The sequence below is a fragment of the Trachemys scripta genome, chromosome 6, assembly GCF_013100865.1.
Source record: "Trachemys scripta elegans isolate TJP31775 chromosome 6, CAS_Tse_1.0, whole genome shotgun sequence".
In the NCBI taxonomy this organism is placed as follows: domain Eukaryota; kingdom Metazoa; phylum Chordata; order Testudines; family Emydidae; genus Trachemys; species Trachemys scripta.
This window is the reverse complement of record NC_048303.1, coordinates 40,810,973-40,955,151: the sequence shown is the minus strand read 5'-3', so window position 1 is coordinate 40,955,151 and position 144,179 is coordinate 40,810,973. Positions and strand designations below refer to the sequence as shown.

General features: G+C 40.3%; 2 protein-coding genes across 6 annotated transcripts in view; both read left to right on the top strand.

The window, feature by feature from the left end:
* The window catches only part of TENT2 (terminal nucleotidyltransferase 2), a 73,146-nt gene extending 3,268 nt beyond the window's left edge, over nucleotides 1-69,878 (top strand). For 2 of the 3 annotated variants that reach the window (XM_034773724.1, XM_034773726.1), the window contains exons 2-15: nucleotides 5,826-6,017; nucleotides 6,779-6,904; nucleotides 9,037-9,286; nucleotides 11,041-11,155; nucleotides 11,261-11,352; nucleotides 12,554-12,620; nucleotides 14,078-14,147; nucleotides 26,111-26,187; nucleotides 31,994-32,122; nucleotides 36,463-36,506; nucleotides 51,448-51,584; nucleotides 61,369-61,460; nucleotides 66,367-66,446; nucleotides 68,735-69,878. In XM_034773724.1, the coding sequence (XP_034629615.1) occupies nucleotides 5,863-6,017; nucleotides 6,779-6,904; nucleotides 9,037-9,286; nucleotides 11,041-11,155; nucleotides 11,261-11,352; nucleotides 12,554-12,620; nucleotides 14,078-14,147; nucleotides 26,111-26,187; nucleotides 31,994-32,122; nucleotides 36,463-36,506; nucleotides 51,448-51,584; nucleotides 61,369-61,460; nucleotides 66,367-66,446; nucleotides 68,735-68,809 (1,509 nt within the window). In that variant the 5' untranslated portion in view covers nucleotides 5,826-5,862 and the 3' untranslated portion in view covers nucleotides 68,810-69,878. Of the gene's footprint in view, nucleotides 1-5,633; nucleotides 5,687-5,825; nucleotides 6,018-6,778; nucleotides 6,905-9,036; nucleotides 9,287-11,040; nucleotides 11,156-11,260; nucleotides 11,353-12,553; nucleotides 12,621-14,077; nucleotides 14,148-26,110; nucleotides 26,188-31,993; nucleotides 32,123-36,462; nucleotides 36,507-51,447; nucleotides 51,585-61,368; nucleotides 61,461-66,366; nucleotides 66,447-68,734 lie in introns of all 3 variants that reach the window. The other variant, XM_034773725.1, reaches the window with a different exon arrangement.
* Nucleotides 69,879-77,516: 7,638 nt separating this feature from the next.
* On the top strand, nucleotides 77,517-140,855 carry CMYA5 (cardiomyopathy associated 5). Of its 3 annotated transcripts, XM_034774527.1 has the most exons (13): nucleotides 77,517-77,718; nucleotides 85,979-91,550; nucleotides 95,595-95,690; nucleotides 96,402-96,635; nucleotides 98,841-98,863; nucleotides 101,924-102,045; nucleotides 108,094-108,243; nucleotides 110,860-111,006; nucleotides 116,283-116,430; nucleotides 125,960-126,093; nucleotides 127,535-127,634; nucleotides 130,854-131,030; nucleotides 132,431-140,855. In XM_034774527.1, exons 1-13 carry the CDS (start codon nucleotides 77,606-77,608, stop codon nucleotides 132,681-132,683), a joined length of 7,269 nt encoding a protein of 2,422 aa, XP_034630418.1. In that variant the 5' UTR covers nucleotides 77,517-77,605; the 3' UTR covers nucleotides 132,684-140,855. The 3 variants fall into 3 exon arrangements, 2 of the variants coding, with proteins under 2 accessions (XP_034630418.1, XP_034630420.1); XM_034774529.1 differs by lacking the exons at nucleotides 125,960-126,093; nucleotides 127,535-127,634; nucleotides 130,854-131,030; nucleotides 132,431-140,855 and having other exon boundaries at nucleotides 110,817-111,006; nucleotides 116,283-116,370; XR_004646254.1 differs by lacking the exons at nucleotides 98,841-98,863; nucleotides 101,924-102,045; nucleotides 116,283-116,430; ... (2 more) ...; nucleotides 130,854-131,030; nucleotides 132,431-140,855 and having other exon boundaries at nucleotides 110,860-110,946.
* Nucleotides 140,856-144,179: the final 3,324 nt, after the last annotated feature.

Here is a 144,179-nt window from a genome sequence, read left to right as displayed (position 1 = left end):
TGCATTAGCTTTCTTCCAGTCTTCTGGAACTTCCCTGGTGTTCCAAGCTTTCTTTAAGATCAACATTAACAGTCCACTAAACTCCTCATCCAATAAACTCCTCACCAATTCTTTTAAAACTATTGGATGCAAGTTCTCTGGACCTGCTGATTTTAAAAATGTCCAACTTTAGTATCTGCTATTTAACATTCTCCTGAGATATGGAATGGAAAGAGAGTTATATGATATGAGTACATCATCTCTCTTTTTTCCCAAATACAAAACAGAAATATCTATTGAACATTTCTGCCTTTTCTGCATTATTGGTAATTCTACCGTTTCCATTTAATAATTGACCAATACCATTGTTAGAATTTCTTTTGTTCCCAATATACTTTAAAAACTCTTTATCATCCTTAACTTGGCTGTCAATAGGTTTCTCTTGTGTCCCTTTGCTTCCTTTATCAATTTTCTATAAGTCCTAGCATCTGATTTATATTCAGAACTATCACCTTCTCTTTTCTTCTAGTTGTTATATTTTTTTATGGCTCTTTTCACTTTCCCTCTAAACCAGGCCATTTTTTTAACCCAGATGGCCTTCTTTCTTGATAGTGGCTTTTGGGGCATCTAGTAAAAGTATTCCTAAATAATTCCCAATTAACACTCAAATTTTTCTGATTAAATTCTTCCTCCCAGATGATTTGACTCATAATTGTATTCAACTTTGTGAAATTGGCCCTTTTAAAGTACCAAGTATATATATTACTGGTCTGGACTTTATTCTGCTTGCACATTATAAATGTGACCAAGTCATGATCACTTGTACCTAAGTTACCATTAATTTTAAGTTCTGTGATCATTATCTATCAAGATGAGGTCTAATATAGAGTTCCCCCATCTTGGATGAAACAATTTCTGAGCCAGGAAGTTGTCATTTACAATATTTAGAAATTCCAAAGATATTTTGGTACTGGCAGCATGAGTCCTCCAGCATGTGTCACCCAGATTGAAATCCCCCATTATCAGCGCTTTTTTCTGTAAGTAGATAAGGAGCTAGTTATCTGTTTACTTAGTGTGTTTTGTATCAAAGGGGTAGCCGTGTTAGTCTGGATCTGTAAAAGCAGCAAAGAGTCCTGTGGCACCTTATAGACTAACAGACGTATTGGAGCATGAGCTTTTGTGGGTGAATACCCACTTCTTCGGATGCTGCTTTTAGACTATCAGGTTTTGGAAGGGACCTTAGGAGGTCATTTAGTCCAACCCCTGCTCAAAGCAGGACCAATCCCCAGACAGATTTTTGCCCTGATCCCTAAATGGCCCCCTCAAGGATTGAACTCACAACGCTGGGTTTAGCAGGCCAATGCTCAAAACACTGAGCTATCCCTCCCCCCAATAGTGTGTTTTGAAGTTCTGTAGCAGCCCCTAATTCCTCATTGTGTGCTTTAATTGTTAGGACATTGATCCATAAGCATTCAAGATAATTTTCTTCTGAGTTATCAGTGACTTGGAAATAAGTACACCTCTACCCCAATATAACGCTGTTCTCGGGAGCCAAAAAATCTTACCGCGGTATAGGTGAAACCGCATTATATTGAACTTGCTTTGATTCGCCAGAGTGCGCAGCCCCGCCCCCCCCTCCCGGAGAGCTGCTTTACCGCGTTATATCCGAATTTGTATTCTATCGGTTCGCGTTATATTGGGGTAGAGGTGTAATACAATTTTTTTACATAGAGCCAGGGCCGGCTCTAGGTTTTTTGCCGCCTCCGAGAGTGCAACTGCTGAAGCAAAAAAAAAAAAAAAAAGCACAACTGCCGCCCCTGGAAGGCCACCCCTGCAATTGTGCCACCCCTGGTGCCTAGAGCCGTCCGTGTATAGAGCACCACTCCCACTCCTCTTTTGATCACTTGATCCTTCCTACTTAGGTTTTAACCATTGATTTTTAACCTTCAGTAAAGGGAATTATCCCACCAGATTTCAATTATACCAACTAGATCAAATTTATGCTCATAAATGAGAATTCCTCTTGTTTGTTTCCCAGGCTCCTAACATTGGTGCATAGGCAATTAAAGAATTTCTTCTCTTCATGTCCTTTTGTTTCTTGATTAATTTTGTTCTCAACATCTTGATTTTTATGTGGCGTGCTCAGACCTTCCCTCTTTTACCCTCCTCTTTTGTTATTAGTTTAACCACCTCCTGACTCCTCTAGCTAGCCAGCCAGCCCCTGAGAAGATTGGTCCCCGTTCTGCTGAGCTGGAGGCCATCCAAACTTTATAGCTCCCTTTTCCCACAGACGATGGACCCAGAACGCCTCCACCGAGCACCCCGAATCTCCACCCCTCTGATCCTCACCTCCTGCATCCAGAGGACTCCTGCACTCAGACCTTTCTCCCTGCTGAGCCCCCATCCTCCGCACCTGGACCCCCTGGAAAGCCCCTCCTTCCTGCATCAGGACTCCCATTCCTGCACGCAGACCATCCCCCGCTGAGCCCCCTGCACTCAAACCCCCACCCCAACGAGCCTCTCACCCCACTGAGCCCCAGTCAGCTGCACCTGGAACTCCACCCCACCAAGCCCCATTCCCCCAGCACCTGGATTCCCTCCTGCCGAGCCTCATTCCCCCACAGCCTCCCTGCTTAACCCCAACCATCTTCACCTGGACCCTCCCCTGCAGAGTCCCATCCCCCCTGCACGTGGAACCCCCCCAATGAGCTGCCTGCACTCAGATTGCCCCACACAGAACCCCCTCTCACCCCACACCTGGATTCCCCCACAGTAAGGGGGGAATTCTCCTTGGATTCTGCTGGGCTGAGCCTGTTTGTCCCATACCTGGATAGCAGGAGAGCTCTTTGTGGACAAGCTTGATTTTTCTTATAGGTTGGGCTGAGCAGTCATTCACAGGTGTGTCCTGTACATCTCTCCGTTCCTTTGGAACAGCTGGATCTTGAGAGGTCTCTTCCCCAGTTTCCGCTCTTCCCCAGTTTCCGCGTTGAGGACCTGGTATCAATTGGAAACTCCTCTAGCTTTGAAGAATTCCTCTTGATCCTTGTCTTTCTCTCTCTCTCTCTCTCGACTCCTTGGTGGCCAGCTCTTTGAACCTGGAGTACTGATATTTCCTGAATCTGGCTGTCTAGAATCCTTAGCTTCTCTGATTCTCAGCAGTGTCTCTAATTGCCCCTCCAATCCAAGTGGGTGTCATTTTAGGTTTGTCAGCTAGGCATGTTAGGACTTGTCTGTATGGGGAAATCTACCAGCATTACCATGCTGCTGTAGTTATATTAGTATAAATCCCCATGTGGCAGTATGATGATGCTGGTAAATTTCCCCATTAAGACAAGCCCTTACTAAATGTTTCTACTAAGACAGTCAGTAATGAAAATTAATTTAAATATTAACATAGTTATCATTAAGCTTGAAAATTATCACCATTTGTACAAACTGAGCAGTTCAGATCTCTGAGCCATGTGTTTAGGTTGTATTCTGATTCAGGAAAATAACTGGTGCATTGATTTATACTTGGTTCACGGGTTTTTCACAACCATTTTTAAAAGAAAGTTTTTGGATTCTGAAGCACATTTTCTTGCAAAGGATATGTTCACTTCATCACTTCAGGTTTTGTCGCTGCGGGGGGGGGTCATGGAATACACAAGGACTTAGCGTATATGAAGGGATGTATCTGGTGCTGGAAATGGGACTGGAGCAGTTTTTGTTTCTATGATATATGGTTTCTCTTTTCTTAAGCAATTGGGAAATTCCCACCGAGTTCCTTAATGGTTTAACTTTTTTTTTTTTTTTTAGCATGAGCATATCAGTGTTGTGGGTGGCTTTTTTTTTTTTTTTTTTGGTGGGGTAGTGTTTATAAAATCAAGTTGACAACCTAAAAATGTGGAAATATCTAATTTTATTTCCAAATTATTTTTAGGCATTCCGATGAAAAAGGTTTTTTGTGCATAGGGATGTTTGTATAATCTTAACTCTCGCAGCCAGTGGGGCTACTTATGTGTTGGGATTTGTGTTTGGGTTTAAGACCCTGAACATGAAACTGACTATAAAGAAAATTGAAAAAACTCTCTGGCTTTCACTGCAGCAAATAGAAAGGTGAAAAGTAAACAGCAATATGCAGTGATTAGCAAACTGGATTTGAAAATTCTTCTGAGGCAGCGTTAGTAACTTAAGAAAGGAAACTTGTTTATAACGTAAATTGAGTTTAAGAAGAAATGCTCAGGAACTTCTGTAGTACATTATAATTCTGTGTCTAATTTGTATTAAAGATGACGTTTTTTAATGTCTGTTTTTTCTCTTTTAATCCATCTGATTTTTCTGATTCTATACAATGTATGTAATTTTAAATGATACATTTTGGCATTTTCCTACATGGTGGCAAATGAAAATAGTAGGTTAGATAAACTGTAACAGACTCACAAATGTTTGTCACAGTCAGCTGAAGCAATGTGTAATAAAAAAAAAAATCAAACTTTTACTACTATTGCCTTAGAACAGTGGTTCTCAAACTTTTTTTTTTCCACGGACCACTTGAAAATTGCCAAGGGTCTCGGCAGACCACTTCATGATTTTTCCAAATGTTGTTTGTACCGTTAGCTAACTATTGTAAAGCGCTTTGGATAAAAGCGCTATATATATATAAAAAAAGCTTAATTATAATGTTTTTTGTTCTACAAATAAAAACGCACAACTCATATTTTAATATCAGGAGTCTTACCTTTCTAATGCGATGGATGTGCCCTCTCTCCCCTGCTGCGCCAGCGCCTGAGCTGGGGCTGGGAAGGCAGTGGGAGAGTGTCTCTCCCCCTGCCACAGCAGCCACAGAGCTGAGGCTGGGAAGGAGGGCCGTCTCTCCCCAGCAGCCGCAGCCCTGAAGCTGGGAAAAGTCGCCTCTTTCTCTGCTGCCGCAGCCCTGCACGTCCCAAATTCTCCCCCACCCCCTCATCTCACCCCACTGCCCCCTCCCACCTACCCTCTATTCCCCCCAAGGCTACCACCTCCCCTTACATGTGTGTCTCCTCCAGGGTCCAGGCACCTAATTAGTGGAGCCACGCCTGCGCGGCTCCACTAATTAGATGGGTGGCCCTTCATTCTCTTGTGTGTGGCCGCCCATGCATGCACTTTAGAGGGAACTATCCACAGACCACCTGAATGGAGCTCACATACCACTGGTGGTCCATGGACCACAGTTTGAGAACCTCTGCCTTAGAACTCTATCCTGTAAACATGCATATGAGTAACTTTATGCATGTGAACAGTTCCATTGAACTCATTTATATTGTTGAAACTGAAATCATTTTAAAACTCTAAATTACATTTCATCATTAATGTTGGCTGCTTACTTTTTGCATATTCATCTTGAACACGATAATATATTAGTTTTGTTTTATTTTATGGTCAGTTGCACCTTCTGGTTCTTATGTAGTAAACTGAGTACTATTTTGTTTCTTTTGGGGTATTGCCTAGAAATGTTTAACTCCAAGTAGACTATTTACATGGAAATCAATTTTCAACAAGACAGTGGAAATGCCTACCTTAGGTTTTATAAAACATTTTAAACAAAAATTAGATATGGGGAATTAATCAAAATTTCCCTTTAAAAGAATTTGCTAAATCAAGGTAACTACTTGTTAAAATGATTTTGTTTTACACAGTGTCTTCTCAGAGGTGATAAAATACCCATAGGACAAGGCTGAGAAAATCTAAGGTGACTTCTAGAAATCTGTTTGAGTATTCTAGTTGTTCAGTGGCAAAATAGTTAAATCAATGCATGATTTGAAAAGAAGTACATAATTAGTATTTTGTTAGCTGCCTAATTTCAGGATTTTTTTGAAATGTTGATCTAGGTAGAAGAATACATGTTCACTTTCAGTGAAGAAGAGCATGTTCCCAAATTCCTCCAACTTGGGTCGTCCACCCTTTCTTCCAAAACATCAGCAGCACAATAATTTCTTCAATGAGCTTCCTCTGAACATACCACCCACTCTTCTCTCTCATCAGCAAATTGTTGATGCTCGGTTCAACTTTCAGAATGCAGCGTAAGTACAGTAGAATTTCAGAGTGGGAAATGGTTCCTGAAAGGCCTGAGCCTTTTTTTTTTAAACTGAGCTCGGTTGGAGGGAGGAATCAAATGAAGCTAATTCTCAGAGAATTAACAAATGTCACTGTCAAATCAGGCCCCAAATTTATCTTCCTTAAATAGAAATTACTTTCCTTCAATCACTGGAAGGATATATTTTTCCAATATTTTACACTTTGTCATATAAAATATTTTAATTTTGTTTAGAAATTTATCAATTTCTAAACATGGATTTGCATTATCTCTCTTGGTGGCCTGCATATTCCATTACTGTTCAGTGGTGGATGAAATACACACCAGAGCAATACATGATGCATCACAGCAGTGGGAGCTAGTAATCCACAGTGGGTCTTTGAGGATCTTAAATTGAGAATGGGTGGGGGTGGAGAGTCAACGGAGGAGATGAATAAGGGAAAGGAACATTTGGCTGAGGTTAAGTTTTAAAGCATGAATGTTCTCTTGAGAAATTCATGTTAACACTAAGTATTGTTTTTGAGTGAGTTTGCAAAGTTCCTTTTGTATTTGTACTCTGCACAGTGACTACCTCATTTTCTTATTCTAGTCAATTTCATCCTGTGAAAAGTATTCTTCTCCTCCTCCTTTCAAATCTAAAGAATAGACATACTACTTCTAACAAATAGGTTATAGTTGGGGTTTTCTGCTTAATTTTTTTGTTGAAAAGTGTAAAAAAATATTCTGAATAATAATTATGTACTGCAGTCTTTCTAGAGCTCTCTTGAGTGGGAACCTTTCAACTATTCCAGCTGTTTCGCCACAGCCATTGACGTATGGAAATGGCAGCTCAGGACCTGCATCAGCTGCCCCCACATTATTCCGAGGCAGGAAGTAAGTATTTGTTAGTGTATAATTACTTATGCTTGTAATGCACGAAAAGGTGATTTTCTGAGAGACTTGATGGTGAAATCAATTTGCAATTTTTATTTAAAATTGTCTAGAATCAGGAATATTGAATAAGAAGTTTATGGTCAAGTAGATACAAGTGCATGCATAGCAGCATTTTTAAGCGTTCATACACCTGCTTGTGACAATATTAGATGTAGTAGAAAAGTGCTTGGCATATACTGCTCTTTTATTTCCTTTTCAATTACTAGTGGCCCCTCCGCCATCTGACTTGCAAATCAGGGCCCTGATTCTGTATAAACAAACACACACATGTTTTTAACTTGAAGTAGATTAGTGTCAGTAATTTGATTAAAAATTATGAGGAAATAAAAATTCAAGTTGAGTAGAACTGCTTTTTCAATGTACATTGTATGTAGATTATGATGTTTCTGTGACATAGAAAACAGGAAGTTTGCAGTTTGTTTACCTCTGCATCTGAGAGCGTGTTTGCAGTACAGTATTAATTAAATTTAGCCTTTATATATATATATATATATATATATATGAAACAAGTAAGATTCTTGCTTTTTGGAATTTTGTAAGCAAGTTGTGGCTATTCTACAATAAACAAACAAACTTACACTTAACTTTGTGTCCCTCTCAGTTGTCTTAGGTTTTTCTGAAAGGGAAATTCCAGATGGAAACTGGGTTTTACTCAGTGTTGTCAAGCTGGATTTAGATGGAAATTGGAATTCAAGTAAATGTGCAAAAATAGGATACATAAGGAAAAAATAATCAAAACATGTTTTTGCATTTAAACTGATTGTTTATTAAACAAAGGAAGTATTAACTGTAGCTAACAAATTGACAGATTTAAAAATCTGGCCATGGTGACCAGAAGCAAAGGTATTTAGGTGTCTAGAAATGCAGATAGACACCCTTTGAAAATCCCGTTGGCAAACATCTGCATCTGTAGGTGACTAAATATCTTTGAAAATCTGTCCCCATGTCCTTTGTTTTTAGAATTTGTATATCTCATCCTCTCCCACCTGATTTTTACTCATAGATTGGAAAAGGAAACCAACATATCTGTTTTTAAAATTCCCAATCAGTTTCTCAAATTTCAGATTTTTATTTTAAACAGGTTTATTTTTTTAAAAGAAAAGTTCGTTCATGGTGCATTTTTGTAAAGAATAAATATACTTTTCTTTTATATTCATGTTTTCTTTGTATACAAAACTAGAGCATCCTCTTCTGTAGGACAGCTGTTTGAAAGTAAAATGTATAGACTCTAACATCTAATACAGCTTTATCACAATGGGAGTTGGAAATGTCAAGATGAATGTAAGACCACAACATCACATCATAAAGTATATTTAGATTTCTAAAGCTAATAAGATCATGCTCAATTATATTGTTTGTGTTTGAAATGGACACGTTAACTTTGAGCCACATTGATGAATGCATTAAACTATAAATATTTGCCAAATGAATAGTGGTTCTTTTTTGCCCAGATTACACATTTTACTGTCTGTACAATCTAAACCTACACAGACAAATTCTACATTTTGAATGGCTATTGTGGTAAGTTTCTCTCTTTCTCCCCTTCCCACCCTTGAATATATCAAATTTGTCACTGGGTATACACACTGGACACAACTTTTCACTGCACCAATGTTGATGTAATTTACAAAAACACACTTTTCAGTAGTGAGTATTTCAGAAAAAAAAGTATAGTATTTTCATAAAAATAGTCTGACCAGACTTCAGCTTGGTTAGTTATATTTTTGCCTAACCGAATTCACCATTTAGTTTCAGTTGACGATGGTATTCATTTTACTGTTGTATAATGTAAATTGTGCCACTAAGCAGCTGATGGTGCATTGCACTTCAGAGTTTACTGCACTTCAGCGGTTATCCATTCTCTTATGTTCTCCATTCAAGATTTTGATTTACTTAGTATCTAGGATAGGCGTACCTTTTTGTTTTTTAAAAAAAACTTGGTTTTGCTGAAATATTCACTGTAATTAACTGTTAGTATTTGTACTTCAGGCTCTACTTTAAGTAATTCATTATTGGATGTTGGTACATGTTTAAATTACAAACTGGAGGGATATTGTCTTTGTTTTTTGCAGGAGGCTAAGTGAACAAAATGTTCCTTATGATGTCAAACGTCAGCGGTTTCATTCACCTCATTGTGAGTCAACTCTAGTTAACCAAACAGTGCCTTTACCAGAAGAACGCAGATACTCATTCCCCGGATCAATTCCTTCACCATTGTTTCATGCACATTACATACCAGATTTGACTGGATGTGTTCCACCTTTGCGAGATGCTCCATTTCCAGACCCTATAGAAACCACGCTCCCTGTGGCCAAAGATAAGGTAATGCTTACACAGGCCTGAGTTTTACTTTCTTCTTGTGAGATGTTCATATTTTATCATTTATATGAAAAAAGTATAAAGAAAACATTTAATGCTAGTGATTTTTCTTAAGTATTAAAGGTAAGACACCACTCTGTTTTAAAAAGGGTTACCTAGGAAGATGGTGGAATCTCCATCCTTAGAGGTTTTTAAGGCCTGGCTTGACAAAACCCAGGCTGGAATGATTTAGTTGGGTTTGGTCCTGCTTTGAGCAGGGGGTTGGACTAGATGATCTCCTGAGGTCTCTTTCAACTCTAATAGTCTATGATCTATTAACAAATTTAAATTAGCTAGTTATACTACTACTTGTCACTTGCATGATGCTTATACAGAGCACTTACAAACATTAACTAATTTAAGTCTGTTCTCCAGCTAGTAGGGAGACCCTTGTCTCTCAGGTTGCCAAGAAAACTTTTTTGGGGATTCTATGGCAGTATCTGCTGCTGGGTTTAACAAACATGGCTGCTGGGGTGCGTTCATGCAAGGGGCAGAGAATGTCTCTAGCTCAACGCTACCTCCCTGTTTTCTTCCTACATGTGGATCTCATGAAATCTGCATATGGGTCAGGCAGAGTGCAAATTATAGGGGTCTCCATTTGTTGCATCACCTGTGAAACAGCAGAGATAAGACTAATAAGGAAAAAGACCAGTAGCATGGGAGATGGCTCCCTTTGTAGTGTAATGAGAGAGCTGTAGAGAAGCCTCTCTACCCAAACCGGGAGGAGGTGAGGGAGAATTTATCATTCCAGTTCTGGGGATGTGTAAGGGAGGAAAAAGCTTTTTGCTGTATCCTGCATCTTCTAGGATGTGTGGGAGGAGGGGCATAGTGGATATAATCAGAGCCGGTGGTAGGCATAAGCAGACTAAGCAATTGCTTAGGGTCTTGAGCAGCTCAAGGGTGCCACCTATTCACTTTTGGGGGTGGCAAAAATATTCCTGCTTAGGGCCCCCAGTGAGCTAGCACCACCTCTGGATATAATGTTTTCAGAGCCACAAAATAAGAACAAAGCCTGCTGCAGCCTTTTCTTTTGAAATTGAAAGACTGTAGTGCATTATGTAACAAATAACAGGGAAGTGCCATGTTAGAATTTTCATTTTTAATAAGGTCAAGAATGTATTTTATAAGGTGTTGTTATACTACTGTGAAAATACTTACTTCAAGATGATGATGATGATTATTATAATGCATAGCTATACAGTAGATTAAGAAAAACTAATGTTTGTTTCCAAATAAAACGAGAATTTTTCTGCCAGATAGCTAGTGTCTTGATTTTTCCTCTCATGCAAACTGTCTTCAAAACAGTATTTTTAATATTTGTTTTTCCTGACATTGATAACTTTAAATTTCCTATTTGTTTGAGTCAGTAGAAAATATTTGTAGCCTTTAGGGCTGCTCTTTGCTTGGAAGGTTGCAGATATTGCCTGGCTGAAGATGGAAATTGGCCTGCTGTGGATAGCTAGCCTCTCTCCACATGTTGGCCAAATCAGTCTTGTGTGGGTGATTAAGGTGAATTTGAGCTGGATAAGGCTCTAAGAGTGAATAGACTTTGGAAGCTAATATAGACATATATATTATATGTATGTTATTGGCTCTTAATTATGATGTATTCTGTCTTCTGTTTTTCATATAACTGTATTTTTCACGGGAATTTTTCACCCATTATCTGTATTTTTTGCCCATTATAAAAGTTTTTTTGTGTGTGGGGGGGTGTTAAGTTAAGTCAACAGGTTCTGGAGTTGTTTCAAGCATGTCAGCAACAAACCTGCGACTTGAACAAAAAAGAGCTCTGCCGAACGGAACTCCAGAAGGAAATTCAGCGGATTTTTCCACGTATGTTATTTTAGGCTTTTAGTACATATTTGAATATTCAGATACAAGATTTTGTTCTAGCTAAGAAAAGTTCTCAAGCTTCATTCTATGGTTCTGTTGCTACAGAGAGCAGACTCTTCTTGGTTGGATCCTCACTGAATGGATTTGGTACTCGTAGCAGTGATGGTGACCTGTGCCTGGTGGTTAAAGAGGAGCCAGTAAGTTGCTTTAAAAAACATGTTAAAATGGGAAGACTGTTCATACAGTGAACTCTGTAATAAAGCAAATTGTCCCTTTCAAGATATTACCTTGAAAAACGTGGTTTTTGTTTAGTGGATTAAGTCTGTTTTTGGAATCCGCCCATGTAAGAAATTGAGAGGTGTATACAGGGGATGTCAAAACCTTCTATTTAACAATTATCTTTCACATTGCTAGAGCTTTGATCTGTGGCTCTCAGAATACTTTACAAATCTTAATATAGCTTCATGCAACAGCCCTGTAAAGTAGTTATCTTAATTTTACAAATGGGCAGAACTGAAACATAGAGGGATGAGTTAGTTGCCCAAGGTCACGCTGGGAAATCTGTGACACAGCTGGGAATACAACCCAAGTATCCTGTTTCCCAGTTCTGTGCTCTTCTTCCTTTTTTCAAAGGCACAAGACTGATAGTTCTAATAAGTAATGTTTTTTTCTTAGTTGCCACATCAAGTAAGGCAGAAATAGCGAATATTGCTATACCTTCCGTGTCTTAGATTTTTCAATACGCGTACTTTACTTCAATAGGAAAAAAGTTCTCAAAGGTGAAAATGACTTAAAGTCCAGGTTACATATAGTGGTGACAGCTCTTTGCATTATTAAGAGACAACAAAGACAAACTTTCCGTGATACAAAATCCTATTGAGGAAAAAAACAGAGAATGTGAACTTTTTAAGAGGGAATAGAGACTCAGTAATTTTACTGAGTTGCCACAGTAAGAAAACTTATTATGCAATATATCATCACTAAAATATACTTTACTACATATAGTGAGAGGAAACTAAATACAGGGAACTGTGTTAAGTTTAGAGAAAAGGAATAGTAAAACTAAGTCTTAAGTAGAGGATTCTGGAGTATTCTTGTAAGTAACAGCAATTAAAGCGAAGGTTGCAAAACTCCAGTTTCTTCAGTTATGGGTTAGCTTCCTGTCATAGTTGTTCTCTGGTGTGACTATGATGCATGATAAGCAGTACTCAGTATGAAATATTTTAGCTGGTGCTAAAGAAAATATTATGAAGGTTTTGATAAACTTCCTGAATGCTGATAGGTTTTTACATGCTCATCTCCTAAAATATCAGATTTTTTTCCATTCACTGTAAATATTGTATAAGGGAAAGAGAAGGTCACGTACTTATGTTCTGTATCTTACATTTCATATTTCAGGTAAATCAGAAGACTGAAGCAAGGCATATACTCAGCTTAGTCCAAAAACTCTTCTGTACTAAACTTTGTAAGTCTCAGACAATTGGTAACAGTGTTTGTAATTCTGGAGGCAAAATGGATAGTTCATTAAAGCTACCTTTATATGTGTATGTTGTCTAGATTCCAATCATGTGGGATAAAATCACATAATATACAGTATTTTATCAGAAGGGGTAAGTGGTACAGTAGTTGGAAAGGCCTTTGCAGATTCTAAAATCAGATAGAGATGACTTTTTAAATTTCACTGGGAAGATTATTTTTAATAAACTAATATTCCTCTCTAGTGCTTGCAACCCAAACCTTATATCTTTAGGTTACTGAGAACCTGACTGTAAACATGATGATAAACTGCTTAATCTATACTCGCTACTTTGAGAGAAATACAAAATAGTATTATAGTGAGGAGTAAGTTAATTTAACGTGGTCTTATTTTCCTTATACTTTCTACTTCTGGCTTAATTTACAGTAGTGAAAAGGGAAAATGAAATGTTATGTGTCTGATACAGAAAGCATGCAAAGTTCAAGTGGTCCCAAATTTTGCTAAAATAGTGAAGACTATTAAAAGCTCTGTTCCCTGATGGTTCTCCATAATGGTTAAGCTCCTTTGGACTCTGCTTTTCTCTCTCTGTCTCTCCTGATTATCGCTGAGAGAGAGATGCCTCTGGGAAGATATGTCCTAGCTCCCGAAAAACAAAGTGCAGGTGTGGTCCATCCCCCCTCTTCCCCTTTGATGGAAAGAGTTGTCCTAATTACAAAAATAACAATAATTTGTCTTCTATGTTGATAGAATGCTAGGGAACATCTTTCTTAGAACAGAGTCAATTAACCAAATTAACAGCTCCTGCCGAGAGTTTTAAGTACAGTATGTATGTATAATAAAGATACAATTCTTGCGTTGAGACAAAATCAAAGTACTAATCTCACAAAATGTAGATTAAAAAATCCTAAGTACTAAGGGAAATGATTAAAAATTAGACAGGCTAGTTACATCTCACACCCACAGCTCAGTGCTAGTCTGTTTTGCTGTATATTAGCAGACTGTGGGTCTGGCTTCCAAGTTTTAGGTCTGGTTTTGTACCTCTTACAAAGTAAGTAGCACTAATATAAGCAGTTTCATTGAGTTCGATGGTCCTTTTCATGTGAGCAAGGAGTATTCAGTGTAGCATTTGAAGAATAGTTCTCTCTAGGATTAATCTGCTTATATCTCATGTCCCATTGAAAAACCTTCCACCAATGTTTTTTTTCACAGTAGAAATGAAGTTAACTTTAATTTTTTCTTATCACCTAGATTGTAGTTTAGCTAGTAGTTCTTCTAGGTTTACTGCAAAAGTTCATATTGGACTTCATTAAATCACTTTAGCTAAATTCACTAGTCAGCTCCTATTTACTAAATATGAACAATTTGACTACCGCTTTAGGATCCAGTTTTCTTACAGTCAGCATCTTGCCTGATACTTCACTGAATATATTTTTCCTCCCTTTCAGCAAACTACATTGAGAGACCTCAGCTGATCCGAGCAAAAGTGCCAATAGTGAAGTTCAGGGATAAAGTCAGGCAAGTACCTTAAATTAACATCCTTTCTTAGGCCTGATAGAGTAAAGTTCTTAAAATGTACTTTGCACTTGAGTAGTCCCATTAAAATCATGCTGCTTCTTTGTGACATGTACTGTAGTCAGATCATAGATCTTGTCAGCTAGCGCAGTGATAATGTCAACTTATCTTCTTCCTGGCCTTAAGCAATTCTCACAACTGGAGTGGCTGTTGAGTTTTTATGATGTGAATAAATAGCAGCACCACGTCACATATCATGTACACAGCGTTTTGTCTCTTAAAGGCCTTAGTTAATAGTAGATCTGGGCAAGAACCTTTTCTCATCCTGCAAACATTTTTGAGATTTTGAAAAATGTCCAGTTCCACATTGGGACATATCAGAGACCTTTTGAAATCTTCTGTGAAAAATCAGTGAGCGCTCCCACCCCAGAATAGCTAGTATTCCTGTGGTTAGGGGGCTCACCAAGGAAGTGGATATTCAGGTTCAAGTCATTCCAGGTGAATATTCTAACTACAGAGACAGAGAATCGAACTCTATCTCTGATCTATTGAATATTTACTTATTTATGCAAAGTGGAATAGATCATACAGAAGAGAGTGAGTCATCCACTACAGAGTAGTAAATAGCCTGGTAGCTAGAACATTCGCCTGGGATGTGGAAGACCCATGTTTAAGCCCGTGCCCCAAATCAGGCAGAGCAGAAACTAGAACCTGTACATCCAACTTCCCAGGTGAGGGCCGTAACGACTGGACTATTCTGAGGTGGGGGTGGCTTCTAGTTTTGACCTGAGGCATCTTTCCCACCAAAAGTGTAGTTGCTGGTGCAGTCCTGCAAAAATTGGCATTTTCCCAAAGAAATGACATCTTAGGAAAAAATTCTCAAACAGCTCTAGTTAATAGTTAGTTCATTGCAGGATAAAATTCAAAGGGGAAAAAATTCAAGATGTTTTCACCTTTTAAGTGTTTAACTGTTGTCAAGAATTAATTCATGATTTCTTTGAGTGTGGCAGTGTGGATCCCACTGTAGATGTGAATGTGCCTCACATACACAAGCTCAGAATCTTTTGAATAGCAGTGTCTGTCGGTGCTTCACATGCCCCCTGTGCCGTCTCATGTTCCCATACCAAGACATAAAGGACAGAATGTCTGCAACCCTCCCTCAGTTGCCTCTTACTGTCTGTGGCAGCAAAATGGAACCTAGCAAATGTTCAACCCACTACACTTCTTGAGCTTCAAACTTTGTTTTGTGAAGAAACTCTTCTTCACTTCTCGTTATCTTTGACTTGGATGTTTAAAAAAAACGGGTACTTGCCCCATATGCCCCCTGTAGAGTAGGGCAAGGCATTTTGCACCAACTGTCATCATTTCAAACTCTAAACCCACAGGGTTTAAACCCTATCTTTCATATGGTCATATGCTCTTCATTGATGGGCTCAGCAGATGTCTCTTCCACTTCAGGGACAGGGACGTCCCCAGCAAGTGGTTTTTTTCTGCTGCAACTTCTCATCCTGCACTCAAACTGAGACACATCAGGCTCAAATTACTTTTACTTGAGCAATCCATGAAAGTCATGTCTTACCCTGGGGAAGAGAAATCCACCAACCCAGAGTTGAGGAGCCCATCCATGGTAAGTCCCTCCCTGTAACCAGGCACCATAACCTTGGTTCTAGTGGGGAGAAGAAGCCTTTGAAAGAGAGATACTCCTCTTTGCCATCTCCAAGCCACTCTTTCTTCCCTACTTCAATTAGGGAATCCTCCCTAGTGGGTCAGAATGTTCCCAGAGTTCCCTCTAGGTTTCTTTCTGTACTGGGCACTGATATGTGACTGGCAGTGGACAGGAGAACTGTAATTGGGTCAGTACCCTTATGATCTGTCATCTTGGCCTTACTGGCGCTGCTGCGATCTACTCCTCCACGTGTTCAGAAATGCAGAGCCTCATCCCATGTACTAAGAAAACAAGCACCTTCATCCTTCTCCCATGCTGCCACTCATGCTTGGGAAGAGCTTACCATAAACATCTGCAAAACTAACTCATTATCCTCCTTCAAAACCGGCCTTAAAATTCTACCTTGCCATGAGGCCTACACAAAACTTGGCAATGGTTATGCTGCAGGTGTGCTGAGATCACTACCTGTCCTGCTGACCAGTACTGACTGACTGTTTCCTTGTACTTCCTATCTGCCTCTATCCTCTGTTGTCTTTTGCCTTATACTTGGATTGTAACCTCTTTGGGGGCAGGGAATCTCTGTTTGTTTTGTTTGTACAGCACCTAGCACTATGGGGTTCTGGTCTGTGATAAAATTGCTCTCCATCTTCTCTCATCTAATGGTATCCAAATTTCTTGAGACTAATGCTTACTTATCTGCTGGTTAGAGAACCTGCTTCCATGTGGAACCTCAATGTTGTCCTTTCAAAGCTTATGGAGCTTCCCTTCAAACCCCTCTCAGAGAGCTCCATCTACAGTCTTACTCTCAAAACAGTCTTTTTGGTGGTCATCAATTTGGCCAGAACAGTGAGAGAGTGTCGGGCACTCATGTCAGAACACCTGTGTCAGGGCTCCTTCCCCACTCTGAACTTTAGGGTACAGATGTGGGGGCTTGCATGAAACTTCTAAGCTTAACTACCAGCTTAGATCTGATCCGCTGCCACCACTCCCAATGTGCTAATTCCCTTCCCTGGGTAGCCTTGAGAGACTCTTCACCAATTCCCTGGTGAATACAGATCCAACCCCCTTGGATCTAAAAACAAGGAGAAATTAACCATCCCCCCCTCCTTTCTCCCACCAACTCCTGGTGGATCAAGATCCAACCCCCTTGGATCTAAAAACAAGGAAAATCAATCAGGTTCTTAAAAAGAAGGCTTTTAATTAAAGAAAAAGGTAAAAATCATCTCTGTAAAATCAGGATGGAAAATAACTTTACAGGGTAATCAAACTTGGAGCCCAGAGGAACCTCCTCTAGCCTTAGGTTCAAAGTTACAGCAAACAGAGGTAAACACCCTAGTAAAAGGTACATTTACAAGTTGAGAAAACAAAGATAAAACTAACACGCTTTGCCTGGCTGTACTTACAAGTTTGAAATATGAGAGACTTGTTCAGAAAGATTTGGAGAGCATGGATTGATGTCTGGTCCCTCTTAGTCCCAAGAGCGAACTCCCCCAAAACAAAGAGCACAAACAAAAGCCTCCCCCCTCCCCCCAAGATTTGAAAGTATCTTCTCCCCTTATTGGTCCTTTGGGTCAGGTGTCAGCCAGGTTACCTGAGCTTCTTAACCCTTTACAGGTAAAAGGATTTTGGAATCTCTGGCCAGGAGGGATTTTATAGTATTGTACACAGGAGGGCTGTTACCCTTCCCTTTATAGTTATGACAACCTGTATACCTCATTCTGTATGGGCAAGGTGGTATTGATACATCATTGCAAAATCCATTCTCAAAGTGGTTTCTGAGGTCCATTTAAGTCAATCTGTTAATGTATGTCTGTTCTTCCCGAAACTCCCCACCAGGGGAAAAAAAGCTACATACTCTGGACATATTCAGAGCTCTTCTATATTACATTGACAGGCCCAAATCTTTCAGAATGTCCCCTTTTCTATTTGTGGCTATAGGGACAGGCTACTTCATGCACTCCATTATCCATTTAAGTAGTCTTTGTATCTAATTGTGTTTCCAGCTGGCTGTTGTGCCTATCCTAATGATTATTAAGGCTCACTCCAGCAGAGCCTAGGTGACATCTGTAGCCTACTCCTGAAATGTACTGAAATCTGCAAGGTAGTTACACAGAGCAACCCACTCATGTACGTCAAGCATTATGCACTGGATTTAGCTAGATCTGATGCCAAGTTTGGGAAAGCTGTACTTCAATTTCTGTTCAACTGATTCAGCTGACGCTCCTTGTGCCACCATCCCTTGCCTTTCTATAGTAGCAGTGGTCTTTAAGATGTTGTGGTAAATGTGGGTCCCATGACCCATTCTCCATCCCTGCTTTTGGAGTCCTCAGCAGTCAAGGGCTTTGAATTACGAGAAACTGAGGGCGGGGCAGGGACATGGCCGTTGCACAGGAGCATGAGGCAGCACAGGCACATGTGCAGCCCTGCTGGATGTGGCTGTTGAAAAGATTTTAAGTTTGTGCATGTGCAATTCAGACCAGGGAGGGGTTGTCACTTCTTACCCTGTAACACTTAGTGCCTCTCAATGCTTTATCACTGTAACTCACTACCTGGGAGATTGAGTCAGCAGCAAGCATGCAGGTCATACCCTGAATGTCTGTGTGCTATGCAGCTAGCCCTGGTTCAGCAATTCTGACCTGAGCAGCCTGTCTACAGACCCACTCTGGCTTCTACCAGCCTGGGTTACAACTAGCAGGGTGACCCCAACATGCTCTCAGTCCCAAATTTTCCCAAAATCTTGTGCTCTATGTCCAGCCCTCGCCTGGACAGTTCAGAGAAATAATAAGGTCGGTATGTCTCTTTAAAGGAACAAAAGCACATCACAGTTTATTAATTTAATTGGAATAAATATATCCTTTCCTGCAAACCCAGCACAGAATTGGTTTATAGTAAAAAAAAAAAAAAAACCTATGTCCTATTGTTAATACATTTAAGTGATGCCAGGTAAAAGAAATAAAGTTAGAAAGGGTTACAAGCAAATCAAAAGGGAGAACAGGTATCTAAAAGATAAACGAGCAAGGCACGGGCTTTGTTCAAGATGGTTCGTCACACCAGTCTTTCTTCTTCCCAGTCATGGCTGACTTTCTCTCAGGACCTTCCACAGAAGCACAAGGTGCTGGCTTCGCTTGTCTTTGTGAGTGAAAGATCTTGGCCAAAGCAGATTTCTTACTTTATTTTCAGTGTCCAAAGACTTCAATACAACCTTGGTTGAAAGACCCATCTTTCTCCGCTGTTCCCTTGTCTGTCTAGTGATGGATGTCAAAGGTGGCTTCTGTCCTTGCTTATATCTTCCAAATTTGAGTGACCTTGTTTCAAGAGGCAGGATGACCTCATGCTGTTCTTCCCTTCCTGTGGACTTCCCATCTCCCTGCTTACGTAAATGGCACTTCTATAGTTTTTTGGTCACGCTTTGCTTAATTTCATTGAAGACCGTAGATAGCTGCCAGCTCTCCTGGCTGAGAGGGAACCTGTTTCTGTTTGGGCACAGACTTTAAAAGCATAATATCATTAAGTATTCATATTTCCTCACATAGTGTTAATATATACATACATTTCATCATTATCATCATAATAATCACCGGTGTATTGTTAACTTTCAGAAAAGATTTCAGAGTGGTAGCCGTGTTAGTCTGTATCAGCAAAAAGAACAAGGAGTACTTGTGGCACCTTAGAGACTATTTGGGCATAAGCTTTCGTGGGCTAAAACCCACTTCATTGGATGTATGCAGTGGAAAATACAGTAGGAAGATTATATATATATATATATATACATACACACACACACACACACACAACATGAAAAAATGAGTGTTGCCATACCAACTCTAAAGAGACTAATCAATTAAGGTGGGCTGTTATAAGCAGGAGGAAAAAAAACTTTTGTAGTGATAATCAGGATGGCCCACTTCAAATAGTTGACAAGGTGTGAGTAACAGTAGGGGGGAAATTAGCATGCGGAAATAGTTTTCACTTTGTGTAATCACCCATCCACTCCCAGTCTTTATTCAAGCCTACTTTAGTGGTGTCCAGTTTGCAAATTAATTCCAGTTCTGCAGTTTCTTGTTGGAGTCTGTTTTTTGAAGTTTTTTTGTTGGAGAATTGCGACTTTTAGGTCTGTAATTGAGTGATCAGGGAGGTTGAAGTGTTCTCCGACTGGTTTTTGAATATTCTAATTCTTGATGTCTGATTTGTGTCCATTTATTCTTTTGTGTAGAGACTGTCCGGTTTGGCCAATGTACATGGCAGAGTGGCATTGCTGGCACATGATGGCGTATATCACATTGGTAGATGTACAGGTGAACGAGCCTCTGATGGTGTGGCTGATGTGATTAGGTCCTATGATGGTGTCGCTTGAATAGATATGTGGACAGAGTTGGCAACGGGCTTTGTTGCAAGGATAGGTTCCTGGGTTAGTGTTTTTTGTTGTGTGGCGTGTGGTTGCTGGTGAATATTTGCTTCAGGTTGGGGGACTGTCTGTAAGCGAGGACTAGCCTGTCTCCCAAGATCGGTGAGAGTGAGGAATCGTCCTTCAGGATAGGTTGAAGATCCTTGATGATGCGCTGGAGAGGTTCTAGTTGGGGGCTGAAGGTGATGGCTAGTGGCGTTCTGCTACTTTCTTTGTCGGGCCTGGCATGGTCATGGAGTAGGTGACTTCTGGGTATTCTTCTGGGTCTGTCAATCTGTTTCTTCACTTCACCAGGTGAGTATTGTAGTTTTAAGAATGCTTGATAGAGATCTTGTAGGTGTTTGTCTCTGTCTGAGGGATTGGCGCAAATGCGGTTGTATCTTAGAGCTTGGCTATAGACCATGGATCGTGTGATGTGGTCTCGATAAAAGCTGGAGGCATGTAGGTAAGTATAGTGGTCAGTAGGTTTCCAGTATAGGGTGGTGTTTGTGACCATCACTTATTAGCACTGTAGTGTCAAGGAAGTGGATCTCTTGTGTGGACTGGTCCAGGCTGAGGTTGATGGTGGGATGGAAATTGTTAAAATCATGGTGGAATTCCTCATGGGCTTCTTTTCCATGGGTCCAGATAATGATGTCATCATCCTTACCCACAACTTTTTCACATTTGGGGACAATGTATACCTTAAAGTCAGGGGCACTGCTATGGGTACCCACATGGCCCCATAGTATGCCAACATTTTTATGGCTGACTTAGAACAACGCTTCCTGAGCTCTCCTCTCCTAACGCCCCTACTCTACTTGCGCTACATTGATGGCAACAACCATTTTTTCATGTTCTCTGTGTGTGTGTGTGTGTGTGTGTGTGTGTGTATAGATATATCTATATATAGTGATTAGATATAGATATATTTATATCTTCCTACTGTATTTTCCACTGCATGCATCCGATGAAGTGGGTTTTAGCCCATGAAAGCTTATGCCCAAATAAATGCTAGTCTCTAAGGTGCCACAAGTACTCCCTGTTCTTTTTTCAGAAAAGATTTCACCCTGTAAACTTTGATAATACAGTAACATTGTATACAATCAGTTGATTCAATTGTTTATCACTTGAGGTTCAGCCCATCCACCCCACCCCTATCTTTATAGACCAGTAAACTTCTGCAATGTATTGGTCTGGGTTTTACTTTTCAAACAAGCTTCTCTCCTGCTGGGACATAATTGCCATGTTGTCTCCTCCCTCGCTTGTTAGCTTTATAGCTGTGTTTACCTGATATGTAAAAATGGGTCTTCATTGTCTCTGCCTGATCACCAGGCTGGTGAGAGAAGCAAATACAAATTCCTTTGTCTAGGGCAGACCTGGTTACCAACTTCCCCTGGCATGCCTGGTTTAAACACATTTTATTAATCATTCCAGCATACATCCATAACTCTTAATACATGCTGCATATGTACCTCACTCAAGAATATTAATGATCAGTGAGTTATTAAATTTTCAAATGCCTCACAAGGCATATTTTGTACAAAGTTTATTACAGTAGTGTGTAGGGTGTGAATACGGGGTGCTTAGGGTCATAGCGTGTGATCCACATGCACACCCATGGTGGGATCCACAGTAACAGCATCTCGAAGAACCATATTTACTGTAGGGTAAGTAACTGATCTTTGTACTTTGTTGTAAAACCGCCTTAACATCAAATAAACATGATTTTTTGTAAAGACGTATTGTTTTTTAATCATTATGCACAAACTATAGAGTCTGGTTTGAATCAAAATTAACATTCTAAATACTTTGTGGAGAGAGGTTTTGAATTTGTAACACAAATTATGGACTTCCATGCTAACAGTATAGTACAAGGATTATGCATGTGCATTAAATACTTGGCTTAGTATTTAATTTTTATTTGTTTTTCCTTAAGTGTTTAAAAAATGTGTATCTAAGTGAAAAAATAGATTTCTCAATGAAAGCATAATGGATGCAAAAAAGTTCTTGTGAAATTTATGAATGAATATGAAAATAACATTAGCCTAATAAGAGGGATGCACTAGGATGTTGTACAGCAGGGGTAGGCAACCTATGGCACGCATGCCAAAGGCAGCATGTGAGCTGATTTTCAGTGGTACTCACACTGCCTGGGTCCTGGCCACCGGTCTGGGGGGCTCTGCATTTTAATTTAATTTTAAGTGAAGCTTCTTAAACACTTTAAAAAGCTTATGTACTTTACATACAATAATAGTTTAGTTACATATTATAGACTTATAGAAAGAGATCTTCTAAAAACATTAAAATATATTACTGGCACGTGAAACCTTAAATCAGAGTGAATAAATGAAGACTCGGCACACCACTTCTGAAAGGCTGCCGACCCCTGCTGTACAGCATAACTATTTATATCCTGTTACCCTAGCTAAGTTTTCAACATCTGAGTGCTTACTTGGAAAAAAGATTACATGTAAAAGCATTAAATTAGTGACAAAGTATAGGAATGGTGCCCAAGTCTTTCTAATTTATGGGCCTGCATGTTAAGATAGGAAGACAATTTGTATATCATTTTCATATGATGACTATACTTTAATCATTCCTAGTAGAGAATCATTCCTGAGCAGCTTTCTAATATTCGGCTATTTTCTGCTCACTGCCCCCTTTCTTCCTGCTTCCCCCTTCATCCTGTCCTGGGGCGGGGAACCCAAAACTTATTGAGACCTTCCTTGGAGAGAGCCACTGTGATCAGATCAAAAACCCCTACTATATCCCCTTTGGTACTACAAAATCTAGTATCTCCTCAGTTTTTATTATTAACTACCTTCCAATTTTGCTATACTTGCATTCTGGATTATAAAATGCTAATTAGAATTTCATTACATACTTTTTCCATTTACAATGAGGTTCAAAATAGGAGAAAAGTGGTCTGTTGGATAGGGCATAGGACTGTGGGACACAAGATCAAAATATGCAAAATATTACTTTTAAAATAGTTGAATCAAATGATCAATCATAGGTAAACAGTGGATAAATTATCCAAATAGTGAAGTAAAAGCAAGGATCATGTAAAGTTTGCCCAGATACCATAGTGGTCTCCTGTGCGCATTTAGTAGTAACTCACAAGTGAGAAACTTAAGTGATTAGATGTAGTTATCTTTATGTAACAACAAGTTTTAAAAAAACTCAAATCCTAAGAATATGTATGAAAATGACCATATTAGGTAGTTTTCATAAATATTCTGATAAGCTTACAGTTCATACTAGTTTTGCCATTAATACTACTATGTAAAGTTTCACCTAATACATTGCCATAATCTTAACACCAACACACAAAGTGGAAACTCTTTACAATCAGGGATTGAAAAATTTACTTGTCATCTATTAGCCCCCAGGGCAAACTTATCACCCAAGAAGACTATACTGCCAACACCTGTAGCTTATGGGAGTTAAACAGCTGCTGTACTATTTGTGTATTTTTAGTTGTAACATTGTCAGTAAAACTTTCTATGGTTTTGTTGCTTTTGTTAGACTTTCTTTCTTTTTTTTTTTTTTTTTTTAGATTCAATCTAATTATAGGGAAAATAACTTTCATGGGAAGGGATTTTGAGAAAAATCCTGTTTCAGAAGACTGAAAACTATTTTTTTTTCCTGCTTCCTGGCCGCCTTGAAGGAAGGCTTTTGTCAATTTCTCTTCTGAAATTGACAGGAGCCTTCCTTGAGAGTAGCTGCCAGAAAGGCAGAGAGCTGAGCCACTGTGCCTCCCTGCTAACCCCCCAGCTCTAGGACCCAGAGACCCAGAACTGCTTGTTCTCCTGAGCTAGAGGGTTGGCGGAGGAGGCAGAGTGTCCTGTGCTCTGCTGTGTTTGCATGAAGATTTTTCCAGTTCTAGTACAGATTTGACAAAATATTTTGTTCTACTGAATAGGCATTTTTTTATAAAACTAAGTTTCATCATAAAATTTCCCTAAAGGTGATACATCTTTCCTGAATAGTCTTCAGTGTCTTATTTCCTCTTTTGCCTCCTTTCCTTCACCTAATTCTTTCCCTAATTGTGTATGTTACTGTCTCCCTCTTCTCCTAAAGTCTCATGACATACTACTTTTCTATCTTATCCCATCAACCTCTTTCTCTCCCACACTCTTCATTAACTCTCACATGCATGTACCCATGCACTTACCCATACAGAGATCAAAAAATGAACCAGGCAATGAATACCTAGAGGACTAACCCTGTATAAACCAAATTAAATATAGGGGAATTCACTGTCCAGGCATCTTCTCTCTTTCCCAGCTGCTCCCAGGAAGCATATTTAGTTCAGTGCAGTTCAATGACCACTAATATTCCCAGCGGTGTTTTCACATTTATTTACAATATCTACCAAATACTAACTCAAACTTGTAAACTTCCTACTCTGCTAATTTTCTGTTTACTTTGTGGGGCTTTATTGTTCTCTGATGACTTCTGAAAGAGTAAGATTTAACTCTGATATAGGTTTTAAAATAATATGTCGGATACAATGGGCTGTTTTAAAGCAATTAACAAAATAAAAATTCCTTTACCAGTATAGTGTGTTCTACAGATATTCAGAATTGATAGCTTAATTGGCATGCTTCTGTTTCCACCAATATACCAATTTATAGGATTATTTATTATAAAGGAAATGTAAGTAACATGCCAAAGGGATTTTTTCCCAAGCAGAGATTATTAAACAGCGATCTCATGATTATATTACTGTGTAATGTTTCTCTCAACAAAAGCTCACTGCTGAAATTATTATTGTTTTATTTTTGATATCTCTAAGGCAATGATTTGTAAACCTATTAAAGCTTCATAAATAGATTTAAAAAATTAAAAAAGAGATGGCTGTTAAAATCAAAGCAAAATAAGGAGTGTTTGACACTTTGAGAAAATTTGACTGAATCAGTCCTGAATCTCTGATGTATCATTGATTTGAGTTCCCTTTTGGTCTATCTGCAGTGTGTCCTTTCTGATATAGATTAAAACATTGCTGTTCTTCTTTGACTGTAAATTCAGATGCTGTCACTAATCTAGAGTTTTCTAATCTCATACAGGCACTACAATTAAAATTTGTCAGTTGGGAATGGGCATATTATGCTTTTCTTGCTGCACTTGTTTTGCTGCTAATAACGTGAAATTTATAAAAATCGCACACACTGAAGTCAGATTAACAATGGAGAAACTGAGTTAATAGCAAATCTTGCAGATTTTGTACAAAACAAATATCTCCTTCTAAAGTGCTTGTTGCTTGATATTCAAACACCACTGCAGAGTTAAGAAACAACCAGGACACTGAAGTGTGTGTAGCCACATTGGTGTGTCCCTAGAATACGATCAATTAAATCTGAACCTGAATTGTATAGGAAGATCCTTGTGTTTCGAAACCTTCTACCTGTATTTTCCTTCTCCCTTTTTCAGGGACTTGTTCCAAACTAAAACATCACAGAAATGATTTCAAAAGATGCTTCATCAAACCCAAGTTTGTTTGTTTAGCAAAGGAATATATATATTAAATATTGTCAGTGTAAATGTGTAGGCTAATACAAAAACATGTAGGATTTTAAGCCATCCTATTGGTTTGGACTATGTTCTTCTTGCATATCCTATACTATCCAATTTCAATATTATTTAGTTGTATCAGACACAACCGAATTCAAGTCCATAATTGAGGCATGAGCAATAATGAAGCAAGCAGCACATTTGACATCCTTACAGCTTTATTGACTCCAAAAAGCAATAGTCTAGAGGCTTATCTTAAACTCAAGTTTCCAGTAAACAAACTCATGGTTGTTAATTCAGTCAATGACAGGATGATGATGATGATAAATATATTGTAGTTATGTCTTATTTTGAAAAATGTGTGTGATACAATTTGACTTCTTTCCCCCCACATAGCTGTGTGGAGTTTGACTTGAATGTAAACAATGTTGTAGGAATAAGAAATACATTCCTTCTCAGAACCTATGCATACAGTAAGTTGTCTTTATATTTTCTTATTCCCAGAGAACTTTCTCCTACTTTAAACTAGCACTTCAGTTAAACTCTCTTGATAGGAGCTTTTATTACACATGCACTAGTATCTAATCATATTGGGATGTTATCTGTCTTATTAAGTAACTAAAATAGGTACAGTAATTCTTGTTACCTACAATTCTTAAAAGATCAGTTATATGGAGAAAAGTAGTGTAGTTTAATATGGCTAGTTAATCTTTTTAACTTTCAAAAGTTAAAATGTATATTTTTTTTCATGCTAGGTCCACAGAGCTATTACAGTGGGTGTATCAGCCTGCCTTGCAGCTTGGGGGCAGAATCAGCACCATCAGGCACTGGGAGCAGTGGAATGCCCTGCTCCCTGAAGTTCCCCCAGTTTTTTCTGCCTTCCTACTGCAGAGCTTCTTTGAGGGGAATTCCAAACAGTATTTCAGATTTAGACTGAAAAATCCATTAAATAATTAGTCTGGTTAATTCCTAGCAGAGTCCCAGGCCTGCCTTTGATTTTGGGGGGAGATTGCCCTCTCAGCTCTGATTCCCCTTCTGAGGTGTTTGGAGCAGCTGGCACCCTTGCAGAGAGAGAGCTAGCCTGCGAAAAGCTAGAGGTAAATGGAAGGGTCTGTGTCGGGAAGCTTGACCAGCTCTGCAGGTAGAGTGCAATTTCCCAGTCTGGGTGGGGTCACCTTAGACCCTCGCCCCTGGACAGGAGAGGAGCCAGGCAGGATTAGAGAGGCTAGCAGTGCTGGGCAAGATGCTGCCCAAGTAGGAAAACGGGACAGGCAGGATTGGGAAAGAACAGGTTCTGGGGGAAGCAGCCCCCTCCATCTCCCTGAGGAGACTGAAGCCAGAAGATTAGAATGCCAGATGGAAGACTGTGCCAGTGTCCCTTTAGCCCACACTAGCAGCCACGCCTCTGACTGCAGAGTTCAGCTGCCCCTGCTTCCCTTCAGTTCACTGATGTGGGGGGCTCCAGATACAGCACAGTCACTGCCAGTGCCTGAGGATGCAGTAAGGAGCCTTTGGGCCCAGCTCCCTCCCCCTCTTGCTACTTCTATAACAGCCCCCAACCTGAATAGATTCCTGCTGACATCCTAGATGAGAGTCCCCTCACCCCTGGGGAAAACAGACTTATCTGGCCCATGTGGATCCCATACAAAAGAGAGGGATAGAGCTGCTGAGGAGGCTGTTCTTGAGCCCAAAGCTAGTGCCTTCATTGAGAGACCTAGAGAGGGCTGTGTTAGGTCATTGAGAGACCTAGAGAGGGCTGTGTTAGGGCAGAGAGACAAATAACCTCAGCATCTCTGAGGTCATGGAAATTGCTAACCCCTTGAAATATTCCCAGTGCAATCTGAGCCCAATTTCACTTCTCCCTCTGAAGCAGGATTATGAGGACAAACTCCCAAAGGAGAAATAAATGAATAATAAAATCAGTGCTTGGTTCCCCTGCTCACCTTCATGGAGTGAAGCATATCAGCTAATTCTCAGCACCAAGATCTTCTGCTCACCCTCCCAGAGAAGATAAGCAGAAAGATCAGCCCACAGACATGCTGATTCCTCTAGGGATGCTTTCGCCCCAGTTTCAGACCAGCAGTTCAAAGCAGAGTAGAGAGAGACAGAGTAAAATATATTAACATTTCCCTCCCCTCTCAAACAAAAGGAGAATAGACTTTTGTTGATGAGAGTACTGGATATTTTAAAGCTATCCCTAGCTGGTCTGCAGCTGCCTTGTAGCTGAATATCCCTCTTGATGCACTTTGGGAAGATGTAATAGAAGGCTAGGGATTCTCGGTCACACCAAAAAGATTGGGAAAGTATCATGCTGTCATCTCCAGCTGGTGCTGTGGGTCACCGGGCCCTAATGTTCAGATTATTGTTCCTAGCGTCTGTTGCAGGTTGCCATGCCTCACCACTGCCTCTCCCTCTCCTGCAGCAGGTAGCTGTGGATTAATGGCAGGACATCAGCCCAGATACAGAATAACAGTCAGGCAGTGAGGGGTCTCTTGGTTCACCACTTACTTTTTTCTACCTTTGACTCAATTTTATAAGGGTAGAAGGCCTCCTTGGTGTGCACCAGACAAAATGTAATCTGCTTTCGTTACCCAAGATAAATGTGGCTATTTGGTGACCAGGGAGTCTGTGTTTCTAACTGGTAGAGATTTTTACCTGGGTGACCACTTCACTATACCGGCCTTCCACAGGTATCATCTCAGCTCCCTCCTTTCGGCATGAAAACTCTTAAGTGGCATCAGGCAAACAAAAATAAACTAGTACTCTAAGTACCCCTGCATACTTTCACAAGCAGCACTATCATGGTCTTTCTCAACCTAAAAATCATGTGGCCTAAATGCTTCTCTCTTCGGGGGGAAAGTGGGAATCAAATCTGTTTGATGCAGGTATATAGTGCTTTGCTCCTTGGGATCAGATGCTCAGGCAAATCAGATCCTAGCTATCTTATGGAAAACGGAGGCTATTCAGTCATCAGAAGAGTTGACTTCTACTTCTTCCAGACACTAAAGAAAAAGGAATACAGGCTATTTGGCAAGTTGGAGCAGTCTGTGAAGTACAACAGGAAAAGCTACCGCTTTGCAAATGGTAGCTAGAACAAGTGCAGGGTCAGTAGCTGTCACATATTGCCTAAGTTACCTGCCTGTCAGCCTGTCTGGAATTAGGCCACTGATCGGTGCCAGGCTTTTTCAGTTTGCAGACAAAAAACGGCTACCTATAGTTTTGATCAAATGAGGTGACTGGCTTCCCCCTCTGGGCAAAGTCCAGAGTAGCTGTGTGAGAATTTCAAGAACATCTTTGTCCCATTCCCAGTCTCAGTAACCAATGCAAAAGCCACAACATGAACAAAATCATCATCATCTACTTCAGACTGGAGCATTCCAACACACTTCCCATCCTGTTTCTAGCCTCACAATCCGAGACAAGGAGAGCAGGGCCCTATCTGAAACATCTAACTAAGGCCTGGTCCACACTAACCCCCCATTTCGGACTAAGGTACGCAAATTCAGCTACGTTAATAACGTAGCTGAATTAGAAGTACCTTAGTCCGAACTTACCGCGGGTCCAGACACGGCAGGCAGGCTCCCCCGTCGATGCCGCGTACTCCTCTCGCTGAGCTGGAGTACCGGCGTCGACGGCAAGCACTTCCGGGATCGATCCCAGAAGATGGATCGCTTACATCCGGACCAGGAAGTAAGTATAGACGTACCCTAAGTTTCTAGTAGAGGCTTGTCTTTAAAGCATTCCCATTTTACCATCCACAATTTTTATGTTTGCATATGGAGGGCAGCCTGTTTCTTTTCCCATCTTCAGTGATTACTGTTTGTGAATTTACATGTGTTCCAGGGTCTCTTTCCAGGACCATGTTGGCAATAATACTGGCTTTATGGAAGGAAATTCACTTCTCTTCCTGGCCAATTCTTCTGATAAGGGTCTGTACAAAGAGAAGGCTGAAGCAAATACACAGAGTGATACAATTCCTACTATTCAGATTCAGGACAGACCCAGACACATGGTGCCACGGAAGTTAGTCATAGGCCTATGCTGAGGAGACTACTGCCAGCTACAAAGTCTCATCTTGGAAGAATGTAAACCGAGTATGAAGATTGTCATAAGGAAAACAAGTGGTGTCACAGGAAAATCTAATTCTTACTGCATCCTGTTGGGAATTCTGATCTCAAACACAGGCATGCTTCAATGATCCAGAGTTCATATACCTGTCCAGTAACTTCAGGTATCACCCTATATCATCTGTTGGCAGAGCTCTAGCTGCAAATATATAGTCTCCACTCCCCCAGTTGTTGAATGCAGAGAATCAAAGACTTTTCTTTTTTCAAGGGATCTTTCCGATTCCCTTCAGGGAATGGATACCTGAAAGAGAGAGCACATCATCCACTAGCTGGAACACAGTGGTTCAGTGAGGTCTCAGAGCACTTACTCTTATCTTTTACATGGATAACTAACCTGTTCTGGTCAAGACAGTCAGCATGTCAGATAAGATTTTCATAATAACTGGGAAGAACAGAATCTGGCCTACCTTAGAGAGATTCTCTCATCAAAGGCTGAACAAAGTTTCTTATGTCTATGTGCACTGCCCACCAAGGGGAAACGAACACCAAGATTTACATGGCAAAAGTCAAATTAGCAAATTGGCTCCTCCACCCAAAAATCTCACTTATTGTAAGCCAGTTTGATGGGCTAATGATTGATCTCTGTGCATCTGGAAACCTTATAACCTTGCTGTGCATGAGGAGCCAAGGTGTGAAGTAGTGAATGACATCTCATAAAGCTGCGTAAAGTCCTGGCTATATATCTTCCTACCTTTTCCACTGCTCCCCAAGATAATACAAATGGAACAAGACAGTTGCAGTGTTACTGATTTTTCCTTTCTTCTCTCAGGCTTGATTAACCTAGCAATGGAGCTTTGGGTGTGTCTGTCTCACACAGGAGGTCTGTTAGTGCAAGACCAGTCCTCCATCCAGGACCATACAGGTTTAAAATGAATACTTGGATGAAGTATGTTTTGCTTGGGCACTCTTATATTCCTAAAATAAAGCCAGTCTAGGGGAACTCAAGGCTATGTTTCACTGGTTTAACACGGTAATTAAACTAAGGGCTTTGTACCAGAATAAGTTCTATTTGACTTCTCTTTGGGGTCCATAAGATCAATAAACTCAAGTCTTTGTAATATGTTCTCAGCATGTTCAAGAAAAGATGGTTTTTATACAAATCCAACATTAAATATTTTCTTAAGTCATCAACTTTACTCCAACCACACAAGGTTAGAGTGTGACTCAGGAACCTCATTGTGCTCCTTACAGTCTCAGTATTGTACTTTTAATTAGGAAAGATAGCCCTCACAATGCTCATTGCATTAATTCCTTAAGTAGATTCAAAATATTCCTTCTTTGGCTAAGCAACAAAGTACAGTCCGTAGGCATGCTGACAATCTCAGGGTAGAGTATATATGTGTTCTGTATTGAGATGGCCATTAGTTAACCAAATTCTGCATATTGGTTATCCAGTCTTACCTGATGACATTTCCTTTCTTTTGGCAGAATTTTTTTCCACAGCTTAATGCCGAGGGAAGAGAGATACATCATTTACTTATTTTTAATGTCCATATTTAAAGGATGATTCTGCTTTCCACCCTGTAGGCACATTGCTATGAAAATCCCATTGTAATGGATCTGTGGACCTTAGTACAAAGAAAAATAGGAAAAATTATGCATGTTTACCTGAAAATTTCCTTTCTTCAAGTTATAAGACCTACCTAGGAGGCAATGGATTATCTAGGGTAGAGACTGACATCCAAGAATTTGGGTTTGTTTGTTATGTGGAATTTACCATGCTCTGCAATAAGAGAAATTGTTTTCTTCAAAGTATATTTAACATCATCTGTAATTTAGGAAAACAGATTTGAATTATCCTAGCTGTGGAAGTTATCTCAACTTCAGGAGGTGGGGCATTCCCCTGCTACCAGTGACTGGTGGGTCCAATTCTGTTCCCCAGCTGCAACCAGGCTGAAGTATCCATTGTAATGGATCTGTGAGCCTTATTATTCAAAGAAAGGAAATTTTCAAGTAAGCATGAATTCAATTTCCTATTCTGGTAAGATGACAGTAGCTCTGGGATAACTAATGAAATTCTGTAATAGGCAGGAAAAGGGGAGGGCGACATATAGTAAGTGGTGTCATGTTAACCTGGAGGGAATATAAAAACTTTAGCATTGACAATTAGTTAAAAATTGCTTGTTTTGATGAGTATTTATTTTACTTACAGTTGAGAATCGAGTTCGTCCATTAGTACTGGTGGTTAAGAAGTGGGCGAGTTTTCATGACATAAATGATGCCAGTCGTGGTACTTTAAGCAGCTATAGTCTTGTGTTGATGGTTTTGCACTATTTACAAAGTAAGTATGTTTTCAGCTTTTGAAATTGTCCCTTTTTAAAGTAATATTTTCCTAGCTTTCATTTTTTCAACATTAAGATCTCAAGTAACCTGATAGAAGTGGCTGAGGATAAAGTGAAAATTATTTTTGTATTCTTTTTCCTTAATGCTTCCTCTTATGTAGTGAGGATGGACCTGTTCGCTGGAGGCAGACTAATTCTTAATAAAAATGTGTTTAGAAGATTTTGTATTGCTATAAAATAAACTCAAGCCCAACTTAATATTTTCACTTTACAAGAGGTAGATTTTGGTTAACTGCTCTGTTTTCAGGTTATTTTTGTGTTCAGGAATGTCTTCAGGATATCCTAAGGGGGATTGCATGCTATTGGGTGGCCTCCTCTGTATTCTGATTTCCCAGGACCTGAACAACTGGGGCGCAATGAATTCATTCAATCAGAGCTTAAGTTCATGAGAGCTTCCTTACTATAGATTTTTCATTAAGGGACTGGTATATCCAGTGATCATGAACTGCTGGGGTCTCTAAATGTCCATAGTCTCTCATCTTTTCTTGTAGTTTATGTATTGAAATATTGAATTTCTATCTGTATTTGGTAAATCTCAGGGCTGCTGAGTTGAGGCTCCTTGTTGCAAATTCAGGGGAATGGTGCAGCGCAGCGATTGCTTCTGTAAGCATAAACTTGAACTGCATGCTCATGGGTCCCTCCCCCAATATGCTTATATTGCTCTGTTATGTTAAAGAAATCTCTCTACATCATCTCCTAAACTGTTCTGCCTGCTTAGGAACATAGAATAGAGAATCTATATCAAGTCAGTGGTCCAGCTAGTTCAGTATCCTGTGTCCCAGCTGTGGTCAGTAGCAGATGTTTTGAAGTACAGTGCAAGAAACTCTAAGGTGTACAGTTATAGAGTAACTTGTCTTCAGAGGAAGTTCTGTGTAGCCTCTGCCACTTAGAGGCTGATTTATGCCTCGAAGCATGAAGGTTTGTATTCCTTCCAAATTCTTGTTTTTAATCTTTTCTAATTAACTCTCCATGTTCTTATCTATATAAATATCAATCCTTTTTCTAATCCTACTAAGCTCTTGGCCACAAAAATCCCTTGCTGTTCTACCTGCAAATTGTGTGCATTTTTAAGTTTTTCTTTTATCAGTTTGCTGCCTTTCAGGTTGCTTAGTTTTTCTTTCCTGCAGGTAGGAAGATAGACATGGCTCTCTTTATTCACTTTTTCATAATTTTCTTGGCCTGGATGTCTGATATCCAGCCTAGAATGTATAGCTGACTACTTACTAAAATGTCTCAAGGAGCATGTGATACCATGATTGCTCTGCAGGTTTTTTACAACAATTCAGAAATTAACTAAAAACACAGTTAACCAGGTTGATGGCTCTGATTATTGTAGCAAGACAACATCTATAAGCATAGCAATTTAAAGGCATATGTCATTCCATGAGTAGTTAAATTGTTACCTCTTAATTCTATCCTGCCAAGACTGTGTAGATATTCCTAATGTAGCAGTCACTATGGTATCTAGGCACCAAATGTAAGAGTTAGTCCGTATTGTCCTATTATGAGTATGTTCTTGGTCTGGTTGTCTGCTATAGGTTCCTTTGGGGAGATGTCTATGGAAGGTAAGAGTCACTAGCCAAAATATTAAGTCTGTTTTTTTTTTTTTTTTTTTTTGTGACTCAGAAACCTTCTGGTAGGTGGTGGAGTGTTTCCAGAATAGTTCTTGCTCCTTCCAGGTTTAAAAAAATGGCTATATTGTTTGCGTGCAACTGGGTGGAATGGATGTAAATCATTGAAGCAGCCAATTTTAAAAAATGACATAATTGGGAAGTTAATCAGTGAGGTCTTTGTCAGTCCTGGCCATTTTGGTTATAGGATCAAAACCACTGTGGGCCTTCCGATCCTAAGATTCCAAATAAGAAAGCTGAAGTGTGTGCAAGAGGGGGGAAAAACATATTTTCAAAGAGTTATGAAAGCCATTTAGCAGTCTTTTAAAACTGATTTGACTCAAAAGTTATAAACCATTTGATGTGGTCAGTGGTAAGCTTCCAGTGTAAGTAGGCTGCCTCACTTGGAGATTGAAGGCAAGGGCCTCAGGTTTTTTTATTTTATTTTTTTATTTTAATATTTGTATTACAGTAGCACCCAAAGAGTTCACATTGGGGAACTTTTTGCACTAAGTGTTGTGCAAAACCACAGATATAGACACTCTCAGGTTAGAAAAGCTTACAGTCTATAAAGACATTTGTTCTACAAATGGTAGGGAAGGGAGATACAATGAAATTCATAGATTTTTATATACATAGATATTTTGCAATTACTACTTGTGAGGAGGTAATAACTGCACAAAATCCCTGTGACAACCACTGCATTTGTTTGTGGGAAACTATTAGGAACCTAATGTGTGTGTTGCTATCTCCTAATATTATTAAGCAATTGGAAATTAGTTGGAGAAGCAGCACCATGTGATCAGCCAGCTCCCCGAGGAGACCCAACAATTCACAGACCATAGTTTGGGAACTTTTTAGCTATGTTAGATCAACCTCCTGGGCTAAAAAGGCTGGGGGAATGTGTCTCTGGATATATGCACAGCTGCTAGTGGTTGTATTCCTAATGTTTTATTTCTGCAAGATTTACTAACACACAACCGCTGATCACACATTTGTAGGAGGCTATTGGAAACAGCTTATCTTTCTTAATTTTATACTTTACCTACAAAAATCCTAGTAAGGAGGTAGAGGGGAAGAAAGGAAAAGCAGATATTTCATTTATCAGTAAAATTGAGTCCATCTTTCCTCCCTAGTACAATCAAATCTCTGTTCTGTTTTCTTTTTCTCTTTGCCAACCATGCTACTGTAGAAATCTTTTTTGACCTATGGCTTGAGTTTATTTTATAGGTACACACGTTTCTTGAGCTTTAACCTTCCTACATGAACAGGTCCATCTGCACTGTATTGTAGGAAAAGAGGAACTCAAATGGCAAATGTGATTACTGACCAATAACATTTCCCCCCTTTATAGCCCTAGACTCTTGATGTATGATGTAGACTCAGATGAAAATATCTTGAGCACTCAGATGGCTCAGATTTTGCTTCCTTTCCTGTCATTCTGACAGAATGCTGGGAAATCTCCAAGATGTCATAGAAATAAGATAGCTCCTTCATATCCCCAAACGCCCACAAGCAAAGGAAACCTTGAGCATTAAAACAGCTGTGATCTTATTCTTAGCAACTCAATTAGTCATTGTAGCATTCTTTTTGAAAATATGAAAGTCCTATTGCTGAGAATTCTGCAGGTCTAATTCTCAGTTCCCCAAAACAAAGGATATCTTAATGATTGTTCCCCTCTGAGACCCAGTTTTGAGTTCTAGATGCTAAACTTCATTATCGTTCTCTTAAGGAATGGTATAGATGAACTGTTTTAAAAAATGCTGATGGAGTGACGACATAGCTTTAGTGCAACAAGGAGCTAGCTACCAGATCTGCAGCTCTAATAAATAAATAAATAATAAATCGTTAAATGGAAACTCAACTATTTTTTGTGGGTTTTTTTTCTCTCTCTATTATGTTTAACACCATCTGATATGGAAGATAAATATTTGCCCCATTATTTTTATTCTTTGTGTGTGTCCTGTCTCTTTCCCTCCCTCCCCCACCACCCCCAACACAACTCACTCCACCACCTCAGGGTTTTATGAAAGTTAAAATTACCAATTTATTTGTTAGTGCACTAACATCACCAATGTCCACGTGGCTTTGGGACACTGCTTAGCTATGTAGTAATAGCAGGAAATAGCACAGAAAATAATCTCTCTAGGGCTTTTGTCAGCAGTGGCTACTGGATATGTGGGACATTTTATTTTATTTTATTTTTAATTACTTTTGATGACAGTGTGGCAGATTTTATATCTGAAGAACTGTGTATTATCTAGAATCTGGAAGACATCCCATGCCATGTTATAATCATGTTAGGGTAGATCCAAGTACTTGAGTTAAGCCATGATTATCCTTTTTGGAGTCTAAATAATAGTGGCCTACAATAACAAATTAACATGAATTTTAAAATGCAGTGTCCAGCTGACCTAGAAGTCTTCATATGTTTATTCTACAAATAGTAATATGTTGATAACACTTTCATTTAACTGAATAATTTTCATATTATGAGATATACAATAAAGTTTATGCAGGTAATTTTAATTTCACAAAGTACATGAAAGTGAAATTCAGAGTAAAAGCTTCTATCATGGACTTTCAGTCCACACCTTTGGTGTAACTGATACAATATTGTTTTCTGTGAATTATGTGAATCACAGCAACTTTAAACTTTTTCTTTATAGCCCTACCTGAACCCATCCTTCCATCCCTCCAAAAAAATTACCCAGTAAGTGTTTCTTATAAATTATTATTACATCATATTTTGTATATAAAACTGATTATCTACAATATTAATGTGAATACTTTAAATCAGCATTGGGTAAAATTAAATATAGCTTATGGTCATGGTCATTGGAACACTCAATGCCATTTCATTTGTGTGCAGAAAGGTTATCTGCTGATTCTGATCATTCCTTTTTTAGTATAAACAGTTTCAGTTACATACAAGATCAGTTTTCAACACAGGATCAGACAATGTGCTGTATTGTTAATAGGAGCTGCACACCTAATTGACCATGTACTGTGCTGAAAATTTATCAGTTGCATATATTAGTCTGGTGTAACATTCCGCTTGCTATTTCTTAATACTCCTTCCAGCAGTGCTTTCATTCTTGTTGTCTGTCAGCAGCAGGAAAGGCCAGGGAGAGAGCCAACTGCCTAGCTGTTGAGTCACTTGGATCCTCCATTTGATCAAATTTTTAGGCCAGCAGAGGACAAACCTTGCATATTTAATATGCAGGATTGTGCGTGACCTTCCCATGACTTTAGGCTTCAATTCCATCAAGTGTGTGGTGTGTGCGTGTGGACACTTACTGGTATGCCCAGGCAGTGTCCCACTGATTTCCTATGGGACTACTGGGCATAAGAGTCCATGCTGTTGGATCTGTTTGTAGGATCAGGGCCTTAACTGGTGGCTCTTTGACTGAATGCTTCCTGCCTTTTTACAGATATTCAATTGGAAAAGCAAAGGAAGTTGTTGAGTGGCTATACTCTGTATTTAAGTTGTTCAGACACATTCCTTATTCCTTCCTTATTCTGTTTTCTTCTTCCTGTGTATCACTTTTTTCATATTTCTCCCGAACATCTGTCTTTTCTTCTCCATCTGTGCCTTCATATTCTTTGCTCCTCATTTCTCTCTCATATTTCCTATAACTCCACTCAATCTCTTCTCTTGGTCTCTTTATGCTTTATGATGTTACTGACAATGACAGTTAGCTGTCCAGATTGTGCTGAATCAACCCTTCAGAAAACCATGCTTGCTACCATCACACACTGACAGCAGGAAGAGCTGCTTTCAAAATTGCTGACTCTCTACAGCAGGGAGAAATAATAATATCCAGCTCTCATATAGCAATTTTTATTCACAGTAGTCCAGTGTAAGCCATTACACACAGTTAAGATTAACAAGAAAAACTTTGAAATAGAATATAAAACTCAGAATTTGTAATTCCATTGACCCTGCTGACTCGGTAGCTACAATTAGTCTTTAAAGGGATATTTTATTTTTACATGGTGTTTTTATTCTTTAGAAGAATACTATACTTTTATATCTTTTCATCTCTTCTCTCAAGATTCACTTTTTTGGTATTGCATTACCTCTGAAATTACTTATTATTTTTTGTAAATATCATAGTCTGTGTATTTAAAGATAACTGAACTTGCCTTCAGGTCAACATTTTATGTCATGAATATTGCAATTCATGTGAAATTTAGTTGTCCTTTGTTCAGCATATATTTTTGAGTGTCACGACTCCTACAATTTGTTCCTCGTAAAAAAGCATTTGAACATGTTTCTATAATGCAGTGTTGTCATAGCTGTGGTTCCAGGATATTAGAGAGACAAGGTGTGTGAGGTAATATCTTTTTTGAAACAGCTGCTGTTTGTAAGAGAGGCAAACTATTGAGCTTACACAGATATGAAGAAGAGCTCTGTGTAAGCTTGTCTGTCTCCCCAATAGAAGTTGATTCAATAAAAGATATTACCGCACCCCCAGTGTTTCTAGGGTTTATTTGAACTCTCACAAAATGCAGGTGTTCACATTGTGGACTTGCCAAAGCAGTAGAACTTTCCTAGGAAAACATATTGTGGGAATTCATCTGTTTTAATCTGAAGGCGTAAATTATTTTTAACTGTGTTTAAGTGACAGCAATTTCACAGATAGGCACTTGTATTTGTGGTGGCAGGGTAGGTATTATATGGTTAATAGCCATTACATTTACTCTTTTGGGATTAATTTATGACTATATAGTACCATTAGATGTAATAATAGTCTAATCAAAATCTTGTATTAAAATAATAAAAATGTTGGCTTCTTGCAATTTTCTAGCAGACTGTAGTATATTGCTGGCTCCACCTTCTCCACCAAGAATGTAGTTACTTAAGTATTCAACTATTGATCTGAAAATTGTAACTCCTACTGTCAAGGCTGTATCCCCACTTTGAACCATTCCCCTCCTTCCTCCCACCAACTTCTGGTGAATACAGATCCAACCCCCTTGGATCTAAAAACAAGGAAAAATCAATCAGGTTCTTAAAAAGAAGGCTTTTAATTAAAGAAAAAGGTAAAAATCATCTCTGTAAAATCAGGATGGAAAATAACTTTACAGGGTAATCAAACTTAAAGAGCTCAGAGGACTCCCCTCTAGTCTTAAGTTCAAAGTACAGCAAACAAAGATAAACACTCTAGTAAAAGGTACATTTACAAGTTGAGAAAACAAAGTAAAACTAAGACACCTTGCCTGGCTATTTACTTACAAGTTTGAAATAGGAGAGACTTGTTTAGAAAGATGTGGAGAACCTGGATTGATGTCTGGTCCCTCTCAGTCTCAAGAGCAAACGCACTCCAAACAAAAGCCTTTCCCCCCCTCCGCCCCCTGAGATTTGAAAGTATCTTGTCCCCTTGTTGGTCCTTTGGTCAGATGCCAGCCAGGTTACCTGAGCTTCTTAACCCTTTACAGGGAAAAGGATTTTGGAGTCTCTGGCCAGGAGGGATTTTATAGTACTGTACGCAGGACAGATGTTACCCTTCCCTTTATAGTTATGACACCTACACATTGGATAAACTACAAATTTAGAATGAAAATAAGGAAGACCCTACAAAAAACTTTAACTCAGGATGCTCAAGTGCATTTCACATTAATGTAATCACTAAAAACTAGGGCTGTCAGTTAATCACAGCTTACTCAAGTGATTAACATGAGTTAATTAACTCGATTAAAAAATTAGTTGGGATTAATTACAGTTTAAATTGCACTGTTTAATAATAGAATTCCAATTGAAATTTATTATAAATATTTTGGATGTTTTTCTACATTTTCAATTTTATATAACAGAATACAAAGTGTACAGTGCTCACTTTATAATATTTTTATTACAAATATTTGCAAAAAAGATAAACAAGAAATACACCTCTACCTCAATATAACGCGGTCCTCGGGAGCCAAAAAATCTCACCGCCTTATAGGTGAGACCGCGTTATATTGGGTTCGGTCCGGTACGTTGTGCCAGACTGGACCGGCTTCCCCAGCGGTGATTTAAAAGGCCCAGTGCGCCAGCTGCTGCGGAGAGCCCCGGACACTTTAATCACCACCGGAGCTCCGGCAGCGGGCCTCAGGAGGGGATTTAAAGGGCCCGGGGCTCCCCGCAGCCGCTGGAGCCTCTGGCCCTTTACATCACCGCCCGAGCCCAGCTGCTGGAGCCCCAGGGCTCCAGCAGCCGGGCTCGGGCGGTGATGTAAAGGGCCCAGGGCTCCACACTAATTCAGATATAACGTGGTAAAGCAGAGGGGCTCGGATGATGCTTTAAAGTGCCTGGGGCTCCCCACTGCTTTACCACATTATATCTGAATTTGTGTTCTATCAGGTCGAGTTCTATCGGGGTAGAGGTGTATTTCTCAATTCACCTTGTATGCGAACTATAGTGCAATCTCTTTTTCATGAAAGTGCAATGTACAGATGTAGACTTTTTTGTTACACAATTGCACTCAAAAACAAAACAATGTCAATCTTAGAGCATACAAGTCCACTCAGTCCTACTTCTTGTTCAGCCAGTTGCTAAGACTTATAAGTTTGTTTCCATTTATAGGAGATAATGCTGCCTGCTTCTTATTTACAATGTCATTTGAAAGTGAGAAGAGGCATTTGCATGGTAGTGTTGTAGCCGGTGTTGCAAGGTATTTATGTACCAGATATACTAAACGTCCATATGCCCCTTCATGCTTCGGCCACCATTCCAGAGGATACATTTCGATGCTGATGATGCTCGTTCAAAAAATAAGGCGTTAATTAATTTGTGACTGAACTCCTTGGAGGAGAATTGTATGTCGCCTGCTCTGCGGTTTTACCCACGTTCTGCCATATATTGCATGTTATAGCAGTCTCGGATGATGACCCAGCACATGTTCATTTTAAGAACGCTTTCACTGCAGATTTGACAAAACACAAAGAAGGTGCCAATGTGAGATTTCGAAAGATAGTTACAGCACTCGACTCAAGGTTTAAGAACCTGAAGTGTCTTCCAAAATCTGAGAGGGATGAGGTGTGGCGCATGCTTTCAGAAGTCTTAAAAGAGCAACACTCCAATGCAGAAACTACAGAACCCAAGCCATCAAAAAAGAAAATCAACCTTCTGTTCTTGGATTTGATGCAGATGATGAAAATGACTGTGCATCGGTCTGCACTGCTTTGGATCGTTATTGAGCAGAACCCGTCATCAGCATGGAAGTACATCCTCTGGAATGGAGGCCGAAGCATGAAGGGGCATACAAATGTTTAGCATATCTGGCATGTAAATATCTTGCAATGCCAGCTACAACAGTGCCATGGGAACAACTGTTATCACTTTCAGATGATGTAAATAAGAAGTGGGCAGCATTATCTCCCGCAAACGTAAACAAACTAGTTTGTCTTTGCGATTGGCTGAACAAGAAGTAGGATTGAGTGTACTTGTAGGCTCTGAAGTTTTACATTGTTTTGTTTTTTAAGTGCAATTATGTAAAAAAAAAATCTACATTTTATGTTACCCTTTCATGATAAAGAGATTGCACTACAGTACTAGTACGAGATCAATTGAAAAATACTATTTCTTTGGTTTATCTTTTTACAGTGCAAATATTTGTAATAAAAATAATATAAACTGAGCACTGTAAACTTTGTATTGTGTTGTAATTGAAAACATATTTGAAAATGTAGAAAACATCCAAAAAATTTAAATAAATGGTATTCTGTTGTTTAACAGTGCGATTAAAATGGTGATTAATCGCGATTACTTTTTTAATGTCGCGGTTAATCACGATTAATTTTTTAAAGTTTGACAGACCCACTAAAAACATAAGAAATGTGCTAGTTACAGAAATATCAGAGTCCAAAGAAAAACACACATATTACTTGTGATCACAGTCCCACAGAACAATATATATCTCCACATTCTGATACTGTTTGCCAATGCAATTTGTTCCCTTTCAATACAAACCTACACCATTCCAGTTATTCAGAATCAAATACACAGCTTTAACTTGTCCTGAAAATACTTGTAGGACTTTGAGAAATGTCTAATCTAAATTGCAGATAATAGGTAACATATGAGGAAATAAGTGTTTTGAATAGGAAATAATAAAGGCCAGATTTTCTTCTTCAGTCTAGCCCCTTTAGTGTTGTGTCAGTGCAGAGGGGCTGGAGAGCAATCAGATCTGCCCACCTGTGGAATTAATTGTCACGGGGGAGTTTGCAGCTGGCAGAAAGCTGACATTTGTACCTCTGAGTTTCGGAGGAATGCTGGGTCATATCACATGTGGAGTTGTGTTCTGGTGCTTCCAGGCTGGCAGACAGCCTCTTCTGGGCCGTAGTCAGATGCATAAATTAGAGCAGCCCTGAACCTGCCTCTTAAACTCCTTTAATCTGCACTGGGTCTGGCATTGTATTTGCCTCTGAATGAGGCATCTATTAGTGGCTATTTTGTATTTTCCTCCCTCCTTCCAGCTCCACCCTTTGAAAAGGTATGTGAGGGAAGACACTCCAAGACTGCTAGATTCTATACTGATAATGTCAAATTGTAGATTTTTAAAGGAAAATTACATGGCCAGAGTTTCCTTGTGTGTGTTGCTTTTGAGTAATTAGCTGTGTTGAGTGTTGGGTGGAGGTTTGTGTTCCCTTCCAATAAGACATGTAGAATGGGAATATATATTACTCACCAAAGGCTTTAAGCAAAGTAAGCAGTCATGGGATAAAAGGGAAGGTTCTCTCATGGATTGGTAACTAGTTAAAAGATAGGAAACAAAGGATAGGTAGTCAGTTTTCAGAATGGAGAGAGGTGGAGAGAGTGGTGTCCCCCAGCGGTCTGTACTGGGCCCGGTTCTGTTCAATATATTCATAAATGATCTGGAAAAAGGGGGAAACAGGGAGGTGGCAAAATTTGCAGATGATACAAAATTGCTCAATATAGTTAAGTCCCAGGCACACCGCGAAGAGCTACAAAAGGATCTCTCAAAACAGGGTGACTGGGCAACAAAATGGCAGATGAAATTCAATGTTGATAAATTCAAGGTAATGCACATTGGAAAGCATAATCCCAACTATACATATAAAATGATGGGGTCTAAATTAGCTGTTACCACTCAAGAACGAGCTCTTGGAGTTGTCATGGATAGTTCTCTGGAAGCATCCACTCAATGTGCAGCGGCAGTCAAAAAAGCGAACAGAATGTTGGGAATCATTAGGAAAAGGATAGATAATGAGACAGAAAATATCATATTGCCGCTGTATAAATCCATGGCACGCCCGCATCTTGAATACTGCATACAGATGTGCCCCATCTCAAAAAAGATATATTGCAAAAGGTTCAGAAGAGGGCAACAAAAATGATTAGGGGATGGAACAGCTGCCATATGAGGAGAGATTAATAAGACTGGGACTTTTCAGGTTGGAAGAGAGATGACTAACGGGGGATATGATAGAGGTCTATAAAATCATGGCTGGTGTGGAGAAAGTAAATAAGGAAGTATTATTTACTCCTCCTTATAACACAAGAAGTAGGGGTCACCAAATGAAATTAATAGGCAGCAGGTTTAAAACAAAAGGAAGTATTTTTTTCATACAAGGCACAGTCAACCTGTGGAACTCCTTGCCAGAGGATGTTGTGAAGGCCAAGACTATAACAGGGTTCAAAAAAGAATTAGATAAGTTCATGGAGGATAGGTCCATCAATGGCTATTAGGGATGATGTCCCTAGTCTCTGTTTGCCAGAAGCTGGGAATGGGCGACAGGGGATGGATCACTTGATGATTACCTGTTGTGTTCATTCCCTATAAGTTATCTGTTCTATGAAGAAGACACTTGTGTTGGCCAACTTTAGCATAAAGTTGGCCACTTTCTGAAGACTGGATACTGGGCTGGATAGGCCTTTGGTCTGACCCAGTATGGCCATTCTTATGTTAAATTGAAACAGTTATAATGAACAATCGTCATTTTTTGAATGCAATGTTATGTTGGAGATTTAGCCATTTGAATGTTAATTTAGAAATGTGACAGCAAAGAAATTTGTTAGCTAGAGGGAGATGAAGAAAAGGTGGGACTAGAAGTCTACATTTCTAAAGAGAGACACTTTAACTGTATATTCAATTCTAAGCTAATAGGTAGATATACTTGTAACTTTATTGAAAATTCAGTTGTTACTGTACGTGTTGAGAGCTTGTTGATACAAACTATTTTCAAACATAAAGGGATATAATCCCCCCTACTACTGCAGATGTCATAATGCAACCTTAAGTATAGGTCAATACCAGTGCCACCATAATTACAGAAAATTGCATTGGTTATTCTATTAGGTAATAGTAAGCATTGTACTATCTTACTGTAATGGTACCATATAATATATGGTTTTGTTAATATTCTACAAATGTGATACAAAACTCACTTGGTTGCTATATTGTTGGTTTGTAGAATTGATTGTTTATATTGGCACTCTTGTTAATAGCTCTGTGTACAAAATACTTTTTCAAGCATATTACCTGTTTAAATTTCTTGATTAGTCTCTTATCTATTTAGTCTATTACAATATTAGATCATGTATATAACTTCCAAATCATAATGTGTAACAGCCAATCAATATCCTAGTAAAAAAGAGTAACTAACTCCCTACAGCTTCATCTATGCACTAACTGGTACTCTGCACCAAGCCCGTGGAAGAAATAGATAAGCACCACTCTGCTTTATGTGGGCACATTCCACTTTTTTGTTGCCTGCAGTGAGAAACTCACTAAAGATAGGGAGATCCTACTTAAGTTTCAGTCTGTTGGAATTCTTTATTGCACAGCAGCATCACTAACTATAACTTTTGAGCTTCCGGTTGAGCCCTAAATAAAGGAAGTTTCCAAAAGGAGGGCAAGGGAAGAGGTGTTTTAAAATAAGCTGGAGGAGTTTGGTTTCCCTAACATTCAGTGGCTAAACATTAGGAAAACATACTCTAGCTGTGTAACACTCCTGTGCCTAGGAAACTTAACATTGAGCTTCAGCACTTGATAAATCAGCACCTCTCTGTCACAGGATTACATTCTCTAAAAATACTTTAGCAAACTATAAAGATATTTTGTTCACTGAAATTGAACTACCAGCTAAACAATGGAAATTGAAAGGAGTCATGACCCCAAAAAACAAGATGATTCAGTTTCATCCAGTCAGTACCAAATGTTTCACTGCTTATGCAAGTAGAGGAACATTTTCCGCCTAGAATGCAAAGAATAAACCCAGAAGATGACAATTTGGATGCAAAATTTCAGGATCCTTCAGAGCTTGTCTATACTTAAAATATTACAGCGGCATAACTGCACCACTGCAGTGCTTCAGTGTAGACGCTACCTACGCTGATGGGAGGGATTCTGCAGTTGGTATTGGTAATCCACTTACCCGAGAGGTGGTAGCTAGGCCGACGGAAGAATTCTTCCGTCGACCTAGCGCTGTCTACATTAGGACTTTAGTCAGTTTAGCAATGCTGCTCTGGGGTGTGGATTTTTCACACCTCTGACCGACTTAATTAAACCAACCTGATTTTCTAGTGTAGATCAGCCCTGAGTCTAAATCATAGTCTTTTCAAGGCTACATAATAGACTATATCCATATTATCTCATCTACAGCATATCTCAGAGTTTAAAGACTATTTAGCCTTTTGAGCCATAAATCCTTTAAGATATAATTTAGGCTAAATCTTCAAGAAGGTGCTTGTAATGATTCTTTCGTAGAAGTGTCCCTATGCTATGGACCTGGCTGGAGCCTGTCCCACTGCTAGGGAACCTTGCTCCGAACCTGAGCCAGAGCCCGAGTGGTCGCTCCCCGATGACCAAGATGGGGGCCGATTGGTGGCTTTGTCCCAGTCGGTACCGGTTGCCCCTCCCAGAGTTGGATCTGGCTGACCTCGATGAGTGTCTAGATCGGGGCCTTGCTGACCAGCGGCGATCAGCAGATCTGCGATGGCACTGGGTCGGCGATCTATGCCTCACGCTTAACGCGTGGTACCAGGATGTGGAGCAGGATCGGGAACTAGAGCGGGCTTGGCATCATGAAGATGTAGCCATGCAGTGATGCTGCCCTGAGGGATTGGCGATGGTCTGGAGAATGGTACTATTGGTCCCTTGACCTGTCCCTGGAGCGGTACTGGTGCCGTGGAGATACCAGGTGCCGACTCTGAAACGCCTGCTGAGGGGTGCGTGCCTCCAGAGGTCTGCGCCTGGTTACCAGCGAGCCCCACCTCGAGCCTCTCTGCCCTTGTCCTAGATCCCTCCCTGGCCCCTGCCGAACTGACTGGACCTGCTGTCACAGGATCACGGCCAACTTTTGCACCCCAACCTCGCGTCCCTCCACCTCACAGCATGGATGTTGCAAGGCTGAACCTGGATGAACGGGCCTGTTCGGATGGGGTCCAGAAGGTCCTTCTCGAGAGTAGAAAGCCCTTGACTAGGCAGACCTACCTGGCAAAGTGGATGAGGTTCTCCCACTGGGTGGCTGAACGGGACATCTCCCCTTCTCATTCTTTGGTGCAGTCGATCTTAGACTACCTGCTTCATTTAAGGAACCAGGACCTGGCGCACTCCTCCATCAGGGTGCACCTGGCGGCCATTTCCGCCTTTCATCCACCAATCCAGGGGCAGACTGCATTCTCCTATGACATGATGGTCAGGTTCCTTAGAAACCTCGAGAGGCTCGTTCCTCAAGTCTGGTCCCTGGTCCCTCAGTGAGATCTCAACTTGGTTCTGCCCAGGCTCATGGTCCACCCTTTGAGCCTTTGACCTCATGCTCCCTATCTCATCTATCATGAAAGGTAGCTTTCCTGGTGGCGGTGACATCGGCAAGTCTCCGAGCTGCAAGCCCCTGACCTCAGCACTGCCATATGAGGCATTCTGTAAGGACAAGGTCCAGCTCCGGCCCCACCCAGCTTTCCTTCCCAAGCTGGTGTCCGCTTTCCACATGAGCCAGGACATCTTTCTTCCGGTCATAAGCCCTAAGCCCCATGAGACTAGTGAAAAGAGGCGCCTTCACGCTTTGGACATAGGAAGGGCACTAGCTTTCTACCTAGATTGGACAAAACCTTTCCGTAAGTCGACTCAGCTTTTCATCTGTACAGCTGATAGGATGAAGGGCCTCCCCGTGTCCATGCAAAGGATTTCTAATTGGATTACCTCTTGCATTCGGACCCGCTACGAGTTAGCATGAGTCCCTCTGTCACTGATCGTCAGAGCCCACTCAACTGGAGCGCAGGCATCCTTGGCGTCCTTCCTGGCACACATTCCGATCCAGGACAACTGTAAAGCTATGGCGTAGTTCATGGCCTACGATGCCATCACACAGCAGGCCAGGGACGATGCTGGGTTTGGCAGAGCTGTATTGCAATCTACAAGTCCGTGAACTCCTTACCTGCCTCCAGGGGTACTGCTGGGAGTCACCTAAGTTGAATGGACGTGAGCAATCACTCGAAGAAAAGACAGTTACCTTTTTCTGCAACTGTTATTTGAGATGTGTTGCTCATGTCCATTCCTCAACTCGCCCTCCTTCCCCACTGTCGGAGTTTTTGGCAAGAAGGAACTGAGGGTGGAGGGGGGCGGGCAGTGCCCTGTATGCCGCTGCATACGTGCACCACTCCAAGGGGCGCCAGATCCGGTCCCCTACAGATACTGCGGAGGAAAAAACTTCTGGAACCGGTGCATGTGGTGAGCACACACACCTAAGTTGAATGGACATGAGCAACACATCTCGAAGAACACCAGTTACGGAAAAAAGTAACTGTCTTTTTAGCTGCCTAGTATTCACATAAGGAATGTTTTTTGTTAAAACCTGTCAGAAGAAAAATTATTTAATTTCAAAGGGAGAAGTGGGAGGAAGGAATTCTTGCACATGCATGTTACTTTTCATTATATGAATTCATGACCTGCAAAAGCTAAAGCTAGTGTGTGCTATCTTATACATTATATAAAAGCTTTGAAGTAGTCCTTAATCTCCATTACTCTGTCAGTGAAACAGCTTGTTTTAGTTGTGGGAGCTACCGTCCTTGGATACTGGTTAGTTCTTCAATCAATGCATAAAGCTGGAATAATGAATTTCAGCCCTAAAGAATTTGCAAGCTCACACCAGTTATCTATTTAAAGAGTGGTATTTTGCCTGATTAACTTTGTCAACTGGTGATCAGCAGCCCTTGAAGTTCCTGGGAAACCTTATGGAGGTGTGGGAGTATCCTCAAAGTTCTTAAACATTTTCCTGGCAGTAATATCAAATACGTGATATGCAGTTTGGTTTTTTGCAGGAATGAGGGTGGATTGATGATAAATTTCTTTGATTTAAATCACTAAATCAGCAAGTGGAAAATCATGTTAACCATTTGTACATTTTAGTTATTTTCCAAATGAAAATTTCATTCTCATTGGTATAACCATTAAAACATAGTGACTTGATTTATTTACTGTACAGCTAAATGCAGCTTTTAGACTAGTTTTGGTAGTACTTCTTGCTACAACAGGAGCACACACTATAACTATACACATTTATTTAAGCAATTATATAGCTAGTTTAACATACATTTATTCAACAACTAAGGCACAACAAAGTACTGGCATTTGGTGAAAAAAATAAATAGCAGTATTCACGTCATTAAACCTGAAAATAGGTAATACAATATATGATACATTGTGCCGTATTTATAAAGCTTGACCTCCAAATTTAGTTAAATGTTTTCCTCTTGCTGCTGTTTTTTTTTTTTAGAAAAGCCCCCTTAACTTATTAGTTAAAATATATTAGGATTCATTAGTTCAACATCTCTTTTTATTTAGATGATACTAGATTACGATAAAAAAGGTAATAGTTTGTCATGAATTCAAATTAAATTTCAAACCGGCTTATTTTAAAAATAGTATATATTTTAAAAACCTGATTTCAGTTTTCAAAAAATTATTTTAAAAAAATCATTCACTGTGACAAGCAGAAATTAGAAAACAGGGCTTCTTTCTGTTTCAGAAGGTTTAAGAATTGTTCTTATCGGCCGAGAATAGCGGCTGGCCTTTTTGGATCTTTTGAATGTGGTGCATTTCCAGCTTGTCACAGGAGAAGTCTTTTTCATATTTGCTATGCTGGTGCCTGTGTGATTGCTGGTAAGCAGTAAATTTAGTGAAGAAGCAGGCACAATAGATATACCCGAAAATTCCATCAGTTATATGATTATTATAACATTTAGGATGTCTATATTATGAGTAAGTTGTCTATGAACTTAGCTTTCCTAAATACTTGTCGTCTTAAGCTTTGGTTGCCAACTTAAAAAAAAATTCTAGTGATAATGGTATCTGATATTTTTTCACCCATCCTTTATTTTTTTTTTCCTGTGTATGTTTGTGCTTTCTTCTTGGCTAAAATATTTACCCTGGTGATGCCTGATGTGTTGACTGATGGTGTTACTATAACTGTTTGTTGGCAGTAGATTACTTTTCATGGCAATCTGGATTTTCTTTGTTTTAGTTCCATAAATAAAAACTAGGGACTGTCATCATCACGTTCTTTAAATATTGGCCAAGTTTGGTTAATTTAGATTAATTCCTGTATGTTTTTCATGGTCCAGGTGCTGATCTAAGTGTGAGCTAGTAATTGTACTAATGAAAATAGCTCATTTATTAATCTGTAAAATAAATGGGGCAGTACTCCCTTAGCCTAATTCCTTACCAGTTCAGTATGACCGCCTCAGTGCAGACTGGTGGATTTTTCTTGAAGTTGGGAAGATCTTGGTGTTTTGTTCGAATACAAAACAGCCCGTGATAAATCCCAGATTCCATTTCAGAAGTGTCTAGTAAGAGCATGTAAATGTAGAAACAGTAAATGTCTGCAATAGCAACTTCATTATGTTCACCTTTCTGTATTTTTAGAGGACAGCAGCCCCAGTTGTCAACTTGTGTGTGTGTGTGAGGAGGGGGAAATATCTTAGGGTCCTTGTTACTATATGTTATGGCTCTTCTGTTCACACCCACAGCAAACTATAGGGATAGCTTCCACTCAGGCATTACATTTCTGGTGGAACTGATGTTAAAACAGTATGGTACACTGCAGGATTTTTAGATGTTTACTGAGTGCCTATTGATAGAGAATGTGACTTTACTTGTATGTGATATCCATATCCCTGACCTTAGTATATCCTGTGTCTTTTAGTTTGTAAGGTATTAGATGGGGACCTCTGGACATTATAATATAAATGAATATACATGACATAATTATGTGAGGTAGAAGAGGAACAATATTTTTGGTAACTGGTAGAGTGATCTTTATCAGAGAGGGTTAATTATCCAAGGTCACACAGCAAGGCTGGCAACAATGGAAACAGAATCCAGTAGTCCCAAACCCTGTCCTGCTGATCTAACCACTTGAGCATACCTGACCATTTTACAGATGGTTGTCTATTTTGAACATGGAGATAGTGCTCAAAAACCTTTTTGGAGTACTGCTAAACTTGAGAAGCTTGCTGTAAATTTCAGTTTTATTTTCTGAGAGCTTAGTAAGCACATTGAAACGAATAACAAACAGAATAATAAATAAGTGACCCTGAAGAGGTTACTTCAGTTTTTGCTAATTTCTTCTCTTGCCAGCTGCAAGATTGCTTTCAGAAGTCTGTTAATTTCTATACATTTCCTTTTTAAAAAGTAATACAATTAGTATTAAAGTTGCAATTCAAGAACTAGAATCTTTTCATATGTGCCCTCATATTACAGGGTTTTCAAACCTATTGCATTAGCTAGGAACACAAGGATGAGTTACATCCCCTTTCTTACGATTCCTTTTGCCATGCCTCCATATTCTGAGGTGAACTTGCAAGATATGGTGCTGTACAAGTTTCTCTTAAACATAATAATTAATAATACAGGACCTGTATGCAAAATGGCAAGACTGGCAGTTGTTTGCTGCTATTTTAACATGCCCAGCTTATGTTTAGGAAAGTTAAATTGTTATTTAAATTTTCTCTTTTGTTTAATTTGTTTTTAAGTTATTTAGTCTTGGGTGGAGAACTTTCTGAATTGGTAAAGGCAACTCTTCATGTGGTCAGCCTCCAATATTTCTGGTGCAAAAACAAAAGTGCTATGGACTATATAGTCAGGTATATATTGGTTGTTAAATGATTTTTAATGATTTCACTTAACTTGATTAGAGGAAATGCTACCACAGTCTTTGAAATCATTGTATGGGAAGATTTAAGGTCACATAGGAGTGAGGGGTTTGACATATTGGTTTAAAACTAACTATGCAATATGAAATAAGTTTCCCCTCCCTTTCAGACCTTGTCTGTCATAGTGAGTATGCAAATAAAAATTCAATTTTGAGATTTTTCTGATGTGACAGTTCTTAGGCAGCTTCATGAAGGGAAAGGGAGCACAGGCAATAACATATACTGACTGTCCCCATGCAGGGGATGATTAATTCTCCTTGAGGTCAGTGGAGTTACTTGTATGCAACAGAGGAGTAGGAGGAACAATAGGGCACTTCTCTAGTAAATAGAAACTGGGCCATGTACACTTACAGCACTTGCTAAATAAATGATGGGCAACTTTCGTGTGTGTGTGTGTGTGTGTGTGTGAGATCTTGAAAGCACCTAGATTAAGTGCAGTCATGCAGCATGTACTTGACGAAAGGCTATATTCTCTATTCTTTTATTTTGACAGGAATCTTTTAATCCTACTATGCAGCTGCACCTTGTACATCAAGCTCCACGCACCGTTCCTCCTTACCTCTCCAAAAATGGATCAACTCTTGGAGACTTATTAGTGGGCTTCTTCAAATATTATGCCACAGAATTTGAGTAAGTGATAAACTTCTACCTGTGTTTAGCATTTTGCAGTAGGTGAAAATGCTGCATGCTTGGATGTAGCATGCTAACATTTTAAGACTGATCAGCAGAGAGAGAGGAATGGTTTGGAGGCAGGATGGGGGTGATGAAGAGCAAGGAGAGAAAGAAATGGGAAGGGACACATGACGACACTTGAATGTGTCTGTGTAAGCTTGGCAGTGAGATGTGCCTACTATTGTTTAATAAACTACCTCAGTTTAATCTGCAAAATAGTCTGTCAAAAATCAAATAGCTCTATTGTCCTAAAGCCAGCTATTTGTTAGTGTGCTATTTTAGATTGATACTTCCCTCTCCAAAGAGATTCAGAGTTTCTGGATGCAACTTAAGGTATTGATTTTGACCTGAAGTAGGTTGGGTCCTGGTTACTTCAGTGGCTTCTTCCCTTGTTTCATAGTGTCACCTTATATTAACTGAGAGATGCTTTACCTAACAATCCCCTGTTTGACCCAAACAGTTTAGGTCAAAACAAACACCTTGAAATTTCACCTGAAAATCAACTGCTGTTTAGTGCAGATCAGAGTACATTTTACATGATCTGCAGTTCTTCTTCGAGTGCTTGCTCATGTCTATTCCAATTAGGTATGTGTGCGCCGTGTGCATAGTAGATGGAAGGTTTTTCTCCTAGTGGTATCTGTTGGGTTGGTTCAGGCGCCCCCTGGAGTCGAGCCTCTATGGCACCGTATGTAGGGTCCTGCCAACCCACCGTCACTTCAGTTCCTTCTTGCCGCCTGTGATGGTTAGCTAGCACACTCATTTCTCTTGCTTCGGCAAGCCTTCTCTCTAGTGGTCTTCAGACTGTTCTCTGTAAATAGTTAAATCAGTTAGTTAGTTGTAGTTAGTTTAGTCATTGTATAGTATAGTTAGAATTCCAGTAAGGAATTATTCTGGGGGTTACTCCCCATTTTTCCTACCCTTCTTCCCCCCGCCCCGGCACCGGGGCATGCCTCAGTCCCCAGGGTTTAAACCCGGTGCAGCTTGTAGCAAGCCTATGCCCAGGGACGACCCTCACACTTTCTGCTTGAAGAGTCTGTGGGAATTACATCAGAAGGACTGTTTGCAAGATCTGCAAAGAGACCAATGATTAAAAATCCTTCTGATGGAGACTGCTCTCCATCCCCGCTCGGAGCAAAGTTTGGCCGAACCAATGCTAGCATCTCTACATCGGTGCACAGTGCCCCAGCGTCGAAACGGGAGACTTCAGCGCTGAGAAAGGACTCTGGTAGAGACGCTCAGCACTGGCAGGGCTCCCTGCAGAGGGGCTCCGCACGTAGTAGTGCACAGCACCGCTCCTAGTCCCCGGTGTGCTGCAAGAAGAAGGTGCTGGACAGGGCACTCACCCACACTGAGACCGGGACGGAAAAACTCGAGCAGAGTGAGGCCTGCATTGGCCCTCGCAAGCGCAGCACCACCTAGCCCACCACAGTTAACTCTTGCCCCAACAAGGGGTCAGTTGAGTCTGGCTCTGCAGGACTCCCCTCTTCGGGAGAGTCGCGGAGAAGCTTTGGAGCTGCCTTCCACGTCAGAGATCTGCGAGGCGGTGAGAGAGCTCATTGCCTTCATGGCACTGCCTTCCCCATCCAGGCGAGACCAGGCACTAAGTGCAAAGGCAGTGACACCCCCGAGACCTTTGGTGCCGTCCTGAGGCAAGCCAGCTGTAGACCAGCAGGGAAGTCACACCGGTCCCCAGTTTCCCGACACTGCTCTTCCGTGGTCCTCTCAGAGTGAGTCCTCCCAATCAGACTCTGAGCCAGAGTCCTTTGGGTTCAGGTGGAGCCAGCACAGATTGGAGTTCAGATGCTCCAGATTGGACAGGGAGAGACCAGCTGCCCCATGCCACAATAGTCACTGCACCAGAAGATCCAGCCCCGCACGATCCTCTCAGTGCCGAAGGCCAGGAGCAAGAGCTGGTCCTGATTAGAGCCTCGTCTTCGTCATCACCAGATGAAGCAGTGGCTGGAACCTCCACGGCTCCTGTACTCAAGGACAATAGAGTCCACCAACAGCTCCTGAAGAGGATGGCCTGGTACCTGGGGATCCAGGTTGAGGAGATCTGAGTCCTTGGACCCCATGATAGACATCCTGACCCCCTGGTGACTCTCTGAGTTGCCCTGCATCTTACGGCAGACCCTCGCCTCCCTGCCCCTGACGGCGAAAAGGGCCACCTTCTTTGTGTTTCCACTCATTCCACTCCGATCACTCTGCCGCTGCTCTTGGACCTGATAACTTGGGATCACTGCCGTCTTCAGCATCCCAACCTCGAATCTCTCCACCTCATGGCTTGGAAGCTCCATGGCTAAATCTGATGGAGCTTGCTTGGTCTGATCCAGTTAGGGAAGTTCTCCTTGGTAGTAGGAAACAGTCTACTAGTGCCACCTACCTACCCAGTTTGGTCATCGCAGAAACATACATCTCCTACGCACTCGTCAATGCCTTTTATCTTGGGTACCTTCGGCACTTGAAGCAACATAGCTTATGTTTGGTGCAACAAGGGCTCTCTGTGCCATCAATAGAAGTCCACTCGGCTGCCATTTCCGCCTTTCACCCAGGCGTGGCTGGCCGATCGGTCTTCGCCAACCCGATAGTTGGATGTTTTCTTAAAGGACTTGACAGATTATACCCTCAAGTACAACAACCGATCTTGGATTGGGACCTTAACCTTGTTCTTTCCAGACTAATGGGGCCCCACTTTGAACCACTAGCGACATGCTCTTTGCTCTCTGTCTCATGGAAGGTGACATTTCTGGTGGCAATAACCTGTGCCAGGAGGGTGTCAGAGCTTAATGCCCTAACATCCGAACCTCCTTACACAGTCTTCTATAAGGACAGGTATAGTTCAGCTTAGACCGCACCCAGCCTTCCTCCCAAGGTCGTCTCCCGTTTCATGTTAATCAGGACATTTTTCTTCCAGTTTTTTACCCTAAGCCACATGCCAAGAGCAAAACCTTCACTCTTTGGATATTGGCCTTTTATATCAAACAGACGAAACTACTCAACTATTCGTCACAGTAGCAAACAGAATGAAGGGACTCCCAGTCTTTTCCCAAAGAATTTAATTGTGGATCACATCCTGTATCTGCCCATGCTACGATCTGGCTAAAGTGCTTGCCCCCACCATGACAGCACACTCCATGAGGGTGCAGGCATCTTCAACGGCGTTCCTGGCCTGGGTTCCAACTGAGGAAATTTACACGGCTGCGACCTGGTCCTCAATCCACACTTTTGTCTCTCACTGTGCCATTACCCAGCAGGCTAGATTGGCGCTTCAGTCAGCGAACCCATGAGCTCCAGCCCCGCCTCCAAGTTCCTGCTTGAGTCTCCTAATTGGAATCAACACGAGCAAGCACTCAAAGAAGAAAAAACGGTTACCTACCTCTCGTAACTGTTGTTCTTCAAGATGTGTTGCCCATGTCCATTCCAAGACCCACCTGTCTATCCCTCTGTTGGAGCAGTGCTGGAAAGAAGGAACTGAAGTGGCAGCAGGTTGTCAGGACCCTATATACGGCACCATGGAGGCGCAACTCCAGGGGGCACCTGAACTGATCCAATGGATACCACTAGGGGGAAAAACCTTCCGGCTACTGTGCACGCGGCATACACACACCTAGTTGGAATCGACATGAGCAACACATCTTGAAGAACAACAGTTACTAAAGGTATTTTTTTAATTAAAAATGTATATTACTGTAGTGCATAGAAGCCCTGGTTATGGGCCAGAACCTCTTTGTGCTAGGTGGACAAACACAGTACAAAAAGGTTGTCCCTAACCCACAGAGCTTAAAATCTAGGTGTGAGACAAGAGATGGGGTGTACAAGAAAACAATGAGACAGTCCTGGTCAGTATGATAGGCAGTGTTCTCAGCATACCAGCCACCTAACCTTTGACAAGTTTTTTTGTAAGCATCACAAACAGAGTTTTAAGGAGGGATTTGAAGGAGGATAATGAGGTAGCTTTGTGGATATTCACAATGAGCTGCTCCCAAGCATGAGGGGCAGCATGGGAGAAAATACGAAGATACTTGTTTGAAAATGTAATAACTGGCTGATTGGAGACTGGTATCATGGGTCAGTTGGAGAAAGGAGTTGACATCATAACAGTAAATTGTAAGATAATGGGTAGGGTAGAGAGAGGCCATGAAGGGCTTTGAAAATGAAAACATAGCTTATGTTTGGTGCAATAAAGAAGGGGGAGCCAGTGGCGAGATTCAAAGAACGGGGTGACAGCCATAATGATGAACTAGAAAGATGATTTTTACAGCAGCATTTGGAATGGATATGAATAGCGCAAGATTTCATTTGTCAAGGCCAGAGAGAAGGATGTTGTAGTAGCGGAGACGTGAGAGAAGAGTGTAGATGAGGTTTTAGCTATGTGGATAGATAGGGAAGGTGTGATGCAGAAAGAATCCACAAGATTTAGACATGGATGTGAGAACCTAGAGAGAGAGGCCTGAGTTGAAGACTATGACCAGGTTACTGGCCTGAGTGACAGGCAGGATGGTGGTGTGGTCCCTAGTGATTGAGAGAGGAGGTAGTAGAGTTTAAGAGTTATGTTTTAGTCATGTTGAGTTTGAGGTGATGGCAGACATCCATTAAGAGATGTCAGAGAGACAGGCCAAGATTTTAATTTGGGTAGAAGGAGAGGTCTGGAGTAGAGAGGTAGATCGGTGAGTTTTAGTATGGAGATGGTAGTTGAATTTGTGTTTGCGAATGAGATTACCCAGAGTTAAGGTATAGTGGTAGAAGAGAAGGGGACCAACAACAGAGCCCTGTAGAACCCCACATTAAGAATCTTCCGAAGGACACACTGAATGAGCAATTAGAGATAGGAGAAGAACGAGGAGAGGACAGTCATGGAAACTGAGAGTACAAGATTTCAAGAAGAGCATGAATTATTTCAGTGCTCAGTTTTCCAAAATAGAGCACATTGTGATACCATTCTGGAATATTTTCCTTTAAAAGAAAATAATGAAACCTGGGAGTTTTTATTAAAAAAAATTTTCACGTTAAGAGAACTTGAATATTGTATGGTTGAGCATTCATATAAAAAAAGACAAATGTTCTACAGTATATCAAACTCTTTTGCAGCATATAGATTCTTGTTATATTTTTTCATACTTACATACTTAACGCTGTTTTCATTACTGTAAAGCTCCAATACCTCTAATGATCTTTCAGTTCTCTATATAATTGAATAATTTAATCAGCAGCATGCACTATACGATACTACTTTTCAACAAGCAGAAGAGCCTTCCTTAAGAATGGCCATACTGGATCAGACCAAAGATCCATCTAGCCCAGTGTCCTGTCTTCCAACAGTGGTCAATGCCTCAGAGGGGATGAACAGAATAGGTAATCATTAAGTGATCCATCCCCTGTCGTCCATTCCCAACTTAGTTGCGTTTCAGAGAATGAGGTAGTTAACTATGCACTTAGTTCACACTGAGGCAGCCTATGTATTCCAGTGAATTTTCACTATTGACCTATTATACAACATAGTACAGATTAAAGAATAATTATGATTTGTATGTAGAAATCATATAAGTAGCTTTCATAGCTTCTGGCCTATACAGAGTAATACATAATACTACAAGATGCAACACACAATATAGGTGTTATAGAGGAAAATGTTCAATTTAGAAGTAGTATGACCATATAATTGAAGACTGTATCATAATGGATATTCACAATGGGACATAATTAAAGTTTCATCTGTGTCCTCAATGCTGTTGTTACCTGGCTTGAGTGCTTAATTGGTCAGCTGTCACAGGGGTTTTGGTGGGGGGAGAAGAATGTAATATTATTTGGTGATCAGTTTGAGAGATCATTTCTAAATGAAGACAGTAGATTTTAAAATTAAATTAATATACATCATATCGGGTAGAATTAAGTAATTCTTATGACAAAGGTAGTGTGGTCCAATAGGTAGGGCACTGGGCTGGAACTCAAAGCTGGGTTCTATTCGCACCTACACCATTGTCCTGCTGTGTGATCCTGGGCAAGTCACTTCACCTTGTTATGCCTTTTTCCCCTGTCACTATTTGTCTGTCTTGTCTATTTACACTGTTAACTCTTTCAAGCAGAGGCTGTCAATTAAAATGTGTTTGTACAGTGCCTAGCACAATGAGACCCCAGTCTCAGTTGGGGCCTCTAGGCACCACTGTAATACAAATTATAAATAAAATAATCAAGGGGAAGATAAGATGTGGAATTGTGACTTGGAGATTGTCCCAGAAGCACCACACATGGAAAATCTCAAATAAACTTGTTATGAAGCGATATTGGCAAACAATACACAATTTGATTCTCATACACTGGTTTGCGATTGATTAAATTTCACTCTCATAATGTTTTGTACATAATTCAACTTGCTGAAGATGTGCTTTTAAATGTTTTTTTGAGTGTGTAAACTTTTAATAAGTAAATGGGATCTCTTCAAAGAACATAATTTTTTATTCCAAATTATCAAAGCTGCACTTTCAGTATATCAAAGTCTAATGCACAGTGCAAAGTAGTCTGGAAGTGTATTCAAAAGAAAATAATCTACTGAAACTCCTCTCTGTTTACCAGACCCTCTTATGAGCCTCGTGTCTGATTTCACACAGCAGCTCTGAGTGAAGGCAGCAGGTTTTTACTTGGCAAACACTCTTTAACAAAGCAAGGACTGATTTGATAAATGCCTTGCTTATATCCAGTGGATTTTGCTGTAGAATTGGAGACTAAATAAAGGCATGATGAAAGATGGTCTTATTTTTAAATCTTACCTATTTATTGAAAAGTGAAAATGTTTTACTTTCAGAATTCATTCTTCTGAATTAGAATTTTAAATCAAAAACTATATAATGAAGGCATATTACTTGAAACTATATATTCCCTACTGAGGAAAAATAGATTCTAAAATGTCCTTGGAGGTGTTAGGGGTGCTGATTTTTATAGCAAGTGTTTTTGAGTTACATAATTGATGTTGGGCTATGGGTTTAAGGTCAACCTATGAATAAGCTGTATTCGGTTAGAGATGACAAAATAAGTATGGATTGGTCATGTGGTTTCTCTCCATTTTTGGAATGTGAGGAAGAGCAAAGTATATAACAAGTTGAGTACTTCACAGCTATGTTCATCAATTCGGAATACAACTGGGAAGATAATTGCAATCATGAACATTGATTTAGATTAACAGTTAATTGCTTTTGAATGTATTCACAATGTATTTGTTCATTTTCTTTGAACATTTGTGTAAGTAACTTTTTTTTTTTTTTTGCCCACAAGAATGCGTAATGCGTTGGTACAAAAGATTATACCAGAAGCGTTTGCCTGGCTGTCTGGAAATCTTTGAGGTTTTTTCCTTGAAATGTTTGTCTGCTGCTCAGAGAGTAAAACATCATATGATCAGTGACACCAGAAATAGCTGATGAAATAGTTGAACAAAGAGCGTATTTTAAACTCATAGGTTGAAATATATTTGCATAAAATGTTCTTTGAGCAACTACAAATAGCAAGAAAACTTGTAAACATTCTTTACAAACCAAAAAGTCTAACGTCAGTAAATAAATCACTTGCTGTGAATAGTTCAATTCTAATTCAGACTCTAATTTTAGTAGGAATACAATGTTAATGAATGGTAAGTGAGGATATCAAGTAAAGGTAGTTACTGTCATGATTCGGTGAAGTGCAAAATATGATTTAAACAACTAGAAATGCTACTTTGTTGTTCCCAAACACTTTTAGTATAGAACAGCTTATAATATTTAGATTTTTCTGCAATAAAATATACATTTTTTTTCTGTAGCTGCAACTGCTTATCTTGAAGCCAGGTAGAACCTCAATAATTTGTAAGGTGGGGTGGGGGGGAATGTTTATCATGTTCATTGTGCACCAAAGTGGCTTTACTGCCTGCTGTGATCTGCTCAGTTTAGATATTCTGTTACATAACTCTTCCCTTTAGCTTGTTTAAGATAAGCTTATAGACATGCTGGGGTGAGAGCTAAATGATGGTGTCTAATATTACTCTTTCCTCCATGACCCATATTTTCTAGAACTGCAGTGGAACCTTGCTAATGATACTGTGGTCACTATGCATCCTTCCAAGTAGCACTCTATGCCTGAAGCCCTTTCTGAACCTACCTACATGATTAATGAATTAGTAAATCTACATTGTTCATTTGACATGGGCATTACAGTATTTAGTTACAATACTTCATATTATACTGATAAATGTTCCCTAATTTGTGAAAATTAGTGGGAGACGCAAGGACATACTAGAGTGGTGGTGTGGATAAGAGCTAAAGTTTTTGCTGGCCTTGAATGCTAGACATATTTACCATTTATACTTTTGTTATTGCATAGGAACAGTCCAGTCAAGAGAGATTTAAATACGTTAAAATGTGTGGATAAATTGTTTGAAATATTTCAGCTAAATTGTACATTAAGCAATTTGTCCTGTAACCCCATGGGAAATTTCAACAAACTGTTAAACATATATATTTTTTTTGAGTTATGGAAGAGTGAAAATATATTTTCTGCTGTAAAGGTGTATGTGCACTTAACTCAAATGGCTGAACTTCATAAGGTGAAACTTTTCAGGTGTCTAGTCTGAAGTCTTGAATAAGAACTAGTTTGTAAAAAATACTTTAAATATGTAAAGCTATGGGAGAAGATTCTCAGTTGATTTAAGTTGTCATGGCTTCATTGATGTACAATTTTAAACAATCAAAAGGTTCAGAGAGAAAAAGTGTAAAGGTTCTCTAATATCCTTACCTTGCCTGTAGGCTTTGTGCAGGCTCTCTGCACAGGTGTGAATTTCACCAATCTGAGAGTAAACTACTGTACTGTATATTATGATTAAATGTTGGACATTTTTAATGGCACCAACTATGTAGCCACAGCTGGACCTGATTTATTACCTTGCCCTTCCCCCTACTTCTCAACCTACACTGATCAGCTTGGCTTGTTTTAATTAGAATTTTAAGTGTGTCAAGTTCTAATTGTATTTTTAAATTAAAACAGCATGTTGAACTGTAAAGGGATTACTTTCTTAAAAAAAAAAAAAATTCACCACCAAGTTATAATGTCCATTGCGGTCTGTGGTGTTCTGTATTGCTGAAATGTTTTCATAATTTATTTTAATGTGTGTATATGAAAATTTTACCTCTTGTCTCCCCCTCATGGTTCTCATTCTGCAAACTGGTTAATTGCCATGAAGACTAATCTGCATTATTTTCTGCCTAGAAACAGGCTGCTCAAGACAGTCTGCCACCCTAGGCAAAATTTTAGTGTGCCACTCCACTCCTACCCCCTACAACAGAGGTTCTCAAGTAGGGGAGGGGCACCCTGCAGTCGACTTTCTGGGCTGAGGGTGGTGAGCCTTCTGATGGTTCAGTGGAGTGGGAGCTAAGCACTAGGTCACAACACTGTTCACTCAGATGTGATCTGGCTGCCTCTCCATCAAGAGAGCGGGCTGCAGCCAGCCAAATCTGAGTGAGTGGCATTGCAACCTGGTGTACAGAGTTGCAGTGCTACTCAAGTTTGGCCTGGCTGCCCCAGGCAATGGCCTAGTTTGTCTATGGCTAGAACAGCCCTGCCTAAAAACGCTAAAAAAAATTGCTGCTTCAAACTACTATCCTTTGAAATTCCTAAGTCATAACTCTGTATGAACACTTTACCTATTTTATATGTAACCATATACTGATGGTTCAAAAAGCAATCTGTGTTAAAAGTGTCTGCAAATTGTTTTCCTTTCCTCTAGCTGGAGCCACCAAATGATTTCAATTCGTGAAGCCAGAGCCATTCCAAGACCTGATGGCATTGAATGGAGAAACAAATTCATTTGTGTAGAAGGTAAAGAGTGAAGCTGCAATTTTTGTGTTTTCAGTTTCATATATTTAGTTCCTTGATAGCGTTCATTTAACTTAGCCTGTCACTTATAGGCTTTGGTTATCTCTTATTTCAGGCATTTTCAATAATACATGCAGATACGTAATATATTATATGACATTTCAGTGGAAAAGTTAGATTACGGTTTTACAACTATGTAGCAAAGTCCTGTGTGACTAAAGTGGAAATATTTGTTGGCTTCTCTCCTTTGAGTGATTTTTTTTTAAACCATTGTCATACAATACCTCCTGCTTCACTTCACATGCTTTTTTATGCGGTGACTGCTCCCAGTTTATCCTTCACTTACAGTACATGTGTTACAGGCAGAGCTGATACTGTTGCCTAGTGTTAAGGGTGCCTGATACTTTAATATGTCCTCAGAGGGTCAGGTGGACTAGTGGATAGCACACCCAGTTTCCAGTCTCACACCTCCCGATGGGAAGGGCTTTCAGTCCAGTTCCTAACGCTTGTTATGTGGCCTAGCTTCACCTCAAGGTTTTCGCTGTCCTACCCTCTCCTTACTAGAGTGAGGTGAGGCTTTGGCCCATGCTGCAACAAAGACATTTGGTAGGGGAGCCTGGGCCTTGCCTCCCTCTCAACTGGACTCTGAACCAGGGCCTGTGAGAGACAACAATATCTGACTCACTGGAGGCTTCAGTGCCCTTATTCTGGAGCCCCGCGGCTGGTTCTATCGTCTTCCCCCTTTTGAGCTGAGTTACTCCCTTTTAAGATTCCTCTCCTTTTGGAGCAGGCTCTGCAGGTTGGGAGGGGCAGGACTCCCTGGGTCCAGTGTGGGATTTGTACGCTCTGTCACACTGATCCTTTTTTCAGTTGCTAATAAATTTGTCAAATTCAAATTTTCTATTCTGATTGTCCGTCTGCCTCAGGCTGAATTTTTTTAGAGTGTTTCAGCCATAATGGTCCAGCCATTTCCAAGAACAAGGCTAGAGAAAAATACATTGTTTTGCAATGTTAAAATTCTGGCAAACTTTTCTTTGAGAAGATCTAGCACCTCCATGCTTTGGAGCAGGGAGTCAGAATTTGGTGGTGATGGGGAGTGGGGGGTCCTTTGTGTCAAGGGCGTCTCTTGCTATTCCTGTGAAAATCGGCCCAAATTGGGCCAAGTTATAAGCCTTTGAAAAATCTCAGTTCGCTCATGCTCAGTGGCGAGGTCTTAGTTTAATAGCTTAAATCATTGATTCCAGGGCCAGCTCTAGGCACCAGCGTCCCTAAGCATGAGCTTGGGGTGGCACTTTTCAAGGGGCGGCACTCTGGCCCTTTTTGCTTGGGGCAGCAAAAAACCTGGAGCCGGCTCTGACTGATTCCATCCACACTGGGAATGCTTTAGCCCCTCATGGCCCTTAGTGCTGACCTAACTGCACGTATGCCATGCCATCCCCAAGCATGTTCCATCCCGTTGTAGCTCCTGTGAGTGACTGGACTGCACATGTTTTTAGAGACGCTCGCACAGTAGCTGTCTGCACTGTACCTGATTCAGGCCAGTATTAGTCTCATTTCCATAAGCCCTTAACACAGCAGTGCATTTGAACTGTTTTTGAAAAAAAATTCTACAAACCTGCCTTGCCACTACGCTTGAAACATTCTGGATTCTAATGTTTCCTAATGGAAAGATGATACTTTTAGTCCTCTTCTGAATCATCAAATTGTCAGGATGGCAATTTGATTATTTTATATTTGACATTCATTTTTAATGAATTATTTTTCTGATTAGTGAGTAAAATTTACATTATACTGGAGTTTTCCTTTGAAAACTTCCTGACATTTAGAAAAAATTGAGGGACACTTAACAGTTGATTTATTTTAATTAAAATGTTGCATACATAGTCGTGCAAAATTCTTCTTGTCCACTCTTCCAATGCAAGTGTTTTTCTTTTGACAGGAGAATAGAATACAATTTTTTATTGTCATTTATTAGCATAGCATGGGAAAGGTTTGAGTCTGCACTGGGACAGTTTCCTGACAACTTTGGGAAGGCTTTGCAGCCCCTCACTTGTTGTTTAAAGTCTTTATGATGTTGGGTGCAGTATGGAATGCCTGGAGGCTCCTAACTAATATTACAGAATCATTCAGCATCAAATTTCAGACAAATAAAGGAAATACTATGCTACTTCACATAGCATATAATCAGCATTTGCATTTCACTGTAGTAACAGGTCACTGTGTCAAATTCTGTGTCTAGATTTTAGAATGCTGAACATCTTGTGGATCAGATCGCCAATATTCTGATCCAGTATAAAGGCATGTCGCATTGTAAAGTAAAATCTGCTAGTAAGTACCCAGTTAAATATTAAAACATATTTTTAGGAAGGAAAAAAAATTCTAGAAGCATGCCAAACAAAACCAGTCAGCCCATTATGCTGGTGAATTACGAGTACTGAAGTTCCTTTAAATTTGGAGTGTAATTTGGATGGCTTTGCTAATGAAAGGTCCCAGTTTTATAGTCCCTATACTGGCAAAATCCCCGTGAGTTAAATGGGAGCTTGTAATCTGGTGCTCTCACCTCTTGCGAGCGTCCCCTTCTGGTCGAGTGTGAGCATGCCGTTTCTCAGTTCTTGGAATGGAGTGGCACCCACCTCTCGCAAGCATTCACCCCTCCCACCCACCCTTTGGTCGATGGCTTCATCGGCAGGTCTTCAATGACTCAGCCCTCTGGCTGAATCTCACACACTGTAGGTGGAAAAGAACAAACAAACCCCTTCCGGGATATACAGTCTTTACCTTTCGCCAAGGCATCCTACCCAGAGAAACTGCCCGCTATAACAGTCCAACAGGGCCCATCGCGGTACCCTCGCTTGGTGTGGCTAGGTTCTGGGCTCAGTCCTCCCTTGGTCCCTGCAGCCTGCCAGGAGCTCCTTCTTAGCTCCCCTGGTCTTCGGCAGCCCTCCCTGGACTCACACCTGCCCACACTGAGTTGTCTGTGGTTTTGCTGCTCTTCCAGCCAACCAGGAACCCAGTCCTCCCTCTTTCAGCTCCAGGCAACAACTGACTGCTTTTTTTTTATATGGACCCTGATTGGCTGCTCCAGCAGCCCCTCTGATTGGTTGCTTCCCCTGCAGCTGCTCTAGGCTGTCTGGAGGACTACTCCTTTGCTCTTTTTTGGGGTGGGGTGAGGCAGGACTGCGAGGCCTCCAGCAGGGGCCTCTGGACCTGGTCCACCCTGCCACGCTGCTTTTCTTGAATAAGGATTGTAAAAACAGGCCATAAATGAATACTTTGGAAAATCACAGCTGCATCATTGCTACTGTAATTAAAAATGCATATGAGAAATACAAAACTGTGACCAATATTGTGCTCAATTTATACATGGATGTTTATAGTTTTGTTTTGTTTTTTTTCCAGCACATCTTATGTATTAATGTATTTCATAAAACACTTATGCTCACATCCACTAAAATTAAAAGGATTCCTAAACCATTAAAAATAAAGTTAGTTTACGACCCAGAATGTGACATATTAAAAGGAGACTAATCTAGCTAGGACTGTATTTTGCCTCAGGGCTCGGTCATTGGCTATTGTACCTTTACAAGTATGAAATACACCAGGGGTAGGCAACCTATGGCACACGTGCCAAAGGCAGCACGCAAGCTGATTTTTAGTGGCACTCACACTGCCTGGGTCCTGGCCACTGGTCCAGGGGGCTCCGCATTTTAATTTAATTTTAAATGAAGCTTCTTAAAAATTTTAAAAACCTTATTTACTTTACATACAACAAAAGTTTAGTTATATATTATAGACTTGTAGAAAGAGACCTTCTAAAAATGTTAAAATGTATTATTGGCACGCAAAACCTTAAATTAGAGTGAATAAATGAAGACTCGGCACACCACTTCTGAAAGGTTGCTGACCCTTGAAATACACCATAGTGTACTTAAACTGTCCTTTGGAAAAGTGTAAAAAGACTGGATTCTTAAAAGCTGTTTTGCAATGAAATTGAAAGGCGGCCTGTGCATGGTAACCCTATGGTATATTTGCTCTACTGCAGAGGGGAGTACAAATTTATGAATACTATACTGATATTGATTATGCGGATGACAAATAATAGGCCAGAGTCGTGTTGGTTTCTAGTCCATTAGAAGCAAATGAGAAAAACTATACATTGCTAACTGGAAAAAGACAAAAATAGTAGGAAGAATGGAGATTTTTTGAAAGATGGGTTTTCTTAAATATTTTACAGGGCTTTTGGTTTTTATATATTCAGGTATAAGGAAAATAACATATTTTACCACTTCAGTCTGTATAATTTTGTCTCAAAAGATACTGTATAATAAGATAAAGTAGTTGCTTGTAGATCTGATATAAGTACATTGTTGCACATGGACCTTTCAGAACAGTTGCACAGTCATATTTAGATGTATAATACACACTATTGATTGTAACAGGACCTTCCTTATTTAGAATATTTAACAATATTTAAAATGGGATAGAAATATATGGTCTATGAACTGACAAAAGGCATTCGTTAAGGATGTGGCTGCTTTATTCCTTGTTCTGAGACTTTGAATAGACTGCTGACTTTTATAATACTTGAAATACTTGTACAGTGCACGAAAGCACGTGGTAGAAGACCTGTATTAATACTCCTGCTGACAATGCCATCTATCTAGATTTAAAAGAGTAATACTCCAACAATCTCTACTGCAACTGCAGAATATTAGTGTTGTGTTTTTACGGTATGAGAGTTACCTGCACAGTACATGTCAGAAAGGGAAAATGCAGCCAGTTGCTAAAAGCCTTCATAGAAAGTGACAATATGTTGACTCATCCTCTGCTTCTCTCACAGTAGTTTACTAGGTGAAGATAAAGCAAAGGTTGGTTTTTTAACACTTAAATTTTACATTTAACCTTGCAGAGCCTTTTGATGGAACAAACACAGCTAGGGCTGTACATGAAAAGCAGAAGTTTGACATTATCAAGGATGAATTTCTAAAGGTAAAAAATACATCACATTAATTCTTGTAGCCCTCTTGTCTGCAAGAAAGTTTCTGGAATAAAAAATGAAAACAGAGAGGGTCAGTGGATTTGTGTACTACAGTGGTGGCCTGAGGTATGTTTGCCTTACACTTCAGAATCTGCGTAATAGGAATTCATCCCAATATATGTAGAAGGAGAGAAATATGAAGTAAGAATGTTTTGTTTTGGGGTGTGTGCGCGTGCGTGCGCAAGGGCAGGGCTAACGCTGAAGTGGGTACCTAAAATTAAAATTTCTTAATTCAGGACTCCAAGGCAGAGATAAATCGTAATGAGAATTGGGCATCCAGATCCCTTAGTCAGCTTTGAAAGTCTCAGCCTGACTTTCTTATTAATGTTTTGGGGGTAGAACGCTTTCAACTTATCCTGAATTCAATAGTGTGTCTTATGGAAATCTGAAAGGGACCTATAGAACAAAAACAAACAAAAAATAGTTTGTCTTTACTGTTCCTTCTATTATGGGTAAATATGGCCTCTAGTAATTTACAAATTGTTTTTCTGCTCTTTGTACACACTTTAAATATCAGGTACACCCTTCTTCAGCAAGAAGGGCTCATTGACACAATCTTAGGAGAACATTAACTGTAGTGAGACATGACTGTTATCTGACCTGCAACTTTCCCTATTTCCAGCTGAGGGAGAGATGGTGATTTTACTTGGAATGTAAGATTTGGGCCTTAGAGGGCTTAATCTGCAAATTCTGACCACTTTCTGTCTCCTGCCCCCATTCCCCATCATAGAGTTTGCGTTGTATGTGAGATATCTGTTTGGAATTAAGTACCTATAGCTGCACTTGTACTGTGGGTTCATTGAGATTTTTCACAGCAGGTATCACTGTTCATGTTTCTCCAACAAAGAGAAGGAAGTGAAGATCAGATTTTTCTAATGCAAGAAACAAGCAGAATTAGTCCTTTAAAATTGAATATCTTTCTGTGTCACAAACACTAGTAAAATATTTTGTTTTTTAAAATATTGTCACATTTCATAGGTATTTTATGTTCTCTGAGGAAGGCAGCAAATAGGATGAAAGATCTTAAAAAGATAACCTGATGTATGAGGAAAGTTTTAAAAATGAGTGTGTTTAGTCTTGCAAAAAGAAGACCCGAGGAGAGGCCCTGATAACATATCTGAAGACTAAGGGCTGTTTATAAAGAGGATAGTTAATCAATCGCTCCAGCCCATTGTTCCTGTGAAATGTTTACTTGAAAGGCACTGACTACACTGGCACAAGGTTTGCCTGTATAAAGTCAGTTGCCAAATCAGGGCCTTAAAGACCTTATCCCTTACTCTACTCCTGTAACCCAGGACAGAAATAGAGATAATATAATTTAAGTCACCAATTTCAAGGACACATCCTTCTTTTTTAGAAGTAGCAAGGGATATCTCCTCAGATATTTAGCCTATGTCTCCAAAATCAGAAATGTCAAGGTACTTAACCATTTTTAAGCCAGAACATTATAAGAAACTTAGTTCTTTTAAAATATATTAATACCCCCACCTTCACAAGTTGTCTTTGTCTCCTGAAAATATACTTATTTAGTTCAGGTCTACACTACCACTTATTTTGGTGTAATTTATGTCGCTTAGGGATGTGAATAAGTCCCCCTGAGCAACGTAAGTTACTCCAATCTAAGCACCAGTATGGACAGTGCTCTGTCAACAGGAAAGCTTCTCCCATCAACATAGCTACCACCTCTCACAGAGGTGGATTTCTTACGCTCGGGAGAGCTCTCTCCTGTTGTCCTAGAGCGTCTTCACCAGACACGCTACAGTGGCGATGTAGCACTTCTAGCGTAGACTAGCCCTTGTTCTCAACAGTGCACGCTATTTTGTCTGGCTTACTACAGATTCCCTCTTACTGTAAGCAATCTTTTTAAAGAAATAAGTACCTGATGCTGTTCATAAATTTGTGAGGAAAACAAAACTGTTTAAAACTTTGTGGATCAGGAAAAACTATTTCACTAGGAGGGTGGTGAAACACTGGAATGCGTTACCTAGGGAGGTGGTGGAGTCTCCTTCCTTGGAGGTTTTTAAGGCCCGGCTTGACAAAGCCCTGGCTGGGATGATTTAGCTGGGAATTGGTCCTGCTTTGAGCAGGGGGTTGGACTAGATGACCTCTTGAGGTCCCTTCCAACTCTGATATTCTATGATTCTATGATCTGTGTGGGGTTTACCTCTTTCAGTATTAAAGGAGGTGGTGATATAGAAGAAAATAGCTTTTTAAAAACTTTGTAACTTTTTTTCCTCAGTCATGGCAGAGATTACGAGACAAGAGAGACTTGAACTGTATACTACCTGTAAGAGCAACTATACAGAAAAGATAATTGGCTTCTTTCTTCTTCTTCTTACTGGAGTCTGCTGAAATATAAAGAACAATATCAAAACCAAGATGCAGTTTTCCCATAGTTTTTTATGAAGTGTTTTCTCTTTCAAGTTTTTGTTAAGGAAATATTTATAAGAAAGATTGCATATTTTATTATGACATTTGTTAATATAACCATTCATTCAAAGATGGATTTTTCTAAAAATCCTTGCACCATTGACTTGTATAGGAGACTATTATGACCCAAATTTCAGACCACAGGACTAAATTAATTTTAAGGAAAGTATCAGAGTATATTAAATTGTTACCTTTAACTGTGTAATGGTTAATTCAACCACACTTAACACTGAAATAAAGAAATGAAGAGCTAAGCAATGTATAAAAGTCCAGCTGTATCCTTAAAGCATAGCACACATTGCACGTTTCTTGATAAATAAGTAGGCTGTGCTTTACAACTGCTTAAAGCAGTATGCACTTTTGCTCTACTTGGCACTTTCAAGTTTTATTTCCCTCTTACATGGAACAACAATAACAATTTATCAAAATGAAATTATACCCTAGTTGTTGTTATGCTCCAGGTCACAGGAATTATAATCTAAACTGGAATTTTTGAGCAGCAGAACTACTACAAAACAGTTGAAATAATTCATGGTAAACCAATGTATGTAAATGCTTAATGTTCATACAGATTAGGTCAGATATCTATTTTAATGTTTCCTTTCCATATGCAAAGTAGTAGTGATGGCTGCTTAAAGAAAAGCTGCTAATAAGCCAAGTTTTTGTTTTGATTTTGTGTAAATATTTGTAAATTGGTCAGCTGCTGTAAATTGAAATTTAAAAAGTAATCTTGAAAATTTTAACTTTTCCAAAAAAACCCCAGTGAAACTTCTTTTAGACCTGCTGTAGCACAGTTTGTGCCTCTCATGTATTTGTTGTTGCAGACCAATTCATATGTTAAAATTGTTACTTCTTGATGATGTCAAATTAATATTTTCATTTTTTTCCTCTTAAGTTTAATATTTTGTATGGTGTCCAGTGGAATAAAGTTTATGTATGGAAAATACAGATAACTTTTCTGTTTCATTTTGCTCTGATTTCACATGAGCTCTTCTAAATGTTTTCTACTTCCCTGTGATTGTGTAGAATGAGAAGTCCTCTAAGGATTGTCTTTTCCAAAACCAGAAATGTATGTGTGGCTGTTGGAATTTTGTACCTTTGTGCAATGTAGTCCTTACAGGCTTCTCAAAATGTTCATTTGGATTCTTAACATGTTCTTGAGTCCATGTCTCCAAGTTGCAGGTAACTTATTTATGCTTCATCAATTGCAGAATTCTTAAAGTTACAAAACACTTTCATGTTTAAGATTAAACAGTTGCCTGTTCTAAAATCATTTACTATACAGATCTCACTCTAATCTGTCATCTAATTTTTTTAAAACAAATTTCCTTCTATAACTTTAATCTAATCTGCAGTTCAAAGGCAATCAAGCAGATAAAACTGAAATGTTTTATTCCAAATCAGGTTTTGTTTCCTTTTCTTGAGATGTTAAAACTGGTCTGAATGAGTCACTCACTGTTTAAATGTGTTGTAAAAGTATGATCAAGTGGCTTTTCATAAAACAATGAAAACTTGTTGCACAAAATGTCAGCATTCAAAGATTCTCTGGTGACTCTAGATGTGTGTATACAATGTTTAAAAAGGCACTAGCTATTCCTAGGCCTACAGAGTACAAAACTTTATGGAAATAGAAGATCTAGAAAGGAACATGCATACACAAGACAGCATCTCAGATGCATTTCAAGTGAGCGGCATGTCAAAGCTACAAAACTACATATATAATCTTCCACAAACTTTATCTCACAGGGTTTGTCTTCACTACACTTCACTGCAGCTGCGCTGATGTAGCGCATCTAGTGAAGACATGCTACGTTGACAGGAGAGCGCTCTCCTGTCGACGTAACTACTCTACCTCAACAACAATTAGCATCTCCCGACAACAAAGCGCGGTGTAGACACCGTTTTAAGTCAATGCAACTTACTTCGCTCACGGGGGTGGCTTTTTCACACTTCTGAACGACATAAGTTGCATTGATTTAAGCAGTAGACAAGCCCTTGGAGTATGCATCTCTCCCAACAGATAAAGCAGAAAGGGCAATAGGTATTGCATAAGGAAAGCTCTCCTTGTTACCATTCTCCAAGCTTTAAATAATTGTTTTGTATTCCACACTATTTCCCCATCTTTGCCTAAAATTTGCTAGTAGGATAGAGAGTCTCCTTTTTTAAATTCCCTTATAGCTTCCTTTATGAAGCTCAATAATTCCATCAACTCAATGGTTTAAAAAAAAAAAAAAAAAGAGCGGTGAGGGAAATTGCAAAAAAAAATTTAAACAATTTTGAGCAGCTGTACCTGTAACCAGGAATCCATGAGTCCAGGTGGCAGTTCCTTCAAATGTGTGGGAATAAATCTGCACTACCATCTTTCCTCCAGCAAGTATTCCCATACTCCTGAGCAAGATACCTTCTGAGTAACTATTTTGAAGTAGTTCTCTCTGGTGATAGCACAGAGGGTGGCAGTACCCCAGGAATGTGAAGAATAACTTATAAGGGAAACTCAAAAAATGAACAAATATCAAGGTATTGTAGTATCCTTCTCTCTGGCCAACCAGGAGCAGGTATTCGAAGAATAACTTGTGAATGCTGTAAAGCTTGTACTATTATGTGCTGTAGTTTTTGATTAACTTCATGAAACCGGATGGAAGCTCTTGAAGAAATCTTTGTTTGTATTGTGTAACTTTTGAGCTCATCTTCCACTTAGTTTAGAATGTTTGGATCACTCACCCTGTGTAGTTGCTTGAAGATGACTTGATGAGCTAAATCTTCAATTAGTTTAGGCATCTATCCAGAGTGAGGAGTCCACTAATAACCAGTATGTTTATGAATTAACTTTTTCAGATCTTTCTCCCCCAATTTACTCAAATAAGGTTCCTCATTTGTAATCAGATTCCACCTCCTTTATAATTAGCAGCAATAACAGTTTTCTGAGAGACCTAAAGTCTCTAAGTAACAGACTAAGGCCATGTCTACACTAGCACTTAAGTTGGCAAAACTTTTGTTGCTTGGGATGTGAAAAAACACCCCCCTGGGCGACGTAAATTTTGCCAGCATAAGTGCTGGTGTGCACAGTGCTGTGTTGGTGGGAGACGCTCTCCCGCCAACATAGCCACTGCCACTCGTTGAGCTGGTTTTATTATATCGGCGGGAGAGCTCTTTCCCATCGGCATAATGCAGCTACACAAGCGTTCTTACTGTGTATTGGTACAGCTGTGCTGCTATAAGCTTGTAAGTGTAGGTATGGCCTAACTGTTAAAGGGTTTGTCATGTTGGACCAATGTTTCCTTCTGTCACTGTGCATAGTCTGACACTGAAGCATCTTTGAGGTTTCTCACTGCAATGAAGTGGAATGATTTAATTTAGACCCCTTCCATTGCTTTAGAAACAGCTTTGAATACTATGTGAGTTTCGGTAGCGATGTGCTGCTTGATGTCTTTCCCATTTCTCAGTTTACATTATGCCAGAAATTGGCCAAGTGTAGGATTGTTTCACTTTATATCCTTTTCCAAGAGCCCTCTTCAGTGTTCCAGTGCCACAGGAATTAATAATATCACTTTCAATTAAGACTCTGATTTGGACAGGTGACCTGACTTCACTGAATGATAGCAAAAGCTTCACTTTCCATAGCAGCAGTATTGGAATCAGCATGAACTGCGTATAGTAGGATGTTGGCTTTTTTACTATTTGATTTATGCTGTCAGTGAGATTAAAGAGAACATAATCATAGTTGAGCCAAAACACTATTATGAACTCATTTTAGATTTTTTTTTATAAATCTAAATCAAGCTCTCAGAATTAAATAAGTTTAGATGTATGACCAAAATAGGTCATTAGGACAGGGTGTGGGTGAAAAAGCTGAACTCTAAATTAACATAAGACACTGATGGTGCAAGGAATTGCTCTAGTAAATCCTCCATGAGGTATTTTGTATGTAGCTGGGTTCTGGAAATCCTAGACTGGGGAGATGGTGACTTGAGTAAAATTAGTCAAAAAAAGTTGAAATATGTGCCCTGAAGCCAGAGTAAGAGCTATAAGGAGAACTAGAGATCCGTGAGTGTCATTACTAGTACAAGAATGCAGTTGGTGAGAGTGCATGGCAAAGATCTGCTTTAGTTTAGAGTTCAGTTGGAAGAATAACTACTGCAGGTGTAAATTAGTGAAGATAAATCTGTCAGTCAGTGAGATCTTTGACAGGAAGCAGGATTAATGGTAGTAATAATGTTGGGGTTTGTTTATGTATATAGTACCTTCATGGGGAGAAAATACCAGTAACTGAAGGGTTATTTAATCTACTGGCAAAAAGCATCACAAGAACCAACAGTTGGAAGCTGAAGCCAGATACAGTCAAATTAGAAATAAGGAATACATTTTCAACAGTGAGGGTGATTATCCACTGGAACAAACTACCAAGGGAAGTGGTGGATTCTCCATCTCTGGATGTCTTCTAATGAATACTGAATGCCTTCTAGAAGATATGCTTTAGTCAAACACAAGATATTTGGCTCAACAGAGTGGTAACTGGGTGAAATGTAATGGCCTGTGACATAAAGGTGGTCAGACTATACGACCTAATCGTGCATTGTGGCCTTAAACTCTCTGAATGCTTGTTAATGTTGTGTTCTCTCGCATTCCTGTTTATTTGTTAATGTTTGCATGTACTAACGTAAATCAATCTCTTTGTTACCCATTAAGTGTGGTGTTTACAAGAAGACCCTGTAAAGGGATATGTAGAATCTTTTTTGGTCTACTTAAAGAACAAGCCAATTTGTGAGAGATACAGGACGAAGTTGAGAATGCTATTCTGGTCACTTAAATCAGTGGTGGTGGGAGCAAGCAATGACACTGCACTCACTGTGTGGAAGAACGAATCTATACCTGTGTTATCCATAGCATTGTGTACCTACAGAGATGCTTCCAGGGTAGCTTTTCTTATAGAAGAAGGTATAACACTGTTCTCTAGTAACTTGAAGAATCTTTCACTCAGCTGATCCTCCATCTCAGTGACCAAGGCCAAACCTGGGGCATAATCTACTTTAATGTCCCTTTAAATCAAGGTAATTGTGTAAGAAATGATCTGTGATGCAGAGACTGCATTGTACATCATGTACCTAACAGGTCTCACTGCTTGGGGCAAGGGGAACAAAAATGCTTTATCTATACATAGGAAACACTTTGGGTGAGATGACTCTGGCACCCAAGTTTGTAATTTAGCTTTAGAGAGATGGCTTATATTCAGAAATTAGTCCTGCTGGACTTCCTTAATCTTGTGATATCAACCAGAGCTTGATGATTGATTTACAACTTGCAATTTATTTAAATTGCCAAATAAAATATGGAATTATTTTATTTCATTCAAAGTATCAAGAAACAACATTCTGGTTCATTTAGGATTCTGTATTCAAAATCTCAGTTGAGGGAGGTTCCCCCATTATAAATATAATGACAATGTGACAGACTGACTATATCCTGAACAAACCTTATTGAATTAATTTAAACCTTATTGAATTAGGCTTAATACCTTTTGCGTCAGTTGCATTAAAAATGCAACTGTGCATGTGTTGTTGTGGAAATGCGTGTATCTGGTGTAGGAGGACGGGGATGCTAATTTAACTCCTCTGGTTATCTGCCCTTTGAAGCCACTGCCTTGGGAGTTTTCCATATACTAGTTCAAACTGGATTTTTTTAGGGACCAATGGACAAAGGATTCTTGGATAAATATCCTGATCCAGCAAATGGACAGAACCTCTCGATCATGGAAGGCCTACAGATTTACCATAATTGTGAACTGTAAAAAGCGTAAGAAACTTCATAAAATATCACAATAACCTATAATAACAAATGTTGATGGAAATGGTACAAAAGGGAGACAGATTGAATTAGTCCCCCACCACCCACCCCCACCCCCAAAAAAAGGCTCCTGATGTAACTCAGACTTTTAAGATCATGCTTGGTAAATGAGAAAAACATGGAGCCCGAAATCAGTGATCCAAAATTGGTGTGTCTGAAACTAGGCCCAATTGGTGGACAAAATAATGAGGGGATGGGCTAGCCCGCCATTCCCTTGCTGGGTGGCTAATGAAAGAAACGATAGGGAGAAAAATGGGCCACTGGAATGAGCTTCACCATCATGGCTGCTGCCACCCCCACCATATTTTGGCACCCCCGGCCTTTTGTCATCCTCCTGATCCTGGGACATGTCCTGGCCAGGCCAGAGAGAGAGGGACCCAGATCACATTGCCACCTCTACCAGCTCCAGCTGCATCCCAAACATCCCCGGGAATAAAAACAGAATTGAACTTTAACATCAGCAGCAGCAGCTTCGTCCCATCTCTGCTAACTTCTCTTTTTCCCCCAAAGGACAGTTATCACCATCTCTGATACCACCTAAGAGACTGCCACGCCAGGGAGTTTGCCTCCTAAAGACTCTCCAGCTCAAAAGAGAACAAGAGACGTTGCTAAAATAAAGGCTTTATGTAATACTTTACATTTCAAATGCCTTAACTGTTTTTCCATTTTTATCGTTAATAAAAAAAAATTAATGGTGTGTTTTCCAAGGTAGAAAGTAGGTTGAGGCCTCTGTATATCAAACCCTGGACCTTGTTTAACACTGCTTAATGTTGAACAGTGATTGGGTGATGTTAACACCTTTGATCCATTTATACCATATAAATTAATACAACAGAGCCCCAATCCTTAGGGAAGATTTGAAGGACTTGGCCTACTGAGGCCCCATTGGAGTGGGTGCTTGTTCTGAGCTAAAGCTGTGATGAACTCGAAACCACAAGGGAAACCCCTTGGGTGAGGTTTTGAAGGACTGCTCCTGCCAGAACCCATGTTCAGATTGTGGGCATCACTGGTAAGCTTATTAGCATGTGTGTAGGTTCATTTTATTTATTTATTTGTTTTAATGTTTTCTCTGTAGTGCTTTTACCTTAAGAGGGAAAATGTGCTTGCATAGGAAGTGCTGCATGGTAACTTGTAACTGTGGGCAATTACTCTGTAGGTAGACTCTGAAGAGAAAGTAAGCAGGCAGAGTCTCCTACTGGGACATCCCAGTACAGTCAGGAGACTGTGCAGCCTGGAGATTCCCCGGTGGAAGTGAAACCCATGTCTCCGCCCAAGAGAGGTGATGGCTAGGGGAGCTGGAAGCCTGATGGTGGGTGCCATCGCTGAACCACTATGGGGAAATACAGGTGCAGTTGCCCTGAACTGTGACAAGCACTTCATTTTGGTTAATTCTAATTTAGGAATATTGAAGATAGTTTTCTCCTTGCCTGTGAAAAGCAGCCCAGTTTGTATGATAGTAGAGAATAATTACAGTGCAAATGTGGCTGATTTCCATCTGTTGAGGAGGAAAAGCAGATGTTGTTAGTCTGCTAGTTTGCTTATCAATAACAATACGTAGTATCAGTAGCTGTCAAACTGCAGCTGTGTCTTCATCCACATCTTAGTGAATTGTTTTCTTTATAGCAGGGGTCGGCAAACTTTCAGAAGTGGTGTGCCGAGTCTTCATTTATTCACTCTAATTTAAGGTTTCGCGTGCCAGTAATACATTTAAAAGTTTTTAGAAGGTCTCTTTCTATAAGTCTATAATATAGAACTAAACTATTGTTATCTGTAAAGTAAATCAGGTTTTTAAAATCTTTAAGAAGCTTCATTTAAAATTAAATTAAAATGCAGTGCCCCCAGATCGGTGGCCAGGACCCAGGCAGTGTGAGTGCCACTGAAAATCAGCTCGCGTGCCGCCTTTGGCACGCGTGCCATAGGTTGCCTACCCCTGCTTTATAGGCTTTAGTAACTACTATTTAGCAGAGTTACCATATGGGAAGGAAAGGGAAAGTCATAACTTGTTTCAAGATACTGTAGCAGCAGTAAATCTAGTCATGCCTCCCATTACCTTATAAACTGAATGCCTAATTACAATACTTACGTTTTTCAAACCAAGGGTATTGAAGTGGCTCCCCTCACATGGTGCATAAACTCAGTATTCCAATTTCGAGAAGTAAGGATAGGAAACTTGAAACCCCAGGATCACCTGACACCTTTCACAAGCACTACATTCATTTTTAAGGCTGTGTATTCTTTTAATATTTTAATCTTTATTAAAAATTTAAAGAAAAACACATTTTATTCTGAACCCTTATGCAGGGTTCTACACCAGAGCCCCCTGTTAAACATTTATATACATTTATTTTGCCTTTAATAACTGATATTGAGACACAATTCAACTCTTTCTACATATCTGCTTCCCCCACTCTCATAGCCCCACACTGTCCATGTGTTACCTTTCTTCTGGTTGGGGAAGGTCACTTGGAGCCCTGATTTGTGTTTCTTTTTGTAACTCTGCTCATTTAGCCAGTGAGCTTGGCTATAAAACACTGTTACCAAAAACTTCTTAGTAGCAAAAATGAGCTGAGTTTGTGAATGGCTTGAGTAGCCCAGAGAAGTGGCTGCAATTGCTGGTTTGTCCCTTTTATTATTCACAGCGTGCTGGGGTGAGGCTGGTGCTAGGACCCAGTGGTAAGACCTAGGCAGCAACAGCAACTTGGTGTTGTAACTTTCCTGCCTTCTATTTAAAGACTCCCCTGAGTCAGGAGGACTGAAGCTGCTGGGGATGACAGTCGCTTCAGGCAACCCTGGGGAGGACGGAGTAGGGGGTAAAAATCTCAGCAAAGGCTTGAACTGAATGGAGGGTTACTCTGGCTCTGAGTGCGACAGAGTGTCTGAGATTTCCTCTATAGAGGATGAAGTCCCCGAAGGGTTGGTGGAGCCCCAAGAAGTGGCGGAGCTGACTAACAGGTACTCCCTCTCCAGAAAGGGACAAGCTCTGCATGCATAGGCAGGGCGTAACACTTGGGGGACCTGGGATCCAGGCCTATTTTCTTTTTCTCCCCCAAAGCGTATTTGAATAAAACAAATGAGAATCTGCCAGCGAGGCTTTCTGGTTAATTTGTCTGTAATTAAGTTTTATTCTGTAAGTGCCTATCCTGAGCACTGAAGGCTTTTCTATTTAAAGAGTCTGCAGCATGCCAGCTGGAGTGGCATCTCCTGCCCCTCCCTTTCTGGCTGACTTTTTGTTACATATTGATCTTACTTATTCTGGGGATTTACATGTCAGCAGTCGGGTGCGGAAGGAGGACTCTAAGCTCTTTCCACCAGGTATCTGAGGCCTTCTGTGACTGATTAATGGGGTGAAAAGGAACACAGAATACTGTTTGATTTTAGGCATTTTTATACAGAGACCAAAGTTTCTAACATAGAGAAACTGCTGAGAAATAGCTTGGATGAGTGCTCTCCATGTAGGACTGGGAGCCAGAAATCTGAGTTCTGATCCTCTCTGCGCCATGATCCTGGGTCTGATCCTGCAATCTGATCCATGTGGGCAAACCCTTGTGCCCTTGCAGAACCTCACTAATATCAGTGGGACACCTTGCGCCCATCCGTGTCCATCTAATGTAGATCAAGAGCAGGAGGTTGTTGTGTGGGGACAGAATCCATCATTGTTAAATGTATATTGTAAACAGAGTTGGAAAATAAGTAATAATGTTTGAAAAATACTTTCTGAAGTCTATTTGATAAGTGGTTTGAGTAATACACTTCCAGCCACCCAAGTGATAGGAGTTGTTCTTGGTTATACAAAGCTTCTCAGCAGCCTATCAAATTTTGGAGTGATTTGGAACCTTACCAGGAAAGTTCTTCATGGGCAGAGGTCAACAAGATGAAGAAAAAATGGTGTAACTCTACTCATAATAATGCTCAGTTTTGCCATGAGCCTCTTCTCTGGTATCTTTCCTCTGCTCCCTGGCTCTAACTAGGGGTAAAGGAATGAGATTAAGAAAAGGAGAACTTAGTCCAGAGCATTAGGAAAGCTTTTTGATTGTGAGATCCATTCAATTGTGAGTTACTCTCCCAAAGGAAAGAGTGGAAATCCCCATCACGGGAGTTATTTCAAAGTAGAGGTGACCAAGCCTACTGTACCAAAATGTACTATAGGAGCAGTCCTGTACTAGCAAAGAGAATGGACTACATGCCCCAAAAGATCGCTTGCATGTTTGGCATCTATATTAACCATGCTGTTAAAGCTCTTTAGCCCAGATTTGGGAAGTTATTTCAACCTGTGTGTAACCTGAAGCACATGTGTAGTCCCCCTGAAGTCAATGGGACTATGCAGGGTTTAAAGTTACATACATGCTTAAGTATGTTTCTGAATCAGGGTCATCAGCTGGATATTTCTGCTTCTATGAGCAACAATTAAATAGTTAATAATGGTGTTTAAACAATCATCTTTAAGCTACAGATGGGAGTAGCTCACGCCTTCTATCTTCAGATATCCTTTCTTTAATAGCAGTTCTGGGGGTGGGGGGTGCGGGAAGTGTCTCTATCTATGCATTTGAATGGTACTTAGCACAATCAGATTTCATTCTTGGCTGGGGTGGGTGCTATTGTAATACCAACTGTACAAGCAAAGTACCATTGCCTATTCAGGCATAGCATCATATTGCTGCAGATGAAGAATGTTCTAATACAGTGAGTATTTGATAAAGCATGGTGATAAATTCCTTAAGCAGCCAATTATATTAATAATGGCACAATTCATGTACACCCCACATTTAATTAAGATAGGTGGGTCTACCTGAGGGACTTCCAAACAGCTGTGTTTAATGGGCATCTGAGTTTTTTCAACTCAGGGCATGTCTTCACTGGCAACATTAAAGTGCTGCTGTGGCCGCGCTTTGATGTGGCTTGTGTAGTCGCAGCATAGCGCTGGGAGAGACCTCTCCCAGTGCTCTAAAAAAACCCACCTCCACGAGGGGAGTAGCTCCCAGCGCTGGTGCACTGTCTACATTGGCACTCTACTGCGCTGAAACTTGCAACGCTCAGGGGTGTGTTTTTTCACACCCCTGAGCGAGAAAGTTGCGGTGCTGTAAAGTTCCAGTGTAGACAAGCCCTAAGTTTGATTTGCTTCTAATTTAATTAGTGTAGTTCTGCTCACATCATGATTGTTAAGGATATTCCATTGCTTTTCCAGGAGGTCTGTGATGGGAATTAACATTTGGCCTTTAGTGCAAATAAGGCAAAACAAGTTCACAGCTCAGAAATGGTTTATTGGTGTAAATTTTTAAACTTTTTTTTAGCTGTTAGGGATTTTTGTAAATGTAAATAAAATGAAGATTTGGAACTTTAGGTCCTCCCCTGTCATTACTATTTAGGCAAAACTCTCAGGAATATGAGTAAAGATGTAAAGGCCAAGCCCATAAGATGTAATTCTGCACTCTGTAGCTTGGTTGTGAGTTTACAAGTGAAATTTGGTGCCTCTGTTGCAAGTTACAATTGCTATTAATGTTTTGAAAATGTTTTTTAGAAAAGTCCAAGATACGTTAAATCTGTCTGCAAGGCTGTACATGCCTGATTCTGCAGCCAACTCTGCCATTAACTGCAATTTAACATTTGTGAGCTGTGTGCAGGACTGGTTGCCTATTCAGCTCTAGACACAGTTTAATAGTGCCTGCCCTTGCACTATTAAACTCGGGGGGGAGTTTTGCCATAGGACGTAAGAGGAACCTATGTAATGTTTTTCATCCATAGATTTCTAAGTGCTTTTACAAAGCAAGATGAGTACTGTATAATGATCCAGGGCACAGAGAAGTCAAGTGTTTGTCCTGGGGCAAGTCAGCAGGCCTGTTTAGAAACAGGAACAGAACTCAGGTTTCCTGACTCCCTCAGCAGTGCTCAAACAGAATAACTTTAGCATTGTCTTCCTATCTATCATTTTTTAGAACCCTGCAAAGGCTGTGATTGTGTTATGTCAGTTCTTTTCATATTCCGTTACAACAGTTGAGGTCATCCAGTGCACTTTTGTTGACATTCCTTTATACAGGATGCTCTTAGCTGAGAGCCCTTGTCTCTGGAGCTTGCTTCCTCTGACATTCTGCCAGAACCCAAATTGACAAGCTTCATATATTGTGCTAGAGAGAGAGATCTGACTGTTCATTTAATCTTTTTGTCATTTAGTATATAACACAGGTGAGCTCTCAATGAGCAATGGGACACCAGTGGATTATTGAGTCAGTATCTAAAGCCTAAGGAAACAATATGTATATTTAATAGAAAGTACTTATCTACAGCTGTGATAAGTGCAAAGTTAATGAATAAATAAAAATAAAGTTTGTCAGTGCTGGTTAAAAAAAGCTGTAGCAGTGCTTGTGAAAAACCTGACACAAACCCTGTGTATCCAACAAAGAGAAGAGGTTATTTTGAGTGACCATTTTTTTCACTTTTTCAGAATCTACTAAAAAGGGTTAATATTTTTTTAAAATATTAAAAATACTGTGAGTTATTCCTTTTAGACAGGAGAATACAACAAAATGTACAGGATTAAAAATTACTGGGCTCTTGTCAATTGGAGACTAGGCCATCCTAGGAGAGGGTGTCTGGTACTTTAGAAACAAAGGTAAAAAGTAATTAGTTTGTGGTGTAGGTAAAAATGTAGTGTACACAATATATGCCATTTGGATAAGCTAAAAGAGATCCAAAGTGCTGAAGATATTCTAAGTGTTTTAGGCAGGTGCTTAGTAAAGTAGCATTCAAGGACGGCACAGTAACAACAGTAATGGACAGTGGTGTTAAAGCATGATTATCCAGCATGGAATGTGTGAGGATTTGCTGGTAATAGTAACTGGTGTTTTTTCCCAGTTAGACTAAAGCTTTACAGAGCAGGTGGGCTGCATTTGAAACACAATAGTAGACAGGCTACCATACAGAGTCAGTCTTAGCATTATTTGGTAGGGAGAAAATAGTTCAATGCAAGAGGAAGAAGGATTTAAATAAGATCTATGAAAACAAAAGCTAGCAGCAGCTTGTGGTTTGTTTAAACTGGCAAAGATGATGTGACAAAGCATAAAGCTTAATGGTCATTTTTAAAGTTCTAAAGTAGAATGCTAGAGAGAGTGTATAAAAACATGCAACATACAAGTAAAGGGCCTGAGCCTACAATGAAAAAATCCTTACTTGCACTAAGTAGTCCTAATTAAGCCAGTGAAGCTGCTCAAGTGGGTAAAGTGATGCATGTTGTTGTTTCCAGGATCGGGGTCAGTGCTACAATGCAGTGTTTCTATCAGAAACTAGTTATCCTTTTTAAAATCTGTTGTTGTAAAGTTCTGATAGCAACAGTCTCCATAAAATTCCAGCAAAGTCACGGTCCGTTACTTTTCACACCATTTTATCAAAGCCAGGTACTGCAGTTATTCTTTTGTCATTTCTGGAAACAATGAGACTAACAAATAGTGTCAGAACCCTGTCGTAAGGCCAGCACAAGACATCATGTCCTTTGTCGGCATGAATAAACCAGTTGTTTTTATAAACTCCTGTGCTGTGTGCTCTAGCTTTTGGAACTGTACCTTGTGAAATTATCTTCTTGACTGACATCTATTTTTTCTATTGCCATTTAGAACTAATATTTTCTTATAAAGCAGTGATGGTATTTGGAAAGGATGTGTCATATCTTTGAGAAAAACACCAAGCAAACTATTATGATGCAAGTTACCAGACCCTTATTTGTAGGATTCCCCGTGGAATCTGATACACATGTGGAATTAAAGTTTAATTACACGAAAAGAACATCAGTTAGCTGTCCAGATACTGCTGTTTCTGGGCTCCTTCCATTAGCTGGCTCATATAGATAAAAAGACTTCAGACTCCCAGCCTCAAATATTCAGAAAACAAAAGATAACCAGACATTATATTGTTGTAACCATTTCCTATACCTTTTGGGGTTGATTATTTTTGTTAAGGATAAAATCTCAGAAGGCAAGTGAACTGGGAGACCAATACAAGGGTCTGGAGAATTGCCATTAAAACAACAACATGCCCTCCATGCAATTAGTTGCCCATTTTGTTTGGATGTATTCCTAGTTTCATCACATGAAATCTTGAATTCAAGATTAATCTTTAATGCCTGGAGACTCCAGGACAATCCTGGAGGGTTGGCAAGCCTACTTGCAATTAAAAGGAGACAAAGCCAGGAAGATGGTGAGAGGCGGTAGAGCAGGTCAGAGGCTACCCTCAGCCTGAAGGACGCTGGAGAAATGGATTGATGAGTAGTGGACTAGTCTGAGTAGGTGAGAGGTTCCACTAGCCAGCATGGAGAAAGAGCTGCCTGGCAGCCAGTGGGTGGGATGTGGCAGGGGCCCAGAGGGGACTGTCACAGTGGTGTAACTGTAAGTTTGTAAACTGTAAGGTGCTCTAGACCCACCTACTAAAGTAAATGGGAGTTGGAGAGTATTTTCTTGTTTCAGTATTTTTTTAGCCTCTCTCAAATAGGTCAGCACCTTCTGACTAGGTGAGGAGAGGAGAAAGTAACAAGGTGTGGAGTATGCAAAGGCCTCGTGCAATCAGTAGGCTGTATACTGGATGGGTAAAGATGTTACTCTACTACAACACACGAGAATGTGGGCACAAAGTAGTCTGGGCTCAGGAAATTCACCACTAGAGCTGAGATTTTAAGTAAAAGGGCTCAAAATGAACAAACTGGTGGATGCCTCTGTTACCACTCACTGCAAGTGTAAAATAGCAAGAACAGCAGTAAGATGCTCCCTGATAACGAAATCACCACAGTACATTGGATCAACCTGATGTGTTGTCCTGCACAGCTATGCCAAGATTCCTGCTGCAGTTTCCTTTTCCTGTCTACCGACTAATCTGAATCGGGTTGGTGCCAACACTGCCTTCTCTCACCCATGGTATTTGGGTCATGTGCAGCTCTGAGGATCTTTACCATTTTTTCAAACCCAGAGGGACCTGTTCAGGACACAAGGCCCATGGCCTCCTTTCCCTCCCTGGTTGCTGCTCTCCATGAGGGAGGAAGAGCTTTCAGGTGTGGGCTATGGAAATCCTCTGACATCTGGGGGCTCCTTCCTCAAAATAGCCAGCACTGGTGAAAGCAGTGGAGGCAAGTCTGGCCCTGTGGTCTCCCTTTTTCCTTACTAAATGGGGAACAAAATCAGCAGCAGCCAGGAGGAGTTCACAGGAAGTGTCCTATGGAAATTCCTCGCTGGGCTCATTCCCCAGAGACCCAATACTAACTGCACCTGATGGTTCAGGGAGGAAGGCAGAGGCTTCCCGCTTCCCATAGATCTCACTCACACTCAGTGCTGCTCAGCCTCCTTCTTGTGTCCACTAACACAGTGAGTTCGCCTGGCTCTGATCCTTGAGTCTCATATATCACAGGTTAGCTCTTCATTCCTATCTGTGTAATTACATTATATTAGCCAGATAAAGGTAGTTCAAAGCATGACTATCTCCCTCTATTTAGTGGAACTAGGATCTTTCAGCTGCAAGTTTGCCTCATCCCATGAAGTAGGCTTTGAGAGTTCGTAGTTGCTTCAGTGGGTGTGTTATCTTTTATTGGACCAACTTCTGTTGGTGAGAGAGACAAGCTTTTGAGCATACACAGAGCTCTTCTTTGTACTCAATCAGATGGGGCTGGTGACACTGGCAGTTTTCCTTCAGTCAGTTGCTAGGTAGGTTACAGGGCTTCTTAAGGTCTTTTCCATAGCAAGATGGCTAATGGATGACAGCTTCTGCCTTCTCTGTGGTTTGCTTTTCTCGATGGAAATTTTTAAGGTATTGGGTACTGAAGAAATGTAGAGGGTTGAACATTTGCTATTAGTCTTTTCTATTTTCTCCATATTACTATTCAAATTTCTTTACTGAAATAAGTTTGCGACTTCATCCTTAATTATTTAATCATTTTAACCCTTTTTGCTGCTGTAGTTTATAAAGCTGGAGGGCTAAATGGTTCTGTAGGTCTTTCCTGCAACAATATACTTAAATCACTGATAGAAATGATAGCTATTGGAATTTTATGTACCATAAATATTTTAGGTTTCTTAATAAAATCATGGTTAACCATTTATTGGTATGTTAGAGGACTTACTCAGATAAACCCATGATTTTGGAGGAATATTTTTATTATTTGTAACACCCTTGTACACAGAATTGACCTAAATTAAAGTTCATAAAGTTGGAAGATGAAGAGAACTAAGAGGTAGTAATAAACGATGGGCTTGAATCTCTACTAGTTGAGGATTGGTCCTGCTTTGAGCAGGGGGTTGGACTAGATGACCTCCTGAGGTCCCTTCCAACCCTGATATTCTATGATTCTACTGCCTTGTGCTTTGAATTAGTCATTTACATCTGTGCAAAGTAGGTGTAAAATGCTACCAAATCAGTGTGTCAGCGATTATGTTAGGTAAAAAGCAAGTCCTCACTCACCTCTCCAGCACCCGAGTTCGTGCGGAGTTGGTATGGGGCTCACAATCTGTCAGAGACCAGACACCAATTCGTTGATCAACGGGCTCACACTATCCTTAGCTTGAAAAGCTTCAGAGTAAGTGTGGCAAGTTTATTAGGGGTGAGCATCAATATTTATACACAGAAGTAAACAAAGTGATTAACAGATCATAATGGTCATGTATAATCAATCAAGATTCTACAGGATAAAACAGGTTAAAATGTAAATTCAGAAAGAGAAAAGGGGAGATGACTACTTAAGGGGAGGGGGGTGTCATGAGTAGTTCGCAGGTCAGAGCTTTGATTAAAAGTTCAGACAGAGACATCAAGTCTGGGTTAAGTTTAAGCTCATCAAAAGTTCAGACTCAACAATTACACCAACATAGTACAGGTTTAAATGACTCCACAAGGTATCAGGCATTGGAGAATTAGGCCTTAGATCTTTAGTGATATTGCTGATTTGTTTCATGATTAGATTTTTGCTGAAGGTTAAGCTTCCTTTAAGTTTTAAAGCCAGATTCTGACCTCACGCTAGCATAAGTGAGATAAAATTTGAAGTCCTTAGTGTCTTTATACAATCTTACAACATACGACGTTACCAATGCCAACAGTATATTTGTCAGACAAAATGTTACATTTTTATGACTATATTTGTTACAGTATTTAAGCAAATCTGAAAAATAGTTTTCCTTAGGTATGTTTGATTTTACTGTAATTGATTTTTTATAATAAATGATCCTACCATACTTTTATTTATTTATTATTGCAGTTTAAAGGACATTATCCAGAATGAAGATGTGAAACCCAAGCTACAATGCATCATGTCCGACCCTTCCTTTTCTATGGTAACAGTTCAAAGTGAAGATAGTGGAATAACATGGGAAACCAGCTCAAGCAGATGTTCCACTCCTTGGGCCTCAGAAGCAAGTGCTACTTCTGATCTTTGTAGTGTTGAAAGTTCATCTGTAGATTCTCCCCCAGGGAAAGTTATCTTTCTCATGGATGAAGGTAAGACTGTCCGGAAAAGAATGTGTAAATCATCAGATAGGACATCAGACTTGAAGGGAGGCCAGTGTAGCAAAAAGAGTGACTTATCTGGAATGAAGATGCAAGAATTAATAGATGCTCCCGCAAAAGTGCAGGATGCGAAGTTAAATGCTGCTGAACTGGAAGCACAAGCTATGGATGCAGAAACTTCAAAAGATAAAGAGGATTTGCTAGACATTACAGGGGAATCAGTGTCACATGCTCCAATTGCCTCAAAGTCCATGGGTAAAGAAAATAAACTGAAAAAAGGAAGGCCAGCCCTTAATGGAGCTGTAAGAGCTAAAATCCAGAAGTTCAGTTCAATTTCAGAAGAAGAAACGCCAACATTTTTTCAAAAGAAGAGTAGTAAAGATCCAGCTACGCCATCAGATATAAAAAGGAAGCAGAAACAACAGCACAAAGGATTCCTAAATCAAAGCCCTTCCTCGCCTTCTTTGGTGCATCTTGAAAAGGATTGCACTGATGGGGATGATGGTTCACTTCATAATATAAAACATGTCAAAACGAATATTGAATCTAGCAGTTTTTCAAATGCGGGTGTAACAGTTCCTCTTGATCAAGAAGAGAGAAAAGAGACACGGTCTTCTCCAGCTGAGACTCTACATGAGACATCAGAACAGTCACTGTCTTTTTCACCATCCCTTACTGAGGAAGAAGAGAAGCAGGAAATCCACACAAGTTCACCCATGCCCTTGACATCAATATCAGAATGGTCAATATCCGAGCCATCAGATCTTATGGATATAGCAGAGAAAGAAGAAATACAGCCCTTTCCTCCTGAGACTGCAAATGTAATCTCAGAACAGCCACTGTCCATTACCCCATCTCTTATTGATGAAGGAGAGAACCAGGAAATTCAGCCTAATTCATTTTTCCCCACAAAGACCATTTCAACAGATTGTATTAATGAACCAGAGGGGCAAGCAACTCAACCATATGTGTCTCTATCTACAGAATCTGTCTCTGAATGTTCTAGTTCATCACATACTGCCAAGGAAACAGAGAAACAAGAAATTCAGTTTTATTCACCTGTGACTACACAGTTGGAGCCTGCACATTCAGTTTTATCTGAAATAAAAAAGTGTGATTTTAAACCTTATCCATCTATAACTACACAATCCAAATGTGAACATCCAGATTTATCATATTCCATCGAGGAAGCAGAAAAGCAAGAAATTCATCCTTATTCGCCTGTAACTGCACAACTGGAATCTGAACAACTAGATATATCCTATTCTACTTGTGAAACAGAGAAACAAGAGAGAGAGCAATTGGAGTCTGAACATTCAGACCAGCAAGATATCCAGCCCAACACTCCCATAACTGCTCCGTCAGAGTCTGAACATTCAGATCTATTCTATTCCATTGAAGAAGCAGAAGAGCAAGAGTCTTATTCACCTGCAGTTGAACAACTGGAGTTTGAAAATGTAGATTTATCATATCCTGTTGATGAAACAGAAACACAAGGAAGTCAGTATTATTCACAAGTAACTGCAGAACCGGAGTCTGAGCTTTCAGATTTGTCATATCCCATTGATGAAGCAGAGAAACAAGCTGCACACTTGGAGTGTGAACATCGAATTTTATCAGATTCCATTGAAGAAGCAGAGAATGAAGAAATTCAGCCATATTTACTTGTACCCACACAATTCGAGTCTGAACATCTAGTTTTATCTGAAACAGGGAGTGAAGAAATTGAGCATTATTCACCCACAACTCCACAATTGGAATCTGGTCATTTAATTTTATCATATCCTATTGGAGATACAGAAACCCGAGAAAGTCAATGTTATTCACATATACCTGCAGGACTGGAGCCTGAACATTCACTTTCGTATTATTCAGTGGATGAAGTAATTCCCCAAGAAATTCAATCTTCTTCACCTGTAACTGCACAATCTATGCCTAAACATTTAGTTTTGTCACATTCTATTGATGATGAAGAGAAGAAAGACATTCAGCCATATAGACCCAAGCCTGCAAAATCAAAGTGTCACTCTTTACTTTCATCATATGACACTGATGAAGCAGAGATGCGAGAAATTCAGCTACATTCACCTAAAATAGAAAACTTGATGTCTGAACAGTTAGGCACTATGTCACTAATGCATACTGATGACAGAGATGGGCAAGAACTTCAAGCTTATTCACTGGGCACAGAATACTTGCTGTCAGCACAGTTAACAGCTCCTTCTCCCATCTTCATTGCTGAAAGTGATAAGCAAGAAATACAACCTGATGCACATGAAGTGCCAGACTTGGTTTCAGAAGTGTTGAACTTTTCAGCTGGTTCCATTAATGAAGAAGAGAAGCATGATATTGATTCTTCTTTGCCTGACATACAATATACTTCATCTGAACAGTCAATGGCTGTTTCATCAGACTTTATTGATGAAACCAGGATGCAAGAAAATCAGTCTTATTCAGCTGAAACAGACAGTGACCCATCAACACAGTTAAAAACCACCTTGGATAGGCCTTTTAATGAAACAGAGAAACTAGAAATTCAAGCTTATGCTTTTGAGGAAACTGCTTTATTGTCAGAAGAGTCAAAAACTGGCTCAGCTGATCCTACAAATAATAACGAAGCAGACAAGCAAGAAATTCAGTCTTTTCCAAATGAAGCTAAATGCTTTGAATCAAAACAATTTCCAGGTAGACTTCAGACAGCACGAACAGCCCAAAGTGCTAATGAGAATAAATCAGACATGACAATGGTATCTGATTTTGTTTCAAATGAAGTTTCCCGTAATCTCCTATCAGAGCCCATTAATGAAAGCCACACACATAATTTATACTCCTCACTACCAGGTAATCCAGTCTCAGATAAAAATGTAAATAATGTAACAGTAACTAGCATTGGAAACCTTTCAACAGCAGAAGAAATACAGCATTTTTCAAATGTAGAAGCAGGGTCAAAAGAGCCTGAACATTATCTACCAAGAGAAGAGAAATTAACAGAACGTGTGAACTCTGCAGAAGAATCCAAATATACTCCAGAACCTGATGAACAAAAAGATATGTTTAATATAATTTCAGAAGGCTATGAGATATTGAATATTCATGCTGTCCCACTCATTTCTTCAGTGGACGAAGAAGAAAGCAAACACATGCCAGATAAATTAGAATACTTAGAAACAAATACCCTCATTAAAACAAAACCGTTTGAATGTGGTGACCATGAAGCGTCAGCATATGGAACAGCTAGAGAAATTTCTGAAAACTCAGTGGCTGATGACACGGGAGTTAAAGATATGGAACAAAAAGAATTGGTTGAAGAAGTAGATGCTCAGGAAATTGTAGAAACAGAGGAGGAAATTTCCACTGTGTCAGAAAATAAAAGTGGCGAAGTTTTGAATCCTAATGAGGGTACCATTGAGATGGATTATTTTGAAAAGTATACTTTGATTGATGACAAATCCCCCACTGAACTATCTGTTCAGGGCCTATCTCCCTTTGATGCTGTAATGGCAAACCCTAAGAAACATACAGAAGAAACCATCTCTTCAACTGGAAGTTCTGATGTTAATACCTTGGAAGATGAATTTACTTTACTAGATAATGACTTAGATGAAGCCTTTTATGGAATGATAGAACAAGAAAGCAAGATGCAGTCTCATGTAGATGCTCAGAAATTTTTGACTATGCAAAAATCAATTGACTATAGTAAAAAAGTGATAAATATAGAAGATGAACAGAAGTTAGCAGGCACACCCTTATTTGATACAGAAGAAGGAGTGTTAGAACGATCCATGTTGTTTCCCACATCAGTCAGCGCGATTAACCCAGAACTTCTAGAGGAGCCACCTGCACTGGCATTTTTATACAAGGACCTCTATGCAGAAGCAGTGGGAGAAAATGCAAAAGGTGAAAATGAGCCTCCTTCTGATGAAGAGAGTGGAAATTCTGATGCATCTTTTCCTAGAAATTCTGACACAGACGATGAAACTGGAATATATTTTGAAAAATACATTCTTAAAGATGATATTCCTTGCAACGTGGCTGGGTCTGAAAAAGATGAAGTTTCAAAAGCTCAGTCTGTTAATAAAGACCTGTCAGGCCAATTGAGGGTTTCAGGAGACAAACATAAGGATTTTTATGAGGTAATTGAAAAGGAGCAGCAATCTGTTCATATTTTATCTGAAGAATCCACCAAAACCCAGGTCTTGTCAGAAGGGGAAATTGTGGAGGGAGAAAGAATCCCGTTTATTAGTGATATTAAAGTAACAATTTGTCAACCAACTCAGGCAGTTCCTTTTGGAAGCAAGCTTAATGTTTCAGATGCAAGAAATGATCCCTCTAGTCAAAGAGAGGAAGAAAATGCACCTGCAGCAACACACCAGGAATTGTCAGAGCAAATGAGTCATGAAGAGTCCAGTCAAGTACTAGATTCTGAGGTAACTGCCAATCAGAAAGAAGCATCTGTGCAAGATAAATCAAAGACAGTAACTCCTCGAACAGATGAGCGGAAAGAACAACATGAAATAGCAGCAGTTAATAAAATGGATAATTACGTGCCTCATGGAAGAACACCTGTTGATGAAAGTGAAAGCAATCAATATGTTCGTACTTCTCAGCAACCAGAGCAATTAATTTCATATTTGGATAATCACCTTCGACCCATGACAAAAGAGGCATATGATCTAGACCATGATCGTTTTGAAAGTGTGATCAACAGGGAAAAATACCTATTGGATACAGGTGAGCAGACAAATGAAAAAAGAGTCGGAGAAAATATTGCCAACGATATAGCAAAGCATATCCTAGAAGTAGCTAAGACTGGCCTTCCAGAACCTGGAGTAAAGTTTGATAAGGCATCAGGTGATTTAGACTTACAGCCCTTTAGACTTGATTTTGATAACCTTCCATCAGATTCAACAAGAGAGGATCAGTGCTTGGAGACTGATGAACATCTTGCTGAGTCAATGGATTATAAAGTGATTACCCAAGAAGAACTTTTGCAAGATGAAATATCCTCTGAATTGGCACATGAAGATTTATTGTTTGAAGACAGGGAATCGTTTGAGCCGATTAGCCATAGTTATGAATCTGTAAATGAGGCAGAGCAAGACACACCCATTGAACATGAGGATTCAGGCTTTGTGATGATGAATTCTGAAAAATCATCACTCGACATATCTGAAAGTGAGAGTCAACAAAAAGAAATTAAGAAGGTCCATGTTGATACTTATTGCTGCCAGTGCAGGTGCCCAATTTCTGCTATTGACAAGCTTTTTGGGGAGCATGAAGGCCATGATGTGACAACACTGGACACTGCTGTAATGGATATGAAGGTAAGAATTTGTTAACAGAAGCTTATGCTTCAATATGTCTCTTAGTCTATAAGGTGCCACAGGACTCTTTGTTGCTTTTTACAGTTCCAGACTAACACAGCTACCCCTCTGATACTTGATTGACTATGTAGTTTAAAATATGAATCTTTCATCTTTAACCTTAGCCCAAATTTGGGATTGGAAATTATTAGTTGGAGACTGCTTCAGATTCAGCAGAAAGAATGCAAGTATTTTGGTTTTCAGTTTCTATATATACTATCTGTTAACAGGAACTTTTCCTTTTGCTATAATTGTCAATGCTTTAGTCATCCTTGGGCTGGATTATTACAATACACTTTCTTTATACCAATGTTTCCTAAATGGTGGGTCATGGAATAGGTCATGGAAAGGTTGTAGATGGGTCATGGGCCCAGTGTGCAGTGAGGCCCTGGGGAGGAGTGGGAGTTGGAGACTAAGCACACCCCACACTTATCCCGCAGCAGCAGCTCCTGTCCCATGGGGCTGGGCCTGGCTTCCTACCTTCTGAGGCCAAACCTTGAGAGGCAATGTGACCCTGGTCATGTGCCAGAGTCACAGAGTGGGGAGCGGGCCCAGCCCTGCAGGACAGGAGCAGCCCTTGTGGGGTTGGCATCCTTTCCCCTCCTGCCCGCCTCCGGCCTCTCTTCCGCCGTGGGCCAGGACTAGGGTTGTGGTGCTGGGGTGGAGGGTGGGAGGAAACTGCTGAGGATAGTCAGTGGCCCCTTCACAGGACAAGGAAGAGAAGGTGGTAGCAGAGGAGAAGGATGCTGGATTATGATTCTGCCCCTTCCTCCCCCAATGTGGTCCCTGGGTGGGTTGCAAAGCAAGATATAATGTAGTGGGTGGATTGCCTTAGTAAAAAGTTTGGGTCCAACTACCTTCACCTACACTTGCATTCAGAAGCTTCAGCTAGTGCTGAACATACATGCAGTGCTCACCTCTTGGGTTGGGCCAACATGAACACATCACCCTTGTGCTCCGTGAGCAGCACTGGCTCCCAATCCACTGGAAGGTGGGAGTTATTAATGTTAAAGCGCTGCCGTGGCAAAGCTTTAATGTTGCTGTCCCTTCCCCTTGCCGGCGGCCCTGCTGGTAGGGTCTGTACTGGCAGGACCGCCGACGGGGTGGGGCAAAAGGGGCAGGGACATTAAAGCACTGCCGCGGCAGCGCTTTAAGGACGGTCCTTTGCCGCGGCAGCGCTTTGATGTTCCTGCCCCCCCCCCACCGCGGCAAAGGGCCCTGCAGTGCTTTAATGTCCCTGCCCCATTTCCCCCCTCCCCCGCAGCCTCCAACAGGCGGGGGGGGGGGGAGCAAAGGGAGCAGTTGCCCTGGAGCCGGCGATTTAAAAGGGCCCTGGGCTCCAGACACTGCTGCCGGAGCCCCGGGCCTTTTAAATCAACACAGGAGCCCAGGGCGGCGTGGGCCAGGTGGCCTGAAAGGGCTGGTTGGGGAATGCTGACTCCCCCCAGCCCCGCCCCTTCTGCCCGTACGAGTAAGTGGCCTAAAACTTACTTTCACCCCTGGCGTCATCCTTAATATAGGTGGGATTTTTTGGCATGTGGAGAGGCATAACTTTAGTAACACTGGTTCATTTCACTTTGACTTTGTAGAGTAACCTCTATATGCTTGCACTGACATTGTCACAAGATTGTTAGCGGTCCAGTTTAAGTACAAAGGTCAGACAAAAGCTTTAGCCTGGTTACAAAACATGGCTAAAATCTTACCTTTCACTACACATTAGACTCATGTTTTTTAATCAGTTTCCTTCATTTGGTTGTAGTGGTAGTGCAGACGAGCTCTTATTGTCTTCAGCGGAGGGGAGAGAAGTGCCTGATCTGGAGCCTAAATGTGCACCATTGTTGATGTTTTAAAAAATTTGCGGCCAGATTCTAGGATAGCAATTGTCAGATCTATCCAATATAAAAGGTTGAAACAAACTCAAAAATATAGGTATGAAATTAAAATTCACCTCATCCATAATTCTAGCAAGACTATTCTTGCCAGTATACAATTTAGTATTATGATAGGTATACATTAATTAATATACTATGTATAATGAATACATCAAGATATGCCTACAATATAAATACTTGTGAAAACACTTTTCACTCCTCTAGAAACTTGTCTATGTTTAATTGCAGTTCGGCTCCGAAAAGTGACTATAAAAATGGTATTATGAGGTCTAATCTCTATGATCTCATTTATTCCATATCCAATTTGCTCAGTTTACCTGTCAAAAGGTATTCCTTTTATAGTTACCAGCTCTGCAATCTGAATCCAGCATCTGAAAGTCATGCTGTTTTCTGGATTGTGCACAGTCACCAGTAATAACCATTTTGCAATTGGAACTTTATTAAAAATTCTGAGCCATGTTGCATCAGTTTTTAAGCAGAATTCCCTATTGATTTCACCTTTAACTTGCACTTTTTTGCATCTCATTCTGGCCTCTTTGCATGTAAGTTACTTTCACTCTCTTACTAACTGTTAAAACCAGTATGGTTTATTAACATTAAATGTATACATTTCACCCTTGAATTTGGCCTGAAAGTGGATCTCTGGCATGTGTTCTGTTGCATTAGTATATTATAACACTAATTCAAAAGTAAGAATAAAAAATTATAGGATGATGAAATACTGCCCTCAAATATAAATATTTACAAAATTTTGCAACTGTTAATTTTTCTTTTTCTCTGGTCTGTGCATGTACTACATTTTATCACTTTTTATCTACAGCAGTTCCTGCTTTGGCTGTGAATTATGATCAGCTGCCAAAATGTCACTAATCAAGTCACAGGTCTGAAGTCTTCCCTGGTGTAGTTGCACTGAAGCCAGTGGAGTTACTCCAGAGATGGCTATGTCCCCTGATGTAATTCCCTGGCTGTGGAACTTGGAGATACAGCCAGTAATTAAATCTGGCCACAACACATGTCTGACTTCACATGATTTCTACCAGCCAAAGCTCATGTTACTCTTAGATTGTCTGTGTAGTTCTCCCTACTCACACAGATATAATTGCTAAAGAAATAAGAAGACAACACAATGCTCACCTTCTCAGCTTTTGGCATTAGAGCAGAAATTCATATTAAGTGAAATGAGCTGTTAACCTATAAAAACTGACAGAGCCTTTATCTTCACAAACAGAATTCCACATTGGGATCTCAAAGTGATCAATCCTAAATATTTATCAATTTAACATTACATTTTACAATAGAATATGATATTTATAATTCAGAAGTCACGTGTGGTATTTTTCAAACATGTTTTGGATGTGGAAGTTTGCCAAATTATAGGAAGCTGCTACCAACCTTCCTCTAACCTTCCATTCAGAACTATACAAATTGATTAAAACCGAGTGCACTTATGAAATATAAATTGCATATGAGCAGATGGCCAGCTCTCTCAAGGAAGGTCAAGAAGGACTACTGCATAGAGAGACAGCTCTATTATTATTATAATATCTGGTCAATGTTGTCTTTATTGTTCCTAGAGCCTTATTCTGTATTGCTTGCACATCTAAAACAACCGGTGACTTTGATGGAAGTTTTGGGTGTAAACGGAATGGAAGTTCAGACCTTCAGTGTACAATACATACATAGTTTAAATTGTGTATATTTATTTAAAATATTTAAAAGTGAACCTCAGGAACATCTATATTTATGTTTAGTTTCCTAGATACTTCTCATTGTGGGCCTGATCCTGCAGTCTCTGGAGCATTCCTGTGCTGTGCTGTGCTGAGCGCCCTCAAATTCCCACACAGCCAGTGAGAATGGAGGGTGTGAAACAGCTCACATAAGCACCTTGAAGGATCAATTGTTGTTTCTTCTTTGAATTTGGTATTCTACCTTTTCCAACCACTATTCCTGTGCTTGCCTTTCTAGTCATGGTGAAGCTATGAAATTAATTTTAACAATTGTTCTAATAACATCTAGAGGTGAAACATTACATATATATTTTATGTGAAAGCTTTACAAAGCAGTATTTCCCAAGCATCATATTTAGAAAATTGCTGCCACTTTTTTATTTCAGGATCAATTAGATGAATTTCTAAGAGAGTTACAGCAAAAGTCAGTGAAGTTTGAGGAGTTGGTTAGTGAAATAGAATCCCTGTTTAATTCTGTTGAGGTAAGTCTAATATCTACACTACTCCTGTTTTCTTTCCTCCTTCAATATTGGCAGTCCTTTTAAGATATTTTATACTATTTTGTAGTTTCATGTTATCATTTTAACAGGAATTATCTGTTTCACTAGTCCTTAAACAAAGTTTCCTTACTACGAGTGATTAACTGAGAAAAATATATAGTTCCTTTACTATACAGCGCTGCTGCACAGTGAACACTATGTGGAATATTCCCCACTGGATGGGGAAATGATTGTGATAGCATTTTCAATCTGTTTTGTTTAATTTTTAAACTTTTACATGGATCAACATTTTCAAATGTTGGATACCTAAAGTTCGGCACCTAAATTCATGTTCGGGCATCTAAATGAGTGGTTTGATGCCCAGACGTGCTTAGTATTTGTAGCCTATGTTGATTTCAATAGGAAATTTGGATGTTCAGCTGCTTTGAAAATAAGGCTTCTTATTTAAGTGCCTAACTATAGAAACCTTAACTTTAGGCACTCAAGTTCGAAAATATTGGCCATTGTTTTTAAAGTATTTACCTAATGATATTTCTTATACATGAACTTGCTTAGATAATTACATACGTCTTTTTGTAAGGATGCCAAAGGCTGCCTGACTAATAGTTGGTGTTTACATAATTTAGAGAGTTTTATGTATATTCATTCACTGATGTAGTTTTACTTCTCAGGTTTTCATGTTTTATTTTCCAGGAAAACAGTAAGAAAAATGAGCAGTTTTTAGAAGACCAAAATGAAGAGATGGTTAAGACAGTGATAGCCCACTATGATGAGATGACCCAGAACTTTGAGGAGGTGAAGAAGATGAAAATGGAATACTTGTATGAACAGATGGTTAACTTTCAGCAAAGTATTGTTACGGTGAAGGAAACCTTAGAGACAACTGTAACAGAAACTGAAGAACTTGATTATGTTGTTTTCCTAAATGTAAGTATGAATTACATTCATAACAGAAACCTTAATGATATTAGTCACATATGGCATTTGATATAATATCCTAAGACCTACTTTGTCTTCTGAGGTAAATTAATTCTGAAATCTCAGATACACCAGTCTGGAACTGCTGGGTCATGTGAAGGTTCAGAGAAGAGGTCAAAGAATGATCTGTCATGTGGAAAACATGCCTCACTGTGAGACACTAAAGGAACTCAGACTATTTAGCCTATTGAAGAGCAGGTTAGGAAATGACTCAGTCACAATCTATAATTAGCAGAGAGAAGATATCTGTTATGAGAGGATTCTTTATTACAGCAAATGATGGTGTAACAAGAAATTGGAAGAAAATGGAAATGGTAATTGAAGTCGGAAGAGTCCAAACCAGAAAAAAAGACTGACATTTTTAACAGTCAGGGGAACTAATCATTGGAACCGATTACCAAGGGTTGTGGTAAATTCTCCATTACTTACAGTCTCTAAATGTTTTGTGGGTTAGATGCAGGAATCACTGGCCAAAATCTATGCCCATAGGAATGCACAGTTGCTGCAAGAATTGTCAGTGACTCAGTGAGTGGCACTTCCCCCTCTGTGTCAGTACTAACTCAATGCCCATCACAATATCTGGGGGGGCATGTGCCACTGGATATGCCATGTCTCAGGTCAGATGTAAAAATGGGGCCCTAACTATGTGTGGTTGTTAAAGATTACAGTTACATGATTTTGGCTGGGGCTGGACCCAGTCTCTCAATAATGCAAGAGGCTCCAGCCCTCTAGAGAATTGGCGCTCCCTGATTAGTTGCTGGCCTCACTTGTCTGCCCCCAAGGCAGAATAACCAGTCATCTGCTACAGGCAGAGCCCTCTCCTCCCCTCCCCACAACATCCTGAAACCATTCTCATAGCAGGCGGGGCGGGAGCTTAAGGGTAAGTCTACATGGGAAAGAAAAACCCATGACTGGTCCGTGCCAGCTGACTCGGGCTGCGGGGCTGTTTCATGGCTGTATAGACTTCTGGATTTGAACTGCAAACCAGGCTCTAGGATCCTGCAGGGTGGGAGGACTCCAGTATTTGGGCTCCAGCCCAAGTCCAGAAGTCTACACAGCAATGAAATAGCCCCGCAGCCCGAGCCCCATGAGCCTGAGCCGGGTGGCACAAGCCAGCTGCGGGTTTTTCTTTGCTGTGTAGACATTCCCAACGAGTGCAGCAGCTCAGGGTGACTCCATTCCCTCCTCCTGTGAACAGCCCCAAGTGCTTCTCCCCTGGCCTGGAAGGGGGATAAGGGACCCACTGCAGTCCCCCTAGACCTGGGAGGGGGTGCGAAGAAGCTTAGGAGGAGCAGAGATGTAGCTGTGGAGTAGGACTGAGGGGATGGGGTTTGGGGAGGCTGAATGAGGTGGGGGGGGAAAGCTGAGGATTTGGGAGCTGGGGGGAGTGAACTTGGAGGGCTGAATTGGTGAGGACTGGGGGCTAAGCTGATGGGGTTGGGGGCTGGATGGGGCAGAATTAATTGCTGGGCAGGGGATGGGCAGACCTGTGAGTGAGACAAAAAGGCTAAAACCCTCCCCAAAATAGTCTTTTTTTATTATTTAAAAAAGGCATGATTTGGGGGGCTAATCTCCTAATTTTGGGGGTCTTTAACTCATGATTTTTGATCTCTTGAGGCTGGCAATGCCGATATCCTCTAGCCCTTTCTATAAGGAACGGAGGGTTAATCCTGATCTGTTCCGTGTCCTCTTTGTGCTGCTAAAGAGACAGCTGAGGATTCCCATGACCTGGGAGTATTCCCAGCTCAACTGGTGTAAAGGTCATGGAGCTTCTAAGGGTCAGCAATGTGGAGGCAATTTTGGTCTTGGAATTTGGACCCTAATGTTTTAATGTAGAAATTATATCTCCTCCTGTAAATGTAACTTACGACTTGTTTCAGCAAAGTAATTAAGCCTTGTGCTGACTAATTGTGTTTAAAGCTAGGCAGGTGCGTAGTAACATGCTGAGTCATTCATGGCCTTAAAGAGGGGAAAATACTTGGAGACCTAAATTCTCTGCTGGTGCGTATGGGAAAATTTCCAGTGAAGTTCATGAAGTGGTGCTTATTTACATCAACAGAAAAGAGCAGACTCAGTCTTTAAATTACTTGCTTTAATATTATGTTGACTTCTGTTTTTTATTGTTAATACATTCTTTTCCCCTTTCTCTATTAGTTATCTAAAGAAATGAATAAAAGGTACATGGTTTAGGTGCATTGTAGTGAATATTAGGATTAGCATGTTTGGCTGCTTTATTTAATACTTTCTTGAAAGCATGCTTCCAGTATAAATCTCTGCTTTTAAAAACACCACAAATAATAGTCTGGGAAGAAATCTTACACTTGTTACTGTAGCTGACAGCTTTTGAAGGGTTTTGCATGTGTTTTATAATTCATAATTTAAATAATAATAAATATAGCTTTTTTTAAATGTCAGATCACTTGGAATATTCTGCATAGCCATTCTTAAATAGCTGCTGCTTGTAATTATATAAGAGCATTCTGATGATGCTTAGATTTCTGCCTTAAATACCCTGTTTTGAAGTGTTCATATTTTACTAGTGTAATTTCCATATGAGATGAAATCTTAATGAAAATCATCCAACATGTCACTTATATGGGTGGAACTGCTGGGATAAATTCAGAGCTAGTATAAATGGTTGCAACTGTAGTGAAGTTTGAATTTGACTATTTCATCTGTGTTTGTATCCTCCCCCCTTCCCCAAACACACACACCAACAAAACCCCCAAACCCATAATCAAACCCTTATTCCCCATCTGATTTGCCACTGAGGGTTCTGTTTAGGGGGACTCATCCTGATGAGAGAGAATTTAATCTTAAAATAATTTGCCATCTGCTAAAATCTGCACAAGTTATCTCTTATTATGTATAAAGCCTGAACCCACAGCCCTTTTGTGCACAACACTGTTATGGAGTGAAATCCTGGTCCCACTGAAGTCAATGGCAAAACGCCTCTTGAAGTGGGGCCAGGATTTCACTTATTGACTTAAACCGGAGTTATGTACTGATATTCATCCCATATGATTAATCAATACTGAAGTCAATGGTACTTAGTCATGCACTTAAAGGTATGCATGTGCTTAAAGTGTGCAGCTGGATTGGGGCCTAGGTAAATCATATGTGGCCAATTCAGGGACAGACTGTAAAATAGTAAGTTTTTATTATAAGAAATATCAAATTGGAAATTTCTATGTGAGTAAGGGGTTATTTTTTTAAGTGATGCTCAAAACATCCTTTCATATTTCTCATTATTCACGGGATTTGTGCTATGAAATCATGTGGCATACGAACAGCCATACTGGGTCAGACCAAAGGTCCATCTATTCCATTTTCCTGTCTTCTGACAGGGGCCAATGCCAGCTGCCCCAGAGGGAATGAACAAGTGCCATCAAGTGATCCATTCCCTGTCATTTATTCCCAGCTTCTGGCAAAAACAGGCTATGGACACCATCCCTGCCCATCCTGGCTGATAGCCATCGATGAACTTATCTAATTTTTTTTTGAACCCTGTTATAGTCTTGGCCTTCACAACATCCTCTGCCAAGGAGTTCCACAGGTTGGCTGTGCCTTGTGTGGGAAAAATACTTGCTTTTGTTTGTTTTAAACCTGCTGCCTATTAGTTTCATTTGGTGGCCCCTAGTTCTTGTGTTATGGGAAGAAGTAAATAACACTTCTTTATCTACTTTCTTCACACCAATCATGATTTTATAGACCTCAATCATATCCCCCATTAGTTGTCTCTTTTCCAAGCTGAAAAGTCCCAGTCTTATTAATCTCTCCTCATATGGAAGCCATTCCACACCCCTAATCATTTTTGTTGCCCTTTTCTGAATCTTTTCCAATTCCAATATATCTTTTTTGAGATGGGATGAACACATCTGCATGCAGTATTCAAGATGTGCACATACCATGGATTTATGTAGAGGCTATATCATATTTTATACCTTATTATCTATCCCTTTCTTAATGATTCTCAGCATTCTGTTCGCTTTTTTGACTGCCGCTGCATATTGAGTAGATGTTTTCAGAGAACTATCCACAATGACTCCAAGATCTCTTTCTTGAGTGGTAACAATTAATTTAGACCCCATCATTTTATATCTATAGTTGGGATTATGCTTTCCAATGTGAATTACTTTGCATTTATCAACATTGAATTTTATCTGCCATTTTGTTGCCCAGGGACTCAGTTTTGAGAGATCCTTTTGTAACTCTTCGCAGGCTGCCTGGGACTTAACTGTCTTGAGTAGTTTTGTATCCTCTGCAAATTTTGCCACCTCACTGTTTACCCCTTTTTCCAGATCATTTATGAATACGTTGAATAGGACTGGTCCCAGTACAGACCTCTGGGGGACACCCACTACATTAAAATTGTATACCAACATATGGCAATCTGTCCAATTACTTGTATATTGTAGATTATTGAAAAGTAGGCTACGCAAAAATAATTTTCAAGGATTTTTATTGCATGTTATTTACTAGCATTAGCTTACATATTAAAATTAGTTTTTGTGCATGAACCAGATTATTTTAATTGATTGTATCTGATTTACTAAAAAAGATTAAGAAAAGGATTTATATAATGCTGCATGTCTTTCTAAAGAAAATTTATTTTTTTATTACGTATATCCTGTTAAAACTGTGAACAACTAACAACTTCAGTGTAAAAACAAATGGGGTTGCTTGACTGCTTTGTAGAAAGAATTCTTTCATTTCTTTGGAGCTGCTTTTGCCTCAAAGTTAAAAATATGTTGTTGTTTTTTATAATGAACGAAGCAAATAAGGGATAATTGAGTCCAATCCATTTTCCTTTTTCTTTTTTTCTCCTCATAACCAGCTGCTTTACATTATGTCTCTGAAGTCAGCTTCCTGTAGATAGATGTAATTTTCTGTAGCCTTTAAATATACAAAGGGACAATGTCAATAAGTTTAAACCCCATATTCTTGAGGGCCTTACTGAGAACTTCATATCTAAACTTTCCCACAGTTCATGAGTGTACAGATATGTGTAGTTAGATTGGGTTCATCTTTACTGCTAAGATATCTTTGAACTAATTTTAAACACTGTACCCCCTACTTAACGTTCAAAGTTAGGAAGTTCTCTTCTCTTTGGTTGTTGCTCTTAAATCCATGGGAAATATTTTGAGCAGTGCATGTCACATGTTATTCATCTTTGAGCTTTGGAAGCTATGTAATACTACAGGGATTTATTTGGATATATATTTTCTTCCCAATAGGTTACTTTCTGCAATGGATAAATCTCTCTCATTAGAAAAAATGCCCAGTGCATTTTCACTTTTTGACCATTATGCAGACGGTTCAGTGAGAAGTGATCAGAATACCTTAAAATGTGTCGCTGGTAAGAATCTATGGGTGCACCCTGTGAAAAATAAACGTTTTCACAAAACCTTGGAATTTATAGAAAAGTAAAATCAGAATGTGCTTTGGAAAAAAAAAGTTGAGTTGTGAGCCTGTGTAATTAGCAATCAGAGCTGAATTTGAAATGAAGTCTAATTGTGCACAAGTGTTTGGTTTATTGCTGGGCAGGGGGAAAGGTAGCACAGGAGAAAACACTAACTCTTGTTTATTCTAAATTCTAATCACCCTTTACAATACCTGTCCATTCCAAAATGAAAATCTCATATTGGCATAAAGCCTGTGTAACACTCTCCATGCTGAGGAAGCCCCATGGTGCCCACGTATGTGGGGTCACAAATATGGCAGCCATTCAGGGTGTGCTTCTGAACCACCTCCTTGCTGGGGAAGCAGGCCTCTGGAGTGGAGAGAAAAGTTGGGGTGGACTGAAAAAACAGGCCACTGGATGTGTATTTATGTGGATCTAGTGGCTGGAAAACCTATCCACATATGGATATGAAGGAGCAGTGGCTACAGTAGCTGGACCCAGCCCGCTCTGTAGGCAAGGGCAGTGACTATGGAGGGTAATGGGGTGTATTCCATCTCCCCAGCCCATACTTAGTGCACAAGCCCGTTTAATTTAAACTAAAGCTTGTTTAGTTGTGCTTTGTGCCATATGTGTGTGTGAATTTTACCTATGAAGATCATCCAGATCTGACCAGCAGTCATGGAAGTTAAGAGAATAAACAAGCCATGTTTGTCTACTGGCCATGGTATATCAGCTTCATCCATTACTAGCTTTCTCTTCAGTTTTATGATTTCTGAGAACTAACAGCTCAGAGTCAGCATAGTTCTTTGCAGCAAGCCACCATTCAGCTTCCCTCCTGTCAGCATCCTGCCAATCATTCTCTTCATCTTTTCAAAACATATTTTTAAATGTTGTTTCAAGAAATAAGAAAATTAAATGTAGTTAGATGTATCAAGGCAATTCTGTATTCCAGTGACGGTCTGAGTGCTGGCGTCCTACCCCAACACAGCCCCATGCCATTGTAGCTTTTAAAAAAAAGTAACTTACTAGGAAGTTTCTAGCAGTTTTTATTAAAGATTTAGAGCAAATTTCCTTTGATGCTATTATTCAGTTTATAAACTGACCCTTCCAATCCAGCAGGTGAGTCCCACCTTCTTACTCTGACTGCCAGCTAATGGCAAGGAGGTAATTGATGGAACAGATTTGCCTTTGTTTTGTGTTTGCTTTCCACAAACACTTGGATTAAAAACCAGTTAGCTTCCTAAAGTTGCTGAGCTCCCCTTCCTATTTTGATCTGCTTTAACCACTGTGTCCAGTCAAAACCAAACAGCACAGCCAACCAAGGCTGGATTTGCACTAACAAACTAGAAGTGAGGGGCTCTAGATCACATTTCCAGTTCCCAATAACCCAGCTAGCCCTCTCCTATATTTCTCTCCTTCACTTTTTCCTCCATATAGTCTTTTCCCTTGCTCTTCTGCACTGTATCTCTACATTCCCTTGAAACTAAATCTGTTATATAAACAGAAGATATCATCTCTTCCTTTTTTTCTTTTCCTCCATACCTTGTAATGCTCTCTCTCCCTTAGCTCCCTATGTAGTTCTAGCTCCTTTTTCTTCCTATCTAATCCTCCTTTTTGTGCTGTCTCTTCTGTGACTTTTGATTGCTCACCTCTGCTGCATCACTCTATTCTATTTAAAGTACTTGTATGAAGTGACTGTGCCTCACAGTCTTTATCTATTTATCTTCGCAAATAGAGTATTTGCCAAAAAAAAATACACATTCGGGTCGACTGAAAATTTAGCAAATTCATGCTGAATTTACCAAATTCTTTCAGTTGAAAACAAAACCAAATATTTGAGTTTTTCAAATCACCAGAACATTTTTGTTTCAGGTTAATCCAAAGCTAATTTTTTTCTCTGATGTTTTTTCAGCCAACTAGCAGAAAAATATATTCATCCAGCTCTGCTCTCAATACCCCTGAGAGGTAGGGAAGTGCTATTATACTCATTTTACAGTTGGGGAACTGAGCCAGAGAGAGGCTAAGTGACTTGCCCAATGTCAGACAGGAAGCCTGTGACAGAGCAGGGAATTGAACCAGGCTCTTCTCAATCCCAGGTGCCATAAGTACTGGACCATACTTCTTCCACTTCTCTGTCAGTGCACTGACACTGAAATGAAATTTCCTCAGATCTTGATCTTTGAAGTCCTGTCATCCACTACACACACACACACACACACACACACACACACACACACACTCTCTCTCTCTCTCTCTCTCTCTCTCTCTCTCGGTGCTGTGGGTTGATAAAATAGCAAAAATAGATTTTTTTTTCAAAGTCTTTCCACCACATCAGAAAATTGTCCCCAAGAGCTTCCCACCCAGTAACTTTCTCCTCCACCCATTCGTCTCTTCGCTTAATCCATTCTCTCAGTAAAGGCCTGGGACCATAGATAAACCTTGCAGCATACCCAGAATGTAATCAGATCTGTCAGGAAGAAAAGGAGGGAACAAATTCCAAGGTCAAGGACATGTCACTGATAAAAACCTGCCACCAGCCACTGCTGTTTAAATCAGGTTACTGTTTGACTCAAGCACTTCCACTGATTGCAACTTTCTGCCAATGATACTATGAAAGGAGGGGGAAACTGACCATTCTCCCCATTACACTGACCTTGTGAAAACCCCTCCATGGAATGCTATATGTTTGGGTCGTCTTGGTTTTCCTGTGAGCAGAGGGGGTAGAATCCGGGATGAAATGATCTATGCGACAGCATGTCACTGAAAACTAGAGCTGGTAGAAATGTTTTTGATGGATTATTTTTCCATTGGAAAATGCCATTTCATTGAAATTGAAACTTTCCCTGGAAACTTGTCAGTTTTTATTACATTTTATTTCAGGAAAAAAGCCGCGACATGAAGCATTTTGATGATGTCAGTACATTCCATTTCAACATTTTCTGAAGGGAATATATCAATATTTTGTTTTGAAATGACTTTTCAATTTGAAATTTATTCTATATTATAAAAAATAAAGTTGATATTGAAATAGAATACTTTGATTTAATACAAACTAAATGTTTTGATTGACTTGAAACAACAATTTTTCAAAAAATTTCATGGTTTGGGAAATTTTGAAATTTTTTGTTTTCATTCTAATTTGGAACAGAAACAAATTTGAAAATTGCATAATTTCCCATTAAATGAGAATTCTGGTTTCCATACAACTCTACTGAAAACCCACAATAATTTCCCCCCTAGATACTATTAGAAGACAGGCTTTTCTAGATGCAATAAAAAACCCAAATCTGGTTTGCTGTTAGCAACTAAAGGGATGAATTTTTCAATGACAGGCAGATATAATCTTACTGTAGCTCTCTGTATAAATCACAGGAAAACAGCTAGCATCAGCATCTACTTTGTTAATGCCACAGGCGATCATCATCATTAGTCTGAAGATAACTGAAAAGAGCAAAAACTTTCTGCTTAGATCTTTATAGAATCCATGCAACATGGAAATTTACTGGGTAAATGAAAAAACAGTGTATATTTTTGTTCTGTGCAATCAGACTATTTAACGGTGAGATATGGTTTTGTCTTCCATTGACTCATAATCCTGAAAAATAACAATCTCACGAGGGCTGGTTCCATTTGGATCAGCAGTCAAACTTTTGGTGCTTATCTGAGGTTTGTGAAAATCTTAGAGGACTTTGTGGCATCCCCAATCAGGTCACCAGGTTTCAGATGATATAGGGTTCAAAATCAAAGTATGGCAGCCTTGCAGAGCTCAAGCAGAGTTCTATGTCTATCCCCTGAAAGGATTATCTCCCCACAAAACATCCCTGGACATCCAGGGAACAGTTCAACAATAGTGAGACTCCAAAGAGTCTCTCCCTCTCCATGCTGTTAAGTTCTGAGCCCTGGAGGGCAGAGCCCACTTAGCATTGTGTCCAAGCAGAGTCTGTTCCTCTCTGGGAGCAATGGCCTCTCCCATAGTTCACATCCTTTCTTTTAAAGACCTATTCCTCAGCTGTCACCTCTCCCTCTAGAATTGACAGACTGTACAATCTCTTCATGCTATGACGGGTACTTTTCCTAGATTCCAAGGAATCTTATCAACTATTTCTGCCCTTGGCTAGCAGTGGGGTACATCCACTCCTGCCTCTGAAACCTGGCTCCCTTCTTCAGTAGGTTTCCACTTCCCACTAACTAGCTCTAGTGTAGTATTTCTTATGAACAAGTGTTTCACTTGTCCTTTTGGTTGGTCTCCTGTTCAGCAGGTGCTGTCCTGTTATTATCTCTCTGTTCAGGGCAAGGCCAGTTCCACAAAAATAGGCTCTCCCAAGAAGCAGCCTGCTTCCCTCTCTAATACAGTGCAACCCACTGTAGTAACCCTCCTGCTGGGCTTTCTAATCTGACATCTTAAATTATAAGAGGCACTTTGAGGCTTCAGCAGAATTTATGCCTCAGAGTGCACTACAAAGTAGTAGATGCCTGAGCACGTGGACTCACTCTCTTCTACTAAGGTTAATAGGCCTCATGGGGAAAGGGCAGGGGAAGGGATGATGCCCATGACATTTTACTACACTGCAGTACATACCTGATAGCTTTAAGTTTTAAAGGTATCACTGGACTCAGTGGTGGAATGCGGGTTCCCATATCACCAAAGGGCAGATAGAGGCAGCCTGTATCTATTAATATGTAGATTGGGAGAAAGCAAGTTAGTGACACGGGCACTCCTAAGGCTGACCAGATTCTGGGTTGGTGGGGAAGGTCCCACTTTACCATTCCCTGAAGAGGAGGCTTGTAGCTAGTTGAAAGGAAGCAAATCATTGGATAGATTTCCTAAGAACTGCCACTGTGGCTAAGGAATGGGGATTGAGGAATGGGCAGTAGTTTTCCCAACCTCATGAGGGCATCATTTACATCATACCTCTAATGCTGGAATAATATTGTCTGCATCACAGATTGTAGACCTGTGTGACAGTTTTTGTTTTTTCTTTTTTTGTTTTTAAAGAAAAGAATGGACAAGATGGGATATTATCATTAGCTGTTGAGAAGTTCTGATTCTACACATAGGCTCTGACTAAATGTGCAGAAAAAGGAAATCTGCACCTGTCGAGCTAGGAAGCTCTACACCACCTCAGGGAACAAAACATTTACCTGCCTTCACCTAATAGTGTTAGGCCTTGGTGATCAATTCAATATTTGGGTTTAGGATTATTTTATCTGGGGTCCTATCAACTAGATGGTACTCTGGCCTCCAAATATGCATATGATCCAAACATACCCCTCTGTAGGTGTAACTGTTGCCTCTGCTTAGCCTGATAATCTGTATTTAGCCCTTCCAGGTGTTGGAAGCCTTGTGCCTGGCTCCTCTTGGACTCAGGGTTTGGCTTCAATCCTTGAGCCTCCCAAGAACTATCATTATGTCTCTCTGGGTGCCTCATGTGAAGTTTGGAAGAGGTGGAGGTAGGCCAGTGGCTCACCTGCTGCTGGTTGTGGCATGCTGTCTGAGGAGGAGTTCATTGGTATTTGTGTAGCAACAACTAGCTGAACACCCATAAGCCTGGGAACTGCTGCTGCTGAGAAAATGGACCATTTGAGACTGGTAGCTGGGTATGGGCTGAATATTCACTTAGCTGGATAGCACTGAAATTTTTACTATTTGACAAATATTGGGCTAAATTCTGTCAGCCTCTGCACCTATGCCAACCCCACTCAGATCAGTGGAATTGTATGGGAGTAGTGAATCAGACAGACAGAATTTTACTCCTAACAGTTGATTCACCCATCCCTAATTGATATGAACTTATTGGCCTAAAATTGCAACTTTATTGTCCTTATTCAGTTATTTGAAATAGTCCCCCTATTTTTTATTTTAATGAATCCTTAACTGGCTGTCATCTCAAATATTCATAGTTAAGGGAAAATAAATCATCTGGTTGTCTCATGACATGCATAACTGGAGTTGATGTGGTTCAATATAAGCAGTATAAATAACTACCAAAGTCTATCTTCCAGTTCCACAGACTCCAAAATTGCTACCTCAGGAACCAAACTCTGCTACAAGCACATCAATTGCAATCTATTGGACTGTGAGTGAAGGAGACGTCATTGATTGCTTCCAGGTGTATTGCATGGAGGAACCTCAACCAAACAAAGATCAAAGTGGTATGTGACTGAACCTGCATCTCACCAACACTAGTTCAACATCTCAAATAAAATTATATCTAAAATGATCCTTAAAAGATGTGGCTAAGCTATTGCTATAAAGGGGAAGAGCACAATATGACTGATACTGAAGAGTTAATATTAACAGTAGTAAGGACAGATAACGCTGCAGATACAGATCTCCACCTCCAAAAATCAGGTGCCTGGTTATGGATTTAGGGGTCTGGATTTATGCTCTCAAGTTGGAAAAATATGTTTAGTGGTAACAAAGCAGGAAAAACTCAGCAAAAATGCAACATTTCAACACACAGGTACAGATTTTTCAAAATGGCACAAAAATATTTTACTTTTTAAATATGTGAATTTGAGGTGCAATAAAGAAGTTTGTACAGTAAAAAACCAGACTAGTAATAAGAATTATTTAAAGTATTTGAATGTTGCTTAAACACTTTTTGTAAGATGTGCAGCAAATTAAATTCATTTCTGAGAGATTTAGTTACACAAGACAGAAATGAAGCCAAGATTCACAACTATTTACAGCTGTTTACAGTATTACTAAAGATTTGGGGTCCAGTCCCTCAAAGCATTGAGTGCTCTAATATCCGTTTGACTTCAATGGGAACTGAGGTCACTCAGCACTAGGGCTGATCTAAGAGTTAATAAGAACTTTTTTTCAGTGGAAAATTGGGTTTCCAATTAAACAAAATCTTCCAAAGAAAATGTCTGCTTTCCGGAGTGGTGGTGTAGCCATGTTGGTCCCAGGATAGAAGAGAGACGAGATGGGTGAGGTAATATATTTTATTGGCTCAACTTCTGTTGGGGACACACACACACACACACACACTTCTTCAGAAGAAGAGCTCTGTGTAGCTTGAAAGCTTCTCTCTCCAACAGAAGTTGGTCCAATAAAAGATATCACCTTACCCATCTAGTCTCTACTTTCCGGAGAAAATTTCAATATATAATTGAAAAAACAATTGCCCCCAACCAAAAAGTTTTCAATTTTGACTGAAAGCTAAGATTTTTCTTTTCAAAATAGTGTCCCAGTGCCTCGTGGGAATTTTAATCTGGGTGTTTTACACTTACATTCTCCTTTATAGGCCAGGCTCTCTGGTTGGACTGTATCTCCCATGATGCACCACAGACAGGGATTCCTATGATGCATGCCTTTACTAAGAGGGGAGAAGGAGATGTTTTTCACCAAGAGAGCAGCCATACTACAACTCCTGTGAGGCACTGCAGCACCATTTTAACTGGAGATATTTTGGTTTGTGATTAAATTGCCAAAAAGTCTAAATTTTCTGTGGAAAGCAAACAAACAAAAAGTAATTTTTGTCTAAATTTCCTACAGAAAAACACTCATCTGTTTCTCAAACATCTTTACTCAATGCCTTGCAAGAAGAACTTAGCACATTTGCCTGTAGTAATCCCTTTGTATCTTAACTTTGCTTTTCTGCCTTTTTATTTGAGAGTGAATGGTAAAGAGTTAAAGCAATTTAAGTGCTAGAATACCTCCACATTAATTAGCCGAGAGGGTTCTGAGCTATCTCCAGAAATGCAAAGTGCAATAAAAGGCCAACTGGCAATTAAATTTGATGGTGCCCACCAGTGGCATTGGAACAATTTGTATACTGGGGGTGCTGAAAGCTATTGAACAAAACTGTAAACCCTGTATATGATGGAAACCTCTTCAAGCCAGGGGATGCTGCTCAGGGCCGTTGCAACCTATTAGGCGACCTAGGAGGTCACCTAGGGCGTTAGGATTTGCGGGGCGGCATTTTCTTTGGCGGCGACCGCGGCGTCTGGATCTTTGGCCGCCCTGGTCACCGCTGGCATTTAGGCGGAGGGAGCTGGGGCAGGGTGGCGCGGGGAGGGCCGCCAGCAGCAAGTAAGGGGGGGGCGGCACGCAGGGGAACTCCCTAGCTCACCTCTGCTCCGCCTCCTCCCCGAGCACGCCACCCCGCTCTGCTTCTCTCCCTCCCAGGCTTGTGGCGCCAAACAGCTGATTGGCGCTGCAAGCCTGGGAGACGGGAGAAGTGGAGCAGCGACGGCATGCTCGGGGAGGAGGCGGAGCAGAGGTGAGCTGGGGTGGGGAGCTGCCACATGGCTCCCCGGGCGGGGGGCTGTCACGGGGGGCGCCTCAGGGCGGAGGGGGGTGGGGAGCTGCCGCAGGGCTCGGGGATGGGGCAGAGCAGAGGTGAGCTGGGGTCAGGAGCTGCCGCATGGCTCCCCGGGCCCGGGAGTGTGTGTGTGGGGAGCTGCCACGGGGGGGGGGTGCCTCAGGGCGAAGGAGGGGGCGGGGAGCTGCCGCAGGGCTCAGGGAAGGGCGCAAGGTGGAAGTTTCACCTAGGGCGCGAAACATCCTTGTACCGGCCCTGGTGCTGCTGCACCCCTAGTTCCAGCACCCCTGATGACCACAAATAAACCTTCCCTTACTCTGCAGAACTCATTTAGTTCCTTCTTGACCATATTTTTGTGGCACGTGTTATGCCTATTGTATACAAGCCCCGATATGATCGACTCCTGTTTGGTCAATATAAGAGACCCTAAACCATACAAATTGTTTCTAACAGGTGTGCATTTCTCTAATGACCTGTATGTGTGTGCTTGTACTAGCCTTGGTAGAAGAATACAGAGTTACAGTGAAGGAGAGTTACTGCATTTTGGAAGACCTGGAGCCGGATCGCTATTATGGTGTGTGGGTCATGGCTGTGAACTACACAGGATGTAGCTTACCAAGTCACAAATCCACTTTCAGAACTGGTAGGTATATTTTGGCTTTTAAAGATTAGATCTCAGTTCCTGAGACAGTATTAACTAGACAATGCTATTAGAAATATAGAGAAGTGTTTCACTGATTCCATCCACTAGATAATAGGCAAGTCACATAGTTTCCCCACCTGTAAAATGACAGCAATGTATTTACCATATGTGAAATTTGAGAAAACACAGAATTTAAAATGTCCCCAATTGTGATGTGTACTTGAGGCATTGGAATGAAATAATATTAGTTCAATTTCTGACTCTGTCACACATTCACTGTGCGACTTTGGGAAAGTCGCTCAGTCTCTCTGTGCCTTGGTTTCTCATCTATAAAATGGGGATGATATTGATACTTACTTTTCCCCACCTTTTTTCTGTCTTGTCTATTTAAATTGTAACCTCTTTGGGGGGGGAGGGTGTCTCTTATTATGGGTATGTACAGCATCTAGCACACAGAGGCCCTGAATTTGGCTGGGAATTCTAGGCACTATCATGATACGACTAATAAATTATAATAATGGCAAGTAATTAGATAAGTATTATATATTAGCATCATTTGACAGATTAGGAAACTGAGGTTCAGAGTTTGTGACTTGCTTTGGGGGCACCATGATCTAGCACATTAGGCATAGGCTTAGGAGTCCTGTGTTCTAATCCATGTTCTGACACTTACTTTGCTGGATGACTTTTGTCAGATCATTTAAACTCGGCAGGATGAGGAGGATTATTCAATTTCCCTATTGGTAAAACATGGATAATGATATTTACACGCTTTATAATGAAATAATGTTTATAAAGCAAAGGTATTATTGAGACCACTTGGTGGACGCTGTGACTTTGACCCCTGTGCTTAATCCACTGAGCCACAAAGTCTTTGGATCCTCCTCCTCCTCCTCATCCTGTGGCATGTTAAGTCATAGTGCATATTTTTTACCAAAGATTTTTGCAAAAAATAACTGGAAAAAAAGTTCAGACTTGCCAAATTTTGTGAAAAACCCGCAGTTTTGGGGGTGCAAAATCCTTTACATTTAAATGGCCAAATGATTCACATGAATTTTCACAAAAAATGTTCCACCAGAGTTTTGTCCTGCCCTGATATCTAACCTCTCCAAATCTGGCTTCTGGCAGCTAAATGTTATTTTTGGCGTCAGGCTATAGTGCAAATTAGTTGTTCCAGCTGGAAAGTCAACATACTTTTCACAAAATCTGAAGTTTTTTAAAAGGCTAACTCTTTGGCCTGTTCTATGTTTGATATTGTTTTATTTATGCCTGCCCCTTTTGGAAGCTGGATGATTTTTTTATATGAACTATTCACTCTGCTTCCATCTTTTGGTCACTGCCCATCCATCTGAAGAGAACTCCCTCTGGAGTCCACTGATGCTACATTCTGTAATGGACTAATGGTAATGTTGTACAGTGGAAGATACTATATCACCCTGCCCTCTCAGACATCTAGGGACAGCAAAATTATCACTGACAATAGAAACTAGTTCTCCAGCGTATCAGTTAAGGGAATGACTGCTAGGTCACAAGGCTGGAATATTCAGATCCTTTAAATCAGAGGTTTTCAATCTATGGTCCGCGGACCCTTGGGGGGTCCACAGACTATGTCTAAGATTTCCAAAGGGGTCCATTCACAATTTTTTCTGGGTCTGCAAATGATCTATCTATCTTGCCACTTAGGCAAGCTTGCATTTGCGATAGATGGTCCCTTATACCACAAATCACAACAATGTTCAGCAAAAAGAACAGGAGTACTTGTGGCACCTTAGAGACTAACAAATTTATTAGAGCATAAGCTTTCGTGGGCTACAGCCCACTTCTTCACGACAGCTTATGCTCTAATAAATTTGTTAGTCTCTAAGGTGCCACAAGTACTCCTGTTCTTTTTGCGGATACAGACTAACACGGCTGCTACTCTGAAACAATGTTCAGGTTACTCCCAGTCCCAAAGGACCAGTCACTTACCCTAGGACAATTGGGCTTTAGATCTTACACCGAAGACAATGCTTGTAGCCAGTCCTATAATAAACTAACTAAAGATGTATAAACTAAGAAAAAGCAAAGAGAGTTATTCCCAATATTAAAGCAGATAAACATACACACATGAATGAGTTACAGCCTAGGGCTAACCCAGACTAAGCAGCTGCGGATCCCTTGCTTACGCTTAGAAATCTTCGACCTTCAGAGTCCAAACAGCATAGAGACAGTTTCTTTGTGTTAGGGATTTTTATTGCCTTCTCCCCCAAATTCAAGCTGATGGGATGAGTTCATACGTTCACCTCCTCTTCATGGGGGTGAGGGAGGAATACTATTAACAAAGTCTTTGTTCTTTGATGTTTCACAATGTCTCATTTGGTTACAATGGGCCTTCTTGATGGGCAGGACCTAACACCTTCTGTAGGAAGCCAGCATTTTACATTAATTAATGTTTCATTCTTGTTTGATTTATACAATTAAAGAGGATTACAATGCAAACCCTTAATATAACTTTATAATGGGGTACAGATGTTATAAATTAGATGAATACATGCAGCTTCCTACTAGCGTTTCACAAAGTCTAAACATGAAACACATTTTTATAACTGTAATACCTATTTTAACAGGTGAGCCAGACTGGTTCCCAGCTATATATTGGTCAGTCTTCAGTTGAGGCCTATGGGCCTTGGCATGAACTGGCACCTGGTCTGCCAGCATTACACTGTTGCACAGTTTAATTCGTAAAGTCATGGGAGTAAAAAAGACAAAATTGCTGAGAACTTAAAAATTGGATAGTAACAGACTGCATGATTCAGCCTTGTGATATTCAGAATAAAAAGCTCTCAACCATGCTTGTACCTGCTTCCATCACTTCACACTTTTAGGTTTCAGAGTGACACTCAGTGACCATTATTTCCTCCTTGAAAGCTCTGGAAAACAGGCTGAGTCTTATAACATCCTGATGGTCACCAAACCTGTGGTGGGCCAGTACATGGGACAGATCATCAGCTGGTATAAGGTGGCATGGCTCCATTGACATTAATGGAGCCACACAAAGTTACAACAGCTAAGGATCAGGCCCACTGACTTCTTGTTTTGGCGTGACGCTTCCCAGGGTACCATCACCTGTCCTTAGCATAAAGCAGTCTTATCTGTGCCTGCTGTGGATCAGCTCCCTGAAACCACAAGCCTCTGGCAGCACAAACACTACTTTCCAGCCCCCCTGCCCCCCTGCCCCCACATTACAAGTTTGTGATAGGTGCTCTCCAACCCCCGAGTCCTCTGATCATTCCCTGAAATGTCCAGCCCCTTATCTCATAGACTTTAAGGTCAGAAGGGACCATTATTATCTTCTAGTCTGACCTGCACAACGCAGGCCACAGAATCTCACCCACCCACTCCTGTAACAACCCCCTGACCTATGTCTAAGCTATTGAAGTCCTCAACTTGTGGTTTAAAAACTTGAAGGTGCAGAGAATCCTTCAGCAAGTGACCCGTGCCCCACGCAGCAGAGAGACGCAAAAAACCCCCAGGGCCTCTGCCAATCTGCCCTGGAGGAAAATTCCTTCCTGACCCCAAATATGGCGATCAGCTAAACCCTGAGCATGTGGGCAAGACTCACCAGCCAGACACCCAGGAAAGAATTCTCTGTAGTAACTCAGATCCCACCCTATCTAATGTCCCATCACAGGCCATTGGGCATATTTACCGCTAATAGTCAAAGATCAATTAATTGCCAAAAATAGGCTATCCCATCATACCATCCCCTCCATAAACTTATCAAGCTTAGTCTTGAAGCCAGATATATCTTTTGCCTCCACTGCTCCCCTTGGAAGGCTGTTCCAGGACTTCACTCCTCTGATGGTTAGAAACCTTCGTCTAATTTCAAGTCTAAATTTCCTGATGGCCAGTTTATATCCATTTGTGCAATATTACTAGTACTACCTGCTGTTCCCAAAGAAATAGTTTACACCAGCTTGCAAGATTCAGCTCAGGATCACCACATTGCTTAACATCACAGCACTTAGCCTTGTTTTCACTGTAAATATATCTATGTTTATTATCAAAGAACAGAAATCCCAGTGATGATATTTTAGGGACTGATATTAATATTATCCCAGAAGTGTTAAATTCAGAACTTGGTAGGCTCACATGATGCCAATACTTCATGTAGTGGAGAAAAGTTTGTAGAGAGAAACTGAGTGAGTAAACAAAATCACTTTCAGCCTAGAAAATAAGACCTTGAATCTGATAGGCTAATTCGGTACATTATTTCACACAATATTCCTTTGATCACTTGCAATCTGTGTCCTTCTTCATGTATATTTGTCTATATGTGCAATAGGGTTTGTAGTCCTTGAATTTAGGCCATAGGGAAGAGAAATGTATTAAATTTTGGTAGCTGTATTGCAACAATATACTGGACACAATTAAAGCAGCAAAGTTATCCCTTTGCTACTACTCAGTTCTTCTGCATCATATTAATTTTTGTTATACAGTTGATGCAAGGGCTGCTGAAGACAGAGCTGTGGTAATCTAGGTATAACCAGACCCTATGCTGCTTCATGGGTCTATTCCTTAAAGCACCACAGAAATGAGTGAAAAAAGTGTTCGAGATCATCTAAATCAGTGGTTCTCAAACTTTTTTACTGACCTTTCACATAGCAAGCGTCTGTGTGCAACCCCCCTTATGTAAAAAAGTGTTTTTAATTTATATTTAACACCATTATAAATGCTGGAGGCAAAGTGGGGTTTGAGGGTGGAGGCTGACAGCTCGCGACCCCCCCCCCATGTAATAACCTTGCGATACCCTGAGGGGTCCCGACCCCCAGTTTGAGACGCCCTGATCTAAATTAACTTGTTAAGGAAACTCTGAACTGCATGAATTTACATAATGGGTTCTTTCTGGAGGGATTGAACTTGGAACCTTCAGCTCCAAAGCATAGGGCACTATCATTTAAACTACAGAATAAACTGCATGTAATTCTTACTATTTTTTTTTGAAGAGATGGGTAAAGTAGTAAAGTGTTTTTCCTGATTAGCATGCCACCTGCCCCCCCCCCCAAAAAAAAAAAAGTTAACAGGGGATGGGAGAACATTATTGTAGTGGAGTTGTTTCCACACACATTATTTCCATCTGAGGAAAAAGATCTTTCTACGCTAATTCCGTTTATTGGTTTTTTAGGATTGGTGACATATGTTTTGTGGTTGTCTTTTCATTTCAATCTGCCTAGCATATATATTGCAGTTGCTGTAGCATTCTTCATAGTACAGCTAATACATCATTGTGTTCACAGCACCCTCTACCCCCTTACTAAAGGCAGAAGACTGTACTGTGTGTTGGGACACTGCCATCATCCGATGGAGCACAGCCAACTCAGAAGCAACAAAGTCTTTCACACTGGAGTACTGCAGACAGTACTCTCCTGAAGGAGAGGGTCTCAGGTCAGTACCTAAGGTTTGAAATGTGGATAGATGAGATTAAACAGAAGCTAAGGAGCACTTTCCAGATCATGGATTATTATAGAAGTGATTATTCTGTTTGTCCTGAATTACATATAGAAGAAATCAGCTTCTGGGCCAGATGCTAATCTCTGATATTAGATCGGGGGAAACTAGAAATACCGTCATTTTATTCTGCTAAACTAATGAACCCATTTACTTCAGCCCCAAACCTGAAGTCCTTATGCAGTCTTTACTCAGGAAAAACTTCCATTGAGCTAGTCCTCAGTTGGGAAATAAAAGACATTAAGGGGCGAATTCTACCTCCTCCTCTTCACCTATGGAGGCCCCCCTCTTCCACAGCAGAACCAGTGCACTTGTGTTGCACAGAAAAGGGCAGGGGCTGGGAAGTCTGTATGTTTGCTTAAAAAACAAACAAACAAACAAAAAAAACAGATTAAGAGACCTGAAAATCTGTTGTGGGGGTTCATCACTAGAGCATAGCAGAAGGATTCATTCATGTGATTTCTTTATTAAACACATCACAAGTATTAGTACGCTATCGGTATGAAGCTCTCCTATGTTAAATTTTAACATTTACAATTAGATTGTAAGCTTTCCTAAGACCTGATCCATCAATGAGTTCTGTGTGGGTGACCGCCTGGTAATTTCAATCAGGCTTTATGCTGGCACAGTATCTGTCTGTGCAAATCATCTTGCTATATCAAAAAAACTTGCATTGTAAGATCCTCAGGGCAGAGACCTAGTTTGCTATGTATTTGTGCAGCACCGAAAACAATGGGGCCCCAGATATTGAGTGGGTTCAGATTCTAGATATTCTTGCAATGCAAATAATAATAATTAGTAATACATGTACTCTAAAAACTACAATAACAGGCATATCTAAATTATGCGTGCACACAACTTATAAACCATTTCTCCTAGGAAAATAAATAATAATTAATCATCACTAATAAATAACCTTTCCTACCCCACCTCAAAAAAGACTCCCCACAGAAAAACAAACCAACTCTTGGATTGGAGCTGGTTTGGAATTTTTTGACAATTTTTGGGGTCAGAAAATGCCAATTTATTGAAACCAAAACGTTTTGTGACAATGTACTGCTTTTGACTGAACTTTTGGGAAAAGTTTCTCAAGTCCAGGATGGAATTTCAGGAGGTGAGGAGAGGGGGGAGACCCACCCCAGAAGAGTCCAGTGATGATGTCACTCACCTGGGATGTCAGAGACCCAGGTTCAAGTCCTGGGTCTGAATCAGGCAGAGCAAGGACTTGAACCTGGGTTGCTGATGTCCCACATGACTGTTCTAGCCACTGGATTATTGACTATTCTGGAGTGGAGCTATTTCTCTCTGTTTTTTCACCAAAACACTTCAAAGGGTCTTTGTTTCATCCTGACATGGAATGGGTCCATTTTCGAAATCTCAAATGTTTGTGGGTCGGCAAAACCATTTCCCACCCAGCTCTCTTACCATCCATCACTTCAAACACAGTAATGATGGCACTGAGTATATATGTTGTCATCATCCATATCAAGGCTCATATTTGTCAGGTGAGGGTAATAGACAGGTTCCAGTGACATCAGCACTGTCCCAGACTGCACTGACTTCAGTGTGTGTTCCCCATAACTGATCAGTATATTTTCTGTCCTCTTGTACCTGCCCAAAGGATGGCAACAGAGAGAATGAGAAAAAAAACAGACCCCTCATGACCTTCCAGCCCCACATGATGCAGGGATAGTAAGGAAGACGGAGGTTATACAGAGGGAAGAGCCCATTGCCCAAAGACGTTTGGGGGAATAGTTTAATTGTTCTTAAAAATAACAGAAATGAATTAGGTGACACACAGAGGCAGTTGGTGATAGTCTCTAAGGAAAAGGAAAAACAAACGGGATAAATACATTTTAAAAGAATATTTAAATAGCCTGCAAAAAAAGTCAGTACCAATGTGCCAAATGTAGCCCCCAGAGCTCTACAATGTAGACCATGGCTCCTCCTGATCTTTAAATAGGGAGTTGAGGCCTGCATAGACTAAATGTGCCAGCACATGATGCTTTGTCTTAATCCAAGCAGGAGGAGGAACAGGAGTTCTGCATGGCTGTCCCTGGTACAGGCAGCTGCAGTGTGCTCAGTTTCATACAAATTTTATGAGGCCCTTGAATTCCAACCAATGTTGTCTTCAGCTAGGCAAAATGTGGTTGCTCCTGACCATACAGTACATGTTTACTCCAAGTTTACAAGTTTACTTACAATTAATTGGAATAGCCTCTATTCTGCTCAACAGCAAAGCTGAAAATGTTCAGTTTTCTGTCACTGGTGAGCAAAATAAGTTCAGTGTGGAGCAGTTTGCTTGTGTGAAGATAACTGTGCCTACAAAATGACAGAATTGACTGACCCTCATTGTCAAGTATGCCTGTGCAAAATCAGAAATGTTCATGAATCTATATATTACTGAATCAAATTGATATTTTGGCCTTTCTGTGGATAGAAAATAGCTTTTCACTGTGACCAGAGTGAAATTTCAGAAAGGACAAAAAATAAAAGCAAACAGGGAGTACATTTGACAGACACCACAGATCTTGGGGATATGCCAGGCACAGGCCATTTACACAGCGAACCTGTATCTCTAGTCCCATCCTGGTTTGCTCCAGCTCCATGAAGCCCAGAAGCTGCAGAACCCCCTTTCAAGGGAAATCCAAGAGGCAGGCCTCTTGGATTTCCCTTGAAAAGGGGGTTCTGCAGCACCAATGGGGATCTAATGGAAAGTTAATACAACTGCTGGGGTGGCCTGGGCATGGTGGAGGGAGCAGAGAATGAGGGAGGAGACATGGGGAAGTAGTGGGCAAGTTGCGGGTACAGGATACAAATCGCACACTCCTGCTGGTATATGGAACTTACCAGGAAAAGGTAATACAGTCCTAGGCTACATTAACTTCTCTGCATATATCCTTCCACCACAGACAAGGGGGGTCTCCAATGCACCATAGGGGGCTGGATCAGGTGCAAGGATACAGGGCCTACACACAAATGGTTGTGGCCTCCTGCAGGTTCCAGGAGATCCACTAGGTATGTGGAAAGACCACACCCTTTCCTGTGGAGACAATCCCCACTCCCCAATGGGAGAGTTGGGGGAATCTCTGCAAAGAAATCGGCACAGAGATTTTTCTCCCCAAATGTTCCCACCCCCTTCAATTTTTCATCCGCATGCATCCCAGGATGATTTAGTTCAGAACCTTTTTTAGTTCTCTGACAACAATCAGTCCCTAACCTTGCTATTGTGGTGGCTGAAGATTTCCTACTGGCTGTGTGTAAACTCATGGAGCTCCTCCTCAGACATCCTTGCTTTTCTTTAATCCTTTTCCAGGCTAAGTGGGCTTGAAATATTTCTTTAGATTTCTATACTGCTGCTATTTTCTCACAGTTCTGCCTTTTCTGGGTGGAGAAGTCAATGGAGCGGTGGGTGGAAGATGGAAAATTTAGAGAAATATAGTCCTGGGATTAGTTGTGTGGGCTGTTCAGATAGAAACCGTGAGAAACCTGAGAGACAGAAATTAATATGTTGTGAATTCATAAGAAGTAGAAATAATTGTGTTTGTGTTTTCCTGAGTGAATTTAATCCTTGTGATCAGTTGAGATAGACACCCCTAGAGACTGAAATCTTCCATCTATGTGTAGAATAGCAGGGCAAGCATCCCTGCCCATTGCCTTGCCAATATGTTTGACTCCTAAACTGAGGGGACAACCTCTAGCAGCAAAAGAATAATACTGAGTCTCCAATGCCCATTCAGTCTTGTTGAGACTGCCATGAAAAGTGACAATGAGGGCCAGTTATGGTGATGATTTGGTGACATGGACACTTGTCCAGTAGGAACTGGATTGAGACCACCAACTCCTTTCACATAGACCACTTACTGGCAAAGCTTTCCCTCAGTACCACTGATCTGTGCTGGATTTCAGCTGGCATCCTGATGCCAACTGGAACCTTCAGATGTCTATGCAATATTACCCCTATCTACTGGCAGGAACACTAGCCTGGTAGAGAATGGACTGCTTTGCTTGAGGCCACTCTCAGAAGTACAGTCTCCACAGAGAAGATAGGTCTGGGAATGATCTAACAATGTTGTCCAGTGTCGAACAGTGCTGTGGAGATGTGAAAACTTGTGCATGCTGAGCAGTTGCATCTGCCACTGAAGTGAATGGCAGTTGTAGGTGCTCAGAACCTCTGACAATCAGCCCTAGGTGGCTCAAGATGAGCATCCCAAAACAGTCATTCAAGATTAAGCAATGCTTGTGAAAAAAAATTGGGCCTAAATGATTTGCACACAGTCACTGAAGAAGAGCCTGGTACTGTGTTCAGTTATACTAGCGCAATTCAAACTCCTTTAAGAAGGGTGTAGATGGGCAGATAAGCAGGCCTGAAGTACGTGGCACAGCTGGAAATGGAACACCGATGACCTGATTCCCAGGCCTTTGCTTTAGCCACAAGACCATCCTTCCCTCTCAGTGGGCCCAATCCTGTGAGGTGCTATACTTGCAAAACGTTGTGTACGTTCAGCTCCCACCACGGATATCAATGATGTCAGCACAGCTCTAGATGTTGGGTTTCACTGGTGGATTGTTTGGAAGCGAAAATAGCTATTTAAAATACAGAGGGGATTCTGAACATTTTAATATATATATGTTACCCATTGGCTTTAGAATTTTTATTGAAATAGATGGGAATAAATGGGATATAATTGTTATGTGGATGAAAACAAACAACTGCTATAAATCAGATTTCTCATGACTTAGAAAAAGCTCCAGTTTTCTAGGCAATTTCTGAGCATTGAGCCACATCAGTCAGGTGACACAATCTTGTTCACCAATTTAAATGTGAAGAAAAATGTAACTCCCCCTTGCTTAAAGTCAGATAGTGTTCCTGTTAAATATAATACCTGAAATTTGGAGACTGGCTTTGAGACTTAGATTTCTCATTCTAAACAGGAGCAAGAGAAAATTAAAACATCGGGTGTTTTGTGTTCCTTTACTTTTAACGCCCTGTACTTTTTGTCAAAGGTTTTGTAGCCATAGTATGAAACCTAAAGAAAACCTCTTGGAAAAAGGCCAAGTTATGTCATGCTCTGCCAATACAATTATCTTTTTACATTTCCAATTGTCTGTAAAATGTGCAGGCATATTTTAAACAGCAAGTATATAACTGAACACTCAGCATATTTTGTTAGATTGATTTCCCTTCCTTCTGTGACAGAAATTACAGGGTTCAGTGGTTTATGCTAGATTAAGGGAGATCTAGTATCACAGTTTATCACAGGGACTTGGAAATGGAGCAGGCTTTTCCCATAGCACCATCAGGATGTTAACAATGCCGATTCCCTTCCCACATACTTGCCTTATACTCACATAAACCAGGCAGTAATCACACCTTTTTCACTCTAAAGTTTGTATTACTGACTAGAGGGCTGACCTAAAGCATAACCAACAAAAGTGATTGCCTGTGGCTGGGGCGGGGGGGGGGGGGGGGAGGGGGAGGGCCGCTCATTGGCTCAGTTTTCCACCTCATCCCTTCCCCCAGCAGCCAGACCAAAAGGCAAGGCATTCAAAGACATTTCTCGTTTGGGACTCAGCTTGTTGTGAGTCTGGAGCTGGCTGAAATTAACTGAGTGTTGCAAATGAATGTCCATCTTGTTGGCTTATCCTCTTTCATTAGTTGGCACCAGCAGGGATATTTTTTAAGCCTTAATCTCAGATAAAATTGATGGGCTCTATTCTTAGGAAGCTCAAAGCTAGCTAAAATAGGTTACTAGGCACAGTACCTTACTGGCAAACCTCATCACTGTTTTACTGATAGGTCCAGTCTGAGTCCAGACAACTTTGTGCTGCTATTAAATCTGAGCTGTAGCTGAAATATTGCACTCTCATATTGAGATGGGCCCAAAGCCGGAATTCAAATATCCTCAGACTTGGAGGACATCCCAGTCTGAACTTGATGGCTGATCCTACTCTGAACACAAACTGCAGATCTGAACGCCCCTGCGCTATGAGAAAGTTTGGCTCTGACTCAGGATGTGAATGTTGCAGCTTGCTCCCCTCTCTACTCAGATGGATGTGTTGTATAGCCTTTGGATAGGCTAAGAAGCCATCTCAAATGTTATGATATAATTATTCTAAAATGTGGGGGAAAGGACACCTCCTGTTTTCATGGTAGGGCAGTGAATTTTGTGGCATCTCATAGGGAAAACAGGAAGGCATTGTGCAGAGGAAATCACTGAGCTTGAGAGATTTTGCCCATTCATTAGGACAAGCAGTTTTCTATACAGGTTTCAGAGTAGAAGCCGTGTTAGTCTGTATCCGCAAAAAGAACAGGAGTACTTGTGGCACCTTAGAGACTAATAAATTTAAGTGGGCTCTAGCCCACGAAAGCGTATGCTCAAATAAATTTGTTGGTCTCTAAGGTGCCACAAGTACTCCTGTTTTTTCTATACGTCTTCTTGTAGCTCGATTTTTAGCACTCTTTTAACTACTTGAGCAAAATGGCTCCTTTCCAGTGTGTTCTGCTTCTGTCACAGAACTTTTAACGGAGAACTATGAAAAATAACTTTACCTGCAAAAACTGTTGGGGTATCAGGACATTATAGATAACAGAGGGTCCTGTGGCACCTTTGAGACTAACAGAAGTATAGGGAGTATAAGCTTTTGTGGGTAAGAACCTCACTTCTTCAGATGCAAGCCCGCTTGCATCTGAAGAAGTGAGGTTCTTACCCACGAAAGCTTATGCTCCCTATACTTCTGTTAGTCTTAAAGGTGCCACAGGACCCTCTGTTACCTTTTACAGATTCAGACTAACATGGCTACCCCTCTGATACAGGACATTATAGAGTGTCCCAGGCTATCTTCCTAGTTTAAGTAAGTGTGGACAACTTATTTCAAAGCTTTGCAAAACTCCATTCCTGCCTGAGTCTTGGCTGTCTCTCCTTTCTTGCTTCTTTTATTCTACTTTAGCCTGCCTCCAAAGTGCTTCTTTTGTATTATTCTTGTACTCTCATCATGCCTTTTTCCATGTTGCTCCTATACTCAGACCAGTCTTTCTCCTCTGAGACCACCCTCTCTTTAGTCATCCCTCCTCTAGTCACACTTCTCCCACAAAGCCTTTCCGGGATAATCCACCAATATGATTATTCACCTGCTTAAAGGCAGGCACATGCTTAAGTACCTTGTTGAATCAGGGTCTTTATCACTTACTTGGTAGTGATACAGTCTGTCAATCTCCATCAACTTTGGGTTACCTGATTCTGCATTTACTGCATCTCTTTTGGGATTTGCATGCTTATTTCTATAACAAGGTTTGGCTTGGTCCTGATGAGCTTAAAACCCCCCACCCTTTGAAGTTCACTCAGATTGGAAACATCTTTGAAGAACATAATGATTTTTTTCTCAAATTTTCTTGACAAAAGGCACTGTAAAATGCATACAATGGAGAGGTGAAATAAATCGCACATAGAGTGCAATCCTGCAATCTTTGTGCACACAAAGCTCCCTTTGAAGTTAAAGTGAGTTTTGCCTTCATGAAGAACGTGTAAGGACTGCGAGATTTTGCTCATACTGATAAACAAGGCTCAGATGTGCATGTGAAAATCCTAGTGGAAGAGCACTCACTGATCATTCTTCAGTTTGTACTGCTCTCTGGTGGGACATCTGCAGAAAAACAGTTTAGATAAATTAATAATAATGGACTTGCATAGCAAACTGCATTTGCCTGTCTGACATACTGTGGGATCATAGGTTTCAGAGTAACAGCCGTGTTAGTCTGTATCCGCAAAAAGAAGAACAGGAGTACTTGTGGCACCTTAGAGACTAACAAATTTATTAGAGCATAAGCTTTCGTGGACTACAGCCCACTTCTTCGGATGCATATAGAATGGAATGTGGGATCATAGAAATTAGAGATGGTAAAGACTCATTGGCTAATCTAGTTCCATCCCCCTGTCAGTGCAGGAGCAGTAATTGTAGTAAGGAGACCAACCGAGCAGTTGGTCTAAATAGTCAGACTGGGTGCTGGGGAGATGCACAGTGGGAGCCAGGGTGGGAGGAATCCTCTTCCCCATGTTTCAGAAAAGTTGCAGAGCCTTTTTTTTATCTAGACGCGACACAGCAAGTAGAGAGAAGGAGGTTCTGTGCTGTGGTTGATTCCCAACTCTAACTCCTCCCACCTTCCATAAGCTGGCACACAGGGGTCTTGTTCAGAGTTAGGGTCCCCCACACCCGACTCCTCCTTGTACAACAGAACCATGTGGTTCCATTGTGAAGGAACAGGCATGCAGAAGGGGGCAGAATTTGCCCCAAAATGTGCACACGCGAGTGCACATTGTAGACAACAACCTATACTTACACTTGAAAACTGGGTAGTTGTATGGTGTGTACAGACTGGTACTTGTGGGCAAAGTTACCTAATCTGTGCAGGTAACTGCTAGCTGGGCACTCAGATACAGGTTTTGTGCATGCAATGGTGTATGTGCATTCTATGGGACTCTGAAAATATGGACCCAGAAAGTGAGAAAACATTAAATTCAGCCCATGTTTCCATCAGAATAAAAAGTAAAGTTCATATTTTTCTAGACAACCCAGGTGCCTTCAAGGTCACTTCAAAGTGTCTGTGAAGTAGATCGAGTGAATGCTGATTCTCTCAGTTTTCCTGGAGTGTGTAATGGCACCGACTGTCGAGGATGTGAAGGCAGGAGCTTTTGAGGAATCATAAAGGGCAGGATTAATCAAAGTAGGACACTGTGCCAAGGCAGTTCTTCTACTGCTGTATCTTGCAAAGCTTGCCAGTTAAAGTGCACTGCGAAGTTGCGGGGGACGCTAGCTCTTTTTGCTGAATGATGTGTGAGATAAGAGCCCACAATAAGATGTGTGGTTCCCATGTATATTCAAAAGTGGTATCTTCCACTCACAGTTGAAATCTGTATTTAAGTAGCCCGGTCATACCAGCTATGTGTTCTCATATGTGGCTGTATTTATTGCAAGTTCTATTTGTTTAACTTGTTCATCTGGCAACATGGATGTTTTACTGGGAAGATCAATGAAAATTAGGGGTCCTGATTCTCCACTGCCTTGCATTTTGTATACTCACTTCCATCTGTGCAAGCTGAGCACAAAGTGCGTGTAAAATACTGCTAAATCAGATTAGTTGAATTTCACACCTGGTTTACATAGGTGTAAATAACTATATAAGGTGCAAGGCAGTAGAGACTCAAGTCATTTTAAAGCCAGTAAAGCGAGGGAAAATGTCATAGGTAAAATGGAAAAATCCGTCTGTAATCTGAAGAAAAGAAGATCTGTCTGTCTGTCTACGCTTCCATCCAACCTCAGGTTTTCATACAGTGCCCATCACTGTAATATCCAAGTACAGTATTACGTAGCTAAAATGGCTTGGCTGTTTGTATAAGAGATCATTTTCATTTGATCATGATAGTTTTAGTATGCATTTTCAATTGTAAAAATTGTTGAATTTTTCTAGATCTTTTGCTGGAATAAAAAAGCCTGAACTGCAAGTTAATCTGCAGCCCAATGTGAATTATTTCTTCTATGTGAGAGCTGCCAACTCATCTGGGACAAGTGAGCAGAGTGAAGCCGCCCTCATCTCAACGAAAGGTAGATCTGCCTTTTCTGACATCAAAACAATGAGGTGGAGTGGCAGGGCACTCAAAGGTGGCATAATTGCCCCAGAATTTAATGCTGAAATTTAGTCTCCAAAAGTAACCAGTTCATTGTGACATACTGGGCCTGCTTCTGATTTGACTGACCTTTAGTGTAAATTGGGAATAACTCAGCTGAATTTAATAGAGTTATGCCAGTATAAAGCTGGTGTAAGTGAAATCAGGACCATTGGAAACCATCCAGTGTTCTTCAGGTTCTGGAGTTTTGTACAACTCCTATGAATATAAAACTCCTAAAACAATATCAAGTTCTGCCCTCATTAGACCTATGCAATCCCAGTGAATTCAACAGTTGACAGAAACTCATGTTTACATTTCAGCCCCTTGCGTGCCTTACCTGGATATGTTTGGGGATTTTTTTTTACCTTGGCAAGACATTTCCTAATAGAGTCTATTCAAAATTATACAGAATGATCTGAAACACAACTAAAAGTTTGTAAGTGAATTAAAAAAAACCCCAAAAACTTAGTCCAGTGTTTTAGGAGAAGATACATTATGGCAAACTCAAACTTCAAGAACTGTGTTTTGAAAAATAATTGATTGACTTCAAAACTTTTTTTAATACCAGGGATTTCTGTGTTGCCCAAAGAGTTTTTGAACTCCCCTAAGCACTTGGGAGCCTTTACCTTCTTTGGCATAACATTACCCATTACTAATCAAAAAGATTTTGATGGACGCAGAACAGATGGTGGCAATAAAATTTAGTAAAGAAATGTGGAGAACCATTACAGCAACAAACCCTATGTACAGTAGTCATACAATTTTCCAGGATATCTTTAGTTGTCTTATTTTTATTTTTAAATGTGTGATTGCCTATGGCAGATTCACTTGGAAGTCTATGTAGTGAGGCCGTGTTTATGAGTGTGCTATTCTAGTGGGGAACTGGATCACGATAGTTTAGTAAAGAAAGTTATTAAAGTTCAAAACTACTGGGTTCCCTTTTGTGAAACTTTCATAGTTATGCTAGAAAATGCTACAAAAATAAAATTGGCTGTCAATGCTGGTAGCCACTGCTGCTCTTGCTGTATAATTATTTTGTGTGTGGGAGGGTGAAGCAGGGAAAACACTGCTGATATAGGTATCACCCTGATTTAAGGCTTACCACTTGCATACACCACCTCCTCCTTTTCTGAAAATAAGATGGATCCAAGCTGCCACGTTCAGATCCAGATCTGAATTACAAGAGAAGAGTAGTTGCGCTTAAGGATGCATTGTTCGGGCTCTGCCCTTCTCTAAGAGAAACTCATCTTGCTGCTGTGTCTTGTTTAGAAAAAAGTAAATGTTGTTGTATTGTTTGGTATTTTATGATTCATTTCAAATGAGCATTGTAGTCATCCCTGAACTGGTGTGTGTTTCTTTGTCATGAATAATAACAGGAACTAGATTTCATGTGATGAGTGACACAGCTCATCCTGCTTTGCAAGTGTCGTCCGATGGAACTGTGATATGCCTTCCTGAGAGAACTAAATTCACTGGGTAAGTATCAGAATCCTGAGCATGGAAGTTCTGAGGTCTCAATATGGCGCCTGACTCTTCAGGCTTGTCTACACCCAGTTTTTGCACCAATGTAACTCAAATGGTAGAAAAAACATTTAGTGAAATTGGTGCAACACCCTGTTATGGTATAACTGAGTTTACACTCGAAGGCTGCACCAGTTTAACTAAGTTATTTTTCTACTGATTTAGTTAAATCGGTGCAAAACCTATGTTTGGTCAAGTCTTCATTGCCTTGTACCGGGTGTAATCTACCCCTGCACCAGGTGGATGCAAAATGCTTAATCAAATGGCAACATTTTACACCCACTTTTATATAGGGTGCAAGGAAGTGGAGAATTCTCCTTAAAAATAAAGAGAAACTGGACTTGAATTGCTTTAGGAGGGAAAAGAACACCTCTTCAATGAGAGCAAGAATCTGCCTCATCCTGCATAAGAGAGTGAGGCCTTGTCCGCACTAAGGGAGAGATCAATCTAAGTTACGAAACTTCAGCTATGTGAATAACATAGCTGAAGTTGGCATACTTAGATCTACTTACCCTGGGGTCCAGACTACGCTATGTCAACAGGAGATATTCTCCCATCGACTCCCCTTGTGCTTCTTGTGGAGTACAGGAGTCGACAGGAGAGTGATCTGTGGTCAATTTATTTGCTTATGACAGTTGATTTAGAAAAACCCACCTATAATAAATTATTATGGAACTTTAGAAAATACCTTGTTTTTTTTAAAATAGAGGTATCAAGGGAATGTTTCAGAAAAGATAGCACTGATGTTGTGATTTGTTATTGTATTATTAATTAAATTATTTGCATTCTGGTAGCAACAATATGCTAGGCACTGTCAATACAGATGATGAAATGGGCCAGATTATGTGGTTCAACTGGCATAAACAACCACCTTTATGCTCTCATGTCCCAGTGTGGTCTCTGGTGTAAGCTAAGGCAGCCTGAAAGCTGTTCTTTTATGCGTGACAGTCCGTGGTCCTGGAGCTGTGCAAAGTAGCTGGCTCACATCAGTAAATTAGATGTGTAGTGCCTGTCCATTACAGCTCAAACTATTAAAACACTCCTCTCCCCCAAACCAATATTTGAAGGTTGGGAGAGTGGGATACAAAATACTATCAAAATATACACTTTAAAAATATTATATTCTAACTTTTAATATTAAGAGAGGAAGAGAAGGGTAACAAAACATTGTATCCTCAAATGAAGAAACCATCAAGCTGGCTTATCCAGATACCTTAATAAAATTGAGGCCAGATGGACGAGAAAATACAACATATCAATGTCTGTTAGTCTGATACCTTTTTTAATGTTGTAAAGAGGTTAAGGCTGCACTGAGAAACCTCCACTGAAAATTAAACTGATAAAAACATAAAAATGGCCGTACTGGCTCAGACCAGTGTCCTGCCTTCTGAGAGTGGCCAGTGCCAGATGTTTCAGAGGGAATGAATAGAACAGGGCAATTAGTGAGTGATCCAGTCCCAGCTTCTGGCAGTCAGAAGCTTCGAGGGACACCCAGAGCATGGGGTTGCATCCCTGACCATCTTGGCTAATAGCCATTGATGGACCTATCATCCATGAACTTAGCTAATTCTTTTTTGAACCTAGTTATGCTTTTGGCTTTCAAAAGTGTGTTGTGTGAAGAAGTATTTCCTTATGTTAGCTTTAGACCTGGAAACTATTAATTTCATTGGATGGCCCCTGGTTCTTGTCTTATGTGAAGGGGTAAATAACACCTTCATTCATTTTTTCTACACTGTTCATGATTTTATAGACCTCTATCATATCCCTCTTTAATTGTCTCTTTTCTAAACTGACCTGGCCCAGTCTTTTTGATTTCTTCTTGTATGGAAGCTGTTCCAGATCCCTAATAATTTTTGTTGCCCTTCTCTGTACTTTTTCCAATTCTAATATATCTATTTTTAGATGGGAAGTGCAGAACTGCCAGCAGTATTCCAGATGTGGCTATACCATGGCATTCTGATATTTTCTGTCTAATTATCTATCCCTTTCCTAATTGTTTCTAACTTTGTTAGTTTTTTGACTGCTGCTGCACATTGAGTGGATGTTTTTAGAGAACTATCCACAATGACTCCAAGATCTCTTTCTTGAGTGGTAACAGCTAATTTAGACCCCATCATTTTATATGCTAGTTGGGATTATGCTTTCCAATGTGCATTACTTTGCACTTATCAACGTTGAATTTTGTTTTATTGCCCAGTCACCATGGTTTTGTGAGATAAGAATTCAGAGAATAAGCTACACACTGGAGTGACTGGCTCTGCCCTTGTCTTGGCCCATGTTCAGTTCTCTGGCTCTCCGAGACGCTTTCTGTCTTGAAAATTGCCCCAAGAAGACCTGATTTGTGATTGTATTGCCATATTGACCATGGTTAAAAATGTCTGGTCATCTTACTTTCCTTTCATAAGGAGTATTCACTATTGTCTCTTTATAGCTCTCTCCTGTCGACTTACAGCAACTCTGTTAAAGTGCTACAGCGACACCGATGCAGCGTTTTAAGTGTAAACTTCCCCTAAGTCACTTCAGAGCCTAAATCTCATTTTCAAAAGGGACTTCTGAGGGCTGGTCTGCACTAGAAAAGTTAAACTAGTATAACTATGTCAGTTAGGGATGTGGTCTTTTTGTTATACTGGTACAAGCCCTCGTGTGGATGCAGTTATACCTGCATAGAAGATGTTCATACAGATATAGCGTGTTTGGCTTCCTGAACCTCAGTAATCTACATTGGTACAAGCAGTTTTATACCAACATAACCATATACATACTAGTTTTTTTTCCCCAATCTAACTGTACTAGTATAATAAAAACTTTCTAGTGTAGACCAGCCCTTAATGCCTAAGTCTCTTTTGAGAATGGGACTTCTAAATCAGCCAGGCACTTTTGAAAATGTTATTCTACATCCTTGTGTGTCTTTTACTGGACATCATATGGCTTTCTAGAATGTTTAATAGTTTTAAATTCTCACAGCAAGTTTACCACAATGTGCAGGTAGAATCAGAAAGGATTTTTGCTAAAAGTAACTAAGCTATTTATGTTGAAAAGCTTCACTTAGGAGAATGAAGTTATTATGTAAGCAATATAAGATGCTGCCACATGATGTGACTATAAGCGATGAAAAGAACATTATGAAGTCACTATGCTGAAATACTGGCTTTGCTGTATTCTTTTCGTTCGTAGAATTCCATCTGTCCTGGGTGAGCTGCTGCCAGCTCGTGGTCGGCATTATTGGGAAACCACCGTCACTGGCTGCAAAGGCTACCGGATTGGAATCTGCTGTAACTCTACACCACAAGGCAGCATCCTGGGGCAGGATGATACTTCTTGGTGCATATGTTGTTGTTCTACACAAACAAGGTAAAGCTGAATGAGTCTAGGTACTTGCAAAGTTACATTTTTGCACATGGTGGAAGACATCTTTGTTTTTATTTCTTCAGATTTAAGTCATAATTAAAAATATACCCATAAAAGATAAAAATATACCTATAAAAATATGCCTATAAAAGTACTTGACACTTAGTCTGACAGCAGCTTAGCACATCCGGCAGCATTAAAAAACAAACATTTATCAGGCACAAATGACCCCAACCTAGCTCAACCAGCAAGTGGATCACGTACAGGGTTCTGGGGACATACCCTCAACCCGCTTGCAAAACCCTATCAAAAAGGGCTTTTGGAGCATGTGTAGAAGGTCACTTCTGGAGCACGGAGCAAGTTCCAGGGTCCTGGAGATCACACAAAGCACACCCTGCCAGTCCTTCCGCTCTTTTATAATGAGGGGGATCCAGCTTGAGCGCCCCTGTCGGCTGCAGCTGTGGCATGGGGAAAGGGACAGTCCCAGGTCACTTAGGGCTGTATAGGTAGGCTATGATTTGTCACGGAGGTCACTGTGGTTACGGAAATCCTGAACATGAATGGAGTCAGTGCAATCTTGGAAATGGCTGTATAAAGACATTTGATTAGGCCCGAGTGGTGGTGTGGCTTGGCTCACAGGGTTCAGCACCACTCAGGTTTGGTCCCTCTGCCTCTATCTGCAGAGCAGTGGATGGGCCAAACCCAAGTCGTGGTACGACCCCGTGTGCCAGGTTGCAACGCCCAGCAAGGGGAGCCGGGCTCAGCACTGTGGGACAGAACTGCTGCTGTGGGGTGAGGGTGGGGTGGGCTTGTTCTCCTTTCTGTGACCTTTCTATTCCCCCCACACACTTTTGGCATGAAATTTACTAAAAATTTCCAAGCCAAAATCGTAGCCCTATTTATAGGACATGAGTATACTACAGGTTCAAGTAAAGTGCCAACCTTTGGGGAGTACAATTTTTATTTAATCCTAAATCTGAACATATTAGTAACAATCAACTAAATACAGCATTTGAGACCAATAGGGCCTGATCTTGTGAGGTGCTGAGCATCCTCATATCCCCATGATGCCATAACTGGGCCCAGAGGCCAGAAAAGAACGAAGGTGGCATTGATGAAGAAGATTAAAATGGGTGTCTTTCTCCTGAAAGAGAGTTCTTTGAAATGCTGAGGGGCTAGTGTAAGAGTTCAGAGTGTACAAGGTAGTATTGTGAAATAACGTCAGCTTAGATGTGTAGTAAGTTTCATACTTCTCGGAGATCTCCTTCAGTGTGTGAACTGCACTGTGCAAAGCGTACGAGAGGCAGCAATTTGTTAATGGCTGGGAAATAAATGGTGGTAGTTTATTTCTGATTAATGACATCATGGATTCTCATTTTGTTTCTATTTCCCATTCTCTATAGTTTCATTTATAAATTCTTCCACCATGGTGTAATGAGTGATGTTTACATGACGGAGCAGCCAGCCAGGGTCGGCATTCTGCTGGATTATAATGCTGGGAGACTTTCATTCTTCAATGCAGAGAGAGGACTAGCTCTGTTCACCATCAGGCACAAATTTACCAATGATGCTCACCCTGCCTTTGTTCTGGAGAAAGCTGGCGTACTTAACCTGCACACAGGAATGGAGCTGCCAGAGTTTGTGAAACACAGCTAATCTCTTGCTTTCAAACCATCCGGAAGACAAACCGTTATAATTTTGGGGGGGGCGGGGAGAGGGTATCTATTTTTCTCTTAGCAAATGTTACCCACACCATTCTCCCGCACATCAACACTAATTGTAATTATACAAATAGCACTCTGTGCATGGAGAGGATAATAGGCTCCCTCCCACTTAGTATGTATCTTGTGGTATATATTGAGTTATTCTCTAAAGGAAAAAGGTGTATATTAGAACCAAGCACTGGGAGGGGGGAAGATAAATTCAGGAACAGGAACTGCAGTCTTTACTACGATAAAAAATAATTACAATATTAGCTGAATTTTTTTACGTTTGATGATGATCTTGTATATGAGATAAGTGCTTCTATCTTTGAGCTTTAGAAATCTGCATTTCTACAAAAATAAATGGGCAGAGAAAATAAGATCAAAGAGGCAACATTTTCAAGCCAGCCCCAAACTAGCTTCCAACATTGCTCACACAAATTTTGAATCCATAGACTCAATATTTCCCATCCATATTGTTCAGACAGTCACAGTTATCTGATTTGTGTGCACAAATGCCACTTGGAATGTGAATAGATGTTCAGCAAAAATATGCATGTGCAATTTTGGAGTCCAAAGTGTTGCCTGCGTTTCTGGTCCTAAAATTACTGCCTGGATGGCTTAAAGAATAGATAGGGTCCTATCGCCTGCGACTCTGGAGTAAAATTGTCATCAACCTTCCTGTGAATTTTCCCTTTTTCATCTCTGACATAATTGCTGTTGCCTTTGATCTTACCTTACCCAGTTTCACACTTAAGTATAGAACTACCCATAGATGATCTCCTTGCCTCTGCTCTACTCTGTCTTTTTGTCCCATTTGAGCTTTGTCTACACTAGCATTGGACCCTAGTTAGCAAGCTGCAATGCTTGGGGGCTATTGTGATGGGCTCACTAGACATTGCTAGATAAGAAGACAAAGATGGCATCGGAATATGATTAAACATTTGCCAGCAGATCTATATTCTGGTATTAACCTGGCCAGTGTTAGATAGAACTGTATTTCAAAGCACTTTACAAATCAGTGCTATGGGCCCTTCCTCTCCCGGCCAGATTCATTGGTGGTGGTGCCAATGAAGCCCTGTGACCCCCTCTGGTGTGTATTGACCCTAAGGGATGGCAGGCAATGTGATGCATACTGCCCATCCTTGTGGTTTCCTACTGGGCTCACTTCTCATCTCAATTAATCCCCGGTACCCTCTGAAGTAAGTGGAGTTTCACATGTCTAACTGAGAGGAGTTGCTGTTGAAAATAGTTTTTTAATTAATTACAATTTAGGTTTCTGCTTGTCAAGATCACAGTTGGTGTCCAATCTGCAGTCTATTTTATTTATGTTTTATTTTAGCAGCACCTAAAAGTGTACTAGAGGCTTCACAAAGCAATAGTAAGACATGTTCCATGTCCCATAGGGTTTACGCTCTGATTTTGGTGCAGTGACAGGTGTAACAAATACCCAGGGACAGACAAGGTGGGAATGACAAGATATCACAGTCATTTAGTTTAAGCCTGTGCACATCTTGATGAGTCAATTAAAAGTGCTTTTTTGCTATAGAAAATTATTCCTGGCTCACTGGGAGCATCCTGGAAAGAGTGCATCCTAAGGAGTCCTTTGAATTGAGAGAGGGATTCAGCTGGCTTGTTGGCTTGGGAGAGGGGAGAGGATTCCATGTGTGTGCAGGGGACGATATGGAAAAAGCCTCAGGGTGATTGGAAAAGTAAGACACAAAGGGGACACTGAAGGTGGTGATATTATCAGAACTGAAGGGGCTGGGGGAGGTGGAAAGCAGAAAAATAGAATAGAGGGAGAGAGGCTAAGAGGCTAGGTCAGAGGTGCAGGCTGTGTGCATTCCTGGAGCTCCCAGATAGCCAATGATTTCACTGGAGATTTGAGCGCAGAAACAATACAGGGTTGAGCTTTTAATAGCTAAATTTAGAAAATATTTATGAAAATGAAACTAAATCTGCAAATCCCAGTTTTCCAGTTATTTTATCTGCAATGTCCTCTACTACTTGTCATCGCTGCATCCTTGCAGGCAGCAGTGTCCCACGAGCCAAGATTAGCTTCACTCATCAGCAATGCCATGATGTATTGCAGGGTGGACAAATCAGGGTTAAGGAGAGCAAGAATGGCAAAGAAAACCAAAAACACGTTTTGTGACAAACTAGAATCTTTCAGGCAATATTTACAAATGGCAAAACAAAGCCTTGTTTATAACCATTCATTGTTGTGCAGGTAGCATTATAATAGTCCTTCTAGATCAAAGGCTTTTTCAAAACGGTTCCAATTATACAAATACAGGATCTCTGTCTGTTTTGAAGGACTGCCTGATAGGCTTCCCAGATGTACTGTACAATTCCAGTTATCCAAATTCCCTTCATCCAAAAATCCTAGTCATCCAAATCCAGTGTGTCCCCCATGTAGTCCTGTGTTCAAAATAGCACTTCCATTTAGCTGAACACTTGGTTATCCAAAATGTTCAGATGTCCCCCAGGCCGTTTAGCTAAACGGGAGGGTACAGTATTTTTATATTTACATTTTTAAGCTTCAGTTTTACCTGAATGCATATATGCATAGCACCAAAAAGTGGAATGTGTTTACAGGACTACAAGTAAGCTGTGTCCAAAATTTAGATTTCACAAGGATTTTGCCATTTGCCTACTGCAAAAGCTAGACCTGTCGAACGTAAGAAGTGGTGGTTGTGGGTTGATCCTAAGCAGTATACCAGTATATCTCTACGCTTTTGTTATTTGCATACTTCTGCCTGAAAACAGAAGATCTGGAGCATTTTTCATTAGTAATATATTCCAAATAACTCTGGAAATATCCAAGACAGATGAACTGGTCGGATACAAAATAAATATAGAGCTGTCTGCCCACCTGTGACTTTACACCTCTTCAAAGCAAATTAGCGAAACAAATGCAAAATCCAGCATGCAACACATCATATGAAGCTGTGATTCTCCCTGGTAGATTTTGGGCCAGAATCTGTTTCAGTTAAATCCATGTGCATGATAGCAGAATTTAGCCCTCTGGATTCATAAATTTAAGTAAGGGTTCTACTCATCCACATACAGGATGAAATCTTAACTTAATTGTCGTGAATGGTAAAATTCCCATAGGCTTCAGTGTGGCCAGGATTTCTCAAACAGTCTATATGTTTTCTGTGAAGTATGTGGATAATCTTAATTTAACCAATAATTCAAGAATAATGCAGTACAGATTACTAAAATATGTGGACAATGTCTATTTAATTGACCTGTTTCAATATACCATGTGTGAGAGAACACAATAGAACATTGAATGCTGGTAGGAAAAGGATAAATATATTTAAATGGTGAAAAGCACGTTGATTAAAAACAATTAGTTCTTGGGTTATATACATTTTTGTTTGCAGCTGTCAGGAACTGTCTATAAGAAATGAGGAGAAAGTTATATATATTTGATGCCCACTCTGATGTTGGATACTTTTGTTTTTTGAGCTGTCAGTGTTTATTTCTTGCATAATGCCAGTCTCAATTACTAATCTGGTCCACATTAATTAATATTGAATGAACAAAGCTTGGAAGCTCATCCTCGCTTGGACAGCCAGAACAAAGCACATGGTAAATAAGATGCATTACCCAAGACTTGTAAGCATACATATTGGTTAGAGATTTATCAAATTTCCGAGAAGTACAGATGTTGAAATCCCACAATATGATCTGCCAAAACACAGCAGTACGGAGTGTAAACTCTGCTGCCCTTAAGAACCTAGAGATGCAGTTATGGTGCTTTTTGTATTTGCTTTTGTGACTACAGGGCAGAGATGAGCTCCTAGAATTTATTTACCAGAATGTGCTTCTAGTGTAAATTTGAATATAAAATATAGTCACTCTTGCTTTTCACTATGAAGTGTATTGAATCAAGATGTTGGGGCTTGTTACACCCATTTTTCTGGCTACTGTGATTAATAGCTACCTATACAAAAACAAGATCCAAGTAAATATATTGCTAATGTTCTTGAGGATGTTTTTGTTTAAAGATACATTATAGCTGTGTGAATTATTTTTTATGCATAGGCTGCTAGCTCAGCTGGTAGTGGCTGAGACATTTTTCCAGAAGCTAATGAGTTTATGCAATATGTGTACACAGTCTGTTCATCATTCCATGCTTATCATTGCACAGGTGCGCTTCAGAGTCAAGACAATGCAACAGTAAGAAACTAAGGATGCTTGAAATACCCTGAAGTGTGTTTTTATCCTGAGGCATGGGGATTTGCACTTGCAGCTGTTATTAGCATTAATTAATATTTGGCCTGATCCAAAGCCCACTGAATGCACTGGAAAGAGTCCCGTTAGCTTCACTGGGCTTGGATTAGGTCCATAAATCCTTGTGCTCGGAAGTAAGAATATATGCCTGACTATAAGAGATGATCATTAATTTCTACTGTCAAAAACAAATCTCACTTAGGCCTTTCTATTCCAGAAAAAAAGCTAAATGCTTCATTTCAATGCCAGCTTGTAATAGTATATATCAAATAGAACTTGCTTTTACGAGTGCACTGCAGAGCATATGGGGGCGGGGGTGTCTATGAGTAATAATTTCCTCTTCTATTGCAGTCAGTACTTTTTTTTTTTTTAAGGGAAACATCACTTACATTTAAATTTCTTTGTACCAAAGATGGTCTAGAGAGACCTTATTTTGAAGATATGTAATGGAAGAAAGAAAAAAAAATTACACTATGGATTATGTATCAGAGGGGTAGCCCTGTTAGTCTGGATCTGTAAAAAGTGACAGAGTCCTGTGGCACCTTATGGACTAACAGACGTATTGGAGCATAAGCTTTCGTGGGTGATGCAACTATGGATTATGGAATTTGATTATGGTATCAATCACCACGCCTAATTTAAAGTATGACATGTAGGTGCTAAATCCCCATTACAGTGATGTTTTCTTTGGTATATGAGTGAGCTACACATTCTTATTGCCACTGTAGGGTTGGGTTGTTTTTTTTAATAGCATATAAAGACTAAAGTGAAGTTAGATTCATTTGGAATTTCCCTCTTCCAAAATCATTCACAAACTGGGGCTTCACATAGGTTGAGGGTTAATTTGGATTTTGAAAATAGCAATACATGTTATAGCATCACTAATCTGCGTAAAGTCATTCATATTTAACAAACAAGGAATTCATAATTAACAAGAAGCTAGATCCTATCAGATTATTTACCTAACCCTCCAGGAAAAGTAAAGCCCCTATTCTGCCTTCAACAGTGTGTTGTGCAAATGAGTTCAAAGTTCATTGTAACAAACAGAGATATTTCTGCTTATGTTCTGCAATCCAGAGGGTAGTGTTCTCTGGTCACGGACCACATCTCATTGCAGTTCCTCATGAGGCACAACACTTGGGGAATGGAGCAGAGATTCCCTCCAAACAGAAGAATTGTCCCAATTATAATTAAGTCATCAAGTGAAAAATGTATAGTTTAAAGTATTGTTCTATTCTGAAAAATGACTTTGTATAAATGGCACCTTCTTACACAGCATGTATGTTGCCTGAGTGTATTCAGAGATGCATCTGCTCATTTTACTGACAAAAACACATGTTCACTTATTTTAGTTTATTGCGGCTAACCCTGCAGAATCAATGCTGTTAATGATGAGTGATGTTAATAACTGGAGTCTATTACATATTATGCATCAACAGATGTGTTAGCTAAATTCCAATCAATTCTAAATTCCAATTCCAACCTTTACAAATCCACTTAAGACCAGGGGATTGCACAGATATAACTAGGGGCATAATATGCCTTGCAGAATCTTTATTTCAGGTGATAAGGCACAAGAAGGAGTGAACCCAGTATGACTTTCAGAGTCTAATCTGAGTTTGCAGGCCTGACCATGAGAAAAATCATCTTTCTGCTTGTAAGTCAAGTACATATTACATATTCCAGTCCTGCGAGGTGCTAAAATCCTCCTGAGAGGTGCTTAGCAGACTTGGATCATGGGACATGATACATATGTCATCCCACACACCCATTTTCACAGAGAAACTTTTCAGAGCAGAACTGCATCTTCAGATAAAATTAACTAAGGTTATTGTAACCATGTACTAGTTATCTGCCTGTTTTCCCTATGTTTCCTCAACTAGACCTATCAAAATTCACACTCATAAAGCCAAGAAACCCCACTGAAATTATACAAATAGTATTATGTAGGCCAAAACCAGAGGAAAAAATAGTTTACATGCAACTCCCATAACACACACAGTTGTCTGTTATGTACTGATTACATAATATCAAGGAATCATCATGCAGTTCTTTCTTATACATGTATATTTTCTTATCTCTAATATTAATAAAATGCCATATATAAAGTTACTATTTACATGGATACTTCCTAGATTTATCATACTGCCAATGCTTAATAAATAAATGTTGATCATTTTATCTTTAAAAAGATGAGATTTTCTTTCCATTCACATTTCCATCTCTTGCTTTAAAAACAGTCAGTCAAAGATTTTTCCTTGATTCAGCTAACAGCACATTTTCTATAGGAGCACAAGACATTACACAGATGTTTGTATAGCTGTCATCACCATAGTATCAGAGCACCTTTGAGGCTTAAGTCAGGGGCATCTTTGGGGAAAAGGAAGTATCCGTCACAGCTGTGAGTCTGTGTCTGCAGAACATATTTTTATAAAACTCCCATTGAAGTTTCAGGACTCAGGACTGCAAGACGGGGCCCAATATGTTTATTTACAAATGACTGCAAGAGAATCTAAACTACTCTTCCTGAAGATAAGAGTGTACAAGTAAATCACCAAAAAGAAGAAAAGGGCCAAATCCCTCTTGTCTTAGTCAAGGAGGTAGTTTCATTAAAGTATATGAGAGGATTTGGCCCATTTAGTGTCACACTTTTGCTTCCTTTGTGCATGCGTAACAAGCTGGACGGTTACTCTTCATTGCTAGTTTATAGCATTTTTGCTGCTTTTTTAAAGATCTCCATTAACGGCCAAATAAGGAAGATGCTAAAACCCTGAGTGGTTATAAGCACTTCTCTTTAAAGTCAGCTATTTTTCAAAGAAAGCTAGAATTAATTAGTGCAACTCTCTGTTAACAAATACAATATTGATACTGAGTTAAGCAGGTTGGTTTGATCTTCTGGAGTTTAAAATAGTAGTGAGCTCATCTCTTAGCAACTGACCTAAGGGCCGGCAGTTAAGCTTCTTTTAAAATATAGAGATATTAAACGGAATTATCTGCATTTCAGATTTTTAAAACTAACAAATCTAGAATTTTCATTTTGTGTAGACAGTACTGTGGAATCTCTGACACTACATACCCAGTGGATAGTAATGAACCTTTTAGAATGAAGTCTCTCTCTCATGACTGTGGAGTAGAAATACCTGGATCTCTATGTTTTAAAGGTGATGCACATTGTGTGGCCAAAATTCCCCCTCTCTAAACTGCATTGACTTCTTTTATCTGCAGTGCAGAGGTAATAGAGAGAATTAATGGTTTTAGTGTAGTGGGCTAATGTAAAGCCGCAGATGTGTGCTTTAATGAGATGTTGATAAGGAGGCAGGTTAAAAAACATAAGGACCACTAAAGATGTGGAAGGGGAAGTTAGCTAGGAGGACAAAAGCATATGGACACTGGAAAGTTGTAAACCAAATAAAGGCATTTTAAGAATTGTACTGCAATCTTTATTGAATATTACAAGTGCAGAATATGCCATATGAACCTGTATGGTGGATCAAAGAGCAAGCGTGCAGATCAAGGGGGAGAATTTTACTTAGACATGGTACACACGTAACAGCCTATTTAAATTGGCTGTAACCTACTTTCTAATGTTGTAAACCCAGGACCTGGGAAACAAGAAAGAGAGATGGAAGCAGTGATTTTACCAGCACTTCAGCTAGGTGTTTGACATTGCAAGAGAGAAATATAGGGGAAAGCCTGAGACGCTTGCTGTATTTAAATTCTTCTTTGTAGAAATAAAGATTATTTTTGTAAAGTGTGCTAACTTTTTTAAGCAAAGCATTATATATGAAAATTCATATGCTTTCTATTGTAATATGCTGTATTTTACCCAGGTTGCTGTTGAAGAAATGTTGTTGGAAGTGGTTATTTCATTAAATATATTCAGAGAAAATGACTTTTGTTTTTCCTTGTTCAAAAATCTCTATTAACTGATCATTGAGAAGACACTGTAGGTTAGGGGAAATGAGCTGTATTATTTTAACTTGACTCTTGGTGTGTCTTTTTTTAAAAAACAAACAAACGTGTATGGTGTTTAGACATCTTAGACTTAATCTGAACTAACTAGATCACATACATATTCATTTGAAAAGGAAATATTGCAAATCTTAGGAATCTGTAATGCTGCAAAACAAAATGAGTCTAGAGCAATGCTTTTCTGTGGGTAGTATCCCATGGGTGCTCCACTTCAGGTGCACCTTTGCTCTGCCCCATTGATCAGAGATTTTTGGTAGCAGTGCCCCCACACATGGGGCTGCACAGGCAAACCACCCTAAGTACCTCCACAACTGCCTTTGGCCCCAAACGGAGTCTACTGTGTGCCTGTTCTCTAATATTTAGCTTTTTCTCAGATAGCTACCTTATAGTTATTTATCTTACAGCATTATAGTTGTTGGAACAATTGTTCCCTTTGTTTGCTTTCTTTTTTTTCTTAAAAAACAAAACACCTACTGTACTGAGGGAATCCCATATCATGTGCTCAGTACCAGCTGCATCAGTACCAAAGCTGTCCTCCACAGGTATCCACTCAGCCTCATCTTTGATACTGTTGGTACCGTAAGAGTTTAGGTGCTCTAAGGATATGATATTATCTCCTGAGCTGGAGTTTCCTCTATTAACAAGTGCTGTGGGTTTGTCAGTGTCAAGCCTCTCTGTCACTGACTCCTCTATCATCTAGAGCACCACACGCACCCTCATCTACTCTGCAAGCTGAACAGATATCTCCCCAGACAATGTGGAAGAGGACTCCTCCGACTCAAATTTCGGTGCAGGGTTCCCCTACCTATTCTAGGACACCTCACTCTACCTCTTATGTTGATTTATTACAGGCCTCAAATGGCATCCACGTGGCAGAAACACAGATGGCTTCCTCCACCAATGCCATTTGGGCCCCCTCAGTGGCCTTGCCTGGGATCCATCACCAACAATTTACATCAAGGTTCTTACACCACTGAAGGGAAAAGAGAAGAGCCCATATGCTTCAACCTCCTTTACCATCACCTATGCCTGAGAAGACCTTTGAGGGGCAAGAGGCAAGGGCCTATAAGGAGGTGACACCTCTTACTAACATTTCCTCATCGTCACCTGACGAAGCTATCATACCTCTGCCACCATCTATGGCAGATGAATTCAGGCAGTTTCAGAAACTGAAGTGAATTGCTGACATGCTGCAGATTTCCTTAGTGAAATTGCAGGAGTCCCATCATAAACTCCTAGCTATTTTACACACTTCAATGTGTATGAAGATTGCCATTCCAGTAAAAGCTTCTCTTATGGGGCCTGCTATGATGGTTTCTCAAACATCATCTACCACACCGCCTACCTGCAAGAGAGCAGATAAAATGTATTATGTTCCAGCTAGGGAATCAGAGTTTCTATTTTCTCACTCACTCATGCCCGTCACCCCAATCAGGATAGGGGCCACCAACCACAGATCTCCAGAGTCCTCTATCCTGGGCCATTTGCTCTAGATGGTTCCAGGTATAGTCCATTTTTATGCTATCAGCCTGAAGATCGCGTCGCCAGGTGTTTCTTGGACGGCCTCTTTCCCGCTTGCCTTGGGGGTTCCACCGCAATGCCTGTCTAGTGATGTTCTATTTTCTCACCCAGTTCCAAATTCCCTAGTAGTGGAGGCCATTAATGAATGAGGCAGTCAAAATAACTCAGTCCACCCCATACACTAAGGACCACAAGTGGCTCAGTATTTTTGGTTATAAATCTTATGCTTCAGCCACACTTCAGTTCAGGATAGCAAACCACCAGGCATTCATGGCCAAATACAACTATTTAAATTATAATAAATTCAATTATTTTATTGAGCATCTACTAGAAGAACATCAAGACCAGTTTAAGTCCATTATACAAGAAGGTCAGTTGCTAGCAAAGACATTGCTCAAAGCCTCCTTGGATGCAGCAGATACTGCAGCACAGTCTACCTCCACTGCAGTGATCATGGGAAGAGTATCTTGGTTCAGCTTTTGGGCTTTCCAAGAGGTTCAGAGTCTGCCAAAGACCTCTCCTTTAACAGTTGCAAGCTCTGTGTGGACTTAGTGGATACAACTCTCCACACTTTAAAGGACTTGAGAGCCTAAGGATTTATTCTCCTGTAAATAAAAGGAGCTTTAATAGGTCTCAGATGGCAGAAAGAGCATGCCCAGTTCTGTATTCAGCGTTTCGTAGAATCTCTGAACCCCTAGCCAAGAGACAGACATACTCAAAAAAACCCACCTTTCAGCTACATTGTGTCAGCCATTCCTGTCCTCCAAGTGACAGTTTTGATGGCTAAAACTCTCAACCATCCAATTGACAATTTGTTATGGCTGCAATATCTTACCCCCTCTTCCATCCTTTTAGATGCTGCCTCTCCCACAGGATGCATGGGAGCATATAACATTGGACAAATGGGTTTTGGAAGCCATAACACCTGGTTACACTATCCATTTCAAATCTCTCCCACCTACCCATTCACCTTTCCTATCCCTCTTCAGGAACCCCTCTCATGATCAATTGCAAGAGGCGACCTTTCTTCTGAGTATAGGAGCAATAGAATCAGTTCCTGTGCAACACAGGGAAAGCAGATTCTATTCAGACTACTTCCTGATTCCCAAAAAGAATGGAGGGTGGAGGCCAATTTTAGACCTCAGGTCTCTAAACAAATATGTAAAGCAACAAAAATTCAGGATGGTGACCCTTGCAGCAATATTTCCTTTGTTAGAAGTAGGAGATTGGTTTGCATGTTGTCACATTGCTTTTTACCCTTCACACAAGAAGTGTCTTTGTTTTCTAATAAACAATAAGGAGTACCAATACAGGGTACTCCCTTTTGGCCTATCTTCAGCACTAAGGGTATTTTCAAAGATTCTGGCAGTAGTTGTCACTCACTTATGTCGTCGGAATACAATAATTTCCCCATATCTAGACGATTGTTTAATCAGCGAAGATCAGATCAGGAAGTGTTCATGTCAACAAAAATTAGGTATTCCCTGTTTCACAGCCTGGGCCTTCAAATAAACCTCCAAAAGTTCATTTTTACTCCACTATAGTGTCTAGACTTCATAGGCACTTCCCTGGATGCAGACACAGGCAAAGCATGCCTATCGTCCAGCAGATTTCTCTCACTAGTGAATTTCATCTCAAAGATTCAGAGAAGGCCTCAAGTAACAGTAAGAGATTGTCTTCAACTGCTGGGACATGTGTCAGCTTGCATCTT

Excerpts from the sequence above, each read along its gene's own strand:
- CMYA5 (XM_034774527.1), top strand. The coding sequence starts at position 77,606 with ATGGAGGGTTACTCTGGCTCTGAGTGCGACAGAGTGTCTGAGATTTCC. Across the intron at positions 77,719-85,978 it reads GTGGCGGAGCTGACTAACAG|TTTAAAGGACATTATCCAGA; the intron begins GTACTCCCTCTC and ends TTATTATTGCAG. Across the intron at positions 111,007-116,282 it reads CAAATCCACTTTCAGAACTG|CACCCTCTACCCCCTTACTA; the intron begins GTAGGTATATTT and ends TTGTGTTCACAG.